Source organism: Rutilus rutilus (genome assembly GCF_951802725.1).
Source record: "Rutilus rutilus genome assembly, chromosome: 14".
Classification (NCBI taxonomy): domain Eukaryota; kingdom Metazoa; phylum Chordata; class Actinopteri; order Cypriniformes; family Leuciscidae; genus Rutilus; species Rutilus rutilus.
Genome location: NC_140219.1, coordinates 14789808 through 14932477, shown reverse-complemented (window position 1 = coordinate 14932477; position 142670 = coordinate 14789808). Strand labels below are relative to the sequence as shown.

General features: G+C 37.0%; 14 protein-coding genes across 25 annotated transcripts in view; 6 read left to right on the top strand and 8 right to left on the bottom strand.

The window, feature by feature from the left end:
- The window catches only part of fbxo38 (F-box protein 38), a 15929-nt gene extending 9955 nt beyond the window's left edge, over positions 1 to 5974 (top strand). The window contains exons 15-21 of the mRNA XM_084429798.1: positions 946 to 1046; positions 1177 to 1279; positions 1366 to 1532; positions 2437 to 2582; positions 3120 to 3223; positions 3502 to 3615; positions 4283 to 5974. Of these exons, the coding sequence (XP_084285924.1) occupies positions 946 to 1046; positions 1177 to 1279; positions 1366 to 1532; positions 2437 to 2582; positions 3120 to 3223; positions 3502 to 3615; positions 4283 to 4461 (914 nt within the window). The 3' untranslated portion in view covers positions 4462 to 5974. The remainder of the gene's footprint in view (positions 1 to 945; positions 1047 to 1176; positions 1280 to 1365; positions 1533 to 2436; positions 2583 to 3119; positions 3224 to 3501; positions 3616 to 4282) is intronic.
- Positions 5975 to 14421: 8447 nt separating this feature from the next.
- Positions 14422 to 27171, top strand: LOC311304159 (uncharacterized protein; the record flags this gene model as incomplete). The annotated part of the gene is made up of 4 exons (XM_084431025.1): positions 14422 to 14474; positions 16036 to 16233; positions 21968 to 22019; positions 24082 to 27171. The coding sequence occupies 4 exons, from the start codon at positions 14422 to 14424 to the stop codon at positions 24112 to 24114; spliced, it is 336 nt and encodes a 111-aa protein (XP_084287151.1). The 3' UTR covers positions 24115 to 27171.
- Positions 27172 to 33955: 6784 nt separating this feature from the next.
- On the bottom strand, positions 33956 to 61104 carry csnk1a1 (casein kinase 1, alpha 1; the record flags this gene model as incomplete). Of its 5 annotated transcripts, none has more annotated exons than XM_084430732.1 (11): positions 60373 to 61036; positions 59917 to 60023; positions 51959 to 52085; positions 51250 to 51348; positions 48931 to 49014; positions 47077 to 47216; positions 45172 to 45250; positions 44713 to 44787; positions 44052 to 44158; positions 43743 to 43891; positions 34150 to 35704 (listed from the first exon to the last, which is right to left on the bottom strand). In XM_084430732.1, the coding sequence occupies exons 1-11, from the start codon at positions 60493 to 60495 to the stop codon at positions 35697 to 35699; spliced, it is 1098 nt and encodes a 365-aa protein (XP_084286858.1). In that variant the 5' UTR covers positions 60496 to 61036. The 5 variants fall into 5 exon arrangements, with proteins under 5 accessions (XP_084286862.1, XP_084286858.1, XP_084286860.1 ...); XM_084430734.1 differs by having other exon boundaries at positions 43779 to 43891; XM_084430736.1 differs by lacking the exon at positions 48931 to 49014 and having other exon boundaries at positions 33956 to 35704; positions 43779 to 43891; positions 60373 to 61104.
- Positions 61105 to 61477: 373 nt separating this feature from the next.
- Positions 61478 to 65208, top strand: LOC311303823 (turripeptide Ici9.1). 2 transcript variants are annotated; one of them, XM_084430514.1, is made up of 5 exons: positions 61478 to 61761; positions 62793 to 62905; positions 63786 to 63808; positions 64274 to 64377; positions 64655 to 65208. In XM_084430514.1, the coding sequence occupies exons 1-5, from the start codon at positions 61754 to 61756 to the stop codon at positions 64707 to 64709; spliced, it is 303 nt and encodes a 100-aa protein (XP_084286640.1). In that variant the 5' UTR covers positions 61478 to 61753; the 3' UTR covers positions 64710 to 65208. The 2 variants fall into 2 exon arrangements, with proteins under 2 accessions (XP_084286640.1, XP_084286641.1); XM_084430515.1 differs by having other exon boundaries at positions 61479 to 61761; positions 62734 to 62905.
- Positions 65209 to 65441: 233 nt separating this feature from the next.
- sil1 (SIL1 nucleotide exchange factor) lies at positions 65442 to 69517 on the bottom strand. 2 transcript variants are annotated; one of them, XM_084430513.1, is made up of 9 exons: positions 69072 to 69517; positions 68857 to 68992; positions 68664 to 68772; positions 68476 to 68581; positions 68209 to 68397; positions 68008 to 68129; positions 66738 to 66834; positions 66456 to 66620; positions 65442 to 65869 (listed from the first exon to the last, which is right to left on the bottom strand). In XM_084430513.1, the coding sequence occupies exons 1-9, from the start codon at positions 69171 to 69173 to the stop codon at positions 65501 to 65503; spliced, it is 1395 nt and encodes a 464-aa protein (XP_084286639.1). In that variant the 5' UTR covers positions 69174 to 69517; the 3' UTR covers positions 65442 to 65500. The 2 variants fall into 2 exon arrangements, with proteins under 2 accessions (XP_084286639.1, XP_084286638.1); XM_084430512.1 differs by having other exon boundaries at positions 66441 to 66620; positions 69072 to 69472.
- A 381-nt stretch (positions 69518 to 69898) lies between these two features.
- spdl1 (spindle apparatus coiled-coil protein 1) lies at positions 69899 to 78039 on the bottom strand. Its single transcript, XM_084430302.1, has 12 exons — positions 77847 to 78039; positions 77094 to 77258; positions 76789 to 76965; positions 76479 to 76673; positions 76223 to 76372; positions 75433 to 75531; positions 75079 to 75189; positions 74856 to 74996; positions 74671 to 74774; positions 74396 to 74583; positions 71445 to 71733; positions 69899 to 70579 (listed from the first exon to the last, which is right to left on the bottom strand). The coding sequence occupies exons 2-12, from the start codon at positions 77256 to 77258 to the stop codon at positions 70423 to 70425; spliced, it is 1776 nt and encodes a 591-aa protein (XP_084286428.1). The 5' UTR covers positions 77847 to 78039; the 3' UTR covers positions 69899 to 70422.
- A 3613-nt stretch (positions 78040 to 81652) lies between these two features.
- Positions 81653 to 84104, top strand: hnrnpa0b (heterogeneous nuclear ribonucleoprotein A0b). Its single transcript, XM_084429610.1, has 2 exons — positions 81653 to 82758; positions 83925 to 84104. The coding sequence occupies exon 1, from the start codon at positions 81697 to 81699 to the stop codon at positions 82636 to 82638; it is 942 nt and encodes a 313-aa protein (XP_084285736.1). The 5' UTR covers positions 81653 to 81696; the 3' UTR covers positions 82639 to 82758; positions 83925 to 84104.
- Positions 84105 to 85322: 1218 nt separating this feature from the next.
- Positions 85323 to 86911, top strand: hnrnpa0l (heterogeneous nuclear ribonucleoprotein A0, like). Its single transcript, XM_084429611.1, has one exon. The coding sequence runs from the start codon at positions 85541 to 85543 to the stop codon at positions 86435 to 86437; it is 897 nt and encodes a 298-aa protein (XP_084285737.1). The 5' UTR covers positions 85323 to 85540; the 3' UTR covers positions 86438 to 86911.
- A 1346-nt stretch (positions 86912 to 88257) lies between these two features.
- On the bottom strand, positions 88258 to 99136 carry gsr (glutathione reductase). 4 transcript variants are annotated; one of them, XM_084429603.1, is made up of 14 exons: positions 98889 to 99136; positions 98359 to 98512; positions 98080 to 98106; positions 97883 to 97971; positions 94544 to 94613; positions 93328 to 93475; positions 92822 to 92876; positions 92638 to 92737; positions 92464 to 92550; positions 92147 to 92314; positions 91266 to 91377; positions 90694 to 90825; positions 89291 to 89424; positions 88258 to 89149 (listed from the first exon to the last, which is right to left on the bottom strand). In XM_084429603.1, the coding sequence occupies exons 1-14, from the start codon at positions 98951 to 98953 to the stop codon at positions 89000 to 89002; spliced, it is 1491 nt and encodes a 496-aa protein (XP_084285729.1). In that variant the 5' UTR covers positions 98954 to 99136; the 3' UTR covers positions 88258 to 88999. The 4 variants fall into 4 exon arrangements, with proteins under 4 accessions (XP_084285729.1, XP_084285730.1, XP_084285732.1 ...); XM_084429604.1 differs by having other exon boundaries at positions 98359 to 98634; positions 98889 to 99097; XM_084429606.1 differs by having other exon boundaries at positions 98367 to 98512; positions 98889 to 99097.
- A 925-nt stretch (positions 99137 to 100061) lies between these two features.
- uqcrq (ubiquinol-cytochrome c reductase, complex III subunit VII) lies at positions 100062 to 103576 on the bottom strand. Of its 2 annotated transcripts, none has more exons than XM_084429613.1 (3): positions 103449 to 103576; positions 102551 to 102722; positions 100062 to 100333 (listed from the first exon to the last, which is right to left on the bottom strand). In XM_084429613.1, exons 2-3 carry the CDS (start codon positions 102702 to 102704, stop codon positions 100239 to 100241), a joined length of 249 nt encoding a protein of 82 aa, XP_084285739.1. In that variant the 5' UTR covers positions 102705 to 102722; positions 103449 to 103576; the 3' UTR covers positions 100062 to 100238. The 2 variants fall into 2 exon arrangements, with proteins under 2 accessions (XP_084285739.1, XP_084285740.1); XM_084429614.1 differs by having other exon boundaries at positions 103445 to 103567.
- On the top strand, positions 103545 to 105077 carry timm8a (translocase of inner mitochondrial membrane 8 homolog A (yeast)). The gene is made up of 2 exons (XM_084429612.1): positions 103545 to 103783; positions 104498 to 105077. The coding sequence occupies exons 1-2, from the start codon at positions 103673 to 103675 to the stop codon at positions 104657 to 104659; spliced, it is 273 nt and encodes a 90-aa protein (XP_084285738.1). The 5' UTR covers positions 103545 to 103672; the 3' UTR covers positions 104660 to 105077.
- Positions 105078 to 105354: 277 nt separating this feature from the next.
- On the bottom strand, positions 105355 to 108734 carry LOC311303248 (magnesium transporter NIPA2). The gene is made up of 6 exons (XM_084429609.1): positions 108649 to 108734; positions 108021 to 108156; positions 107822 to 107878; positions 107519 to 107609; positions 106859 to 107019; positions 105355 to 106769 (listed from the first exon to the last, which is right to left on the bottom strand). The coding sequence occupies exons 2-6, from the start codon at positions 108154 to 108156 to the stop codon at positions 106117 to 106119; spliced, it is 1098 nt and encodes a 365-aa protein (XP_084285735.1). The 5' UTR covers positions 108649 to 108734; the 3' UTR covers positions 105355 to 106116.
- An 826-nt stretch (positions 108735 to 109560) lies between these two features.
- Positions 109561 to 123447, bottom strand: btk (Bruton agammaglobulinemia tyrosine kinase). 2 transcript variants are annotated; one of them, XM_084431245.1, is made up of 18 exons: positions 123313 to 123447; positions 118084 to 118239; positions 117732 to 117836; positions 115790 to 115871; positions 115473 to 115601; positions 114277 to 114341; positions 113991 to 114181; positions 113143 to 113205; positions 112961 to 113015; positions 112608 to 112690; positions 112231 to 112358; positions 112075 to 112149; positions 111675 to 111846; positions 110939 to 111155; positions 110786 to 110850; positions 110582 to 110700; positions 110336 to 110493; positions 109561 to 110216 (listed from the first exon to the last, which is right to left on the bottom strand). In XM_084431245.1, exons 2-18 carry the CDS (start codon positions 118222 to 118224, stop codon positions 110148 to 110150), a joined length of 1917 nt encoding a protein of 638 aa, XP_084287371.1. In that variant the 5' UTR covers positions 118225 to 118239; positions 123313 to 123447; the 3' UTR covers positions 109561 to 110147. The 2 variants fall into 2 exon arrangements, with proteins under 2 accessions (XP_084287371.1, XP_084287372.1); XM_084431246.1 differs by lacking the exon at positions 123313 to 123447 and adding an exon at positions 119612 to 119750.
- A 427-nt stretch (positions 123448 to 123874) lies between these two features.
- gla (galactosidase, alpha) lies at positions 123875 to 128722 on the bottom strand. The gene is made up of 7 exons (XM_084431096.1): positions 128428 to 128722; positions 127474 to 127648; positions 126605 to 126782; positions 126435 to 126526; positions 125802 to 125963; positions 125478 to 125675; positions 123875 to 125357 (listed from the first exon to the last, which is right to left on the bottom strand). Exons 1-7 carry the CDS (start codon positions 128586 to 128588, stop codon positions 125082 to 125084), a joined length of 1242 nt encoding a protein of 413 aa, XP_084287222.1. The 5' UTR covers positions 128589 to 128722; the 3' UTR covers positions 123875 to 125081.
- Between the last annotated feature and the right edge of the window lie 13948 nt (positions 128723 to 142670).

Here is a 142670-nt window from a genome sequence, read left to right as displayed (position 1 = left end):
AGGGCACATGTAAGAAACTAGAGTTTTAAAGGGTTAGTTCGCCCAAAAATGAAAATTCCGTCAGTAATTACTCACCCTCATGTTGTTCCAACCCCGTAAGACTTTCGTTCATCTTCGCAACACAAATGAAGATATTTTTGGTTAAATATGAGAGCTGTCTCACTCCTCCATAGGCTTCTATGGGATCGAAACTAACCAGAAAAGTTAGTAAAGGCATCGTTAAAATAGTCCAAGTGACTACAGTGGCTCACCCATAAGTTTATCAAGCGACGAGAATACTTTTTGTGCACAAAAAAACAAACAAAAATAACGACTTTATTCAACTATTAATTTTCCTCTGTGTGGGCCTGAGTGAATTCACGTAGTGTAACAGCGCAGCGCTTCTGTGTTGTCCGTCACCACGTAGGCTCACGCATCACACACATGACCAGCGTCGGCCAATAGTGAGCCTACGTTCTGACGTACAACCCAGAAGCGCTGCGCTGTTAGACTACGTCCTTGATGCGTCCTTGATGAATGAAAGTATTATTTCTTTCTTAAAAAAATCTTACTGACCCCAACAGTAGTATATGAATGGTAATGTATGTAAAAAAAAAAAAAAAAATACATAGAATTTCTCTTTTTAGATGAATATTTCTGTAAAAAAATAATTTAAAAAGTGAATCACTTACTCAACCTTTGATCAAGTTTTGAAAGCCCACCATAAATGTGGTGTCCATGTGAACCGAGAATCTTGACACCCCTTAATGTCCAGTTCATGAATGAGTCATTCTTTTGAGTCGAATCTGTTCAGTGAATTGGTTGATCCATGGAAGTCCTGCAAGTTTAAAACAACACAAGGCTAATCTATATTGCTATGTTGCCCATGATATGCAAAATAGTTAGTCCATCAGTAAGACTTGCAGTTAATTTCTACTATTCCTCATCACTTGTTCGTCTGTCCAGAACTGCCCAAAGCAAAGCCTCGGGCTGCAGTAAAGAGAAAACGTATGGCAGACAAGTCCACCAGCACCAGTGACCCTGTGACTGAAGACGACCATGTGCAGGTGGGTTCATAGTCTGGTTCACTCAACAATGCGTTTCCTTAATGCAGAACACAAGTGTCCAAGAGTCTGTTCATATATATTTGGGGCCACTCTGTATGTGCAAAACACATTTATTTTTCACATCATACAGGTGCTCAGCCTTAAATCCAAAAACCTGGTGGGAATCACACTTACAAACTGTGGCATCACAGACCTGGTCCTTAAGGAGTGCCCCAAAATGATGTTTGTCCATGGTGAGTTTATAACAAAACACGCTGACGTCGACATATATGTCAAACTGTATCAGATCCTCATTTGAATTTGATTCTTTCTTCCCAAGCGACACGCTGTAGGGTGCTAAAACACTTGATGGTGGAAAGTGCCCCCATAGTGAACCGCTTTGACTACGCACAATGTAAGAAGTTGGATATGGAGCAGGTGCTTGACCAGATCTTACGGATGCCCGCGGAAAGAAACCGCATCATCTATATGAGGCCTATGCAGCAGGTCAGTGTTATTCTTAGGTTGCCATGACAGTAAAGAAAACAAGGATGCATTAAATTGATTAAAAGTGACAGTAAAAAAGTTAGAATGTTACAAATTATTTCTATTTCAAATAAATGCTGTTGTTTTGAACTTTGTATTTGGCAAAAAATCAAAAAAAAAAAAAAAAAATTCTTGAGCAGTAAATCAGCATATTAGAATGATTTCTGAAGGATCATGTTACACTGAAGACTGGAGTAATGATTCAGAAAATTTTAAATTGTACTAATATTTCACAATTTTAGTGTTTTTACTGTATTACTGTAATGTAAAATGTTAATTTTTCGCACAGTATGTAACGATTTTCCAGCAAACTTCTGATTTGGATTACTATATAGTGTTTTTTAAGCCCTTTAAAGGGTATTTGAAGTATTTAAGAGGATTTTCACCCAAAAATGAAAATTACTCCATGATTTACTCACCCTCGAGCCATTCTAGTTGTATATGACTTTCTTCTTTCAGATGAATACAATCAGAGATATATAAAAAAATGTCCTGGCTCTTCCAAGCTTTATAATTGCCAATTTTAGTTTATAACGTTTTAAATATGGATATTTTCCTAACGGTGGGCTTCACTTCAGAAGGCCTTTATTAACCACCTGGAACAATGTGGAGTACGTTTATGATGGATGGGTGCACTTTTTTGGGCTTCAAAATTTCATCCTCCATTCATTGCCATTATAAAGCTTGGAAGAGACAGGACATTTTTTAATATATCTCCGATTGTATTCGTCTGAAAAAAGTAAGTCATATACACCTAGGATGGCTTGAGGGTGAGTAAATCATGGGATAGTTGTTATTTTTAGGTGAACTATCCCTTTAAAGCACAATATGTCACACTTATGTACTTTTCAACATTCATCTCCAGATTGATTCTCTGGCTCTGGAGAAAAAGCTCTTCAGCGGTCCGTACCCATATCATATTGCTATTATCCATGAGTTCAGCAACCCACCCAATGTTAGGAACAAGGTGCGCGTACGTAGCTGGATGGACACCATTGCCAACATTAGCCAGTGAGTGGACTACATTATCCATAGAGTACTGGTAAAACTAAGACTTCATAAAACAGTTTTTTATCACTGTTTTGCATCAGAAGTAAGAATATTTTAGTTTTAGCAGATTGATATAGACCAAGAATAAAATCTTTGTTTTGTGTGTATCATCTTTATAACTCTGTATTTAAAAAGTAATAATAAATGTGTCATTTTTTTTTGTGACCTGTCTTTCCAAATGGTTCATTTGATTCCCCGGGGGCCAGTTGCATAAACATAGCCATTATGTTAAGACTGTGACTTAAGTACTAGTACGACCAACTAGCGGGTAGTCAAGGGGAAATCAGTCTTACTTTTTAGCATAAAATTAGACCAATCTCCGTTTTTATGTAACAGTTGTGAACAGTCTTAAAGGAAAAAAACGTGATCACTAACTTGTAAGATTGGTCTTAGCAGTTTATGTAACTGGCCCCTGCTTTGTCCACCAGATGGCAATATTTTCTTATCATGGCAGGTATACCCAAAAGCTCACCAATCTGTGTTTTTGTCCTTTACAAGAGAACTCATCAAGTATGAATTCTTTCCGGAGGCCACACGGACGGAAGAGGATGTAAAGAAGTTTCCCAGCTATCCCTGGGGCCGAGACATCTACACATTAGAGGGTGAGAGGAAACAGATCAGAGTCCTTTGAGACTAGCTCCAAGTTCCCCTCGCTTCCTCTGGAAACACAGTTATAGTGGTGTGTGTGTGAGAGAGAGATATTTACAATTGCACTTACATCCGTTACATAAAGCTAATAATTATCTTAATAGATGAGAAAATTAGCTGGCTTCCATAATGTTGAATCGGTCCGTAAATGTTTACAAGATCCCTTTCAGTTTTAAAGGAATAAAAAAAAAAAGAATGGCGTTCAATCTTTCCCACACTCCCTGTGCTTTAGGAGTAGTGGATGGGGCGCCGTACTCAATGATCACAGATTTCCCGTGGCTTCGCTCTTTACGCACAGCAGAGCCCAACAGTTTTGCTCGATACGACTTTGAGGATGATGAAAGCAGTAAGTAACACACTGTCCATGATAAAATACTGAAGTTCAGGTGTTATTATTCATCACAAAACAATGATTCAAATGCTGATGAATCCTAGCTATGGCACAGCCTTTTTTTTTTTTTTTTTTTTTTTTTACCCATTCACTGTTTAGAATCTTTCTTATGCTCACCAAGGCTGCATTTATTGGATCAAAAACTCAAATATATATTTTCTGTTTTAATATATTTTGAAATGTAATTTATACATGTGATGGCAAAGCTGAATTTTCAGCATTACTACTCCAGTCTTTAGTGTCAAATGATCCTTAAGAATCATTCTAATATGCTAATTTGCTGCTCAAGAAACATTTCTGATTATCAATGTTGAAAACACACACAACAGAGTTCTTCGATGAATAGATAGTTCAAAATAACATTTGTTTGGAATATTTTGTCATTAAATGTCTCTACCGTCACTTTTGATAAATTTAATGCATCTTTGCTGAATAAAGTTTTTTTTTTTTTTTATACTGACACCAAATTTTGAACAGTGGTGTGTATTTATTCCAATTTACCCACTTTTCCTTCTAATATGTCCCTCAGTTTTAAAAGTAGTCCCAGTAAATAGGCTTTCACAGTATAGCCTAAACATTTAACTAACTCTCTCTCCCACTCTGAAATGTTCCTTTCCATCAGCTACTATCTATGCGCCACGGCGTAAGGGGCAGCTCTCGGCCGACATCTGCATGGAGACGATCGGCGAGGAGATCTCAGAGCGACGGCAGACACGTAGGGGAGTTTTCCAGCGTGTGGTGGTCGTCTTCATCCACTACTGCGACGTTCGGGGGGAACCGGTGGATGACGACTACATCTAGAATGATCACTGCTCAGCTGGAGGGCCTGGAGATGCTGGAGAGAGGGTGGAGAGCTCTTCAGCCCTCTGCCAGCCTCTGTGTGAGAACAGAAAGCCTCAGTGGTGAATACCAAGGCATTTCCAGTTGCCTTTATCTCTGAGTTGACTTGAAACAAAGAATAATCGCTTTCAGTCGGCCATTGTCTTTTTTGTGAGTTCATTCTAGACTAATGAACTGTAGCGTAATGGTGTCACCTGGCTGGTTTGCTTGTGTTCATTACATGAAGGATGAATTGCAAGCCTTCCATGGAGCGGCAGCACACTTGCAGTAAAGTGGGGTGATGGTGTCAGCAGTTGCTTTGTTGCTACGGTTGTGCGCATGGGAAAAGATATGCAGAGTCACAAAAGTTGGCATATAAAATCACTTGTTTGGTGAAGACAGAAAGATAGTCTTTGGCTTTTTTTTTATTTCTTTTTTTTAAACCCAGGCAGGGTGTTTTGGCCACTTGGCATAATATCCCGGTGTGTATCTGCACTGTTACAGGCAATAACATCGTTCTAGATTTGTTTTAGTTTTTTTGCTCCTCAAACCTTCTCAGAGACTTTTTATTTTATTTATTTTTTTAGAATTTCCTCTTATTTTTGTTTTCCTCTTACCTTTCCCCTAGAGGTTGGCTTGTGTGGTGTTCACTATTAACAGTGTTGGTGTCAGTTTAATCCAGAACCTGGTGAAGAGATTAAATGTTTCTTGGCCCATGAGAGGAACGTGGCAGAATCGGTGAATACATGTACCACGGTTTACTTTTCTGTGGTCTTCATAGAGCTAAAAACAAATTGTGTAACAAAGACAAGTTGAGAGTATTTTAAGTTTTATTTTTGTTTTTTCCCTTTATTCAGACTATTTTTATGGAACTCCAGTAGAATAGTTTTAAATCAAAAGCACAGTGGATAAAGTTGCCAGGCATATCCCTTATTCATCTTCAGATGACTTGACCCACATTTCTTTCTCACAAACTCGCTCTCTTCATATGGTGAAGCATCTTCAAAAATGGCCCTGTGCCATTAACCTGCATTGTAACCTACACCAGAGATAATAGTCAGCATTATGGGTTTCTGGATTGTTTCTTTTCTCTTTCTTGCCTAGTTCTTTACATAGTTGTTTAAACATTTAAAATCGACAAATGGAAATAAAATAAAATGCACAATGTGTATTAACTGTCTGCTTGGTGCAGGATAGATTTCACCAACTCGTGTTCGTAAAGAGTAGTTTGGGAAACTAGTCTAATTAAGAGAGAGTTGCAAGTCCAGGAGCTATTGATGCACAAAACCCCATCTCGCTGCTCTACTTTGTGCTTTTCTGGGTGACTCACTCTGCCATGTTTCAAGAGCCAAGAAATTCCATGGATTGAATCTGCATACATACTGAGCACTGCAGAAACTTGTGTACAAAGTTTGTGTACAGATATTCTGTATTTAAATGATCTTCCAAGATTTGTTTTATATGTTTATATAAAAGAATAAATATTTCACCAAGACGTTCTGTCGTGACTATTTTTTATTTATCTTCTCTCGTATTGTTTATATCTTATGTATAATAATATAACTGTATTAGATACATATTTTATTTGCTTGAAAATTACTCATAATCTGATCAATTCGTTAATGAATCATTTAGACCAATTTGAGACCAACTAAATCACTCACGACATGACATCATGTTCTTATTTTAAATGTATTTGATATTTACAGGTTTTTCCATAACCTAATATGCTGTAGGTATGAATGATTAATTATTAACACTTGTATCGCTTGACTGTTTGCGTGTTCCAGAAAGACTCACTCTGTGAGTTTACACCAAGGACAACTATTATAAAGTTTTAATAATTTTTCAATGAGATGTCGACACCATAACCAAAACGGGCACAGAGGAATGATATTGTTGGGATCACTTTTAAACATAAAGAGAACTATAAGCGTCCACACCATCTTTGTTTATTATGAGCAATCTCTACAATTATTTCCTCTGCTGCTTAAAATACTTGAGCTCTTATATACAGTGAGGAAAATAAGTATTTGAACACCCTGCTATTTTGCAAGTTCTCCCACTTGGAAATCATGGAGGGGTCTGAAATTGTCATCGTAGGTGCATGTCCACTGTGAGAGACATAATAAAAAATTAAAAAATCCAGAAATCACAATATATGATTTAACTATTTATTTGTATGATACAGCTGCAAATAAGTATTTGAACACCTGTCTATCAGCTAGAATTCTGACCCTCAAAGACCTGTTAGTCTGCCTTTAAAATGTCCACCTCCACTCCATTTATTATCCTAAATTAGATGCACCTGTTTGAGGTCGTTAGCTGCATAAAGACACCTGTCCACCCCATACAATCAGTAAGAATCCAACTACTAACATGGCCAAGACCAAAGAGCTGTCCAAAGACACTAGAGACAAAATTGTACACCTCCACAAGGCTGGAAAGGGCTACGGGGAAATTGCCAAGCAGCTTGGTGAAAAAAGGTCCACTGTTGGAGCAATCATTAGAAAATGGAAGAAGCTAAACATGACTGTCAATCTCCCTCGGACTGGGGCTCCATGCAAGATCTCACCTCGTGGGGTCTCAATGATCCTAAGAAAGGTGAGAAATCAGCCCAGAACTACACGGGAGGAGCTGGTCAATGACCTGAAAAGAGCTGGGACCACCGTTTCCAAGGTTACTGTTGGTAATACATGGACGTCATGGTTTGAAATCATGCATGGCACGGAAGGTTCCCCTGCTTAAACCAGCACATGTCAAGGCCCGTCTTAAGTTTGCCAATGACCATTTGGATGATCCAGAGGAGTCATGGGAGAAAGTCATGTGGTCAGATGAGACCAAAATAGAACTTTTTGGTCATAATTCCACTAAACGTGTTTGGAGGAAGAAGAATGATGAGTACCATCCCAAGAACACCATCCCTACTGTGAAGCATGGTGGTGGTAGCATCATGCTTTGGGGGTGTTTTTCTGCACATGGGACAGGGCGACTGCACTGTATTAAGGAGAGGATGACCGGGGCCATGTATTGCAAGATTTTGGGGAACAACCTCCTTCCCTCAGTTAGAGCATTGAAGATGGGTCGAGGCTGGGTCTTCCAACATGACAATGACCCGAAGCACACAGCCAGGATAACCAAGGAGTGGCTCTGTAAGAAGCATATCAAGGTTCTGGCGTGGCCTAGCCAGTCTCCAGACCTAAACCCAATAGAGAATCTTTGGAGGGAGCTCAAACTCCGTGTTTCTCAGCGACAGCCCAGAAACCTGACTGATCTAGAGAAGATCTGTGTGGAGGACTGGGCCAAAATCCCTCCTGCAGTGTGTGCAAATCTGGTGAAAAACTACAGGAAACGTTTGACCTCTGTAATTGCAAACAAAGGCTACTGTACCAAATATTAACATTGATTTTCTCAGGTGTTCAAATACTTATTTGCAGCTGTATCGTACAAATAAATAGTTAATAGTTAAATCATACATTGTGATTTCTGCATTTTTTTTTTTTTTAGATTGTCTCTCACAGTGGACATGCACCTACGATGACAATTTCAGACCCCTCCGTGATTTCTAAGTGGGAGAACTTGCAAAATAGCAGGGTGTTCAAATACTTATTTTCCTCACTGTATATATATTTAGTTGTATAGTAAATCCTTGGATTGTTCACTTAATTTGTTCAAAAACACTGATGTGTGAGTCATTGAATCACTCGAAGGAAACCACTACCATGTTGCTCAGAGACGCTCAACTCTTTGGCTTCATTTGGAACTCTTTTAGTCGCGGAGCAAAAAAAAAGACAAAGTGACTGACAATATTGTCTTTACAGTGCAAGTACTTGATATTAACTTATTGTTTATTGAACTGTGTAGTTCATAAAAGCAGTATAGCTCGCAATTGTGCTGTTTGTCTGAATGTCTACATTGCTGTGATTACCTATGAGTATCTGAGGCCTTGTCCCCAGCCCCTTCATAATGTTACTTTTCTTTTTAAGGGGGCCTCCGCCGTGTTTTACACAGAGCATGTCTATTTACACGAGCAAAATAGCAGTTTCTCAATTAGTCATCAATTATTGTGTAACAGTCCTACATACCAACAGTACAGCAGACGTGTGCGTGTAAAATCAATTTCCATACTCAGACACTGGGCGACGTTCAATAACCCACAAGGCAAGAGAGGGGAGTTTGTCTACACGCTTTGCTGTTGTATATGACCCATTCTAGATTTAGTCTTGTCACATTGTTTACAATGTGTTACTGACACCATGAAGGTGTTTAATGTTTCAGGTCATTTGTCGCTTAACACTGTATAAGCAGGAAGAGGAGAGATTTGTGGTTAGAGCAGAACCCCTCCTGTACTCAGTTCCTGTCTGAAAGGGCTGGCCAAACCTTTCCGAATAAAATCCAGCCAGTTTCACCTAGAGAAATCAATCTCAGTGGTGAAAGACTTTTTCTTGCAGGACACATGTTAATCAGTTTCGGCTGTCCTGAGCAAAACATGCATGCGAGGAAGTAAACACAAGCGTGTGGTTGGTGTTGATGTTTTGTCTTGAAGTCTTAGTCAGTTTTGGTTAATTCATCTTAAGTTTCTGTTTTTGATAAAGCAGGGTTCCAGAAGTAAAAATCTCATTAATTTTTTTCATTGTATTGATTTTTAACAATGAATCTTTGAAGACCGACCTGCCGTGAGATACGAGGTTGTTAATCGATGGCATATACTTTTGTTCAAGCCATCGGCCTGCATATTTTCCACAACCTGCAATTTTATAATAAAATAATATTGTCAAACAGCCGAATTCAGCAAAACAAATCTCAACCAATCAGAGAATCTTGACCAGCAAATTATATATATATAAGTGTATATGTATGTATGTATGTGTGTATATATATATATATATATATATACATACATATGTGTATATGTGTGTGTATATGTATATATATATATATATACAGGGCCGTTTCTAGCCTTTTTGGCACCGTAGGCGGGATTCTAGCCCCCCCAACACTTTCAGGTCACGGCATCTATATATATCCGTGTCGGTGTCATCTTTGCCGCCTCATTTCAAAGAAATCAATGTGAGTTTCTAACGTACACCAACGACTGTTCAGATATATATAAAAAAATATATATAAAAAAAAACCTCTTGGTGGGGCGGGGGCTCTCACTGGCGCCCCCCAGCTGTTTGTTTGTATATATATATAAAACATGCATACATACACACACGCACACACACACATACATATATCCATACATATACAGTGTGTGTGTGTGTTACATTTATCTTAATCTTCTGTCTGGAATCACAGTTTCTTTTGTCAGCTTGCCTTTTTGAATTGTCTCCTGTTGATATTCACAGTTCATTTAAAGATCATTTCCTCTCTTTGAGGCACTCCAGAGCCACTTACTCTATACCATACACTCTATTATGTCTTCTTAGGAAAATAATCGTCTCAAAATAGGCTATTTCAGACAAGAGAGTCATCGATTATCTTTGCATGGATTGATTGCATAAATCAGTACAGTCAGGTTGCAGCTGGTCTCACTGAGTCAAACTTTTTTTTCTAAGTCCTATTTCAGCTAATTAAACTCCACAGAGATCTTTTTTTAGCTTTATTTGTTTTCCAACCCCTCACATTCCTCCTCCTTCCTCGGTTAAGGGCAAAAGATACAAGTGGTTGGTGACGTAATGCATTCTCAACGGGAGGACAAACACCTTACGGGTTAATGCACTATGGTGAAATGTTAAGAGTCAAAGCCTTATAAAGAAAAAAACTCCTCCAAGCTGAAAGCTTTATCATCTTCAGAGCGCATGCAGATAGAAAAGGGAAGTATAGCTAAGCTAGTCCTTCTGTAAACAAAGACTGTTAATTAATGTTACAGTGGGAATGAAGTTAGACCACATTAAAATTCTGTCATTTTCCTTCAAATCAGGAAATACACAGAACGTTTTAGAATTTGTAATCATTTAAAATAAATAAAAGTAATGATGTAAAATGAAGAAATACTTAACCCATGTTGTGTTTGGGGCCTGAGAGACCCAGGATCTTTCCAATAGCTCAACACACACATACACAAAAGTATGATGAAACGGTTTGTAGTCTAATTCCTGAGAACTGAAAAAAAAAAAAAAATCAGTTTGATAATGTGCTTTAAACTCCCATGAAAAATTATGTTTGGTGTCTTAGTGAACTTTAAAAGCTATAAAATATGATGCAATACATTTTCACATACTACCAGTTTCTGACTGGTGTACACACAGTAGAACAACAACAATTTTTTATTTTTTTATTTTTTTATTATTATTCAGCTCCTCAACAGGGTCTTGAAAACCCTGGATAGTGGCCTCATTTTAAATGTGTGATTTCTAACTTTCTTAATACCCAAACTCCATAGGAACTTTTCCAATGGATATACAAATTTTGGGGGTAGAAATAGTGAGTAAAAAAAAATATATATATATATATATATATATATATTATTATATAATATATCCTTATCCAATTAATCATGAACAACTGGAAAAGTTGGCCCAAGGCCTTCAAAAACTTTCAAACTGGCCAAAGGGTCACAAAGGCAGAGAACCACTGCAGTTGCATCAAAATGATATAATGGAAAAATAGTGGTTAATTTCAAAGTAAATTAATATATATTTTTTCCCATTACATTCTTACATTTTTATTAAATGTTTAAAAAATCTATTTCTAGGTCTCCAATCAAATTTGTGAGAATGACTACGTAAACCCATTTAACTGCAGGTAAGATAACTTAATCTTCTGCTTCAGTGCAAATAAAGGTATTTTACCAAGTGGTCTTAGTCTTTTGAATCCACTGTTCTTAGAAACCCGTAAGAACCAGTGGTATCAGATGTAGTGTAAACAGTGCTGCAGGACTTGTACATGTAAAGAGTGAGAACACCCCACTGGTCTCCATCAAACATAGAGCACAGCTCCAGCTGTCAGACACTGGGAATCAATTGTTCTCCCTTTGCTGATACATCCTGCCATGTGTGCGCGCATGGCTTTTGTCATTTACCTCCCTGGCTACGTGCTAAAGGATGTGTTGAACCTGCTCTGGTGGACATAAGTACAACCAGATGTGACAGGCCAGTTAAATTAGACACCTTGGCTGGCTCTCTTCCTTCAGGGCATGTAAAGGTAAAGCAAATGAATCTTGAGTGTGTAGAGATAATCCAATGTCTGTCCTCTGAGTATGGCTGAGGAACAGTGATCTACTGCAAGGTATTCCTGCAGTACAGAGAGGTCATTCAGAGGACAGCGTCGGGGATATGACTCTGATTAATAAACATGTTTATAACATTTAGCTTGACTAAAGGAAGTTTAATGGTATAAATGTCCATAAGGAAGTTGAAATCTCATTTGCGTGTGATGTTCAATGCCCTTTTGTCATTTCTGGGTCACTGCTTAGGCACTAGCTTTCACCATGCAAGCATCAGAGGATACAAAAATAAACGTACATATTATGATATCGAGACTTGTCCTCTTTATCTATTTTGAGCCAATGACCTGCTGTATCCTTTGTAGAGCGGTTCATCTGACCCAGCTGAAATGTGTATGTTTGCAGTGGGCTCTTTACCATCGCTTTAATCATCTTTACTTTCCAATAAGCAGATCAGTGCTGTTGTCAAGAGTAGTTTTTACCGTCTGAGGATCGATCGCTAAAGTAAAAAAAAAATGTTCCCATAATGACTTTGATCCACTCACTTATTTCATCAAGGTTAGACTATTGTAATTCATTGTACATGCCGTCTACAGCTTGTCCAAAACGCAGCAGCCAGGCGGATAATGAGGTTAAGAACGAAGGATTTCGCCAATTTTAGCATCTCTACACTGGCTCCTGGTGAAATTCAGGGTTTGTTTTAAAATGCATTATTTGGTTTTGCCTCCCAATATATTAGTGACCTTTTTACACCCTTACTTTCCAACCAGAGCGCTCAGGTCATCTGACTAACTGCTATACTGAAGGTTCCTCATTGCCATTATAGATCTAAGGGTGACCGTGCCTTTTCTGTGTCCTTTTTCTTCCTTAAAAACATATTTTTTTCTGTGGCTTTTGAATAGATTACGGATTAGGTTTTGAAGCGGATAAAATATATGTTGCATTTAAATGTTTTAATTTATTGTATTATATTTTATTTATCTTTTATTGTGTATATATATATATATATTATTAAAAAAATTTGCTCTATCTGTAAAGCACTTTGTCAACTTTTGTTGTTTTTTAATGTGCTATAGAAATAAAGGAAATTTGTCTATTAGCCTATGCTACAATACTAGCACATTGTTATTTGGTGGTTGCTTATTGGCCCAACTCAAAAAAGCCTGTCTCTCTATGATATTTATATGGTCCATAAATATAGTTCAGGTCCCTTTTTTTTAGAGATCAGTAAGATTTTTCTTACTGTAAGAAGTCAGTAAGTAAGAAGTCTCTCAGTAAAAAAAAAAAAAAAAAGTAATACATTTTTAAATGTAATTTATTCCTGTGATGACAACGCTAAATTTTTAGCAGCAGTCTTTAGAGTAACTTTAACTTCAGTCTTTAGAGTCACATGATCCTTCAGAAATCATTCTAATATGCTGATTTGCTGCTCAAGAAACATTTCTTATTATCGATATTGAAAACAGGTGTGCTGCTCAGTATTTTTTAAAATTTATGTTGGTTTAGAAGAGAATTCGTTTAAATTCTTTAAAAACAAAAACCTTTTGAATATTTAATTCACTAATTCAAAAATGTTTTGCTCACCAGGCAAACATTTTCAGATCACTCATGAAATAATAATATTAAGTGTATGACAAACAGTTCAGGATGAGTCACATGCTAAGGTTCTACAAAACAAACCTCTTGCCTTAGCAAGACTAAAATTAGTCTCAGAATTTGCAATCATTTCAAGATGTTACCTGTACTGTTTATTCTTAAAAGTTCAGAATCAGTCCATTACAGTTTAACCCAAGCACGTTTACCCCTCCCCCCAAAAAACACATTAAACAGTCTTGCAGATTGTATTCATCTTTGTATATTTGAGCTGTGTACGAGTCTCAGCGGTTCATCTATCACTAGAACTAAACACGTTGTTCTGTTCTGTTCTGTTTGGGGTCAAAGTCTGTGTCAGAAAACAGCTTCAAAACAGAAACATATATCAAACTTTCTAATGTTTATCGACAGAGTTAATAATGATGCATATACAAAAAATAAAAATACTCCAAAAAATATTTAATTGCACAAAAACAACAATGATCTCTTTCTTCTCTGAAGAAAAAATGGCAAGATTTTATATTTTAAAATGTACTTTTGTATTTTTTGCCATAAAAAATCTATTGGAAAACACAGTAATTGCGGCCAAAAAAGTTTACGATTTCTTCTGTTTAACGTATGCTGTTTTTGCAATTAAATACCCATATATGCACCCAGGGTCATTATTCAAATATCATAAAATAAAGAAATCTAGCAAGGAGGGGAATTACACTGCTACGCTCCACTTGTATGACACTCTCTATTTGGAGAAAAAGAACTCATCAGCCGGGCCATTAGCGCTCAAGGCTGCCAAGCCACGAGGCACTGGTTGGCTGCTGTTTTCAAGCCCCCGTTTCTCCAGATGTAAACAGAGAATCTTCCCCAAACATTGCCTTTTTAAGACTTCTCAGCAAGAGCTAGGGGGCGACCTATTCTGCCACTCGCTGAAGCTAATGAAGGGCTCCGCGAACAATGCCTCACACCGACACCGCGTTGTCACGCTTCTCCACTTCAGTCCCCCCACTCTTGTCTAAATTTAGTCTTTCCAGAGGAGACAGCCGCTCTAAACATTAGTCTCTGCAGACTCCTTTATGGATGAGGGCGAGAAGGGGATCTAACCCTGATGGACATTTCACAGACAGATCTCACCACCCCCTTGCTCTCTCTTTAGCCATATCCAATCTGCCTCTTTGACCTCCATGGCTCGATGTGTCCAGGAGGAAAATTCATCTGGCGGAGAGCACGGCACAAGGTCAAGGCTTTGTCTTGCTTTCCTTTATAATCGCTCTTATCTCTCCTCTCAGCAGATGTCTTGTTCCATTTATGCCGAAACGTGTTGTGAATGAATGTCTGGTTTGTGAAGGTCTGCTGCTTATATACGTACATTCTCACAATTAGAAAGGGGTCAGCATATGTAAGACAACACGTTGAGTATTGCATTACAATTAAATAAATAAAATAAAAAAAAATATCTAATCTGGCCATCTGAAGGCCTCCACAGAAAAACACTGTACTTGGCTAATAGATTCATCATCAACACGCAGATTCCAGTTTATCCATGTGGGGGGATGATTTCATTAGGAACTGTTTGTGTTGCCAGTGGTCAGTGTAATGATGATCTCCAGAGCCATATTATATTATTAGATAACAGATTTCTCTAGGACTGTTACACACAATGTCCATCATCATGAAGATGACCATTTCACTCCCATTAATCTTTGTGTCATGAAAACAAACATACTCTGGCTTAATTTAAATATTTTTTCAGATGTATAGTTGTCACACAAGAAAGCTGTCACAAATCTTACGTCCCATTAGGTTTTGTGTCAAAAGTTTAAATATGTGTCGTTTTGTATATTGGTTTCAAACCATCTACTTCAAAACTAGGATATTTAGGATTTAAAATTCTGTCCTCCAAACTAATATTACAATATCAGAATAGTTATTTGGTAAAAACTGAAAATAATAAAATGTATTTTTATGTAATATTACATTACATGTTTAAATTAAATGTACTGTATTTTTATTTCCTGCACAATAACCGTTTTTGTACTTTGGGATATGTGCTAATTTACAGAAATTCACTTTGTAAATTAATAATCTGTAGAGTAACAGGTGTGGCAACCTCATTCTCTTGTACATTGTGATATAATGTTTAGATTAGAATTTTTTTGGCTTGACATTCTGATTCATCCAAATCTCGTGACATGTTATGTGGTTAGACCGAATAAAACAGCCACCAACAGGGAATGTCTTCATGTGGAAACCCAGTTTTTAACCCAACTGTCAAGAAAATAAACAAACCTCTCTCTCCCTTTTTTCTTGCCCCCTCTCTACCTCTTTTCTCCTTGTGACTTGTATATGATTCCCAGCATTCTGTAAGCAAATGCTTTCCCATATGGGGAAGCGCAGTGCTTTTGAGAGGAAGTTAATTATTTGAAATAACTGTGTCTGTGCAGAGCCCGTGTGTTCCCAGGCAAGAATGGCAAGGAGTCCTCTGTTGTTAATGGTTTCCACATGGACTCTCAGAGAGGCCGGCCAAGACTCCAGCACGGGCAGAAATCTCCAAATTTAGAAGAAATATGAAAATTGTCAAACGTGCCTTCCTTAGGCTGAGACGGCGGGTCCGGCCCCCTAGCCTGAGCCCTCCCCATCCCTTCTCATCCTCACACATCGCGGGTCACAGCTCGGGTCACGGGGGCTCTTACACCAGCCAATCAGGCAGCTTGAGAGGCATTCCCTGACGTGCCGCTCTGATGGTGGACCAGCCCCTTGCCTCATATAAGGTAAAAGAAAAGTCTTTGCTCCCTAAGCCGGCCATGCTTCAAAAAGGAGCCTCAACCCAGGAACACCCTTCAGACGGTGGAGCGCATGGCGTCCATAAGAACAGAGCAGGGACCCCCTCTCTGCATCTCTACCCATCCCGACGCCAAATACCCAGCACCCTTCCAACCAACCAAAGTGGCCAGGACCAGTGCAAACTATCCTTCTTCTTCAAGACGCAGACTGCGGTAAGTCTATCTCAACTTATTCTAAACATCCAACTGGATTTGTGTAGGTAACTATACCTTAATTTGTTGGTTAGTCATTGCTCATGTTGGTTCTGAGATACTGAGACATACCAGGCATGTCAAGCTGTCATTGAGAGCAGTGTGACACTGAGCTGATCCAGCTGGTTAAAAACACTCCGTTGATACAGTGAGCGCGTCCCGTTCAGGTATTGAGAACGATAGGGTGCCAGGAAACAATTGCAAAATGTGGCTTTCCTGTAGGAGTGCGCTTAAGAATCAAAGCTCAATCAAAGTCCTCTGATTAAGACAGGGTGGAATTACTCATGAGAACCCGGTTTTATGTTTTCAAACAGTACTGAATTGCAGACAACTGGCTTTGTGCTTGCGTGCTGCAGGTTGAGAGTGTGCTAGAGAGCGTAACAGGAGAGTTCACCTGGGGATAGTGGGGAGAAATGTGAAATGACCTCACAGAGCACAGTCCCGAAAGCCTCAGCGGGGAATGTGATCCGGCCGCTGTGTAACTGGCCTTTGAACTTGACTTTGAACTTGACTTCTGCGAAATCAAACGATAAATTGATATAAATGGGAAACTGTTATCAAACATCTCTCATTTGATATTCTATCACCATAGTTTTTACTAATTTTCATATGCATTGAGCAATTATTGCATACATTTTCAGAAAACCTACTTAAATGTACTGCTTTTTGAAGACAATACCTGACTAAGCTATTAGACTACACTGACTTTCCACCATGTGCAATACCTCCTGTCAATAAGCACATTAGGAAGTTAACTAAATAGCTCAGCAGCAGTGTCTAATCAAATTGTTAGAGCAAAAGAAATGAGGTGCAGACTTCCATCCCCCACATTCTCTCCTCCATTCTTCCCCTTCTTTGTTTCTGGAAAGACCTTTTTGCAAATATCAGATGCAGGAGGGAGCGGAGGAGGAGGAGGAGGAGGAGGAGGAGGGGAGCCAGCAGATGTGGCCAGCTGTTGGTAGGCTCAGATCAGCGTTTAACTTTTCTAGTCCAGGGATGCCACTCTGGTGACCTACTGAAAAACACACTGTCATTCACACGCACACACACATTCCAACATATTCCAGTTGAATCTTAGCATGCCCATATAAAGTAAAAGACATGTTAACCCACCGCTTGAACATCGCAGATAGACAAAGTTTGCATCAAGACCTTCCAAAGAACAATTATGGCACATATGCATCCTGATGTAAATTTTATACTTTTGGATGACACCAACAGACTTTGAGCAAACTCAGTCAACACTTACATTTGCTACAATGTTTACAATTGTTGTGTGATTTCAAAACATTAACTCTATTAGCCATCTATTAGCTAGACGACCCATTTGACCAAAAATGTTTGTGTGACGTTTCATATTGCCAAAGGTGAATTCTTTAATATTGACATATGCAGTACTTTATAGTGTATATATTGTGTTGTTTATTAAGATATAAGTATTATATACACATAATCCAGCTTTGGCAATATGAAACAACACACAAACATATACTGTATATATATATATACATACCCTAGCCCTACAATGCAAAATATAAATATATTTAGTCCGAATGAGCACCAACAATCCCTTGTTAGCTTTGAAACATTTTCTTTGTATGCACATTTATTCACCTAATTGTTACCAGAGTCTCAAAATCTTGTAAAGTCTAATACGCAGATCTATCATTATACTGTAAGTCTTATGCTGGATTATGGATGAACATATGTGTGTTGATGGACAGATTAGATTAGGATGGAGGGGTTATTGAGTTGGAGACAGTGAGGGAGGGAAAGGAAGTGCATTATTTATTTTCTGAGGAGTCAAAAGTCTGGCAGCCATCGGAGCAGAGTGCTTTCACATGACCCTGTGGTGGCCTTGGTGCTTTGGCCTGTCCCCCGCATCACTTGCTCCCCTCCCCAAGCCCCTTGGGACCCCAGTTCTCAGGGTCACTTTCACATGAACAGTGGGAAGGGAAATCAGGGGGGTTAGCTGCTCACCAGGGACTACCCAAAGCCTGTGTCCACTCACTCATAAAGGTCCACAAAGCCTCAGGCCCCCTAAACACTAACATGAGGGCTCACCCCGCGGTTAGGCTCTAAGGTGCTGACAGAGAGCGCTGTCTGTCTGGCTGGGCGTGTTTTTCTCCACATCAACACTCCACATTCCAATTACTTGTGTTTAAGGAATGCTTTAGGGGTTTGTCAGTTCCTTTTTGGGCTATAAAGCGCTCCTGCTGGGCCTTTGCCTTGTAAAAGGGGAATGTTAGTTTTATGATGTTTAGATGTACCTGAGAAATGTTAATGATCTCATATCTCTTGTCAAATGCATTATGTTTTCTCTTCATTTTACCCTTGTCAAATCTGTTGAAGAAATATGTGGAATATGAGAATGGCATATCTTAGCGAAAGATAGTTTGTCCTTGAAGGCATCAGGCATAACACTGCTCAAACAAGCATGTTACATTTCGGTCAGTTTTATCGTCACAAACACAAAACAACGCATAAATCAGCCTCTCTAGCTTTCTTCTTTTTGCCAGACTAAATGGCACCACATAGAACCGGTTTTGAATCTTTAACGTGTTTGTAATTTAAACAGAAAAAATAATGATTTTAATTGGTTAATAGGTTAAGTGAAATGCCTTATCATATACAGTAAAAACATATTAGATTTAACATGTTCTACTGTAAAATAATATAAAACTTTCATGATTTTTCAGTAGTCACCTTATAATTTACAGTGAAGAACAGATGTCCCCAAAAGTCCCTATATTATGCATCACATTGGATCTTAATTAAATATTTATTGTTCTCCTTATTTATTTGATCAATCATGTAGATTATGTTGTTTGTCACATTTTACACTGTTTAGTTTATACACTGTAAAACAAATATATGAAAAAGTACAATCTACTTGGATGTTTAAGTCATTTCAACTTCAATTACATTAAACTGACTTTAAAAATGAGCTGAATCTTGATGAGTTAAATCAATGTAAAAACAAATGTTGTTATAACTTATTGATCATATAATTTTTTACAGTGTATTTAATACATCATTGTAATGTTGTGTGAGCTACCCATCAGGTGGTGAAATAGTCCTTTAATTCATCATTTGAGTGGTTATCAAATTCAAACCATTTTTACAGTGAATTTCTGGGAACCACAGCTGCAAGTTTTCACCATAAACTTAACAGGACTTTTTTGCAGTGTATGTTTACTAAAATCCTCTTATGGACAGAATTATAGTACAAGTGTCAAGCAGAAGATCACAAGAAAACGAGCCCCACGGTATTGTTCCAATTACACTAAACCTCCTCAGTAAAACGCTACAAGGTGTGCGCTAACAATGCGTCCTCACGAATTACAATTTCCCCAAAGAATCTGAATGTAGATAACGGCTATTAAGTTGAACCTCTACTGGAATAGATGAATGTTTGCATTTGTAGTTCATGCATAAGCCTGAGCTTCAGAAGGGAGATTGGCTTCTAGAGCTAGACTGAGCAGAGAGAGGTAACAGGCGGGTGCCCTCCTCCTCCCTCCCCCTCCTTCACGTTTCCTGTCGTGATGATTTAAGGAGATGGGGAGAAATGAGAGGGAACCTTAAAAGGCAATGTTTAGGCATGCTCGCGCTCTCCATTATCAAGCCACAGTCTGTGTCTGTGTAAACACAGCATCTGCCTCTTCTGTGGAGGTGAGCGCTTTGGCACCAGTCTAGCCTGTCACTGTAATAACTCTCTCTTTCGCTCCCTCTCTCTCCTGATCACATACACACGTTTACACTAGATCACATGCCATTTCCACCAGCCACATGATTCACTCTGCTCTCACTGGTGGTTTCACAGTGTTGTTACCCTGACATGTGTATCATTTCATGAGGAGAGAACAAAGTATAGTCTAACTTTGAATTTATTTTTTGTTATATTTCATTTCAGCTTCTAATGTCAGTGCAAGTTGCTTTTAGTTAAAACAGCTCAAACACGCATTTTAGTCTTGGACTAGGCTTAAGCCTTGTCTGTAAAAACCAGGGGTTTAGTTTTCTTTTTTTAAGCTAACTATAATAAAAATGTGTACATATAAGTCAGTTTCAAAATGGACTAAAATCATAGTCTTTCCACATTCCCTGTTTGTTTTTGATTGTCTCTAAAATGGTCTGTTTCTTAAACCACAAAAACAAAACAAAACAAAAAAACAGCTTGCATGCTGCAAAGCGTGAAAAGCTGGTAACAGTTAGACAATCTTCAGATCAGGACTGTAGACTTCCTCCTAAATGGCCAGACTGTGTGTGTGTGTGTGTGTGTGTGTGTGTGTGTGTGTGTGGTCCTGTTAAAACCTATGTTATGGGGTTAAAATGTCCCCACAAAGATGGCAATATCCAAAATCCTTGTCCTTGTGGGGACATTTTTCGTGAGAAAAACAGCTCATAAGCGATGTTTTTATTTTTTTATCTTCCTGTGAGGGGTAGGTTTAATTTTAAGGGATAGAATATACAGTTTGTACAGTATTACAATCATTATGTCTATGGAATGACCCCATAAAACATGGAAACCCAGTGTGTGTGTGCATGCAGTCTTAACACTATTCATACAGCACAACATGCCAAGAAATCTGAGACATTATTTGTATGTCATGCTTGAAATAACCATTAACATACTTTTTTTCAGATTTTGAGAAATGATCTTTGCAAAAAATAGGACATGTATAGAGATAACTATTGATTCGCATATGCAGTCCATTCTCATTGTGAGACAAATTTATCTCTTGCCTTCCAAGTAGGACAGAGCCTGGGAACTAGGGTTTAGCCAACAGGATGTGATGTTTATTATTGGGGCTCACTTATTAGGCAGTAGTTCAGTATCAGTTTCTCTGTAAGTGTAGAGCCTGGATATGTTTGTTGAGTTTTCCTCACATGGAATAATAACTGATACATCCGGCTCGATAATATTTTTCACAGAAAGAATATTCACATCTTTGTCAGTCGGCACGTCAAAACTAAGGCCCAAGGCCTCTGCTGTACATACTTGTCACTTTCCTGGTTTCTTCTTCACCTTCAGCGCTCTTTTGCCTTTTACGTCAGGCTCCCGCCGACTGTGACTAGAAAAGGGAATGTATGCAGGCAGTGTGGCGGAGAGTGACGGGGGGAGGGGAGGGCACGTGGAGCAGTGACAAACTATCTAACTATCTGCTTCCACAATCACGGGCCGTAAGAGGCTGAAAGAGTGAATGTTTATCGAAAGCCCAGCTACATTTTCCATTATCCCAAAATAAAATCCCTTCAGAATTCCTTATATGGGCTGAGGGAGATTCCAGAAGGGGGATACGAGACAACCTAAAGCTCTCACTTGTTGGAAAAGACTCAAAAAAAAAAAAAAAAGGGCTTAGGAATTTTCATGTCCCAACCCCCCCCCTTTTTTTTGGAGGAGCCTTCCTGCTTTGTAATGTAATACTGTACAAATTAAATTAAGTGGGATTTGTTGAGATTCTTATTCTCCTTATCAACACTGCCTGTGGCATTATGAAACCCTACAAGGAAAATTGTTCATAAAGTCTTTTCACACATAGTCAACTGAGAATGTGTAGAAAGTCACTGATATTTGTACCTCATGGCCAAGCTGTTCTTCAGAGTTGTTGCACATGACACTGGAATGATGGACTTAGCAGCCTGACATGTGCTTGAATTGCTGTTTTTGAAAGCCCATCTTTATCTCTCATTACAGAGTCTACAAGGGGGAAACTCAACATGGACAATTTACACACAAGATGCTGCAAGTAAGAACATATACCCTTGAGATTTCTTTTTAAATGTTATTTCCACCTCAGAGTAAAATAATAATGATAAAGGTAATTGCAACTTTCTATCTCATGATGTGACATGGTGTGATTACATCTTGAAAAGTACATTTTATATCTTGTAAACGAGACAATATCTAACAATTGTGACTTTATTTATTTCTAATTACATGCAACCAAACCATAACCCTATTACTCAGTACTTAAATATATAATTACACTGTAACAATGACACCTTCAAATAAAGTGTAACCAATTTTACTTTAAATCTTGTCATCTCAAAATCTCACAGTTTTTGTGACTTAATATCTTACAGTATGACTTGAAATCTTGTACTTGTGAATATATCACAGTTGTTACTTTAAATATCACATGGTGAATATTTCTTATATACTTTAACTTCACCTCACAATTAACCTGGACTCTGAGGCGGACACAGACTAGAATATACTTGAAAGGAGCACTAAGTGGAAGTTTTTCCTTTATTGTACCCAGAATTAGGTCACTGTGCTTCATTTCAGTCTATAAACAGCAACAAATTGGAGCCAGACGTGCTTGTCAACCGAGCCCTTGATTCCTTCTCCAAAGGATTGCACTGTAAACTGTGAACGGTACCTTGTGGATAGGCTGCATATCTGTCTGTTAATGCCTGCTTCCCTCATCTCTTTCCATTAACCACAGCACTGATGGAAAAGCCATTAGAGAGCTGTGTCGGAGTGAGCGAATGATCCTGCATAATCGTACCCGCTTCCTGGTTGGAGAAGTGAAAACGGTCCACAACATATATAGAGTTGCCTGTCTGTAAGAATGAGCTCAGCTCTGGGTGATACAGTAGCATTTTGTGGTTTCCACACACCACAGTATATTCAGAAAGCTCACTGCACTGAAGCTAGGATTTTTCTGCTATGCTGCTGCCAGTGTGGTGTTATCAGCTGACTGGGAAGGGTTCAGACTCTTTTAAATATATTCGAAACATGTCGTCTGCTTCGTTGAGAAGATAAAACTCACGTGGGCCGGATTCTGACAGGTTTATGAACCATTTCAGACTTCCTGCCTTTTTTCCAAAAGTTGAAGTATGTGTCAAATCAGCCTGTTTAACCAACCACAAAAGCTTCTCCGGCCTACTCGGGTGGGATTTTATTAGATGAGAAAGGACGTCCCCTTGAACCTGGCTTCCATGCGGACCGGTCTGATTGAGACAGAGGAAGTGGTTGTGTATAAAGGGGCGTGGCCTTGCATTCTGCGGTACACTGAGCCCAGTGACTCGGGGGCATTACGGCAAACGGCTGCATTGATGTTGCCTTTTGAACACGAGTACAGATGTCCACCGCAGGAATAAACATCCTGTTCTGCAACCACCGATCTGTGCCGTACCGCTGGGGGCAGAGCAGCGCTGGAAGTCGAAGCAAGCGTGCTGTTGTTTATTCAGCGGATTGGAGTCCTGCAGCTCCAAGGTTTTTCTTGGGCGACGGCCACTTTCAGAGGCAAGAGCTCATGCTAAATATCCCGCTGTCAGGCTGGCAAGCTTGTGTCTGAATCACTACGTAAAGGCTTTCCGTTATCCTGGGTGGCATTCCGAAGCATAGTGAGCGGATCAAGACTGGAATAGAAGTGTGAGAGAACTAGGAAGGAAAAGGAGCTGAGATGTTTATAGGGAGATCAGGGCATAGGTCAAAGCCATTTCCTGTACACCCATAACACTTCCCCCACACACATCCATCAATTTTAAAAGCAATGCGCCTAACAAATGCATCTATCATCATACAATGAGAAAAATGTTGTGTTTCACTCAGAAATTGCTGCTAAATTTCACCAACAATTCCAAAGAAACTGCTTGAATTGAACGTAGTATTTTATTGTAAAACATACTCTAATAATGTGTTTTATTTACAACTTTGAATTATTATTCTTTTTTTTTTTTTTACAGTGTATGCATTTCGGGAATAGTTTTTATTTTATTTTTTAAAAGGGGATAAAACACTAAATAAATAGCATCTATCCATGTGTAATTGAGTATTCATCTTCTGATCTTGATCTTTAGGTTTCACAGCTGCAGGTCAGACCGGCTGGCTGAGGAATTCATCAAACCTCTGGTTCTTTATATGAGAATCATGAGTCATGAGTATAAGACTCCCATGTAAACCACAGAACGTAAGAGGGCACTGATCAAAGACGGTAAGATGGCAAGCACAAAAGGAGTCCTGCATGACTAATTCCCGCTATACAGTCCTCAGGCCCAAGGTGCAGTGCTGCATCTCTGGTCAACTGGGAGTCTGAGATGAAGCACTGTAGCTCGGGAGGAAGGACACAGCCTGCTAATACAATGAACATTAGATACCTTGATTTTACATGACTGATTTCTATTGAATAAAAAGCAAATTTATAATTAGTAGTTGCCTAACCATTATTGTTAAACATTACGTTGATTTGGTAGGCCAGGTGTTGGTAGTTCTAAGATTAAATGTGCTTCTATTTTTGCCAGTCTTTCGTCACAATGCGTTCCATCATTTCCCCATCCCCGGGGTCCAGTTTTCCCAGGAATCCCTTGGGCAATCACAAGGGGGATTCCTGGAAATACTGTTCTTGGGGGTGGGGCTAGACAACTGAATATATCAAATGATATTTTAGCTGTACCTCTTTTATATCATCATGTATTACTATTATCACAGTTATACTGTCACTAATTTAACATGTACTGCCACATCTAGTAAATATATAAATATAAACATTATCGTTCAAAAGTTTGTGGTCGTTTTTGTGTGTGTGTGTGTGTGTGTGTGTGTGTGTGTGTGTGTGTGTGTGTGTGTGTGTGTGTGTGTGTGTGTGTGTGTGTGTGTGTGTGTGTGTGTGTGTGTGTGTGTGTGTGTGTGTGTGTGTGTGTGTGTGTGTGTGTGTGTGAAAGTTTATTATGCTCACCAGGGCAGTATTTATTTGACCAAAAACACAGTAAAAGCAGTAATATTGTGAAATATTATTACAATTTAAAAGAACTGTTTTATATTGGAATATATTTTCAATTTACTCCTGTGATGGAAAAGTTGAATTTTCAGCAGACATTACTCCAGTCTTTACTGTCAAATTTCTTATTATTATCAATGTTGAAAACCTAATATTTAACTTTTTCAGGATTCTTTGAAGAATAGAAAGTTCAAAAGAACAGCATTTATTTGAAATAAAAAGATATTTGAGGTAATTTCATTATTGCTAAAAAAAAAATGGTATTGACCACAAAAGAATACATTTCTTTAAAGGTGCATTGCGCAACTTTTCATGTTAAAAATACCCGTTTTCTAACCCATACATGCTTAAACAATTGCCTGATGGGCTGACTGAGCCCTTCTCTGATCACTGCGATTGCCTCTATAATCCTGTACAGTAAAATAAATAAGAGGGATTCGGGTCGGAATCTGAGACTGGGCGTGACGTCATGCGCGTTCACGGCACGCTCATATGTCTGGCAGGTTTGTGTATGCGCCGACGCCGCCATTCTCCGTAGAAAATGGATTCTAAGAGACCGGCTTGTAGTTCATTTCAAACACCAACGCAAACTCCACGTAAGATAAAAAAAAAAAGAGAACTTTTGTCTAGTGCAACCAAAAGGTCCAAATTGGAGTCAGACAGGCGTCGGGGTAAGACGAGAGTAAACATAGGGAAGGCTTTCAACAAATGGAGAGATCTCCGGTCTGCTCTAGGGCTCAAACGGGATCCTCAGTTGGCTTTTTTCTTGATAAAAAGGTAAGATATATCCCATTCTCTAATGTCTGATACGGCCAATAATGACAATAAATGACGATCCATAAAATGTGTAATGCTTTAGCGTAAGCTAGATAAATGTACAATCGGAATAGGTTTTACTAACTTACCATTGTCAGTGATCAGGTTCAGAATGATTGTGATATAAAATGCTGATATATAAGTTAGATACTTAGACACAAATTTTGAGCAAATTACTGCTTAATTACGATGTATTGCTATTGGAATATGCTACTTAGCTGATCAATAAAACAGGCTAAACCCCCGCAAATCTTCGGCGGATTAGCCTGTTTGGCTTTTATGGTAACGTCATAGTGCCACTTGATTGTTTATTACCTTGAGACATTTGGGTGTACTTTGTTGACCGACTGTGTATGGTATGGTATCATGATTACAATTTTGAGCTTTTACAAAGTTATAACTTATATTGTTCATGAACGTGTTTCCATAATAATAGTCATAAGTGGATACAGTAAACACATAACACAGTTCAACATGGAGATAGATGGGAATAAAAAACGAAGTTTTCTACTACCCCCATTTTTTCCCTCACACATAAGTGTGTTATTTACTCAATTGCCTTTCCTTTCACATATTTTAAATTACTTGCAGATTTAAAACTTTATTACCTCTGAAGACATTATGATTGTAAACAAAAGATTTGTGCGGCTGATGCTCCTTGGGTTATGACCAGCTCGAGCTCGTGCAAGCGTGCGTGTGCGTGTGGTCCGTGAGCGTGCACACCTCTGGTTGCAGTTTCGCTTGCCGCCAGAGGGGGCGTAGTTCTGCGAAAACTCAGACTCTCGCGCAATGCACCTTTAATAAAAAAAACTAAAAAAAAAAACATTACCTTACATTTGAAATATACACATTAAAAAGTTTGCGGTCAGTAAAGTAAAGATTTTTTTTTTTTTTTTTTGCATTACAGATTGATGGATAGTCATACATGTTCTAATGTTGACTTCCTTTACAATAGCCCTATTTCGATAAAGCTATTGTTTATTCATCTAACTGTGTTGGATAGCCTACTGAATCGTTTTATATATAGCTCTGCTTAAACAATTGTGTTTAAACTGCTTTGCAAGTCTTTATACAGTATTTACTTTAATTTAACATAATATGATATGAAGAAACGGCGCCACCTATTAGTTGAAATCATAGTTTGAAATGTACAGAACATCAAACTATAATGTCCACAAGGGGGCGCAGGTAAATTTAGTTCAAATGAAAGCCGCAGCCCGACACGTGATGGCTCGGGTTACATGAATTTTACAGAAGTGTGACTGGAGAAATTTACTTTTTTATTCTGTGGGATAGTTTTAATAACAGTCCTATAGGAGACAGTACGGTACCCCTCTAACTGTGTTTAAATGTGAAGAGACCATTCATTAAGAATTATTTAAAAAAAAATTATATATATATATATATATATATATATATATATATATATAGGCCTATTGGTGCACACAGAGATTTCAGCGAGCGCTTGTATACAGATGCTCCAACACCTATCTGCAGTGAGTCATTGAGGATTAAGTGGGCGGTAGATGCTCATACATTTATGTGAGATATACTGTTCACTGTTCATCAATGCTGCCACTGAAAGTGGGAGACTGTGTGGGATCCACACATCTGCCCCTCTGAAAAAATATATTTTTTATAAATAATAAATATATAAAATATATATATATAAAATAGTATATTTTACGTTACAGTTTCTTGTTTACTGTCATTCAAAACAACTTTCACTCCTATGGGTCCTATCAAGATCTCCACAGAGACATCAGTTGCATAAATGTCGATGGTTTGCTTACCACGGGGGAGGGAAAGGCCTCCGAGGATGATGATCTGTGTTGGGTTGCACCGCCACCGTCACGTTCAGCTCAGCAGCCGCCTGGTGGAATCCAGCTCTGATGATTCTGAGCCCCTGAATCCGCAGTGGCAGAGACGCTGACACAAATACAGCTCCAGGAGACTGAGACAAGACGATAAATAAGTGACAGCATAACCACAGCTTCCAGGCGGATTCAAACTTTTCTGCATATTTTGGGTAGCAGCACACTTGTCTTCGTGACGTCGGTGTGTGTGTTTAAAAATATTATACATGATCACAGTACAGTATGGTTTTCTTGTTCATGTTTGTTATTTGTCTTTTTTGTTGAATATGTTTTGTTACAAAAGAACAACTGTATAAAAATAAAACATAAACTTTTAAACATGCTGCTCGGGTCTCTTAAAGGCATAGTTCACCCAAAAATGAAAATAGAGTGGTCAGTGGTGCAGCAGATATGACATCACTTTGTAGGCCAAAACGCGGAAACGAGTTCGTATTTTAGCACTTCCGGTTCCAACGTCCCGAAGTTAATGGGTTTCTTTTATGGGATTTTGGTTAAATGGCTGAAATAATGTCTGTGGTAAACACATGCTCAAGACACTTTCACGTTTTATTCTATGACATAAAATACATCGGTATTACCCCACTCGTGATTTGTTTAAGCTGTTACGTGTCTTGAAAAAGGCAGTTGCTAACAATTGGCTAAATGGGATAACAGGAGCTGTCGGGGACATTCATCGTCATCACGGCTAAAAGGTAAGCTCAGTCTGCTTTTATAAACTATTCCAACTCAAATGTTCTGAGAAATTGTTTTTAGATTGTTGGAAGCTTAGTGATGGTGACGTTGAAGTCTTGGGACAGTGGTGTAGTTCGTTTAAAGCCTAACTTTAGCTTTTTACTTACGGCGACTGCATTTAGGCTTCATAATTCATAAAAGTTGGGTTCATCTGTGAAAATGATCTGGACTAAACGTGTAAGTGTCATAAACTTTTGTTGATCACAGAGCTTGTTTTTTTGCGATAATCCAAAAGCCTATGGAAAAATCCTATTTGGTTTTTGTCAAGAGAACCAGCGTGATGCTAACTGCCGATTGGCCTACAAAGTGACGTCCTTCCTGCACCACTCTATTCTGTCATCATTTACTCAGCCTCAAGTTGTTCCAAACCTGTATGAATTTCTCAGTTATGTGGAACATAGAAGAAGATACTTTGAAGAATGTTTGTAGCCAAATAGTTGTGGGGCACCATTGACTTCCATAGTAATTTTTGTTTCATACTATGGAAGTCAGTGGTGCCCCACAATTGTTTTGTTACCGACGTTCTTCAAAATATCTTCCATTGTGTTCAGCAGAAGAAAGAAATTCATACAGGTTTGGAACAACTTGATGGTGAGTAAATGATGACAGAATTAACATTTTTGGTTGAACTCTCCCTTTAATGGAGCATAATCATGATAAGTTTGAGAAGGAAAGTAATCAGTTCTTATTTTTCAGACTAGTCACTACCTGTTTGTGCTGGTTAAAGGAAATGTTAAACGGTAAGCGTAACTTGCAAGATTTGTCATGCCTTTGTTTGCAGATTGCAGTTTAGCGATAAAAAGTCTGTGAGTCATGACTTTCTGCTCAAACAACATGAACAGTATGAAAGGCTATAGTACACTATAATAATAAAATGCTGTTTCAGGAATGATTATTGTGATCCGCAAGTATAGAGTAAACCGGATGTTTAGGACAGGATCTAGACTTTAGAATTTAATCAAACGTTTAATCAAACGAATGAGTTTGATTACTTCTAAATGGCCTGTTGTTGTATAAAACATATAATTGTGATTAAATAAAGTTGGCTGAAAATGCTAGTACAAACTCTGACCTACTACATGTTACACAAACCTCTCTGTTCTGGCTCATACATGCACATATGACGCAGAGGAACAGCTCTACAGGGTGGAGTCTTGTATGGATGTTAATGACACACACACTAACTGATTCATCTGATCAAGGCGCACCTGGCATGCCAAGGTGTGTTCTTCCTCTTCCCTCCATTTTTCTCATTCAAATGCCAACATTCCCAAGGCCAAACGTCTTTAGCCATCTGTTAAACCAGGACCACACACTGCCGCTCCATTTGGAGTGAGAATTCCCGTGATCTACCACACTGTCCACCGTGTGTTTGGTAAGACGAGCAGTATTGAGTGTTTCTTGTGTGTATCTAGTAACACATTACGGGAAAACCACCATTAGGTTAAGCAGCAATGCATTTAGCAGCCAATGGCCCAGCGAACAAATATTTGATCAAACGTTTTTCAAACATTTTATTTTGGTTGTAGAAACTTGAAAGAACATGTCCTGTGTTTTCTTAATGTCAGTGGAACACTGGTTTCATAATGTTCCTGCAATGTTCTTTCACCTTTATTTTAACAAATCAACCTTCCTTCACCTTTATTTTAACAAACCAAAATTCCTTCACCTTTATTTTAAAAAATCAACATTCCAAGAACATTCAAATGTACATTTTCCATGTTGGTAATAGACTAACAATATGCTAAAGTTTAAATAGCTACCTCTCTTTTGCTCAATTTTATTATGTACTCAACCTTCTAGGAATGTTGATTTGTAGCATTCCAAGAACGTAAACATTTCCAGTTTCCATAAGGTTAATAGAACTCTAAAAAATGCTGGATTAAAAAAAATAAACATTTCTGGGTTATTTGGCAATCCAGCACTGGGTAAATATTGGACTGAACACATACTGTTTTTTTTTTTTTTTAACCCAGCTTGTTGGGTTTGATACATTAGCCGCCCATTTGCTGGGTTGTTTTTTGACAGTGCTGGGTCAGTCAACTTACTAAAGGTTTTTCCATTTTAAGTAATAAAAATGCATATATATAGGACAAGAACAGTTCATATAAGCTTTTTTTTTTTATTATTAAATGGCAAGTCAGTCTTTTACAATCATAAAATACTCAAAAAGCATTTAGTAACTGTTTTAGGGTATGTAAATATGACCCAGCATCTGAGTTACAGAAAACCTACCCAGCACCTGGGTAAAAAAATATTTAAAATAACCCAATAAAATTACCCAACAGTCATTTGGGTAAAAAAAAGAAAAGAAAAGAAAAAAATCTGGGTTACTCGGTTATTTGGCAACCCGGCGCTGGGTAGGACAGACTGGCTCGGTAAATAATTAGGACACGACAGGAGCAGCAGAGCAGCCAATGAGAAAGATTCTGTGGTAAGAAAGCTGGTATCAGTGGGCTTTTCCAGTTCATTAAATGACAATCTTATAATGTTTGAAAAGTTACATCAAAAACAGCTTTCTTAGCCATCTCGTCGGTCAGACATTTAAGTTTCAACCCGTCTAGAGCGACCACAACGATAACGCACATTTCCATCATCCTAATGAAACATTATTTAAAGTTTAGTATAGTTCCTGAAATTTTCTTTCAACTGAATTTTCATGAACAAATCAACATTCTATGAACGTCATCTAGCATATCTGTAACATTCCAAAGACAAAGTTCTAAACTCCATTAGCCACAGTTGCCTATAATGTAGGTTTGTTGGTTCATTTTTTTTCTCAACAGTCATACATCTCACCCACTTAAGACATTAGACTATCAACATCAGTGCTCTACAAGCTGTGTTGTTTAACTGGTTTCATACCATTTAGTTATTTTTACATCTCAGTCATACTCATGCTAGTCACTTTGCGGATATTCTGGCATTCAAATAGTCTTTAGTTATATGAAAACGACACTGATTAACGATTTATAATCATTCAAAATGAACTAAAAATTTACAAACTTGATAGTTAAGGCCATTAAGCACGCCTATAGACTATATGGGCCTTTCATTCTATGAATGAGGAGTGGCTAATCCTTGAGCATGAATAATTCACACGAACTCAGTCGATCACTCAGCATTGTGCTCTGATGGAATTAATGCAACTGCTCTCAGCCTGTTAAGTCAAGTATTGTGAAACGTCAAAGCAAATGCCAGTTTAAGATAGGGTGTGTCGGAAATGTGTGAACCGGTGAATGACACCACATGCTGGGGGCATTTCCAGAGCTGGGTGTGTCAGAATGTGTAAAGGTGCCTTGTACTTTTCAGTTTCATGAGACGCTAATTAGACATTTGGACACCTTATTCCTTAGCCTACTTCGTTATAAAATTAGTATTTTGTCTGCCAAAACTGCAGTTTCTGGTTTAATTTGTGTGCGAGGAATTAAATAAATAGCTGTATAGCCTGAAGTACCTAAAAGAAGGACATTGCACTGTTTGCTCTGGTATTCTGAATTCTTTTCCACAGCACAAGTCTTTTTACTAATTATAGGCCATACAGTGAAAGTCCTGCAATGCAATCCCCTCAGTTGGATAGATGTGTTACAAGACGTTGATATATCAAATGAATTGGCTTTCGTTCACTCATCACAGTAAGCATACAATTACTGAACCCAGCCCACCAGCTGACGCTCAAACAACAGAAAGAAATGTGATCTTTTCCTGTGTGTCACAAAGGATCATCGAAACCAATGCAGTGTCTTATTAATTCCACAAGGAGGCGCATGTGTTTGACTAGGGAGGAACCTGTGTCATGGTTGCCTGAAGCATTTATGGGATAAGCACATTAAAAAAAAGTATTCTGAACTGTCGCAGTTGGGTGTTTATATGAGCCCAAATTATACATTTAGTGTTTAAAATGTTATCCTGTAATTTGTCTCTCGATCATGAACGTGTGTAAACAATGAGAGAAACATTTTTTTTTTATTAAATCAGCAATCCAGGATAAATAAAATGAATGTTTTATTGATTTAGCTTGTGCAATTAATGGAAGAGATCAGACATAAAAGTAATCATCCTCGATCCGGGTTGTTTATTATTAGGGTGAGTTCTTCTCTGTATATGGACTGACCACTCCCGAATTATCCAGTAGGCTAGTTCACAGAGATAATCTGCTGCTTGGATGAGATTAAGTCTGATGCAGTTCATCTATATTCATCAGACATTATATTTAAATGTCTTCTTCGAATCTTGTATCTCAAACAGATGAATGAGCTGATGCGAATGTAGCTGGGAATTTTGTTGTCCTACGACTAAACAGAATAGGCTACAAGCATTAAAGCAGCAATAAAATGGTTAATAAAGAGAAATGACTTGAAATAAACCACTAAAATGATTTTCTTGGCCAAACTAAATTATAATGGATATAATAGCTGTTCTGTACCCCTCATATATTTGATTCGTGAAATGACGTGTCGTACAATAAAAGTGTTACATTTTCAATATTCATTGTTCTATAGTTTTTAAACATTTTATCATTGACAACCGCACCGCAGAATGTATGGTTGGACAAATCTAAATATTAATAAAATAAAAATTGCGACGGAGGAATTAGCATGGAGATTAAGAGGTAGCGTGTAGCATGGATTACATTACACAGCTCCAGCAGTACGGTTTGCGGTCACGTGACTGTCAGGACTCCACCTCCATAAACGGACCAGAGGCCCTGGGCAGAGCCTTTAGTGGACAACGTCATTCATACTTTAAGATTGATGGGATGGCCATCTTTAAATAATACACTAAAGGCTATACAAAGAAAGTGTTATTTGCAGTAGAAAAGTTAATACTTGATCATATAAGGTACTAACATTAAAGTACACAATAAAAACATGCTTTTTGTTTAACAGGTTTGTTCGAAGGGCCTTCCTCCTCCCCCCTCCCCGTGAGCAGCAGCTGTGTGGTGCATGTGTTGATCTGAACCCCCGTCCCTTCCCCCCCTCTCTTTTTCCTCAAGTGCCCCATTCGAGTCTAGACTTATTCTCAGCACATTTTAAACCACTTTACAGAATTTAATAACAGGCAAGTTATGACTACGGTTTGATTTGAAACACCTAGAGATGACTAAGAAACAAGTCAGGCAATGCTGCTGCCCTGCTGAGATTGAATACAAATAAACACCTTCTCTATAATTAGTACCACATTAAAGAATAACCCAGTGCTGAATATTAAAAATGCTGGCATGTGATTCAGGGAAAAAATTAAATAATAACTGAAGCGGTTGTTTCTGTGTTTTGATGAGAAGCACATTAACCAATTTCCACACCTGCCATTTGAAGCCATTTTAATATTTACAGATATAAATCCTGGATATTTAAAACACCACGGGCACCTAGAACTACCCGTCACCCCCAACAAGAACTGCTTTCCTGGAATACAGCAACACCTTGAGACCATTTCCATAAAGGTGTCTGTTTCAATACTTGAGACAAAATCATTCAACGCTTTACATTTTGTTTGAGAACAAAGCATTGTGTCCTCTTCAATTTTAAACAATTTCATTTTAATTTTCACTTTCAGAAACAAAAAGAAACAAAAAAAGTTCGATGCCTGTTTGTGTGGTACTTCAACAATAATTGTGCAGACTTAAGAGACAGATACCTGAACAAATGGAATGGGATGGGGAAAATCTATCAGTAATCTGAGTTATGTGCATTCTAGTAAAAGTACAGAGACTGGGACAGCAGTTCTGAGAAGTCATTTTAATTTATTCTGACATGCTAAAAGGGAATAAATTACACTTTTATAGAATGTCCAGCAGTAAAGTTCTTAAAGCTGGTTCTGAGGGACAGTTTGGAGGTAAGGAAAACAACAAAAAGAAAAAGCCAAGTTACTGGTGTGCATTTGTCCTGGCTAAAGGCTGAGGAAAACGAAATGAAAAATCAAACTGCTCTTGCCTCACAAGACCCAAAATTATATAGAAAAGAAACCCTCCAACATTTTCTTTGCAATAAAAAAGAAAAGAAGCAAAAGACAGCTACCAAACAGCAGCGAAAAATTGTTGCAGAGAAAGTCCCAGAGATATTTTACAAGAGGATTTGCTTCACCACGGGAAGCAGCAAAAAAAAAAAAATAAATAAAAAAAAAAAAAAATCCCCAAAATGATCAATTCAATACAGGGAAAGACAACTATAAAACTGAAAAAGCATGTTTTTTTCTGAAAAATAAAATAAAATAGATATATGCATATAAAAATGGTAATGGGAAGGGTGGAGTGAGCACATTTTTCTCTCAAAAACAGAACATTGAGCCTACCATAGCAATTAATTGTACGAATGGTCACTTTCTCAATCAACATTAACATTTTCCAAAGAGAAAAAAAACCCAGATCATCGATGCATACAATTTTCATCTAAGCAATTAACATACAGGTTTAGTTCAGAGTGATGCCTAATTTGTAATGAATATGATTCTGTGGAGTTTATCCTTTTATTTTTTTAGACTTCAGAATACCAAGTACAATATAGTTAATGCAGTGCTCTAAAGAGAAACCTAGTAGTCACTAGAATGTTTTTTAATCTTCACATTAGAAGCTCTCTAGCACATATCAGCAGGCAGAATCGTAATTACCTTTTTAGAAAAGAAACACAAAACCCAATGTTTGCCTTTTTAATTATTTGGATACATTTGAAACAAAAACAAAAAAAAACAGATTTAATCTCAGATGTTTCACTTTGCTTGAGGAAAGAAAAAAAAAAAAAAAAAATTGAAGGACGAAAATGTCTCGGTGTCTCCATTCTGACAGAAGTGTCTGGGTTCGTGCCACACTCTGGTGACAAGAGGACGACGAGAAAGGAAAGGGGGCCAAAACAGCTCTGATGGGCAACCAAGAATTCAGGAAGGACCCCCAAACAGCTTTCCTGAAGGAGAAAACTCGGGAAAATATTGGCATGTGCACAATTATATCCCCATTTTCTACAGTTTTCCATTTCAAAGAAGGAGGGGGTGAAAAGTCTTAAGGGACAGGACAATAGAAAAGGCTACAGCTTCCAACTCCAAGCCTGCTCTGTGTGGATATAGTATATACATACCAATATATAGATATATGCGGAGCATCTTATCTATATATACCGATTACATATATAGTATATGGAACAAAAGTTCTTTAACAGGAAAAAGGTTGCCCACAGTGCCTGGCAGGTTCAGGTGAATTTGATCCTAGATGCCGGGGTGTGATTGGAAGGCAAATCCTGCTACGACCGCTCTGCTCCGCTTCATTACATTGTCTTAATGCTTAGAAACCTGCAAGACAGGGAGACAGATAGATATAGAGGAGAGGGTTAAGAGTTAGCGGATCAGAGCTCAATGGGGTTGAGCTATTGTAATCAATGCGGCCAAACCAGTCAAAGCATTATTCAGTCCTGGAAGAGAGAAAGTGCAAAGTCATCAGTCCCTCTCTGCAGTGAAGTCGAGACTTGCTGCAGAGCATCTCAGAAAAACACAGGGGCTCAAAGGGGATAAACTCTTTCATTACAACAGTCCAGGACTTAATATTTACTCACCGTTAAGTCTGAAGGACTGCGTAAGAGTAGTCGGGTAGGGGTGTAACGATTCAAATTACTCACAGTTCAGTTTGTATCACAGTTTAGGGTCACGGTTTTGATACGGTTCAGAATGCTGAATACAAATAAAATAAACAGTGCTTTCCAGGTTTTTCAGGTAGGTCTAACAATTGAATGTAAAAACGTTGCATATTTCACAATATAAATTAAAGAATAATCCTTAAAGTTATAAAAGCCATTCAAGTCCAGAGCAGTGAGTGATTTCCTTGTCTTTTGTTGTTTGATTAACATTAAAAACAGACAGCAGGAATATTAGGCTGCTGTCACTTTACCCAATATTCTGATACTGTACACATGCGTTGTCTCTCTTGACCGCTCACTTAAGACATAAACGACTATGCTTGCTAGGATACTCAAGGCGGGCATGTGGACAATTTTTGTCCGTTCAAGCGCAAGACTTTAAAGAGAACTTAATATTTACGCGGCAGTTCTCATTTTGCATCTTCTTGCTGTTGTTTACATTGGCAAGGCTTAAAAACACACGCAAAGGAGTTTGCTTTAAACACAGATTGCAACGTGTGCTGTTCAGGTCTTACCAGCGCTCAAGCGCTATCAACACCAGGGAGATGACGACGTAAATGACTTGTCATATTAGGGCATACGGCACTCGCATTGAACAGTTTATGAAGAGTGACTGTCTTGTCCACACTTTTTTGATCAGCACTGTTGTTACATATTGGGAAGCCAGAATGTGTATCCATTGACAGAAACATACATTAGAGCAGGCATTCTCAACCCTGGTCCTGGAGGGCCACTGTCCTGCAGAGTTTAGGTCCAACCTTGATCAAACTCACCTGCCTGTAGCTTTCCAGTAATCCTGAAAGGCTTAATTAGCTTAATTAGCTGGCTCAGGTGTGTTTGATCAAGGTTGGACCTAAACTCTGCAGGACAGTGGCCCTCCAGGACCAGGGTTGAGAATGCCTGCATTAGAGGAACACTGTTTTACGCATTTTCAACAAACCATATTATATATACGTCGTCAAATATGAGATTAACCACGGTGCAAGTGCGTGGGTGGAGAACAGTGCGGTCCGAATTTTTTTTTATATTACGAGAACCATTACACCCCTAGTGCTGAGTGCAATTTTGGGGCAGTTAGGTTATCTTTCACTAATGATACGGCTGTTACACTCATTCATATGCTACTACAGCAGACTGACGACTCAACCATGTCAGCTGCTCCACCGATCAGCCACCCCCACAGTTAAATAAAACCAGCTCGGAGCAAAGCAGCTGTCCTTTCAAGAATCCTTCATGTCAAGAGCTAAATGTAAGGAGGCGGCATGACAATATTCCTAAAAAAACATGCTAGAGGCCTTAAGCAGTACAAAAAGAGAGATACCATTTAAAGGGATAGCCCATCAAAAATATTACATTTATGTGCTTCCAAACCTGTATGATTTTCTTCTGCAAAACAAAATTTTGAAAAATGTTGTGAACAAAAAAACATTGAAGCAGGGTTGGGCATCACTTTTATATTAGCTATTCGGATTCTTATCGATTCCAAAAAGTTAAGATGGCAAACATTTGTATTTTGTATTTTTGCAAAACACTGTTGTAGCTGAATAACTAATGAAATGAAAATAATGAAGTGTCTGTAACGCATAAATAATGTGCATGTGATTGAAAAGACTGTTTGTGAAGCTGTATCATGCTTTACCATACCGTACATTTACATGGCAGCTGCTCTCTCTGGATCAGCGGCAGCGCGAACGCAGATTTGAATGTTGCATCGTACTTTGAAAGGTTAACTCAAGTACCTTAAGTCTTTGGTTTAAACAGTTTCATAATCGCAAGCGTCAGCAGAGCGCAAGTAGCACGTGTTGTCACTACCCATATCAATGAATGAGACCGTTCACATCGGAAGTGTGATGGCTGACCCTCTCATTCATTATCATTGGCAGCGACAAAATATGCGCTGTTCACACTCTGCTGACACTTGCGATGTGAAAAAGGCATAATAGACACAGCGGAATCGCTGTCAAGACAGCGTAGCGTGGGTGTTTGAATCGAGATTGCAATATTTTAACGTTTAATCGTGCAGCTCTAATGTCTATGAGTAATATTTAGCTATGTCTTTTAATATATTGTAATTTACAGATATTTAGCAAAATGTCCCACTTTGTGTTTAACAGAAGAAAGTAAGTCATACAGGTTTTGAACTACAAGAGCGAGTAGGCCTAAATAATTTTCAATTTAGGGTGAACTATCCCTTTAAGTTAGTTCATTTAACTGCCTGAGAAAATAAGCTTTGATTCGAAAGTGTGATTGCTAACCTCACAAGGAGTTTCAAATCTTGCACATACACAACACCAAACAAAAAACAGACCTTTGACGTATACTGAAATGTTTCCAGCGCAGCACTCTCAACCGTGGTCTGCTTCTAAAAATCAATGTGCTTTTGCCTCAGGCAAACAGAGCACAAAATCAAACAGGATAATATAGACGGAGTAAAATCTAAATGGTCATTTTAACACTACAGTTGCAACAGTATAAATTGATCATGCTTGGAAAATATATACTAGTTTCCTTGTTTAAAAAAAATGATGACAACTAATAAGATTCAAAAGCAGTCATCACCCATTTAGGTCAAAGCTTGTTGTGTCATTTATAACTAATCCACAATGGAAAAATTATCCAAACCAGTTGCCAAGTAACCTGACTGTTAGGTTTGAGCTGCTACTACTTGCTGTATGGTTACATTTAGCTACCACAGCCTTGACATTTCTATGGACACTAATGGAACATTTGAGGAGTGGAAAAAAGGGGAAGACCGAAAACTAAATTAAATGCTTGACAAGTTTGCATTCATCAACAGCGAGGAAGTACGCTGACAGAGCACTCTCAGGACAAATCGCACAATAACAGCAGCGCAAGGTCCGAGTCTCCATTGTTGCAGAACTAACAAAGTTGCAGCGGTAACCAAGAAACCAACAATCCCCTGCAAATAAAGTTCTTTCAAGCACAAACACTCATGAGCACCACCACTTAAATTCTTGGCTGTGGCTATTCGGTAAATGGATCTAAAGGGACAGTATACTCTAAGCACTCTGAGCCTCTAAGAAGTGTAAATCTTTGAATGGATGGAGTTATCGCAACCCAAATGTCACAATCATATTTTTAAGCAGTGTACATTGTGCATCCTGGCCTTTGAAAGGGGGTTCCAAACAAACTAAAACATCGTGCACAAAGGATTAGGCCAATGCCACCTCATCAGCAAATGCTATTCTTAGACCAGCCATTTTTAACAGCAGTTGTTCTCGGTCTTAATTCAGGATGAACCTCGAGTGTAAAACAGTCTTCCTGCTTTTCACTGTGCATTTATGAACAAAGAACATGACGTGAAACGTTGGATTGAAAAGAAAAAGACTCTAAAAGCCATGTATAACGTCAGAGGAAATAGATCACAAAGCTCAACTGGGAAAAGCTGCCTGCATGGGTTGACGGCACACAGTTGCTATATTAAACACCGTCCTCTGTGGCCGTTTAGGCCTGAAGAAAAAAAAAAAATATATATATTAGGGGTGACCCCGAATAGTCGAAGATTCGATGCTTCGATAGGAGGAGCCTGATTCGACTACCGATCTCACGGTCGAATCTTCGCAGAGGTGTTATGAAATGAGGATCATGCCACTTTGGCTATATGAGGGCGCTCAATGTCTGATTTCACATAGAACTAGCTTTTATGTCGTTAATATTCAGCCTATTATGATAATGCTGTATATAAAAATGTGCAAAGAAAGAAGCTTTTAATAAATATTTTTTAACGTGCGTGAATAAATCCAAACACCCCGCGACAGATTTAAGTTTCACTTTCAATCCGTGACCGACAGAGGAGCGTCTTCGCGGCAAGGATTTAAATCTTTAACAATGTCTGGGATAAGAAAATCTAAAGTGTGGATGTACACCATCAGAAAGGATATTCTCCAAGGCTGGATTTAGCATCAGGAAAACCATAATCGCACTTCTGCCGGCCAACGTTTACACGTTTCACGCATAGACTGGGTTTCACGTTAGAATGCGCGCACAATTTGAAAAGACTCCAACGGACACAGTCAGAGTGAAAGACTGGTTTGTTCTCTCGATCAGGTAGGGTACAAGTGATTTCAAAACTTTTCAGCCGGTTCTAATTTGATTTTTGGATGCTGTGAACATTTTTAGCTAAAAAGACTGCCTCTCCAGTGTAGCATTTATTGTTGTTTCTGCAGTTAAAAAGACAAAGTTGAAAATTCTGGCTACTATCGTTATTTTAATAATTTCTTTATTTGTATTTTATTTATTAATCTGTCAGGGTTATCTAATTTATCTATTTGTGGCTTGTGTTTTGAATATATGTTCCTCTGCACTTTAGGCATTTTGCACACATTTGCTCATCTTGTGATTCTGATTTATTTCGTTTTGTATTTTTATTTTTATTTATTAGAAAGGTATATTCTGTTCTAATTTAATTTAGTAAATTAATTGTTTATTTTTTCGGTGCATCGATGTTGTGCTGTAGGCTGGCCTGCTCGCACAGGTAATTTAGCCGATTTAATTTGATTTGCATGTGAAATGCAAATCCTGTCTGCAGTGTGGCTTTCTGGAGTTCTTAGTTTTATTGATCCAAAATGTTTTTATACATTTTCTTCTATATCTTTGTGTGATTTTCTGTACATCGCGGCTTTGAAACGTTAAAGCCCCGCCCCCATACACATGATTCGACTATTAGTCGACTATAGGCAAGACATGACGATTCTGATTCGACTATGAAAATCCATAGTCGGGGACAGCCCTAATATATATATATATATATATATATATATATATATAATATTATATTATATTATATATATATATATATATATATATATATATATATATAAAATCCCATACACTATTATATATAGACGCTTACAAGATCTGGCTTTAAAAATCACACCTGCCAGATAGAACATTTCTGATGTATTTTGGAATATATTCCCACAACCTACAAACATATTTGCAAGGTTACATGATAAATCTAGCAGACATCACATAGTAGTTCAATCAGGTCTGCAGATGTGAAATTTAGTAGGGATGCAAGATATATCCGCCACCATATTGGCATCGACCGATGTATGTTCATTGTAATTGGCCCGATAAGAGAATTTGGCAGATATATTAAAGTCTAATTATGCTTTTTCACTTTTTGAACTTTAGTTAAGAGTGTAATGTTGCTGTTTGAGCATAAAAAGACCACTCCAAAGGGAGATATTTTATTTAACAGAATACACGAACGGCTCATTTGGACTACAACGCGGTTTTTCCGGGCTTTATGAAGTCATAATGTTCCTCATTTAAATAATCCCCGGCCACAGAATACGCAGAAAAACGAGGCCTGGATGAGCTGCTGATGTCAATGAGACGCTGTTTTTTTTCCACAACTCATTCGTTTGACCTTCCTAAGGCTTAAGAACTTAGAATGGGTAAAATTTATTTTAAACACTGTTCCTGAACATTATAATCCCGATGTTTATCTGTGCGCTGCACATTTTATGAAGCAGGGTACACACAAAGGCTTCTCCTGAAATGGAGCGGTTTCAACTTTGTCAAGAAAATCTGTTTGTGAATGACAACCTGTAAGTATGTCTTATAATTAGAATGGTCAATAGAAGACTACAAATATGTTTTATGTTGTTGCTACGATCGCCTGCTAGTCAACATTAGTGTTGTTTACTTTAGCTTTTGTAAGCTCTCGCTTTTGCATGCGCCCGCTTTAACACGTTACGGGAAACGCCCATCAAAAACGCCATCATGACTAGCATGCATAAGTTAACATGGTAGTAAAGTGCTTCAGTTTACTGTGATCATCTATCACTTAAGCACATGCAGCTCAAACAGCAATGCACAACATTAATAACTATGATTGGGCCTGTCATAACAATGAGAACACTATTGTAATAAAACACTGAATTCTTTGGGCTTTGGTTGCAGTGTTTCAGAACGTTGTTAGAGCACATCCAGAACAGAAGTTACACATTCTGGCTTGCATGTAATTTAGCTGAAGTTTACTTGTACATTTGCATTTTTTTGTGCAGATAAAAGTTGTAATATGTTTGTTGTATAAAATGTGATTAATCTCATATAGGATGTAATCAATTTCGTTAATTAACCCGCTAACAAAACTTACGTTTACAAGCATTGGTTTAGCTCTTCAGCTACAGCACACGCAGGTCAATCTGAACGCATTATTAATAGTAACTAGCAGTTTTATTTCTCATATTTTAATCAACAATATGGTTTAACATCATTTCATTATTGTTTGTGCAGAGGCTATTCCAATTTATTTGTCTTTGTAGGCAAGTAATGTTGTCCAAAGACTTGTTTGCATTATTTAGCCATTATTTTATTTTTTGTAAGGCAATAGATTGTTTTAAGAAATTTGGCCATGAGTAAAATTAATTTAAAAATGTACACTGTTATAAACTAGGCTACTGTTACTGCATTACATTGAATTACTGAATTACGTTGAAGTGCTTGTGACACAGCTTTTAAGGTTTTAGTAATTAGGCTTTCCAAAAATCATATAAATAAATTGATTGATTCATCGGCCGATATATATCAGTTATATAAATATAAAGAATATCAGCTTTCAAATATAAAGAATCATCATATCAGCCTAAATGTTCATATCGGCACATCCCTAAAATTTAGGACTATTTGCCATTTTAAGCGCCTAAGGAAACTCCTAGGTAGAATGATGTAGAAGTTTAAAACTACTGAGATGTACCATTAAGAAACACCCTAACGCACGATGCAGCCCAGATCGAATGTAGTCTGTAGTCTGACTTTAACAGGGCACTAAAGGACACCGCAGTGGAAGAGGAGTGAAAGCAGCTTTTCCACTTAACTGTGCCCTTCTAAGTGTCAAGCCTACTCTGCATTAGATGCACAACAGATTTAGACTACATTAAAGCCTAAACCATCTGACCAGGACTACTTATTAATGTAGTGCAAAACATACTCTATATGCTCATTAACATCCCTCATCAACAGTTCTGCCTTAGGAAACATAAAATGATGGATGGCCTCCAGGTCCATATGCCTAGAAAAGGCTATGCATTTTGCTGGAAAGTAGATCCACAACTAGAAATCACAAAAACATCATTGTCGATTCATCATAAGAACATTTAACAGCACACCATTACAGTTCCCTTAACACCAAACATATAGAATAGTACAGTAAGAGTCGATGAAGAGATGTGGAAATGACATGGTCTTGGTTAGTCTGTGGTTAGAAATCACTCCCACATATATATGTTTGTACTGAAGAGACCATTATAAATCAAGACTAACAAGTGTTAGATCCAGGAACAATGATTGGGAGAAATGTGTCAAATAGAGCATCCCATTTGGAAAGGGGTTAATTCAAGGGATGGTTATCTGACATTCACAGAAAAGATTATGAAGCCAACCCTTCGTCCCAGAGAAGAATAGACATTTTTTGGTACAAAGTTAGTAGTCAAATTTCCCAAGGACGTCTTTGCTTTTGCAAAACATACCAATTGAATTTTTTTTCCTCTCGAGTGGGGTGCATCCTTGAACTAACACCGTTTCTTGGCATTTCGTGTTTCATGAATCTTTTGGGGAGCGAATGTTCCAAATCCACTTTTCTTTTTTTCTTTTTTTTTTACACAAATGTAAGCAATTGGTGTCTCTGTTTTTGCACTGAAAACGTCGCTTGGCTGTTTGCTACTAACCTTTCATGTTACTCTTGGGTTTGTCAGTTTGCTTGCCTGTGGGGGTTTGTGCCTGTTGCCCCTGTCCCCCTGAGGAGGCCGCTTGCTGTGCTGCTTTCTGCTTCAGCATGGTCCAGTCAAATGTGTAGTCATACTGGTGGTTCAGAGTCCTGGAAGAAATTAAGCAGGAGTGAGTACACCCATTCAAACCATTCACTTAACTTCCGATGTTGCAAAAAAGATGTGGAAAACAAGTTGTGACTAGGATGCGTCTTAAGTGTTTCTGGCCCAGTTGGGAGTGTTGAAGTAATGCAGGAAATTGTCAAGCACCTGAAAAGAATGCGGAAAAGCTGACGCAGGTACATGTAGTCAGGTGCCTCTTCAAACCGCAACCCACGACAGTAGTTCAGGTACATGGCAAATTCTGCTGGGAACCCCTGGAGAAAGAGCCAACTCATGTTACAATAGCACAAAATTACAAAACTAACCAAAGACCATAAATGTCAATCTATCAATCTAACCTGCTCCTTTTTAAGATGAGGAAATTAACAAAAATGAAAGTGACTTTTTATATCCTAGTATTATAATAAATAGCTGGCACTGTTAACAGGATACGAGCTGTCTGAGTTTACAATCATGTAGAACAGAACAGAAAAGCCTGGGGAGTAATGATCAGAGCTTCAAATAAGCAACTAGATGTTTGATTTGAAAATTAAATCCAAACATAAATTTAAAACATTTATTTATATTCCCCCAAAAAATAAAATAAAAATAACCAAAACTATCCACTATCTAAAAAGCTATCCAAAATGGTATCATACTCATTATCAGTATTCAATGTTCTGGATGTAACGAATTTGTATATTTATGGATTTCAGAATTAAATCACCACCTTGAAACTGAGCAGATGTTTGTAGCACGTATCCAGCAAGCACAGTATGAGAGTAGACCTTTGAAAAGCCTTGCTGTGTGGATGTAGAATTTCACATACCTTACACAACACCTCAACAGGGGTCGACATCTTTTTCTCACTAATCTTCTCATACTTCTGTTTCTTTGTGGCAGCCTGTGGGCAAAAAATTAAACCATTGCACACTATGATCCAGTATCGACTGTTCATCAGTGTGCAATCCCAGTGCTGGGGGCCATAAATAACCCAGCTGTAAGATTTACAGCACTTTTTTAGGCACCACCTGTTGGCCTGTTTCATACTGTCTAGCAATAATTAGTTCAATTTTTTTCCCTGCACAGTAAAAACGAAAGATGAAACAGCAATATTCAGTCACATTAAGGACAATTCACCTGCTACAATTACATATAGACAGTATTTCTAAAGGTTCATATTTAAAATGACCTATATTCAAAACATAAACAGCAGAAAGGTCACTGACATGCTTTTCAAAAAGAAATCCATATAAAAGACATGCTGTGTGCATTTGGTCCTGCTTACCTTCAGTCCCTGCCATGGCAGGCTGGTTCTGTTGAAGTACATCAGCACGTATCCTAGTGACTCCATGTCATCTCGACGACTGTTAAGCCGAAATAAGATTAAGTCAAGCCAAAGAGCTTTTAAGTATGTCTGAGTGCAGATCATTTAAAAAAATTAAAAATAAACTTAATGTTTAAAATGCAAAATTAGTGCATAGAATATAAGCAGGGGGTGATTGAGTATAGCATCCCCTAAATTAACTTGCTGACCACTGACATGCCACTCTTCCAGTAAAGGGCAAGCAAGCAAAGCCTATCAATCACTTAAGATTGCAAAATGTCACGATTATGCTGTGACTTTTTGTAAAAGACTTCAGATTTGAAGGCTTAGGAAGCTTTTTCAAAGAAATTAACACTTATTCAGCAAGTATGCAAATATAAATGCTGTTCTTTTGAATGTTATATTCATTAAAAAAAAGTAACTACGTATCAGAACGGTGATCAACATTAAAAAGAAATGTTTCTTGAGCACAAAATCATCACATTAGAATGATTTCATCATGTGAAGAGTGAAGACTGGACTAAGATCATGATCATGTGAGAGTGAAGACTGGAGTAATGACTGCTGAAAGTTCAGCTTTGCCATCAAAATGCATTAAAATAGAAAATTCAATAAAATTGTAAGAATATTTTCAATATTACAGTTTATTGTATTTGATTAATGCAGCCTTGGTGTGCACAAGGTTCAAAAGTTAAGATTTCAAATTTGTCTAATTTAATAGATTTTATCAATTACTAATATTATCAGAATAAATTGACAGAAATAACAAATTTAAGCACAATGAGCAAAATTATTAAATTGACAATTATAAATGGAGATGCACCGATTGCAATTTTCTTGATCGATTCAGATTTGTGAGTTTTTACCGAATCTGATTTTCTTTAAGAACTATAACTGACAGCATATACAAACAAATATCTACTTTTCTTCAATGCAAAATTTTATTTTCATTAAAAAAGTATAAAGTCAGTAATAAAATAAGAACAAATAAACAAATTGCAAACAACAGCACAAATAAATGCAATAGAATTAAGAGATATGAAAAACACAGCTTTAAGTTTTTCAGGTGGGTTTGTTGGTGTTCAGATAAGAAATACTACAGAAATTATAGTAATTAGTAATCAAAATGTAAAATAACACTGGATAGTCTTCATTGTAAAAATTAAATAGAGATTAATGCTTACAATTGAAGTTACAGAAGTTATTCAGTCAACAGCAGAGAGTTATTTTCTTTGTCTTATTTTCTTGTATTAACATGATAGACAGCAGCAGGAATTTTAGGCTGCTGTTACTTTAAGAGGTTACGCACGGATCTAATATACTGTTACACAACATGCATTATCTTTCTCAACTACTTGAGTCCCACAACTGACTGCGTTTAACTGAATACTCGCCAAGATGGGGATTTTACCAATTTGTGTATTTGACCGTTTAAGCGCAGTAAGCCATTAATTGTGGTACTTTAAGCTGCCTCTCAAACAGCTTGTGAGTCGCTACAAGTTAATGCGTGCCACTTTTATAGATCAGTGGAGCGTGCTTTTGGTTTGAGCATGAAACCTGCGGGAATTAGTACAATTATGCGCAATACAAGCACTATTTAACAGGGCGAACGAGACAAGTGAGTGAGAGGAGTCACTTCAAGTGTGTGTCATTTCTCCCGTTGGAAAGAAGAGCGAGAATGCTCAGCTGACGTTATTGCCTGTGCCGCTGGCAACAAAACAGACTTGGTCGGTATCAGAAAGACGCGAGACCGACCGGTCGTTCACCGATCCAGGACGAGAAAGCGGACAATCGTCTGATTCCGGTCTCTGGATGGTCGATCGGTGCATCTCTAAATATAAAGGATGTTTAGGCAAGACCGCTCACCTCTGCTCGATGCCCAAGTGTGCGTTGATGCTGGCATAGCGAGCTGTGCCTGTGAGATTTTTGTCTTCTCTGTAGGGTATGTGCTGTCGTGTCCTGTTGTCTCGGTATTTTTTGGCCAGACCAAAGTCGATGAGGAACAACTAAATAAATAAAGTAAAAAAGAGAAGCACAAACACTGACATTTAATTTTTAGACCTGACTGTAAACAAGAAAAATCACTTGATTCCACAAAATCATCTTAAAGTTTCTTCCAACTTCATTCAGTGTGCTCTCTGCCCTATTACCTGGAGCTCAGAACAAAAACATGACATCCACCGGCTGTAGTCAATGAAGCAATGGGGTCAGAGTCTACAACGCAAATTAGGCTGACTGGGAAAGGAAACACACCCTTTATCCAAGCAGCAATGTAAGAGTCAGCTCTAAGAGCCTGTCATTGACTAAAAAAAATATATCAAAAAAAAAAAAAAAATCATTCTCATTAGTGGAAAGCCAGTCAGATCCAGTGTCCAACACACACCTACAGGCTGCAGTCCCTGCAAGAGTGCCTCACCCAACTGGTTTTTCACTGAGGTAGCAGCCATATTGTAACACATCCACTCAGCCGTGCCACTGTTTGCTTGGCTCAACTAGGGATTTGAAAAGTATTTCCTCGTCAAGCAATTAGTTACGCCAACCATGCAATTCCACTTAGACCTTTCTATTAGGTCAAGTCAGGAGAAAAGAGGTACACACAACCAAGGCTTACTATAGATGCAAAAAAACCATTATGATTTACACTGTTTTCTTTTTTTTTTATGTGTAAATACAACACCCTGAAAACAAGTGTAGCAAAGACACCTAAAAGAGTACCCCCAGCAATGGAAAACAAATTAGACTTAATGTATCAGCAACCCATGATGCTTAACAATAAAGAGGAAGCATTAAATAAGTGTTTTTGGCAAAAATGATTTAAACATTTTCAAATTATGTAAGATTCCTTCTCCTCTGAAATAGTCCAAAGTACAAGTACTTAACTATCACTGTGAAAACCCACGCAAACATTTAATATTTTGCTATTTTAACTGCCTGTCAGTGCTCTGTAGAGGACTACAAATAGAAATCTATGACTTCAGGCGCTGAGAACTTGTTTTATTCTATTTTATTTATCTGAATTCAACATTTAAAATAAGCATCAGCACATAACTCAGGACATGAACATGCATCAATTTAAGCAACAGTTTAAAAAAAAAGCAAGTGTTTAAAAGGTCAACCCTGTCAATTCCAGGGCAGTTTTCATGTGGCTTGTGCAAATGGTTGCAAGCTAGGCAACATTCTGACAGCATAGTCCAATGTTAGATGGCTGGATCAGGAAACAAAAGCACTGCTAATAAACTGAAAGATGTGTTCTGCAACAAGAACAAGCACCCAATGCAGTGAAACTAGGCCAATCAAATTATTCTGTCAAAAAGACTTTGATTACAAATCACAATAAGAGCACTGGGCATTGTCTACCTCCAACTAATTTTAAAGGAAAAAGTAAATTATCCTACACCAAATACATTATTAGCACTGATAAAGTAAGGGAATAGGATAAAGTAAGGGAATATTATGATATGACAATTTCATAACTGACTAGGAATGAGAACAATCATCCTATTTTCGCTCGAAGTGACAAGTCCTTCACCTGCCTGTACAGAGATCTGGATTAGGAGTTTAATCTCTAGTTCTGTTTAGCATGTGTGTCTGGTTTAATGCCAACAAACGTTAATGGTTATTGTTGAAAATCAAAATTAAATGGGATAAAGAACTCCAAAAGGAAAAAAATAAATCAAAATCAAAACAATTTTGGGCGATTAGGTGGTTGTGGTTTCAGACCTGGTTTAATCCTGAGAAAGATGGATCCTGAGAAGAACTAACAGCCAAGCTTCTTTTCCTCTTCCCCACTGGAGATTCTAAACACTGAACAGACAATAGAGGGTGCAGTGCATCAAACAGTATTGCTGACAACCGCACACGGCCAGCGCAGACAGGCAACACCAAGGCTCAGAAAAAGAACGCGAGGAGGAGCAGAGGGAGGGGAAGAGAAAGCCTAAGGCAATCTTCAACCACCAGCAAGCTTCCTAGCTCAAACTCAGGAGGCTCTGCTAATGGCAGACGTCTTCCCATAAGCACAGGCTCAGATAATACCGATAGTTGTTTTTATTTCAGACCATATAATGCAGGGCCGGCTTGCCTCATCGGTTCTTGAGCCACAGAGGCAAACTGTACATGGCACCTCTGGCCGCCCAACCCAGTGTTCTTCATGTCATCTATACCAATTGTCCCCAAGCCTGATTCTCTTTTTTGACTTTGCCAAGGCTTTATCCATAAATATTCGGCAGCATTTAACACTAGCTGTGCCATACAGTACTTAACAGCTAAGCCCACCTTAGCATGAGGCGAACAAGACAAATGGCACAACTAGGGTTAAGAAGGGCAAACTCTAAAGGCCATTCACTACAATGGGCACTTGTTTTAAAATTAGGCATGAGAAGCTTTGAGAACAAATGCAACCAACCAAAACCGCCCCACGCCTTTAAACTCCTGTGAATGATAAATATTGCATTTTGTGTTTAACAGATCATTGGACCACCTACAGTAAGGAAGAGGCTAGAATACTTTGGCATGTGGAGAGGCCAAATCAGGTAGGGATCATTAAATAATACATGCAGTTTAAGAGGTGCATGACTTAACCTGCATGTTACTGCAAAAAAATAAAATAAAATATTTTAGTATAGTTACAAAAGACAAGATGGGACAGCTTCGGTGGAAGTGACATTGAAGAGTTCAATAGAGCAGCCCAGGGTAAAGCAACAAAACAAGCCATTAGTTTACAATGGTGCCAAGCTGAGTACGGTTATCCACATTGTGACAGGAGAGTGGGGGAGTGTGCGAGGAGACTATTTCAAACTTTCTGCAAAGCATAGTGCTTTTAAACGCAGGAATATTTGGATCTGAACCTTCTAAGTAAATCTAGGAAATTATCACTGCATGAAACATTAACAATTCTCTTGAACACTTCCATTTTTAGACTTACTCTTGTGTTGAACTGATGTCACATGTTGACCTGCACCATTCTTGGTCAAGACATGTCCAAATGCTTTACTCTTTCCCCAAGTTAACAGTGTTATTCTTGAAAAAAAGTTTTACTGGAGGCTGGATCAAGAGTGATATCAATTGTATGAGGGATGTAAGCAGAGAGCAGTGGATAATGCTAGCTGATAGGCCTTTTGATTCCTCACCAAAGGACAGTGGGGTTTGCAAAGCAATAGCTAAATCAGATCTTCACGTCGGCTGAGTACACTGCACTTCTTAACTATGATTTTTTTCCAGGGTGGATGTGGACAGCTACACATCCAAAAGCAGAGCGTGTGCATCCAGTTTTAGTGAAAAAGGTGACGATTTCATGTGTATGTATAAAAATAAAAGCTTGAGGCTGGCATTCACACAGACACACAATGGTAAACATTTATTCCAGACAGCACTGCCAAAAATGGTAATACAGGCTTCACTGAAGTACCAAAATGTACCATAATTTGTAGTGGAAACTGATCTGAACTGTTAGACGACCATCAGAGCTGGAAGGTCATTGTTTTATTTAGCAGATGATGCTTTAACTTTGCCAAATGTTGCCTGTCTGCAAGGGCTCAAAAATTACGAGTTATCTGAAACAAAATACAAATCAGGCAACTTCTGTACATTTGAATAGAGAAAAATAAAACTGTGCAAAGCACTTCAAAGGCTCTAAGTCGGAGGGAGAAAAATAAAACAACCACAACAAGTCACATATCATGCACAAGTTCCATTTGAGGAGTGAAAGACATACAATCCATGTCCACAGATGTCCACAGCCCAACCGTCAGGTGATTCTCAAACCATCAATAAGTTAAGCTGTAAACATTGTGTCTAAGGACTCACTGCGGTTTTATTAATCTGATCCTAAGAATTTCCCACTAAATATTCTTTGTACAACCCAGCCATCCCGAATCAGCAGAGCGACATCAAACGTAACTATCACAGGCTCTCAAGCCAGTGTTCGTCCATGAGAAAGTCTCAATGTAACAGGAAACCTTAGTGATCTGCAGTTTTATTTGCAGTCAATCCTCCATGTCACTTTTAAATCAGACTGTCTTTCTGGAAATGTTGAAAGTTTACCTTATTACAGTGACGGCCAATACCCATTAAAAAGTTGTCTGGCTTGATATCTCTGTGGATGAAATTTTTCGTGTGCACATATTCGATTCTGCTGATCATCTGTGAAAGCAAAACAACCAGATTAAGATCATGCCACAGGACAATTCAATGTTTGTTATTATGACCCCTTATTTACACTGCACACGTCTGCGGCACACTACGGCTCCAACACGGCCACCGGAGCTGAGAGCGGCCACTCTAATAAATGCTTGTTAATACCAGCCGTGCCGCTGCACGTCCCAGAAGTCTATGTTGGACGGACGTCACATCCAATCCACACAGGCACTGTATGTGAAATATAGATACAAGATAATTGAGGACGTACTTTAAACGACTAAAACACAGCAACAAATCTTTTATCTTTATTTTTATGTGTATTAAATGTGTCTGTAGGCCACAGCTCAAAGTAGGGCACAGCAATAAACAATAACACCAGACAAAACAAACAATTCACCAACTAACCCATGGTACAACACCAAAAATCAAGAAAAACAACGTTGGACAGGCAAATCTCGTCGTCTCGCGAATCCACTTCGCTTTTGAAATGCTCCTGGTGTGAGCTGGCACCGCGTGGAGGATGGAACAAAACCTTGTCGGATTCGTAATGCGCCGCAGACGTGTGCAGTATAAATGAGAGGTATGCCAGGTAGCCAAGTTAACCAATCATTACCTGATCTGCAAGCATTAGGACAGTTTTCATTGTGAATCTGCGGGAACAGAAGTTAAAGAGATCCTCCAGACTTGGCCCCAGCAGGTCCATCACTAGGACATTATAGTCCTTTTCTTGGCCATACCACCTGAAAAACAGCATCACATATCAATAAACACAGCAGATGAAACTCAAGACTGCATGACAATCATTACAAAAGCAATAAAATTATGAAAAGCTGTGCTTCTCTTAAAAAGAGCTGATCCTTCAAGTCAATTCAGTGATGCATGAAACTTTGCTCAAGTTTACAAGATGAGATTTAAGCACAAGAAAATTACAATTAAATTAGGGCTGGGGGAATTAACGTGTTAATCTTTGCGATTAATTTGAGATGTTTAACACATTAAAAAAAAGAACTAATAGCAGCACTTTTTTGCCTCGTTTTAATGACTTCCTGTTGCGGTTGCTATTGTGAGTGTGCCGAACCAAGTCACCCTGTCATGATGGAGAAGGACAAGGATGGAGTTTTAAGAGGAATGTTTGCATTTAAAAAGTTGCCTGATGGCACGTTTGCCAAAACAAAGATGCTGTGTACAATTTGCAAAGCTGAATTCAAATACCATAGAAGCAATTTGTCTTCATTATACCATTTACAAGCAAAGCACCCAGGTGCTAGCAACATAACTAGCGAGGCTACAGGAGGGCCTCGCCAATCCACGTTACTGCAGTATATATTTATAATGTTGTTGTACGCATTTTATTTGATGGGAACAACTACTCTGTGGTTCTGAGGAGAGTCTGTTTACAGTTCACAAGATGTCATTAAAATATTATTTAAAATATACTTCCTTTGTGTTTAATTTAATTAGGTGATTCCAATTTTAAATATTGATGATTACAAGCTAGGGGGAAAGTGTGATTAAATCACAGCAAATTGTGCGATTAATTAGTTAATTTCTTTTAATCGATTCCCAGCCCTAAATTAAAACAGTTAAAACTGAACATAGCTGACAAAGTTATATTCAGACAATAAAGCATGAATCTTATCAGTTAAGGAAGTGCCAGAGTTATATGGCACACCCTGTGGACAATGGCATCTAATATATCCAGCTTGGTGACATGCCTTTGAGTAGCTTCCACAGTAACAACTATATAACACGTTACACTAGTCTTTAACCAACCACTTTAGACACTTCTAACATGGATGGGCCCCTCATGACAAAAAAATTTGGGCAATGCTTAAATAGTTTATGGCAAAAGCCTGCACAGAATCAACCAAGTGCCTCTTAAAAATATTAGTAAAGCTTCAACAACATGGACTCTGAAACACAGCTCAGCAGGTGGAGGTTCAAAAGAGTTGCACATTCAGTGAACACATTGCTACAGCAGTCGCCAAGCAACCATCATGCAAGAGGGTCTCCTAAACAAAGAGGTATTGTGGAGATAAGGTGCAGCAGTAGACTAGTGTCCATTTGGCCGACTATGCCAGCAAACCAACATCTACCATTTCACAAAGACAATACAAAATGTACTTTGGACCACAAACTAGTTTCTAATCCTTGCGATGCTTATAGGTGCCTGCTTACACCTGGTCACTTCATGCGTTTTTACTGATTTGTTCAAACGGTTCCACTTAGCCACATAAATGTGTCTCCTCAAAACGAACATAAATATGATCTTCAATTCCTGCACGATATGCAAATTTAACGGTATTCACGTCAACGAACGCAACAAATATGCGCTGTATTTTATTTATCGTCAGCTAATTTCAAGATCAAAGACTGCCATATGGAAGAAAGCAGCATCAGCACTGGTAAGATTACTAACTGTACGTTCACACCGCCGCCGATTTGAGCTTCCAAAGTTACCGGAAGTCATTCATTTTCAATGGAAGCTGGCTTCTCTCAGCTGCAAGGAGCGTCATATCCATCGGCGTCGCGTTTTGGGCGTTTAGAGCGTCAATCAGAAAGTTGAAAGTAGCTCAACTTTATGGTAATGAGCTATGACGCGGTTCAGCGGCAAGCAGCAAGCATTCCAGCAACCAATCGGAATATAGACGTCCTTCGCGCTGGCTGATTCCGGAGAAACATACGAAGTAAACTTTCGTTCCTACCAAAACATTAGTTCCGAGAAAATGGAGGAGAAGCTGATCATCGCCGTTGCTGGGTTTCCTATCATTATCGGATTAATTGCACAGTTTAACCATCATAGAGTGAAAGTTTTGCATTTGTATGTGTTTTTAAGTCCTGTCAGTTTAACAGGGCGCGCTTGACAGGGCATAAGAACGAGCAGAGAGAGAGAGTGCCCCGGCCGCGCGCACTTACTATTAATAATAATAATAGCTAATTTTTCTCTTTTTTTTCGCGACCAAATGTGACCAAAACGGTTATAAAAATGCTGTCATTATAAAAGGTTTCTAGTGTCAATATATTGCTTGTTTTTTCTGTTTACATTTCATGGTGTGACACTTCTCTTCTCCCATGATCGAACATAGAATGCTGCTACGTCAGAGCGGCCAAAGCGTCAACAAGCGTCAACAACCTTTCCCGTACTTTTTGACAAGCGTCCTTGACAGGGCTGCCAGAGCTTCTTTGCAGCTCAAGTCGGCGGCGGTGTGAACGTACAGTTAGTCTCACTACTTTTAATGAATATGATTGTGTTTTGAGCATCTGCAACTTACTTTCAGTTTCATTAGCGGCAGTTTGCACATTGCTTGATGCATTGGCAACTCATCTGCGGCGATGCGTGCTGCAGTAGCGCTGTCATATCTGGCTATAGCATGTCAAAGTCTATATCACGCTCACACGTTTATTTAACATTTCGGGAGGAGTAAAACTTACATATGTGGTTTCAACAACCAGATGCATTTACGCTTGTCCAGATTCGTCTCAGATGCATCTCCTGAAGTGGCTTGAGTGATCGAATTTAAATACGTCTCGAACGCATTTCAGAGGGCGCTTACACCTGGTCCTTTCACGATCAGATAGCTATCCAATCACAGAAAACGCATGAAGTGACCAGGTGTAAACAGGCCCTAGGATGCAATCGCATCCATGCTAACCGCTCAAAATCAGTGACCATAGTTTTGCTAATATTCAGTTTTAGACATTTTTTAGGATAATTTACAAATGTGTACGTATTTTTCTTAGCAACACCTAGAATACAAAAGCAAAAACATAAATAGTGAAGATTAGGAAAGTTGTCCCATAAGTTAAAAAGAAAAATACTGTAATGTATACTACATGCATAACTTCTTTCTTTTAAACCTCATGTTTAACAAGTATACTGTTATTCACAGTGGTTACAGAAGTTCATAGGCAACAGTAATCTCTTGCTTGCGGAAACTACAGGCCTCTCTGTGGGACACTCATTTCCTCTTTTCAAAGCAAAACTAAGGGGGAAACTTAAAACATTGTAGTTCGCCTGAACATTTTAAATTCAAACAAGGCAGTTCATTAATCCCACAGAGGTGTTGGTGTAAAAGTATATGTTCAAATAAAGTGCAGAGACACTTTCTTGTGATTGAGCTTGCATAAAAGACTTTGAAGAGCACACAAAGCTCTTTTCTTTCATTAGCAAAGGCAGTGTGTGGTTTTAGGGAGTGTGGGGGAGGGGGATCTTGCATGACAGGTTTTCCCAGCTCTAGTAACCAGTGACTGAAACTAGTACTTTTACACATCATTTCTGCTGGAAACGTTAATTCGTTCATTAAAAACCAGTACAAGCCAAAAATTCACACAAAAATAAAGATGAGAAACCTACAACCAGCATCTTCCCCATTCAATCCAGTTCAATCCAAAAAAGTTTAATATGCTATGCTTTTTAGTTATAACTAATGGCTGCCTCTACGGTCTTGTCCTTAAAGTGTTAGGTAAATCCATCCATCCATTACAGGGGTTACCTAACTCTTAACTGCACAGGGTTAAATAACAAGCTAAGGTCTAAGAGTTCCGATTTCTAATCAGCCAAGCTGCTGTCAGCATGAGATGCCATAGAAATGGACACCTAAATGCAATCTGTAATGGCAGTTCATTGATGGCAAAGGCAGGGCATTCGTATTAATACTACTATTACCTAGGGAAACCTTCTGCCGGCTGGATTAGTTTACTAAATGATATATTACGGTCTACAGTGAAATGAGAAACTAATGCCCAACAAAAACCATGGCTGGTGAAGAATTTATGACAACTTAAGAAAAGAAACCGCAGTTAACAGCAAACAAGTTGGTATGAAATGTTGCAAGAAATTAAGGTGCTGTTACATTTACCGTTGTTCAGTGAATTTTCATAGACAAAATTGTCATTTTAATAGGGATTAAAGGGTTAGTTCGGCCAAAAATGAAAATTGTCATCAATTTCCTCACCCTCATGTTGTTCCAAACCCATAAGAATTTCATTCATCTCCAGAACACAAATGAAGATATTTTAATAAAATCTGAGCCAGTTCTGTCCCTCCATTGACAGCTTTGCAACAACCACTTTGACGCTTCAAAAAGTTAATCAAGAGATCGTTAAACAAATCCATTTGAAAAGAGTGGTTAAGTCAATTCTCTGAGGAGACACAATTACTATGATGAACAGATTGAATTTAGGTTTTTATTCATGTCCAAAGATGAAGGAAATTCAAAAAGAAATTGTGCACACATCCAAAAAAAACTTTTGGCAGGTGCTCGATCAAATGAAGCATCAAACTCAAAATGAGTTTCACACAAAAGGCTCTTCGTCAGGCCTAACAAAGACACTTTGGGTCGAAACGTTGTTCATTTTAATAAATCCTTGGGAGCAGAAGTGGCAGTGTGGCAAATCTTGTTTTTTTTTTTTGACAAAGATGAAGGAAAGTCATGCTGGTTTGAAACGACATTAGGTTGAGCAAATGACAATTTATATTTTTGGGTGACCTAACCCTTTAAAAGCAATTAGGAAATAAATGCAAGGGCAAAACATTTCCCCACACAGATTTGGCCATGCAAATCATTGTGGAAAACACTCTTCATGATAGAAATATTAACCATAATAATTATATATTTTAATAGAAATATATTTATAGAAATGACTAGGGCTGTATTCTCCCAGTCGATTACTTGGTCGATACGTTCTGGCTCGACCAAAATTCTGATTGGTCGATTTTTTGCCGCGTTCATTTCATTAGTTTTGTCGCGTTCATTTACCGGTAATCAGTTTTGCCGCGTTCATTTCATCAGTTTTGCCGCGTTCATTTCATCAAGTGGAAAGCACTAATTGCTAATGGGGGTGTTTTCAGAGCACCCCTGTTTCACAGGTAACTGTCTGTCTTCAGAACACCCCCCTTGTTTTCACTTCTTTTGGATTAGCCCAACTCACCGGAGAAGACGGACAGATTGAAGAAAGTAGGCTATTAGAAGGTTTGCTGAATATTACTTGATCTGGTTTGTTTAATAAATATTTTTTTATTAAAATGGACGTGCCTTTCGTGTTTAAGAGTAAAAGCTTTAAGTTAATAGTCTATGCGTGTCTCAGCCGCGAAGCTGAGCTCCTAGGTTCAGCCCATAGACTGTAAAAAATAGGTTCAGCCTCACTCTGTGCGAGCTGCACAGAGAGGCTGAAATTATAGTGTCTGTCAGTTATTATAATACATATGACAGAAACAATTGTCTAAATTATGTTACATATTCCTCAATAGTTCTTGTCATGATATCACTAGTTGACAACATAGTACTATTTTCAGAAATCATAGGCTATGATATTGCGCAGGTGCACGTGATGCAACGCTGTCAGACTCGTGTGTCAGACTCATTTCGGTGCAAATGAATTACGTCAAAAACGATTTAATACTGCAAATAACCTACAAGTTTTTTATGTTTATTTATAATTCATTTAGGCGTACAACAAGGCTACCAAGTACTGCGCACAGTGCGCAGCTAATTAATTTAACGTTTTTTTTCCTAACGTCATTTTTAGTCGTAAACTTCAGGACTTCAGTCGACCAAGATTTTCTTTGGTTGAGTACAGCCCTAGAAATGACAATTTTATTGAAATATTCAATAAATCAATATTGTGATAAAGGTCACACGTTATCACGTTTGTGCCTCCAGATAATAACAGCCTTTTCCATCGACTATGCCTGCAATAAACTTAAATTTTAATGCATAAATAGCCTACCACAGTAATTCAGCTTGAGAGAGCCAAGAAGGGAAGGTTCAGAAGATTAAAGGCCTATTTGGACAGGATTAACTTTACAAGGGTAGATGGAGTAATGTAATTTTACCACAGGACGTCTGTAATAATAATGGCCAATTCGCACGGGACAAGATATCTCAGTAAAACTATCAGAAGTGGGAAGGGTAACTCGATTTGCACACCGCCATCACCCTCCTGTCGTCATGTGCGTATTACGTTGCTTCCTGATATCACTTGCGCAAACATATAACCTATAAAACAGTTATGTCCGGTCGAACAATGTATTAACTTCAGATTGGATTATGTTGGTAATAGGCACTTACCTAACGCTAAAAGATGTTTCGTGCTTTCGATCGTTTTGATCTGAATGGTAGCCTATGTGGGAAACACTTGAGTTTTGCCCCAGACTTGACGTCCCACCGCCTAGAACGCAACTGAATGCTTTTTCAAGCGCCTCCATACTTGAAAAACTGCAGAAAACTACTTTTGAAAAGGAGATGACGGAATATTTACGTACATATTTACAGCGGGTCTATTCGCACAGGATTAGTATTACCTGAGGTCATTTTTCCATAAGGTAAAAGGAGGACTGACATTGTCCGTAATGATTACTTAGAGGGCACATTCAGACGGGACTAAAATCACTGAGAAGCTCTGGTGATAATTACTTTACCCCACCTCTCCATGTTAAACTAATCCTGTCCAAATAGGGCTTAAGACATATCTGTCTGGGTGCCAGGGTAATTAACATGAAAATAACTGACACATTGCTTTAATTTTAAATTTTAAACTTGTAGCCTATCTTCCAAGTGATTTACGTTTTTATGCCACGTTATTAGAAGGGAGTAGATTTATGAAAGATTAGGCCCACTCATCCCTCAGCCTCTCAAATGTCCCAGGATAAGGGTTAAAATGAGTTAATATATGACAATACCAAGAGATTATAAAAAGCCCAACATAATTGCACAAGGAAACAGCTAAGTAAAATCATTACACAAACTCAACCACCAAGAAACTTTAACCTGTAGGGAAATTCTGCACTCAGAATGTGAAACGTGTGACGTCATTTACCTTCAACGATAACATCCAAATCAGAAAACGTGTCAGAAGAATAACTTACGTGACAACCTCTACCCATTTTGTGTGAAACCAAAACGGTCACTGTTTATTCAAATATACATCTATAATCAGTTATTGAAAGCCTCCCATCAAAGATGAGCTCTTTTATACAATTATAAATGTGTTCTAAAACTAATACCAGCGCTCGTTTGGCTCAGTCACCTTGAGAAGAGAGTAGCAGTCGCACTAGGCCCTGAAACTTGTTTTCCCTCATCCGCCATTTTCTGATCGAGAGGGAGGACATGTTGAACAAACACAACAAAAGAGCAGCGGCCATTTCCCACTCGCTCATTACTCATTACTCAGCAACGCACAAACACACACTTCGCGATCAAATCTCATTCATTACACTATAATATTATACATTATACAGAACACAATGATTATAAAGGCACATTTCACCACAGTTTTTATAGAAACGCTAGTGCTAATGACCGGGCTAGTTAGCATGTCGACACTATCGTAAGTAAAAAACGATAAAGAAAAAGTATATATACAGAATTAGATGATCTAATAAGGCAAGTATTATGCGTAGAGGCAGATATGATACGTAGATGGACGTGTAAGTTACTTTGTACTCGACCCGTTACTTTCGATCTCATGCTAGTCTTTAAACCAGATAAAACTAACGTAGTCCAGCTAAGTTAACTTACCCCATCTAATTAAAACTGATAATAATTTCACGTATAAGACATCTGTGCTCACCTGATGTGTGGGATCCCGACTCCTCCCTGGAGAATTTTGTACAACTTGCTTTCATATAGGAGTTGAGGGTGTCTGGCTTTCTGTGATTCCAATTTCACAGCTACCTCCTGAAAATATTCAAAATGAAGTTATATTATTTATCTGCTAATAGTTATATTTATCTACATATAGATGATTTACAGAGCACTAGAATTTGGTTCAGTATTTGAGAGCACATGATCTTTTATTACTTGTTCTGGGAAACCGCAATGAAACATCGTTGATTGACTTCCACAAATAGTAAAGCCTCTAAGTCATTTAAATATTGTAATCTTTCAATACTATATTTTTCGGTGGTCATATCATGAATTACGTCCAGGTAATCAGATGTGATGAGCTGGACGTATATATATAAACCCCTCAATCTTCTTATCCCAGTCATTCAGCACATGAATTAAACATCCATTTCATCTTTACCTCGCCATTTGTGATGTTGATTGCCAAATAAATGTCACCGAAGGATCCGGATCCGATTTTACGAACGAGCTTGTATTTTCCACCGACTATAAACTCGGCTTTAGAGCCACTGCTGCTGGCCATGTCCTAAAATCCGAGAGTTACTCTGAAACGGTGTGAACGGGTGAGGTTTTCAGTCTTCTTCAATCCAGTAGAAACAATGCTAGCTCGCCTAAAACGGGTCTCACTAGCTGTGTCCTTAACTCACAACGCCGAAAAGAAGATGATAACGGACATTGGTTTCAATAGGAGTTTTGTTGCCTCGACATTTAAGTAAAAAACAAAGCTATTTCCCCTGAGGTTGAGGATGTTTTTTTTCTCTTGAGCAATTCCCCGAATAGCTGACTAGCAGCTTAGCCTGAAAGGACACGGAGGAGTCGATGTCCTCGACGCTCTCTTCGAATCACCTCGCTGTGAGGGGCGATTTTTCTTCTTAAAGAAGCGCTTTCCCGCTTATTCGAACGTACATCAAGGCCACCGACGTTTTAATGTTGAAGAAATTATGTGAGTCGCTGCTTTCTCTTCAAAGCGCAACCCACTCAATTCGCCATCTTGTCCGTCTCGGGATGAACAGATTCTGCTGATCTGAAGAGAGGAGCGAGACCGCGCTAAAGCGCGCCGCCGCGGGCAGGGGAGGGGTTCACGCGTGATGTCAGCGAGGCTGCGAGAATGCGCGGTGAGAAACACGAGGGCGCGCAGGAGAATTTGGGGATGTTTATTGTAAAGTCAGTGCCCTGCTTATGTTCTTTTAAATTAAGGGAGCTGCTTTATATATATATATATATATATATATATATATAATCAAGAATTATGACACAGAAATTATTTACAACTTTTGGTTTGATAATATGCATTATAAAATAATATTACATATTTAAATATGAATATATTTATGTCTATTTAAGCATCTTATTAGAGGCTTTTATATTTGTGTCGTTGGTACTAAGAAAATAGTTCACACGTTCACACATGTTCAATATTTACACGTCTCGCGATGACTGTGCACTAACGCGCGTTCGCGTTGATGACCTGCGCTTCATAGTTCACTGATGCCACCTAGTGAGATTGAATGAGATATGCCAAAAAGGCATAGTTCATCACAAAAGTAAATGTAGTCGTCATGTGCTCACCGCCTCACCCTTATGCTTTTTCAACCCTGTATGACTTTCTTTCTTCCGGAACACAAAAAGAGATTTTAAGGCAGAGCGACTCAGTCACCATTGTTTTTTTTTTTTTTTTTTGTTATGAAAAAAAAGATATGACATTAAAATAATGGTTACTTTGACTAACCATTCTTAAATTCTGCTAAACATCCCTTCAAGTCATAAAGGTTTGGAACAACATGAGAGAGTGAGTATGATTTTAGATGAACTACGCCTTTAAAGGTTTCTCTCAATGAAGTTACTGCACACGTCCCTCTTAATTATAGTTTTAGTTCTGTTTGACTACTCATCAAACTGATGAATTATTAGCTTATCTCCTGATTGAAGGTTTCAAGACAAGTTGGACAACATAAGATTTACGTATCATAACTCACTATAAAAAGCACATTCATTAAACAAAAGCTTCTCTAAATTGATAGGAGGCCAACAACAAAACAAGCATATGAGTTATGACTGGATTTGTGAATCCCATGCAGATTTTGAAAACAGGACAGTAAAATGAAAAACAGACATATTAAAATGTAAAATAACTGTTTTCTTTTAATATATTTTGAAATGTATTCATGGCAAAGATGAATTTTCAGCATCATTACTCCAGTCCAGTCTACAGTGTCACATGATCCTTCAGAAATCATTCTAATAGGCTGATTTGCTTCTCAAGAAAGATATTCAGGAAATGTTTGTTTTCCAAATCTGAATGAGCTTCATATATGTAGTCATGCTTTATTTTGCCGATGGCCTTATACATTTTGGAATGCTGTTCTTTTGAACCTTCTGTTCATTAAAGAAATGAGTATCAAAATACATACATCACAGTTTCCACAAAAACAATTAACAAGCCATAATTTTCTGCAACAAACATTTTGAGATTTAATGAAGTTAGACATCATGTTTGCTACATGATACCTTTATTTAGACCTCTGATTATCCAGCTCTGCTCCTCTCATGGACAAGAGGGATTTTATGCTTATAAGTATGGCTCTCTTTTGCTATTTCTGTTTTAATATCATTGAACAGTTTCTTTAGGATGCAATTTGTTGACAAGGCTTCTCTAATAATATTACAAAACCACAAATAAATGACCTTAGTCCCAAATGCCCTTAGTCATTGTTTGTGGACCCATTACATGAATGTCACCAGTCAGGTTCTTTCTGGGTAGGCATGCAACAATGGGAGGGAGGGAGGAGTGTTTGCTAATTTCGAAAGCTATAACTACAGAGCCCCGGATACAAAGATACACCTGCTGAGTTTCCCACTCTCAACTTGCTCTACAACAGTGACCATGAAGTTGGCTATCCTGATCTGTGTTTCTGTTCTCATTTGCCTCTCTGGTAAGTATCAAAATTGCCATTTGTTAAGGTACATAAAAACACTTAACTGCGAATACTGAATGTTGTAGTAATTATCTTTAAAAGCCAAATCCATACTCAGGCTAATGTTGTTGTTTAATATACATCATTGTACACTGACGTGTGATAATAAGTATGTTTGAGATACCCACAATGTTTTGGTTAACATGCGGATAATGACTTTTACATTGCTGTTTGCTTTCCTGAAAATCCAGATATGATATGGTTACAGTTTACAAGATTGCATTTTGTTCTTTAAAGCCATTAGTCTTGATTATCCGCTGACCCAGACAGATCCATTTTGTGATATTTTGGAATAGGTCCATCCATGTTGTAGAGATCCATGGTTTCTGTCACAAGACTGATGAGAACTGAGATACTGCTGACCGGAGGGGACGGGGGGGTGGGCAGAACAACAGAAACAGAAACATTTCAGAAACAGCAACATTTGGACAGACACAACATAATTGTAGCTGGTATAAAGAATATAAGTTGAGATGTTGTTATAAATTTAGATTCTCTGATTCTCTGACCTGAATCTAATCTGAAGTATTGCTGGAATATATTTCCATTCAATACATGCAGACGCACTCAAAAACACAAAAGGGTGTTGAAATAATTGAAACGTTGATTCTTGTTTGTTGAAATGATAAAGATCAGAACAGATGGAAAAAAGAGATGACCACATACGTAAAGTATCCAGAAGCTATTCAAACAAAATGGTTGAAAAGAAAGGGCAAAACTTGCTTAGCAACTTTTTTTTTATTCTAAGCATTGTATGGAATTTCAACAGGGAAACATGAATGCCTTACCTTTTTCATTTCTCATAATCGTAATATATCTTTTAATACTGTTTTTACAGCTGCAGAACCACAACCAAGAGAGGTAAGTTATGGTAAAAGTGAAATTTTAAAGTTACCAGAGTAAATATATATATATTGAAAGAAGTCTCTTATGGCTCACCAAGGCTGCATTTATTTGATCAAAAATACAGTAAAAAGAGCAAAATTGTGAAATATTATTATTAAATTTTAAAATAACAGTTTTCTAGTTTGATATATTTTATTCCTGTGATGGTAAAGCTGCCATTGCTTCAGTCTTCAGTATTATTATCAATTTTGAAAGTTGTGCTTCTTAATATTTTTGTGGAAACCGTGAACAGCATTTATTTGAAATCTTTACTTTCTCTTTCGATCAATTTAATGCATCCTTGCTGAATTAAAGAATTGGTTTCTTTAAAAACAAAAAATCTTATTGACACAAACTTTTGAACAGTAGTGTATAATCAAGTACAGTGGTGGTAAAGTGTTATGATATGTGGTTTGAATCTCTCTAATGTCTTCACAATAGGAAAGCGATATTCCTAATTTTGGATGTACTCGTGAGTACATGCCAGTGTGTGGAGACGATGGTATCACATACTCCAATGAGTGCATGCTACGCTGGGAGAGCAAGTACGTCAGCTGAACATTTTTGCAATGTAATTTCAACATGTTGTAGTGATAAGGCTGACACAGCAGATGTGAGAAATCTCAAGCTAGGCCCAGATATCAGCTTTGAATCACTTTCAAGCCTGCCAAGGTTTAGTAAACAGACATTTTTTTGATTTTGAGGACAAACTATCTATGACAAAAAAGCAAGAGACCTGTCTTCTTTCAACACAGTAAACATTCTTCACAGCAATTCTCATCAGTATTTGTACCTCTTCTAACACATATCTTGTCTGTTTAGGTTACGTAACCAGGTCGTCAATGTAAAGCACGAAGGAAAATGTGAAACCTCCTGATTTCACTGCTGTTACAGCTGGCATCCACAATGGCTTTCCATTTAGATGCTACAACAACAACCAGCATGATTTTCTTTCAAATATTAATCATTAATATATAAGGTCATATGCTATAATTTGGAACATTATCAGACATTGATTTGTTAACATGTAATGTCATACAATAAAACAGTGAAGCATTTAAGAGCTCTATTTTATTACAATATGATTAAAAAGTAGTTTCGAATAAACCACATTCAAACTCGGAATTTCTTTCATTCTTCCTTCCTTTACGTGATTTTTGTTGCTATCCTTGAAATCACAACAGACTTTGTATAGCACATTTTATTTTTTCTGTGCCAGCTAACTGGGTCAATGGCATGATATATAAAAAAAAATGGACCAATTAATTTGTAAAAAAAATTAAAGTAAAAAATAATAGGGTGATACAACTGTCCTTAGATTACATTAGAATTATAATGTAAATAAAAAATAAAATAAAACCTGATATATAAACCTGAAATACATTGTGTGTGTGTGTGTGTGTGTGTGTCAAAATGTATTTTACTTTGGTAACACCATATTTATTTTTTTAAATTGTATCAAAGTATCACAGAGTATACTGAAAATGTATTTTCCTTGTCCCTTATTTGTGAACACTTATTTTTAAACTACTTGACCCATCTAATTTAGCAAACATTATGCATGGTGCATCAACTGAACTACTTGCCAGACAGCCAAACAAATCCAACATTCAGCATTTAATCATTTTATTAGTTCTTCATTAGTTCTAAGACGACAGCAGTCCCATTTTACACCCGTTGCATTTTAACCACCATAGAGTCCACAAGTGCTAGGATCTCCCCAAAGTAACCGTCCTGCTCCCCTACGTCCTGCTCTGTGAGCACCAGCTCTTGGTATTGTTTTTGCAGTTCACTAAGAGAGGCTGTCAATGAGGGATTCTGTTTATACTGAGTGTGACATTGAGCCATCATGGCGAGCAGAGTGCGCAGAGCCTTCTCTCTCCAGTCGTGCTCAGGCGACACTAAAAGCTCAGGCACCAGCCCGCACCACCCCTGCTCCACCAACACAGGCAGGAGGGAGACTTCAGCATATTGACGCAAACGTTCCTGGTGAGAGGAATCTGGGATAAGGTCCATTCCCACCTGTGATATCAGCTCCTACAAAACAAAGTATAAGTCAATTCTAAGAATAAGCTCGATACATATGGAAATTGCATTTTCAGTTCGCAATGTAAACCATTTCTAAATAACTACCATTCAAAAGTTTGGGGCTGGTAATAGTTGTTAATGTTTTTGTCTCTTGCTCACCAAGGCTGCATTTATTTGATCAAAAATACAGTAAAAATAGTACTATTGTGAAATATTATTATGATTTTAAATAACTTATTTTAAAATGTAATTTATTGCTGTGATGGCAAAGCTGATTTTTCAGTCTTCAGTGTCCCATGATCCTTCAGAAATCATCCTAATATGCTGATTTGGTGCTGGAGAAACATTTCTTATTATTATCAATGTTGAAAACAGTTGACAGCTGCTTAATATTTTTATCAGGATTTTGTTGATGAATAGAAAGTTCAAAAGAAATAGAAATATTCTGAAACGTTATAAATGTCTTCAGTCACTATTAATCAATTTAATGTGTCTTTGCTGAATAGAAGTATTAATTTCTATCAACAAAAAAAAGTATTGACCCCAAATTTTGCATAGTACTAGTGTAGAAAAATTTAACCTTGTAAACATGAACCTTCTCAATGATCATATCGTAGAGAACCGTGATAATTCTCACACGGAGCGCCTCGGCCCCTGGTGTTTGAAACAGTTCGCTAAGCATCTGCACACCACCAAGCTTCAGAAAGTGACTTTGAGCAAATGGGAAGTGACGCAGTAGTGAGGCCACAGCAAATAACACCTGTATTAAATCAGAATGTCAAAAGTAAGTGATGAATTCATACTCATTTAATTATGATGAAGACAATTTACTACTCTTATTAACAGCATAATACCCATGCTTTCTTGTTGGATTTACCTTTTTCTTAACGGCCATTGGTCGCTGAGTGGCAAGCAATGTCAGCAGTTTCTGTAACGCACCACCTTCTACTGCCTCAACCTGCACTGATGGATTACTAGAAAAAGGTAAATGATGATGGATTGCATCAGTGTAAAGGTGGGGTCACATTACATAACATTATGTGGGTAAAAAGTTCCACTTGTCCACTGTAAAATGTGTAGCACAGCTCACACAGAAGTCACTTTTAAACCAAGCAGCTTTCTGTTGATCAACGTGACCAACTTGAACCTGCTGCGAAATCTGTGTGGGGAAATCTTTCACCCTTATGCAAAATTGCATGCGTGGATTCCTATTAAAATTACTGGGCCCGTATTCATAAAGATTCTAAGAATCCTCTCAGAAAACTCTTAATTTATCTTAAAAACGTTTACGTAGGAGTCTTAGCTTAAGAGCGACTCTTCTGTAGTTACATCGTGTACTAAGACCGACGGAAAATGTAAAGTTGCGATTTTCTAGGCTGATATGGCTAGGAACTATACTCTCATTCCTGCGTAATAATCAAGAAACTGATAATAGGCTACCGAGCTTGGGACTATTATCAGGCGCTGCGTCATATCATTACGCCTGCTTCACCCATGGTACTGCAGCAAAGTTTCTTGATTATTACGCAGGAATGAGAGTATAGTTCCTAGCCATATCAGCCTAGAAAATCGCAACTTTACATTTTCCGTCGGTCTTAGTACACGATGTAACTACAGAAGAGTCAAGTTTTAAAGAGGAAAAATATCGAAACTCTTTGTTCATTTTTTTGAGAGAGATGCTAATGGTCTTGTCCGGTTCAATTCATTATGCTAAGCTATGCTAAAAGTGGGACCCCCAGACCCGGAGATCGGCTGAATGGATTCGAAAACGGTAAAACTCAACTGTTTAACTCTGGGGGAGTTGTAAAATGAACCTATTTCCCAAAAAAGTGGAGTATCCCTTTAAGCCTCTTAAAAGTTCATCTGTGCTCCTAACAATTTTGACCTTAAGACCTCTTTTAAGGGTTAAGATGCTTTCTGAATTACTTTTTTCTTTACTAGAATTTTTTCTTTCAATTTAAAAGTAAACGGCCACATTTCTAAGAATTTTCGTAGAATTTTGTCACTAGGAGCTACTCTTTGCATTAAGATTCTTTATGAATACGGGCCCTGGATTTCGACCGTGAAAGTTCACTAAACAACGTTAAATGTGACTGCACATTAAATCATGTGTAGGCAGCAATTTTGCTCGAGTGAATGCCAATTACCTTGAAACAGCAGATCCGAGCACAAACGCAGCACTCTCCTGGAGTCTAATGTCTGTACCGTTTAAAGCATTTATAACCAATTGCATTCCTCCCATGGACACCAAATTCTGGGCATTATCTACCTATATGAAAAAACAATGAGATTCAAAGACTTTGAAAAACTTTGGACAAAAACTTTCATAATTGTAATTAAAGCATTACCTGGTGCACAAGGTATTCAAGGTCAAGAAGAGCTGTGACTTTTTCGTCAGTTGTGCTGTTAGTATTATTGAATTGGTTTAAAAGTTTCCTCATAACTTGAACATCTGTCTCTACAAGCATGTCGAGTGCCTCCATGTCTTTTTTCAGCTCTTCGATGGGGCGAAATTGGGCCCTCACCTCATCTTCCTCCTATTTTCGAACATCTTGATTAAAAAATGCAATAAGCAACAAAGAAAAATGGTTAGAGAACAACTGAAATGAACATACTTGTTTTGTGTCTACAGGATCATCCATTCCTTTTTTAAAATTTTTCAGAGCCTCTTTCAACTCCTCAGCTGTGTATGAAGGGCCGTGCATGTTCATCATGCCTTGCCTGCACCACAGAGGGAGAAAAAAAAACATTACTATATGATACAGTATTTATTATAGAATACTTTTTCCTTCAGTTACTATACCCATTTCCATCACTCCAGTATTTGAGACCTTCCTCCTCTCCCCTTTTGACCTCTCTGTGGCCAGTCTGAAGATTCAGTCTGACATGAGAGCCTGCAGGTACTGCATGACCTAAATTGAATAACAGATAAATATGGAATTGATCTGTTAATCATCTATTTACAGACACAACTGTTAGCATGGGAATATAGCCACCTGGTTTGAGAGTTTGCCACTTGTCTGTAGGTCTAAACACCTCCAGATCTTCAGGATCCTCATTCTCTAACTGTGTTTCTTCTCCCTTGCTACTATGATCACCTGAACCTTCTTTGATAGACAGGGCTGTTGGGGACTGCAGAGCAAAAAAAATTATACTGTTGTTAAAGTATTAGAATAAAATAAATACTAAGATATGAAACAGCAGTTCTCACCTTCACATTGTGGGCAGATATGAGATGAAGACAGAAAAGCCAAACAGTGATTGCCACTCCAAGTTTGATACTCCACTTGTTTTGCATTTTAAGTCTGGTCATTATCTTGGACGAAGAAAACGCAATATGTGTGCAGTTAAAACATAAAAATAACCTGATAAACAATCATACGTCATCCACTGCCAGGAGACCAGCCGAACCTAAAATCCATTCCCAAACTATTACTAAATTAACTCATTCTGGATTTGCCCATTCTGCCGTAAAACATATAAATATACTTCAATTAATCTGTTATCGTGCTGAGTTTAGCGGTTGTATCCGTATCGTCCAGCAATAAACAAGTAGAAACAATGTGCATTTCCGCAGTCCATCTAAACGATACACGTGAACCAATCATTTATAAGCAAGTGTGGGTTTCGGAAAACGTCATTATTTCTGGTCGCGGTGATTGGCTACAAGAAGAGACACATTTTCATGACGTTATAAAATGTGATTTAAACTTTTCGTTGAAAGATATATTTCTTTTTTTCTGGGAGTGACCATGCCATTGATCTTGTTCATTTCTTTGTTCTTTGTGTGAAAAAAAAAAATTCTCAATACTTTGTCTAGATTTGTCTTCATTGCTGATATCTCCCTTATTGTAAAATCACATAAACTCATTGATAATAAGAACAAGTTTCTTAAGAATTATGATCATATTTTACTTACTGGTTGAGGTGTCTGTTATTTCAGAATTTTTTTTTTTCCTTTTCATTTTATGTTAATGTATTCAATGCACTGCTGTTTCTTTTCTTAGATAGATAGATAGATAGATAGATAGATAGATAAGCAATAAGGATAAACTAATGATATACCATTTTGCACAAAGTACAACTGCAGCAGAACTTATGATCAGAGAACGTCAAATAGCAAGTAACTGTACTCATTATACAATAACATAATGGCTTATTACTGTTCAGCAATAATGTCTCAAAGAGAAAAACAAAAACTGATGACCTTCACCATCTAGTTCTAATTGTAAACAAAACATTTAATCTAAATGTTTATAAACCATTATAGAACAGAAATAATTGTACACAGGAAGTTCATTACAGCATATACAGTAAGAAAGATAATGCATTAAGACTGCATTAATTCTTTTTTTATTTTTATTCAAACTGTCTCAAATAGTTAATATTACAGAGGTATTAATAAATATGAAAAAAATTATAACATGTGCTACAAATCATGTGCATAGACCAGGACAAGTCACAAATCAATCAATTAATGATGCACATTACAAACCTGCCAAAATACTTACTTGATTTTTTTTTTTACTATGACAAATAATTCCCATTTTGCATTAGCCAAACTACTGTTGAGCACATTCGTTTGCCATGGTTTTCTCTGAGTTAACATGAGTGGGTTGTTGGTACTTTTTCTTCTTCCTTTCAGTTCTCCAGTTCTCCTCTTCACTGCTATGATGTGTTTGGTCCTCTTTTTTGCTATTGGAGTCACTTACAGGAGACCTACAGGCAAATTATTCAGTTTGTGGTGGTTCATGGTACAAATCTTAAGTGCTAAAATTCAATGTCATAGAACAACATTTTTACTATTTACTACTGCCACAGGAGTAATTCTTTAAAACTATTCATTTTAATCTCAGTAGCTGCGTTTCCATCCAAATGTCAAGCGAATCATTTCAAAGTTCGAAAAAAAAAGAAAAAGAAAGCGAATTAAGGTTAGGTACGTTTCCATCAAGTTTGAGTGGATGATAAGTGATATTGGTAACCTAGTAACCAACAGGAAATAAAACTCTACCAGCAGAAACAGTCGATTAGTCACGTGGGTTTAATGTTTGCTATGTCAGAACTTATTCGGCAAATGTGTTTCCATCTCCTATTATTCGCATGAACTCAAACCCACCTCAAGCGAGCGTAAAAACTTTTTTTGCGAATTAAGGGATAAAAAAAAAAAAAAAAAAAAAAAAAGTTTTCATCACTTGTTTGTCGTTTCTGATGCAATACTTCAAAATGCACATAGAAACAGGGTGATAGAAACGTAGCTACTGTTAAAAAAGGTCTGAAAGTTGAAGAGCAAAAAAAGGTTGTATTGAAGGGTTGTAAAACTCTTCTATTACTCAACATTTCACATTGATTTAACAGTCCTTAACAGTTCATCTTAAAGTCTAGTCATTAAACAAGATCTCATGGGATTAAATGTTAAAATAAGTTCCTTTGCGCAACAGGATTCCTGAGAGGCAGTGGTAGAGCAGGAAGTGGTCGAGGCATGAATGTTCTCATGAGACCCAGGAAGAGGAAGATGACAAAGACTGTAAAGTTGACACAGCGCAGCAGAAGGGAGAAGGGTTGGCATGCAGAGGTTGGCACTGACCTGGGCGCATCAGGAATGCAGACTGGGGGATCCTCACAGATTCGGACAGACTTGCTCTCACGGGACATGACAGGGTTGGTTTCTGTGGGTTGTGCAGACTGCAACGGGATCACAACTGGTTTCTCAAAGGGATGACACAGGGTTTTTTCCTCTGTATTTTCACTCAAGCCCCTGCTCGGCTCAATATCCATGGTTGCAGTATTCTCGTTGCTAGGTGCAGACTTTTCCTCTGGAACTGCTACAGGAAACTTCTCCCGGCGCCGTTTCTGTACTTGGGCTTTGTTAACCTCTGAATACATAATGTTACATTTATGACCAGTATATAACAGCAGCACAAAGATGACTTATTACAGCAGTTAACAACTAAAATGCCCAACCACTTTTTCAGGGAAAGTATTTTTCCCATAGGGATTTTTAAAAAGTCTTCGTTAAAGAATTAACGAAGAAAATTACAGACCTTGTATTCCAGTTCAAAACGTTTATAAAGAGATCGGGGAAAAAAATCCATATGATTCGAGTGGTTTAAGCACTGAACACCAGAATGGCCAGGCATAGGAACAGTTTCTTCCCTCAGGCAATCTACCTCATAAACAGTTAATGCCCCCACTTAGCAATAAACATGTGCAATATACAACAGTATTTATACATTTATTTATTTATTTAACACACCAAAGTTCTTAATCTTATTTACATTTCCTTGCATTTGTACATACATCAATACCTACATAACGTCTATTGTCTATTTTTGTATATTGTGGGTTTTTTTTTTAATATTTTTTGTATATTTTTATTTCCTATTTACTTATTATTTTCATTATCTGTATCCTGTCACTGTCATTCTGTTTGTACTGTTCAAATAAAGCTTTCTGATTCTGATTCTTAATCCAAGTCTTCTGAAGAGACATGATCGCTTTATATGATGGACAGAATAAATTTCGGCTTTTATTCACATATAAACTTTGATTTTATATATATATATATATATATATATATATATAAAAACGCACAAGAATTTAAGCCGTTTTTGTGGGAGCAGGGAGACTGACTCTATCGTGCCCTTCGCAGTTAGTATTTCTTTGCAGACTCATGGGTATTGCAGTTTTTTACCATGAATTCCACTGTTAAACACAATTATTTAAAAAACAAGTTGAAATACTGCAGGCTGATGACATACTTTATTAGGGATGAGTCACGATTTTTGAATATTCGATTAGTTGATTTAATTATAGAATATCGAATAGGTGGTGCGATTATTGTCTAAAAAATGGACAGCTGTTGCAGTGGTGATGCTTTCATATAACCAAAGGGTGGCACTGCAAATGCACCTAAAAGCGGAGAGCGCCTTTTTGAAGATTCCATTGATTCCACTCGCTCAACCCAGAATGCCCTTTGTGATATGCTGGTTCGAAAATATGTAAAATAAGTAGGGCTGTTCAGTTGTAGTTGAGTTGTTCATTTAAGCCTTTAGTCGACTAATCGCATATTTATATTAATTCAATTACTTATATATATTTACTGGAGAGAATACTAAACCACAATGAGCGTTTACGTAATATAGCCTAATTCGCACTCAAACACATGCATAAAGCTTGCCACAAAGAACTGGCAAAAGTAATGATTATGAATGTGTCAAATATAGCAAGGAGACATATTAAATTGTTTATTAATAAACTAATGTTTTCTGCGTCCGTGTCGGCTGCAAAGATGAAGTAGACAATGCTGACTCGCCATCTTCGAGAAATGCACATTTCATACGGTTTACATAAGCAGAAAGTAGTCTCTTTCTTTTCGTTTTGAATTGTTTTGTTTAAAAGTAAATATTTTAAAGGGTTAGTTCACCCAAAAATGAAAATTCTGTCAGTAATTACTCACCCTCATGTTGTTCCAACCCTGTAAGACCTTCGTTCATTTTCGGAACACAAATTAAGATATATTTGATGAAATCTGAGTGCTGGCTCACTCCTCCATAGACTTCTAGGTGACCGAAACTTGCTGGCCCAGAAAATGTATTAAAGAGATCGTTAATATAGTCCAAGTGACTACAGTGGCTCAATCTTAAGTATATCAATACTTCAATAATCAAAGGAAATGAATAGTGGAATAAAGTCGTTATTTTTGTTGTTGTTTTTGCGCACAAAAAGTATTCTCGTCGCTTGATATACTTAAGATTGAGCCACTGTAGTCACTTGGACTATATTAACGATCTCTTTAATAACTTTTCTGGGCCAGCAAGTTTCGGTCACCTAGAAGTCTATGGAGGAGTGATCCAGCTCTCAGATTTAATCAAAAATATCTTAATTTGTGTTCCGAAGATGAACGAAGGTCTTACGGGGTTGGAACAACATGAGGGTGAGTAATTACTGACAGAATTTTCATTTTTGGGTGAACTAACCCTTTAAGATTTCTATATTTCTCAGGTCTGTGAGGCAAGTAGCCTATACGCTGAGTTTAAGATACAATTTATACAAAATGAAATTCATTTTAAAGAAAAGGCTTTAAACAAAATTTAATGAAGTGGTTAAAATCATGTCTCCCGATATATTGAGCATTTTATGATCCTATCTTATTCATGCTGTTCACTTTTCATATAATCAACATAGATGAATTAAAAAAATAACATTAGATTATTAAAACATAAATATGAAACTAAATACGTTTTCTTTAATGGCTACAAAAGGTATAGTAGCCTACAGTACAGAGAAATTTCAAGTTGGAGGGGGATTTGAGCGAACACCATTTTACCGGTGAGCGTGAGCTGATCATGAGTGGAGCGCTTGGCATAGAGCGGAATATTCCGCTTACAATGCGTGTGGGGAGGGGTGCGATTTTTGAATAATAATCGAATAATTCCCGGCGATCATCGAATATTATTTTTGTTCTTATTATATTATATAATGAATATTATATTAGTTCATGTAGAAAACTAGGGCTCAGAGATGAAAGAAAATTACCATTAGGTGTGTATTTCATCTTTAGTTCTTCAAGCTTGACTTGGAGCCTCATATTGTCACTGTGTCTTTGTTTCAGCGCTTGCTCTGTCCCATAGAGTTTCCTCTCCAACTCCAACACTCTCTGACTTTCAGAGAGAGCTTTCATTCTTGCCATGGATAACTCATCTTTTAGTTTCTCTGCATCCTTCCTATACACATAAATGTCATAATTGCATTTAAAAAAGCACTAAAGTATCAACACTACCAGTACAAATAATTAATGAGAGAACACTTACTTTGAATTTGAAAGTTGCATTTTTAATAGGTCTGTATAATACGTCTCATCCATAAGCTCGCCTTCTTTAGACGGGACAGGTGGATGTTGGTCTGTTGCAGTCGTCTGTTGGTGACAGAGTTGTTAGAGACATTTCTCAAACTGTAATGTTTCATTTCAATGCTGGATGTAATATGCTAAGCTTACCTTCTCTTTCTCCAGTTCTCTTACTTTCATCATCAGGCTTTCTATCTCATTGTTCTTGTCAGATAACATAAACTGCAATCGTTCAAGCTGGGCTGGGTCGGCCCTGTTGCTCTGGAGCTGCATAAGAGTAGCTATCTGCATCTAAAACAGCAGACACAAGGAAAACAATAATGAGGAAAACCATAAATAAAATGTAAAGCATTCACCAAAAAACACTATTTACCTTCATGCGGTGCATGTGTTGTTTGATGAGAGCATGCTGCTTTTGTAGAGACTCGTGCTGTCTTTTCATACTGTTCAGCTGCCGCTCCATCTCTGCTCTCTTGTCCTCTACCTGTGCAAATCCAAATATTTTGTCACAGTACAAAAATGTTTTAAGTGAAACTATCATAACTGTTTCATTATTATGAAGCAATGTCCCATTTGAACTGTTTATACTAAATGTATTAGGTTTACTACCTTATTTTTAAAATGGTACTGCATTGATATAAAATGTTATTCAGTTTCTCTCTATATTAAGCCTTAGACATAATTAAAGTTATGAAGAAAGTAGTATACGTAATTCTCAATACTGTACCTCAGAAAACAAGGAATTGCCCTTGCTGTTTGGATCTTGCGCCTGCTGCAACACCTGTTCCAGCTGGATCTGAAGGTCTTGGTTGGCTACACGAGCTTTCTACATCAAGTAGAAAAAAAAATTGTGTTGAATATTTTTCCCCTCAATCAGTGCAGAAAATGTGCATCAGAATTCCATGTGGATATACTTATTATCACTATAAGAAATATTTTTCTAGAGCATTACCTGCAGTACTAGAACTTTACCAATATAATGTACTGTTTAAATGTTTGTGGAAATGCATACTATTATGTAGCAAGGGTGAATTAAATAAATATAAAGTGACAGTAAAGACTTGAACATTGTTACAAAAGATTTCAAATAAATGCTGTTCTTTAGCATGTTAAATTCATCAAAGAATCCTGAAAAAAATTATATCAGTTTTAACAAAAATATCAAGCAGCACAACTTTTTTCAACTGTGCAAATTTAAAAAAAAAATGTTTCTTGCTCATCAAATCTGCATTTTAGAATAATTTCTGAAGGATCATGTGACACTGAAGACTGGAGTAATGGCTACTGAAAATTCAGCTTTGCCATCACAGGATTAAATTACATTTTAAAGTATATTTAAATAGTAAAAATCAATTTTAAATTGTAATAATATTTTGCAATATTACTGTTTTTATTGTATTTTAGATCAAATAAATGCTGCATAATATAATTCTTTTTTTTTAAATCCCAAACTTTTGAAAGGTAGTGTAAATACATGTTTTATAAACATGTTTACTTGAAAATGTTAATTGACATGCCTCCAAAGCATTATAGCAGGACACCGCCTCTTTCTCTCTCTCTTCCTTCTCTTCTGTGAATCTCTCCAGTTGCCTCTGGAGGGTAGTGTTAGCCAAATGTAGCTGCTCTTCTTTGTATCGTGCCTCCTGAAGCTCCTGCTCCAAAGACGCCTGCAAGACAAGATCACACTTCAACACCAAAGGCACACTGACATTGCTTATTTCTAGGAAACATTCTATGAATATTCTTCCATTAAAAATAAAGATTGGAAAGTACCATTGCTGATTCCATATCCATCTTCTGCACTTGCAGCTCAAGTATCTCTGAGGACATTGTTTCATGTGCACGTTCTGTAAGGACACGTAGTTCTTCGGTTTTGCTGCTTAGTGCTTCAGACTGTTGATCCAGCTTGTGTCTCATCTGCTTCTCAGCAAGTTGAGCCTCCTCTAAATCTGTCTTCATTTTCTCCACCTACAAAGGCATTTTATCAGCACCACAGATGAGATACTCACTTGTCAAAAATCATTTAAACATGAATATGGGGGAAAATCGACCACTTTTGAACAGGAAAAGCATATAAGCTGACCTTATTCTTTAAGTCACTGAGCTCAAGAGCATGGTTCCTCTCCAGTAGAGTTTGTTGCTGCTCCATTTGATGTTTCTGTTGGTTTTTGACAAGATCAAATTCTGATCGCAGACTCTCCAACATGCGGCCCTTTAACTCAACCTCCCTTTGCAAAGAGTATTTCTCTTGTTCCAGGGCCTGCAATTACAGAATACTGTGAAAATTCAATTTGATCACATTTAAGAAATAATTTACTGATCAACTAGACTGTCAATCATCATATTGTGAAAATCAAATGGTCAATCAATATTGAGTTAGTAACTTACCTCAATGACACTGGACATCTCAATTTGCTGTTCCTCCAATTTGTTGTGCAGATCCATTTTTTCATACAAAAGTTGAAGTCCATACTGTCCAGCCTTCTGAAGAGCCTCTTCTCTTTCCTGCAACTTCTGCTGCAACACTTTCATCTCATCCTCTAGATCTGACATCTGAAATTAGTGTATCATGTGATCATTAATGTAGAAGATTGCGAAGAGTTTTAGCTTTTACACACACACACACACACACACACGTTGGGTTTCCATGTTTTCTTGGGACTTTCTATAGACACAGATTTTATATTGTACAAACTGTATATTCGATCCCCTAAACCTCCCCATCACAGAAAACTTTCAAAAACATCACTTAGTATGATTTATAAGCTGTTTTCCTCACGGAACCCCCAAAAATGTCCCCACAAAGTCAAGGATTTCGACATTTTTTCCCCATAACGTAACGTTAGGTTAATGCGTCAGTAACCATTCACAACATTGACTAAGGCTGTCATTCTCCAAGTCATAAAGTTCTGGAAAAAACATGAGGGTGAGTAAATGACAGAGGCAGACTCTGATGTTTCTGGTCAACTAACGTGTAACGTTATACAGTTAGCGTTACGTTAACTGCATTAGTTCGTTACGTCGGGATGACTATGCAAACGCCCATCAAAAACATCGCGTTGTTTTCAAAAGAAGTCTGTTTTCTTTGTGCCACATATAATTGACAGCTACAGAACAACATATATGTCTACATTTGTTTACCTTTATATTTAAATGGTAGTTGGTGATGCCAATATTATATCTGAAGAATGAACCGCCCCAGTTGCTTTCCTGCTCGGGAACTTTCAAACGGCAAGTCTTTTTGAATTCTGCAGCAGTCGTCAATCACATATCGCGAGAAAACGCGAGGTTTCCAATCCTGAACAAAGCGTCGTCCTCTAGTCTCTCTAGTGTCACACAGTGGGCAATGGGCATACTGGTTTGATTTAGATCAGAGCTCCCCAAACTTTTTACTACAAAGGGCCAAAAACCGAACTTTATATTTTAATGTACTGTAACCCGAATACAAATGTTGCATTATATCCAACTATATTATATATATTTTAAAAAATATATAATAATTAAAAATATATATTCTCAACATTTAAATGCAAAAAATAAAAACAAACAATTAATAAAAACACCAAAACATGCTTCAATTGCATGGATTTTCCCCTGTGTTTGGCCCCCTCTTGATATTTTTTACCTTGGAAATGTAACTTAGTAAAGTAGGCTATGTGAGTTTGGTGTCAATAGTGTGTAGGCCTATGTGAGTTTAACTGATTGCAGTGAGCATATGGAATATCCACAGAAAATTAAGAATGCTCTTTTTAAGCAAAGCTTCAATAAAGAGTATAAAACACAAAACTGTTATGCTGGTTTTTAAATAATGATTGGATAAGAAACTACAAAATAGGCACTCTTATTTAAATATGTGAGGTCAGTAAGATTTTTTTATGAAAGAAATCTTTTGAACTTTATATTTTGAAAGAAGCCTGTATTTATTTGATCAAAAATACAGTAAAACTGTTATAATTTCAAATCACTCTTCTCTTTGATATTAAAATATATATCATTGTAATCATTTGAAGGCAAAGCTGAATTTTCAGCATCATAACTCCAGTCTTCATTGTCACTTGATCCTTTAGAAATCATTCTAATATGCTGATTTGGTGCTCAAGTAAAATGCATAATTATTATCAATTTTGAAAGCAGTTTTGCTGCTTAATATAGGCCTAGCATATAAGTTAGGTAATCAAGCTAAATAACCATGGCAAAAAATATCTCACATTCAAAAAGAGTAAGAAGATTGTTTTTCTACTTCAGGAAGTGTGAGGGTGGAAGGAGTTACACAATCAACATTCATGGGGATCCTGGGGAGCTTGTCAACAGTTTCAAATTTCTTGCCTTTCAGGTTCTGAGATGGCAGACAACAAGGCCATTTTTACACCCTGCAATACATCTTGGATCTTGGGTGACTTGAACACTTTATCCAAGACGAATGTAAATGATTAAATTAATTTGTACCGATTTGTGTATTAATCTGTGTTTTAATTTATATCAGGTGTAAACGGGACACATGAGTCACATCCTCAACCATCGTCATCTACTTCCTGTGTTATTGGACATAGGCGTAAGAAATTAAACACATTTATTAATTTCTACCTATATGCAATAGTGTCCTTACAGTATCACTGTTTGAGGGACAATATCCTAGCCCAATACTGAAAAGATGTCTGCCCCGCCCCCGACAGTCATTAACTTATTGCACCCCTAAAGCCGGGGACAATAAATAAATCAACAAATGAAACTCTAAACCCAATCATATCACAAATAAGGTCTTACGGTCAATTCAAAATATGCAGCCAAAACTGCTTGCAACTGTATCTCACACTTAGACGATGGATGAGTTTTGCATATTAAAAGGTGAGAACATGCATAGACATTATCTCCACCCATGAGCATTAAGTGTCACCAAATATCTGTAAAGTGCTGGCTCCAGACACTTCATCTGTTATGCAGATCACGACCATCGAAAGTTCCTATTGCTCATGCTGAGAGGTCACCCGGCCATCTGTCCCCTGTGGAGGAAATTCACCAATAAAATTTAAGTCAGACCACTCAATGGTAAAAATGTAATAAAATGTATTTGTCTGAAACTGCGATCCAGGGTAGTCTCTCTTACAACTGAAACATATCTCAGAGAGCAACAAAATGGGCAAAGCAAAACAGAATTATTATCATATCATTATCATAAAGCCTCCTACTTCCATCCATGTGCATTTTTTCTGGTTTATCTTCATACACATTGGTCTCCCTCAACATCCCATAATATGCCCACCTGATATACATACATATTTTTTAATTGGAAGCATTTATCTGACTCCTAGACTCTCTCCATGACCTTGACTGCAGAAAGAGGCATTATTCACAAGTTGCTTCTCACAGCATTTGTAGATTAACTTAAAAACTTCAGGAAAGAGAGAGAGAGAGAGAGAGAGAGAGAGAGAGAGAGAGAGAGAGAGAGAGAGAGAGAGAGAGAGAGAGAGAGAGAGAGAGAGAGAGAGAGAGAGAGAGAGAGAGAGAGAGAGATGGCAATATATCTCAGTGTGTGACAGAAAAAGGGGGTCAGTGCTCAATTATCTGAGGCCTTGTATTTGAGTGTCTCAGATAACGTACATCTCCATTCACCAGTCAAAATCTAACCCTTTATACTGCATAACTTCTGCTGAGCAGCACCCTGCTTGAAAATTTCAGTTCGTTCCCTTTCATTCTTAGACAGTTAACAGTCTTTTTTTATATATATACTTTGTCCTCCTTCCCTAATCCTTCTGTTAGAAACAAATGCATAAAATAAAAATACTGGTTTACACACACACATATATGTAAAAAAATAAAAATAAAATATATATATATTTCATGATTAAAGGTAACTCATGTAAGATTTAAAAAATTAATCATGTATAAGTAGTGATATTGATTGAATACACATAGGAAAATAATATTTATCTTACACTTCTCAATAAAACATTTAAAAGAAGAAATTTCAGCTTTGCAAGCAAGTTTTCCAGTTATGTCACCACACTTTATCATCAGCCTCATTGCCTAGAAATTCAATTATCTTTGTGTGTGTGTGTGTGTGTGTGTGTGTGTGTGTGTGTGTGTGTGTGTGTGTGTGTGAGAGAGCGCATACAGTACTTAGTGTGCATGCCTATAGCAGCTTTAAGCTAAAGTAGGCTACATAAGAGAATATGAATAATGTTAAGAAATACTTTGAATCTGGGTTTGTTTAGCTATTTAATGTGACCATTCAATAAAACAATCCATAAATCATTGTCTTACAAATAAAGTTGCAATCATTGACTTATTATTCAGATGATATGGGTTTATAGTCCATAGAAATTAACCAGTCTGTGGGCAAAAATGCTACCAAGAGTAACACAAATGCCCTAACGGTCAAATGTGAATTCATAGTGATTCTCTCTGTCTTTTACCTGCTACGTGTTTCACAATTTTAATCATTTTATTATTGCATCTGATTTGTTAGTGCCTTGGCTGTCAGATAAGGCCTTTCTCAGAGGTGAATATTGTTGAATGTGGAGCTAACAGAGCTGTTCAGTTTGCAGTTCTAAGAGAATTAGCTTTTCTAGACATGGGTAGCCTACCATCAAAAAAATCGTATTGGTTTTTAAAATGTAAAATTTGGAATTATAAGTAAAAAAAAGTTAGCATTATTTAAAGAGGCTTTCACATGCTGTTCTTCGACTTCTACATAAATTACATACTTTTTGCATACTTTAAAGTAAGTGTGCAAATTGAAAAAAAAAAAAAACTCTAAGTAAAAAAAAAAAAAAAAAATGATACACTAGTTTATTTTGTATTATTTTAATTTGTATATGGTTAGAAGAAAATGCTATTTAAAACCATTCCACAAAGCCCGCCTTTTTTTTCCAGCGAAGAGGCGTGTCTTGCTGCAGAAGAGAACATTGCGTCATAACGACAGTCGTTTAAAAAAAAAAAGGCCCTTTCCTTTCTGAACAGTTGAGTCGACACGGCGGTCTAACGGTGAGATATGTCAGGAATGGAGCAGCTTTGCAAACTTTTCGTTGGCGGTCTGAACGTCCAAACAACAAATGATGGCCTCCGCGCTCATTTTGAACAGTACGGGGCACTTACGGACTGCGTGGTGGTCCAAAACGATCAACTTCAGCGGTCCCGTTGTTTCGGCTTCGTAACTTACTCCTCAGCAGAGGAGGCCGATGCAGCAATGGCCGCTAGGCCACATGTTGTAGACGGTAAAAACGTGGAGCTGAAGAGGGCCGTGGCTCGGGAAGACGCAGGGAAGCCCGAAGCTCTAGCAAAAGTCAAGAAAATATTCGTCGGGGGCCTGAAAGAGAACATCGAAGAGAACGACCTCACTGATTATTTCTCGCAGTTCGGCATGATCGAGAAAGCCGAAGTCATCACTGACAAAGACACCGGCAAGAAGCGCGGGTTCGGCTTTGTTCACTTCGAAGATAACGACTCGGCCGACAAAGCCGTCGTGCTCAAGTTCCACATGATCAACGGAAACAAAGTGGAGGTTAAGAAGGCGCTCACGAAACAAGAGATCCAGGCCGCCGGTGGAGCCCGGGGCGGCAGGGGGAGAGGAGGAGGAAGAGGAATGGGGCGGAATCAAAATGGCTTCGGTGGCGGGAGAGGAGGATACGGCAGCTACGGTGGTGGCTATGGCGGAGGCTACGGCAGCAGTGATGGCGGCTACGGCGGTGGCTATGGAAGCGGAGCCTACGGAGGAGGTTACGGGGCTGGATATGGAGGAGGCTACAGCGATCAGATGGGAGGCTATGGCGGTGGTAACGGCTACAGTGACTTTGGCAGCGGATACGGCCAACAGTCCTCCGGCTACGGGCCCATGAAGAGTGGAAGCACGTACGCCGGAAGGAGCGGAGCCCCGTACCCCCGTGGCGGCGGCGGCGGTCCCGGTTACGGCAGGGGTGGCTACGCTGGCTACTAAAGCAGGTTGGGAAAAGACTCGGAAAGCTGTCCCCCCCTAGGTTCTCTCGGTTTCCACATTGGGCTCATTCACCTGGCGGACACTGTGAAAGCATACCTTAAAGACCTCAGTTCTTAACAGGTAGGAAGAAGATCTCTTCCCAGAAACCTGACTTGCTCGACCAGCTTTAGTTGTAGGACATGTCCTATCATATATCTATATATCATTTATTTCCCACGTTTTAGGACATGCAGCAAGTTGGCCCTGGTTTTGTTATTTTCCTAATTTCTTTTTCTTTTTTTTTTTAATAAATGCGATTTGTTCGTAACCCATTCGTTTTTAAATTCTTTTTTCTTTTCAACACTGGCGATATGTTGTCAATGCATTCTCAGTTGACCTGTTTTCTATATAAATTGTTGCTTAACAGTGTCATGGGGGATTAACGCATGCAGTTTTGAGTTTGTGTTCGTCTTTGTAAAACCCACCACGAGTTTTTCCAATCTAGTTTATCATGATGGGATAGAGTAGACTACGTTATTTCTTTTATTTTGTAAACTAAATCAGAAACGCACTCATGAAGTTCAGTTCAACGCTGTATGAGCATAATTACTTCCAACATTCTCTTGTGTATTGTATATTATGTCTTCAGATCAATCCAGTATTGTTAAACATTGATATGCAAATGTATGTTACTTTTTAAATAAAAGTTTCACAGCTTAATTATCCTTTTCAGACGGCGTTTTGGCTGATAGACTTTAATGGGTTTCCACCACACCTGAGATAACCATTAAAGCATATATGCATTACTTCTACTTGACAAAATTAACTTAAGACTTACCCACATTCAGTGATATACAAGTATATATATATATATATAGTGTTTATGGTTTATTTACTCTTGATTCCCACATATAGGTGTTCTTTCAGTTATTCCAGTACTTCAAAATAGCTGTATAGCAGTTTGTTTGCACAGGGAACCTGTTCAGTACCTGGGTTCGATTGTGATAGGACTGAAATATCTCATTAGGATATCATCCTGCGATCTAGGTATGTAATCAACCTGTCTTCACTACGTGTTGGTCAAGTATTTACATTTTTCATAAATGGACTATTTATTCCATAAGTTGTTTATTTAGTCTCCATCCATAAGTCAAGTGGACTTTACAAGAACTGGTGCGATGGAATTTGGGTCTGTGTAACACCGCGGCTTATTAGGGCCTTGACTTTTTTTCTTTTTTTCTCTCTCTTTTAACTTTCTAAATCTTTGTTTTGTTACATGTCTAATGTGTTCTTTTCTTCCTCCCCAGGCGACCTCGGATGCTGGACTCTGCCCACATCAACTGTGGCCATGGAGTTTGGTTATCTGCATGATCCACTGAGCTTTATTTTAATAAAGAAGGACTGGTGTAACCTGGGATCTTTTTTTTTAAATCTTTTATAATTTATAAGTATTTGTGTATACTTTTTAATAAAAAAACTTTGAAATTATCACGTTGTTTTTTGTGTGTATTATGATGTGGTTTGGAACGAGTTTAATTCTAATGGGTGAATCTGTAGGGATGGAGAAGATTGAGGATTATTTGTGCATATGTGCACGTATAAACAGATGGTCCAATAGAGTAGCCAGGAGAAGTTAAAGCATATTTTAAATTAGGGATGTGTAAAATATGCAAACAGCTCTTTTTACTGCAATGCAATTAGTGTTGAGTGCTTGTGCATTGTGATGTTGATGCATGCACTCTGTGCAGTGTAGAATTATTCACACGTGGAACAAGAAGGTAATTTTTGTATGGACTTTTTGCACTGCAAGTAAATCAAGTGTATTCTGTCACTTGCAAATACATGGTGAAATGGCAATAATACTCCAATCTTAGTACTTTAATTACTAATTTGATAATGTTTGTCAAAGTCAAACATGCACAAATGCAGTTTACTAGCAATAGCAGTACCCAATCATATGTTAGTATCTGATGTTCTTGGTTAATATTGGATAGTGATTTTAGTTAATTTAAAGTTATCTAACATACTGTATTTCCTGAGTGAGACTCGTGATTATTTTACTACTCCCTAGATTAAAATTACTGAAACTCACTTGTTAAATGTTATTTGTACAGTAGTTTTGCTCATCAAGATGAGTATGAACTGTCATCATAAGGTACCCTGGCAACAAGCCTGAAAAATTATTCCAATTTTTAAAAACAGGCTGAACTAAGATGGGATTTTAAAAAGTTAAAAGGATTTAAAAGTTAATAGTTTGTATGCGTGTATATATATATATGTAGTAAAAATGGGGATTTAAAGTTTATAGTTATATTGTATACTTGGTTTTGCCTGATTTCATAGTGAATGGAAATTCATCATGGGGTGCCTTTTCTCTACCTTTTTAATATGAATATATGAATTTAAATTAATTAAAAAATGAATATATTTATTTTTTTATTAATTTAAATCCATATAGTCATCACAAATGAGTAGTAAAGGCTATCTATTTATATATATACAAATATAACATAATTACATTCCTTGAAATGGTCTCTATACTTTATAGAAATGTCCGTGGCCTGAAAGTCACACTTTTGAAATTCTTTGATATATCCAGGACCATGTGAATCCTGGATTCAGAATAGAACTACAATTTTGTTTACACGTATCAACTTAATCTTTCCAAATTCAATAAGGTTTCTAAACTCAAAACTAATGTATTCACAAATTGGCATTGATCCTTTTAATTTCAGTCCACAATGCAACATGTTAATTGATAGGACGGGGTTGGTTTAAGTGATTTACTTTGTAGCCAATCAGAAACAACTACGCATGTGTTGACGCGCACAAAAGGAAACGCCTTCACAACGCATTTCAAAAGCATTGACTTCTTTCTTCCGCTGCATGTGATCTCCGTCAGTAGTACGTCCATTGTAAGAAAATGACTAACCAGCTTTGTAAACTGTTTGTTGGCGGTCTGAACGTCCAAACAACCGACGAAGGCTTGCGGGCACATTTTGAACAATATGGACAGCTGACCGACTGCGTGGTGGTGATGAACCAGCCACTGCAGCGTTCCCGGTGCTTCGGCTTCGTAACGTACTCGAGCGTTGAGGAAGCAGACGCCGCCATGGCTGCTAGGCCTCATGTCGTGGACGGCAACAACGTGGATCTGAAGCGCGCGGTGGCCCGGGAAGACGCTGGTAGACCAGAAGCGCTAGCCAAGGTCAAGAAAATATTTGTCGGGGGATTAAAAGACGACATCGAGGATGAACACCTCCAAGATTATTTCTCCCAGTTCGGTGCCATCGAGAAAGCTCAGGTCATCACCGACAAAGACACTGGGAAAAAGCGAGGCTTCGGCTTTGTTTACTTCGAAGACAACGATTCTGCCGATAAAGCCGTCGTGATGAAGTTCCACAGTATCATCGGACACAAGGTGGAGGTGAAGAAGGCGCTCACCAAGCAGGAGATGCAAGCTACCGGCGGTCGCGGCGGAAGGGGAGGCCGAGGAATGGGCCGGGGAAGCGGCTATGGCGGCGGAAGAGGTGGTTACTATGGCGACTATGGCTATCAGAACGGCGGATACGGTACCGATACCAGCTACGAAAGCCAAAGTGCTTACGGAGGAGGCTACAGTGACCAGATGAGCAGCGGATACGGCAACGGGAATGGCTACAGTGACTTCGGCGAGGGTTATGGACAGCAGGCTTCTGGTTACGGTGCCATGAAAGCAGGCTACTTTTCCGGCAGGAGCAGTGGGCCGTACCCACGCGGAGGTGGAGGAGGAGGAGGAGGAGGTGGTGGATATGGAAGAGGTGGCTATGGTGGATATTAGAAGCACTAATGTGACTCTAAGCTGTACGTCTTTTTTTCTTTTTGTTGTTTTTTTTTTTAACGTAAACTGTGTGGACACTGGACTTTCAAAACAATTTGTTTGGTATTGGGTTTCAATTAGAGAATTGCTCTGTGCCATTACCAGTACCAACAGACACGCGTTGTTTTCCTTTGTTTAGATTTAGCCTAAGTGGTCCTGTTTACCCAAGTCAAGCCTGTACAACACCATGCGGGCTTCTGTATGATCTGTTCTAGGTTTATTGCCTGTCCATCGGTAAAGATGAAACTCAGGGGTAATGAAATTTAAGCAGCTCACTTTCATTTACATGACCTCTTTCCTTTTGGTTTTTAAGTGTAATTTAAGTTGTTTTAATGCCATTACACCGTTCCTATTGTACAACTTTTTAAGTATATTTAATTTGATCCAACAATGGCCATATAAGCCTTTTAACCATTAAAAAATCTTTTTCATAAACTTTGTTTGGTCTTGTCTCCCATTCTTGATGCTAACCACTGTTTCAGATGTGACGGTTTTTTGTCGTCTTTATAAGCTGCTGGGCAAACATTCCTTCAAATATTTTTGGCTACCAACTCTTAAAACTTAATGAATTTAACTAGATATCTAGTCTGAACACATTGGATTCAAAGCCTTTTTCAAACATGTGATTTGTGAACCTTCATTTATAGTAAGTACTAGTTTAAACGTTTGGGGTCTGCATAGTTTTATATACTTTTATTCAGTGATTGACCTAAATAGACAATTCATTTATAACAACGTCAAATTCTTTATTTCAGATTCTCAAATCTTGAAAAAGTGTATTACAGTTTGCACAAAAATATTAAGCATCACAACTATTTCAACATTGACAAATTAAGCACCAAGTCAGCATAATTTATTTAGGATCATGTGACATTGAATATGTAATGGATGCTGGAAATTCAGGGTTTCTTCCACCTGAATAAAAGTAAATTAGAACATTTATATTGTAGTAATTAACAATACTATAGTTTTAATGTAGTCAAAAATAGTCAAATATCATATTAATACATCTGAATCACCACTATCTCATTAAAAGCTGGTATTTAGAGATCAAGGTTGACTGACAACCAAACATATTGATATACAGCATCAATCTCTTAATTTATTCCCCCTTAGATCAGGGATGGGGAACTGGCTTTAAAGCATGTCTTTTATAAAATAAAAAAGCTTTTTTATTATGGTAATACAATTTGGAAGAAATATTTTTTTAATAAGCCATTTTAAATGGTTGTAAACTCTGAGGTTGATAATGAGAACCCCAAAAATAGGACATCTGTACATTTGTTTGTTGCAAATTTACAGACAATGCAATTGAGATGGTTTACATGTGCTTGTTGGGGTAGGCTAATATTGCTTGTCAGCTGACACGAAAGTTCCCCATTTGTATTAGCATAATTGCACAAGTTTTATAGTTAATAAAATCTTTAAAAACAAATTACATGAATTATACATTGATTTCCCTTAATAAAAAGTAAATCGAGTAAGATGGTGTAAAAGGTGTGGATTAGTGACTGGGCCCCTTGGTACGAAGGAGAAAAAATGTTGGCCCTCGTCACTATCGAAGTTGCCCAACCCTGCCTTAAATGAAGGAAGCTACTGAGGATGAATGTATAATTTTTGAGATACAATGCAATATGACAATATTCTTAATCAATGAAGCGGTTGAGTAAATGCCAAGTAGGGAAGAACAGAATTTCCGCAGTAATTATAAGATACTACTAACAATAAAAGTTTGTCAACACAGTAAGTGGTCAAATGTCAATCATATATCTTAGAATATGTATGAATCAAAGAATGAATTTATTGTTAAGAGGAAAAACCCCTTGAGATGTGACATCTCGATTTCGAGGGGACCTCAGGAAAACATACTTCACATACATCCTAACAAAACAAAGACAAAAGAGTTGTTCACTTTAAGCTTTTGAAGAATTGATCATCTCAATATATGTTTTTATGAAAAGTGACAGGTTTATTAATAAGTATATTGACAATGTCAATACATATATTAAGAAATGCTCTATTAACCACACAAAGACGCAAATTCATATTTTAAATGTATTCAAGGTCTATGCTCAAGTGTGAGCAAACTGTGCATATCCAATTTTATTTTACAAATATTGAGAAAGCACTACCCACTACAATTGAAAGCAACTCTCTGAATTAAACTTTCTAAAAATGTAAGATCAAAGCAACAGTGTTTTACTATAAACAGATTTAATTAGACTTTTAGCTATTATAAATCATCAAGCCTTCATCAGACCTTGTTCCAATCAAACAATAATACCTGTGAAAATGGCGTACAACAATGTAAAGTTCAAGACACAGCCTGATGAATGTTGCTGTATTGTGTCTTAATCACTAGTGACTAATGACCCCAGTGATACAACAAACCAAGTATACGCCTCTTGTTACAAAATGCTACATATGTAGATGTTAGGAGAATAGTCCAAAAAAATGCGTTTTTTTATTGTTTGGATTGGAACATAATCTTGTGAAGTGGCACGTTGGGATATGAACACTTGATTAGCGTAATGTTACTAGCTCCTCTGAGGACGTCGGGTGGATGGCAATGGTTCTGTCAAAGTCTGCTTTAGTAGCCCCCATGTTAACAGCCACAGCAAAACCCTGAAGCATCTCATCACAGCCAAAACCCTGCATATGGAGACCAACCACCTAAAAAAGAAAAGAGGCTCAGAAGTTACTTAATGAAAATGACTTATTGTAACAGCAAAATACTGTTCAAATACAACTAAATAATGATCCTTCGTGATATTTCATACTCATTTATGATCGATGGACTGATCACACCCTCACCTTTTCGTCTTTGCCAGCACACACCAACTTCATGATGCACTTACTCTTTCGAGTGGTGATGGCGTAATACATGGGGGTGAAAGAAGTGGTATAAACCTTCACATTGTCCTTTCCCCAGGTCTTGATTGCTTCATCTACAAAACATGACATTATTAAATAATCCATTAAATAATATTAACAGATACAGCTTCTGATTTAAATACTGTATTATTAAAGTACCCCTATTATGCTATTTTAAAGGTTCCTAATGTTGTTTTGGAGGTCTCCTCAAATAGATTTACATGTATCAACGGTAAAAAAAAAAAATAATATACATTGCACATCACCTAATTTCTCAAGAAGTCTGAAAACGGTTTGTTCGAAGATTTAGTCACTCTAAACCCCAACTTTCCGAGAGCCTACTCTGCTCTGATTGGTCAGATGGCCGAGTCTGTTGTGATTGGTCTACCGCTCACACCGCATGTTGGAAACGAAACGGCCATTACCTTATTTGTATTTCACGTCTGGAGGCTTTCTCAGCACTTGTTTGATATTCAAGTGATATGAACAGTAACGATGGCGTTGGTTTTTCCATATCAATTCCAGAGTGAGTCCTGATCCTTTTGAAGTGCATGCAAAGTGGATTTGGAAAACATTCGTAGAAAACAGCGTCTTCTCGACATGTCGACCACAAGAAACCAAACTCTTTCAGGCCTCAGCAACAACTACTGTGTTTGAAGGCGGGTCAAAGTAGATGTTGTTCGAGGGCAGCCAATGAAGAACCATAGGCTGGCATTATGTAAATTTGTTACATTGTTACATAGGTATGTAACAGACAATAACTTTATTTTTCATGCACCTTTATCTTTAAAAATGTGCAGACCTTTTACATTCACAATCAGCTATATTACAAACTGCACGAAAGGTAATATTCCAAAAAGCATAATGGGGCACTTTAAATGATGAAATGAAAACTAAGATTAATAAAAGCTTTAGAATTATTTTTCATTGTTAGGTCATGTTAACTAATGCAGATACCTAATGTTAACAAATGTAACTTTTGTGTAAAGTGTTATCAATAAAATATAAATATTAGATGAAAAACGATATTTTATGGAAAATGAGACATGTCCCCTTGGTAACTAACTGAAATAAAAAAAGTTTAAGTTGTTAAGTACTAACATTACTAAAACTGAAATAAAAATCAATTAAAGCTACATTCATATAAAAAACTAATACAAATTACAAAAGTACAATAAAATTACTAAGAAATGAAAACTGAAAATATATACAAACAAAAGATAATTCAAAATAATACGTTTTATAATAGTATATAAATAATACTAAAACAACACTAGCTACATGCAAAGTCTGATGAAAATCTCAAGATACTATGAGAAAGCATTATTTGTACATCAGATCACCTTCAGTTAGTCCCACTGTGCCGATAGGTGGGTGGCTGAACACAACAGTAGGGATATTATTATAATCGATTTTGGAGTCTGCTTTGCCCTCAAATAGTCGGTGAGCAAGTTTTCTGCCAGCAGCAATAGCAACTATCCACACAAAAAAGAAAAACAACAACAGCTTATTAGTATAAACTGAATATGAAGAGTTCAGATGCAAAAGCCTCTAAGTGCCATCTGAAATTTTCTTCTAGAATGATCATTTTTATCAAGCTTGTTTATTTAAATTCAGTAATTTCACTGAAATGGCAATTAATAGGTAATTTTCATTGTCATTTCAGTGAAATTACTTAACTTAAATGTACGAGCTTGATAAAAATGATCATTCTAGAAGAAAATTTCAGATGGCACTTAGAGGCTTTTGCATCTGAGCTCTTCATATACATTCCCATCAAACAGATGCTAAAGAATTAAAGTTGGGGGGCCCTGCAATGTAACCCCCAACATACAAAACCACAAAACACCCGGAAGATGTTAATGCATGTAAGAGGAAATTCTATTTAAAGATGTGAAAGATCCTGAAACCGTACCAGGTGTAAGAAGAGCTTTCCCACAAACATCCCCAACTGCATAGATGCCTGGACGAGTGGTGTTCTGGAACTCATCCACCATGATATGTCCCCTTTCATCAAGCTTCACACCCTGAATAACAATACACCCTCTGTTATTCATACTTTATCAAGTTATGCAGTGCAAAGATAAAGCCTACAATACCATCCATCTAGTGTGGCTACTGCGGTTTAAAGGAATCCTCTCTGGGTTTATTTGAACTTTATCGACAGAATCTGACATGTTTCATTGATCCTTCAGATTGTAAAAAGTAAGAATGGTGTGTACACTTACACTACATGGCAATGCATTCCAGAGGGTTTAAAAGGAGAAATGTACAGCTTGTAATGTTGTTATGTATTAGTAACTTAATTCCTGTGAGCAGAACTTTAATCACACAAGTCTCATGTTAACACGTATTATGTTTAAATTCACAGTGCAAACGAAGTAGGAACAGATCTTGTGTTATATATACTGTGACGTAAATCCGAGTGAAACGGATTGTTGAAAAACAATTACAAGGTCAAAAAAAGAGAAATATGCATGAAGGAATCATATTGGAAACAATAAGATCAATAAAATGGATTTAGAAAATAGATAAGGTGAATTTCCATTTCATACCAACTTCAAGGTTTGTGGCTATACTTTCAAAATAATATGTTTTCTAAAAGTTTACCCCAGTGCGATGCCATTCCCTATAGGCTTCCATTGTAAGGGCTCTACTGTAAAAAATTACTTTTGCTTGTTATTATAAAGTGAGTTTTTTTTTATTTTAACTAATAATATTTTACCAATCAATTACATTTATACTTATACTAAAAGAAATAGTAATAATATCAACCAGATTGATATAATTTTTTACTATTTGACTGAGGTTGAGGCCAGCGGTTTTGGGTTCCCTGCCAATAGCCCAGAGCAGACAGTCCACCTCATGGATGGTGTCCAACTTCTCCTGTGCACCCTTGACATCAGGGTCTTTTGTCACAAGCGTAACAGTGAGGCCCATGTCAGTCTTCTGCACTGACTTCACCTGTAAACAATGTCAGAATATTTTGATAAATTGACATACGATATAGTTCGGGGGAAAATCATAACTAAAAATCTGCCAAACAAACTGATACATCAGTCTGGAAAGCCAGCTACATATTACCTTACCTAATACTACTCAGTACTAGTTACCTGAGTATTTTTCCGTAAGTCAATACCATGATTTTGCAATTCTTTTGTGCAATTTGAGCTTATCAAGGCATCGAAGTTCCTCAGCACCTTGAAACAAAAGAACACAGTCATTGCTTACTTTGGAATATACATGACAGTAGCATTTATCCAGGTGACAATAAATAGGGCTCTTACCCCTCCTTGTCGGATGATGATGGACGTTTTGGAGCCCAGAGTGGAAAGGATACCAGCCATCTCCACAGCAATATATCCTGCCCCAACTATGACACTACGTCTAGGTGGACACAGTGATTGGTTATTTTATGATAAGCTAAGAAAACACAATAATATAAGTAGAAATTGCCAATCAATCACTTACTTAGGGCAAGATTCAAGTTCAAAGAATCCATCACTGGTAATGCCTAAACTGGCTCCTGCAATAACATTTAAATTTACAAAATGCAGATGTTGTAAAAAAAGTGACAAAAATAAGTTAAATCACTTTAAAGGATAGTTCACCCAAAAATAAAACTTTCGTCATCACTTCCTCACCCTCACCAAGTTTTTCAAAACCTGTATGAATTTCTTTCTTTTGCTGAATACAAAAGAGAAGATATTTTGAAGAATGTTGGTACTCAAACAGTTGACATTAACCATTGACTTCCATAGTAGGAAAGCAATAATATGGAAGTCAACTGTCTGGTTACCAACTTTCTTTTAAATATCTTCAAGAAAGAATTAATTAAATATTAAAAATTAATACAAAATTTTGGCTGAACCATCCCTATGAACTATGAACTATTAATGGCAAGTGCAAATAAGGATGGCATTGAGAAGTAAAGCAGAAGGAAGTATATTTTTCATAATGAACAAACATAAGCCCACCTGGCACATCATCCTCACTGACAGTGGATGGGTGACCGCCAGTGGAGATTAAGATATGGGTGCCTGTGTATTTCTTTCCATTGACTTCAACGGTAGGTTCAGGGTCATCTGTGAACCTTGCATAGCCATGAATGGACTCAATTTTGGCCTATGAACAACCACAAACAACATCTCAGTCACATCAATACCAATTCTAAACGTTTAAAGAGGCCATTTCATGCATTTTCATAACGCTATTTATTTATTTTCCTCAAGGTCTGCTTAGTACAGCATTTGCATAAAAAAAAAGATGAGTTTTACCGTTTTCAAATCCATTCAGCCGATCTCCGGGTCTGGCGGTACCACTTTTAGCATAGCTTAGCATAGATCATTGAATCGGACAAGACCATTAGCATCTGTCTCAAAAAAATGTCCAAAGAGTTTCTATATTTTTCCTATTTAAAACTTGACTCATCTGTAGTTACATCGTGTACTAAGACCGACGGAAAATGTAAAGTTGCGATTTTCTAGGCTGATATGGCTAGGAACTATACTCTCATTCCTGCGTAATAATCAAGAAACTTTACTGCCGTACCATGAGTGCAGCAGGCGTAATGATATGACGCAGCGCCTGAAAATAGGCTAACTTCCGTCAACATAACCAACGTGACAACCTGCTTGCCGGCTGAAACTACACAAACTTAGTCCCGGTCACGTTGGAAGTTACCGAGCTGGGGACTATTTTCAGGCACTGATCATTATCATTACGCCTGCTATACCCATGGTATGGCAGAAAAGTTTCTTGATTATTACGCAGGAATGAGAGTATAGTTCCTAGCCATATCAGCCTAGAAAATCGCAACTTTTCATTTTCCGTCGGTCTTAGTACACGATGTAACTACAGAAGAGTCAAGTTTTAAATAGGAAAAATATCGAAACTCTTTGGTCATTTTTTTGAGAGAGATACTAATGGTCTTGTCCGATTCAATGATCTATGCTGAGCTATGCTAAAAGTGGTACTGCCAGACCCGGAGTTCGGCTGAATGGATTCGAAAACGGTAAAACTCAACTGTTTAACTCTGGGGGAGCTGTAAAATGAGCCTATTTCCAAAAAAAGTGGAGTATCCCTTTAAGATTTCTATGTAAAGCTTTCATAGTACAAGTGCTATAAAGAACAAGATTCCACAAATCATTCACATTCAATTTGCTGACTGAAAAGTAACATAACGCAGCCTACCTTGTCAAGGTTGCTCAGGTAAATCTGATTCAGGCGACTAACGTAAGCATCCCTTTTGCGTTTAATGAGTCTGAAAATACACACACCCAAAGAAGTGACATTTATTAATTTATCTTTCATATCACTAGAAATCCTGATAGCTGAACTCTCTACAGCATAACTCATCTCTACTCAAACAAATTACTCCACCTCATGCTTTTGTCTGATAAGATCACCCAAAGCTGTACTGACATTACCACAAAAGGGAAGCAAAACAAATACTGAAAACTGTAACGAATCAGAGCGAGCAGGAACTTGACTACCCTCAACTATCGCAATAGTAAAAAATCCTTTTTGTGACAAGAATTACTTCTTACAGAAAGAATATCCTCTATGGCAAGCCATCATTACATGTATCCCTTAAAACTAGTGTCTTTACTGATGTTACTAGAACTTTTTTTTAATTACTCTTAACAAATATAACTAATTTACAAGTAAAATTAGATTAAGTACCACCAACAAGTTAAATACATACTAGTCAGAATATATCTGAAATACAGATTCCCACAGAATTTAATGGCAAATTTTGTTTCCAGAAACAATATTACTTACTTGTTACTTTTGGGAATGTGACTACAAAACAATAATTACTATTATGTTATGAACAGGGTTCAAAATTAACATATGTCAACCCTTTAAATGAACCAACCATGGGTAACACATATAAACTCACCAGCCAATTTGGCAGGTTATGACTCATAAATGATGTCCTCCCAACTAGGAGTCACCAACATTAGCAAAACAATGCATACAGAGGGTCGCACACTGGAATGCCATATCAAATTGTAAATGCATTGTTTTCTATGAGTGCATGCACACTGGCGGCACCACTTAATATCTGTCAGCGACACCCAACTATAACTGTGAAGTAGGGCTGGGCGATATATCGGATGACATTGTTATGCGCATCTCGTCAGTAAAGCCGGTTCCTTGATTAGTAGTAAATCGCCATCACCTGGGGCACGTTCAAGTTCAAAACGGTGTGCAACGTTTTGCTACGGTTTCCGGGTTGAACGTCATGTTTCCTGGAAACGGCGTGGACCGGTGTGCAACGGGGTTTGAGATACGTTTTCTCTTGTTTGGTGGGTGTGTCAGAACTGCAGTCCAATCAGCAGCAACATGTATATAAAGCACGCGGTATTAAAGTGAACTCGCACAATGGGTTCGAGGAAAGTAATTTACAAATGTGTTCGATGCAGCTCGGTATACGCAACAACTGAGGATATTAGAAGACATGTTTGTCGTAAGTTTTATTGTAAAAATATAGGATATCAACATAATGATGTAGTTGTTTATATTTTTAGCTTCATTGCAAGTGTATGACATTTGGTATAGAAATAAACAATGGTAATTAAGTGCTTTTCCTAAAAATAAGAAAGAAAATACAGGGTATTAAAACAGTATGAACTACAAATAAAGTCAGTATGTGAGGCTAAATAGATGTGTTTTAGTCTGAATTAGGTAAGATGTGTGCTTCCATTTCAGTTTCCACAAATCCCTTCACTCGATTGGAATGTTTTCTTTTGTTCTGGGCGGCAAGTGCAGTAACTGTAACATCGGGCATATTTTGTAGTATTAAACACATATTTATACCGACTTCATCAAGCTCAGAAAACTCTTCACAAAGAACACAAAAAGAATGGCCTTCTCAGCTGCCATAGTTGCAACTCTTGCGTCATCAGAACAGTGTGTTCAACGCATCAGCGTTTCTGTTTAAAAAACGTTGTGTAACTTTTTGTCGGGGCTGAACGCAGCTTTGCTTTCAGATGGAGCGGCATTTACTACAGAGAGCCGTAGTTCACTGACAAGCTGAGCCATATCGCATTAATTATCACGGACGTATCGCCTGCGATAATTAATGCGATATGGCTCAGCTTGTCAGTGAACTACGGCTCTTTGTAGTGAATGCCGCTCCATCTGAAAGCAGGTGATGGCGATTTACTACTAATCAAGGAACCGGCTTTACTGACGAGATGCGCATAACAATGTCATGCGATATATCGCCCAGCCCTACTGTGAAGGATGTTCAAAATCCTGCCACGCCACACACTTAGTTTTACTGTGCTTTTACTTTCCCTGCCAAAATGTTCACTGTTCTCACAAATAAATAAATAAATAAATAAATAAAAAGTTGTGTTGCTTTTTTTGACCCATGTAAAATTGTGTTCTAATAAATAAGCCACCAAAAGTTTACAATTCTCGATTGATTCCAATTTCGATACCACAGCAAAAACAGCCAAACTATTAGGGCCATAGTTCAAGCAATATTGAAGACAGATTCCCATAGAATGATATGAGTCTTCAGTTATAAAATAAGAACAAATTACAAGCAACAGCTCAAAAAAATACAACATAACAAAGATTAACATTAATGACCCAGATGACAGCAGGAATATTAGGCTGCTGTCACTTTGAGAACGAACACACGGATCCAATATACTGTTACACATGTATTTTGTTTCTCATCTGTTTACATTCAGGTAAGATAGATAGATAGATAGATAGATAGATAGATAGATAGATAGATAGATAGATAGATAGATAGATAGATAGATAGATAGATAGATAGATAGATAGATAGTTCAAAAATTCAATTACAAAAATACAAATATCATATAAATACAATAAAACCAAGCAAACAAACACAACAACTCATATTATTAAAAAAATAATAATTAACATATTGACAAAAAAAATTCCCAAACCTTTTCAGACATAATCTTACTAAATAAGTGCTTAAGCGAAATAACTTCATAAAAGAGCATTCTACTTGTATTATACCCAGGACAGTCCAATAAAATATGTTTAACAGAGAGGGGAATCTTACAAAACATGCATAAAGTTGGGTCTTCACCTTTAAGCAAAAAAGCACGAGTCAAACTTGTATGACCTATACGACATCTGGTGAATATACCACTTGATCAGATCTAGTTTTAAGAGTGATTAAAAGTCTGTTTTAAAATCCTGGATGAATTTCATGTAGCTTATTATTCTTGCACGTGTTCCACTCCTCTCGCCACTTATCTAATATACCTATTGATAATAGGTCTGATATCTGAGGAAAGGAATGTATGTACTGACAGCGGCAAATGTCATTTCACTAGGTATACAGTAGTTTACAAAAAAAATACAACAAATTATTAAATACAGAAATTACATTTGAACACAAAAATGCTAGTTTTTTTAAAAACATTTTAAAAGAATGGCTTGCCATAACCCTAACCCTAACCCTACACTCAACATCCTATCCACAAAAACCAAACAACCCAGAAGAAAACCCAAAGAAAGTATCTAACTTACTGCCAGCTGAAATGTGCTTTTGCTCCCTCAAATCCATAGTCTTCATGATCATGGATATACTCTGCATGAGTGGATGTATTCCACATAACCTGGAAGCATGCAAAATGACACAATTATTTATGAACATTAGCCTATTTATGAACAGTTCCGCTTGCTTCAGGCAATCAATTAAGAGTAATGATAAAAGTAAAATATACCTTTTTAGGAACACAACCAACATTCACCTGCAGCAGAGAAGAGAAGTTTAATTGCCAACGTCAATAATATCAGCAGACAAAAAAAAAAAAAAAAAAAATGCATAGGTGCTGGACTAAACCATTACACAATAAAGAGCTGGATCTGGATTCTTCCCAAACACCTCTCTGTTCATGTGACGAATCCAGAGACCAATTGCAGTAAATAACTCGTCTAAAGAACACATCTATATGACTCTAAGGAAAATGTGGTGTTGCAGGAGCAGGATGGTCTTTACTCACGCAGGTACCTCCGAGTTTGTGACTTTCGATCACGGCTGCGGTGGCACCGAGTTCAGCCGCCCGCCGCGCACTGGCCAGCCCTCCGGACCCTCCGCCAATCACCAGAAAATCAAAGCGCGTGACGGATTCAGAGGCCATGCTGCGACTGATGAGTCTACGAGAAGATGACAGCGATCGTCCAAGAGTAAGAAAAGACGCTCGCAGTCGAGACAACGGGCTTAATATCTCCATAAGCAGGAAGCCAACACCCCGGCCAATGCAGTAACGTTAGTTGAACTAATGGGAGGGACGTAAAAGCCAATGCTTAGTCATTGTGAATTGACACAATAGTGTGTAAATCCCAGAAGCAAGTCTGGACAATAGTCATAGTTACCCATGCTTATTACTGTCCTTCACTGTCAATCCCGTGTGCTCAACTTACTTTGAACTCATTTTTAAATACGACAGATAACAGTCTGGTTTATTTGAAAAGGGGAAATATTTCGTAAAATCAAAATGACATGAGAATTCAGCCCACTAAACAAACTCACCGACGAAATGCAGCCGTTACATATGTACTTGTAGCGGAAACCCTTTTGCAGTACATTCTAAACATTCTATTTAACAAAGTGTCGTTGCTTAGATGTGTTGAGTTATAAACTCTTTATGTGTATCTTTGCTGCCCATCTTCGTATTTATATGGTTTTAACGGAATGCGTCGATGTGAACTGGGAAGTCAGAATGACGCCGTCGCCGAGCTAAACTGAGCATGCGCGTTTCAAACGCAGCGCCAGTGTACAGAAGCACATGACAACAACAGCGTTATATTACACTGACTGGAAGGAATGATAATGAATATTGTTTGCGGTGTATGCGGTCATATTGTTCAAAAGTTTGGGGTCAATATACTTTTATTCAGCAAGGACGCATTAAATGTATCTTGGGTGACAATAATGAACTACACAACACGTTAAAATTGTTCTTTTGAGCTTTCTATTCATTAACAATCCTTAAAAAATTGTTTCGAACAATGATAATAAATGTTTCTTGAGCAGCAAATCAACATATTATAATCATTTCTGAAGGATCATGTGACACTGAAAACTTGAGTAATGATGCTGAAAATTCAGCATTGCATCACCCTTATATTTTAAAATATATTGAAATAGAAAAGTTACTTCACAATATTACTTTTTTTAACTGTATTTTTAATCAAATAAATGCAGTCTTGGTGAGCAAGACTTTTCAAAAACATTTAAAGAATCTTCCCAGCCCCAAACTTTTGAATGGTAGCAAAGGGACTTTGACAGTAGTGTACAGCACATTGAGTAAAATGGTAAATTTACTCAGATTTCTGCATTGACGATTCAAATTGAAAAAGTATTGTCCACCCGCTATCTTAATGAAATTTGTTAAACTTAAGAAATCTTTACATGGCAGACAACAGACTAATCATAATAGAAAAAGAAAATTAAATTTTCATCATTAGTATAAATAAAAAATCATTAGTATACCAAAACAAAAAGTAAAAATAGAAAAATAAATCTCTATAAAATGCATTAAAACTTGCTCATTTGTGCCTTCGCATAAAAAAAAATAAATAAAAAAAAAACGTGCCTTGGTATCCAGTAGGAGGATAAAAAAACAAAACAAAAAACTTGGCAGTAGACTCCCGTCATTCAAATATTTCTGATGACTGTTACAAATGAGAGGATAATCTCAAGTGATGCATCACATCAGGGTACTTTATTAATAAACAAGCTACTTAATTGAATCATGTTGATTAAGTGTACAGGTATTGCAACAAGTCAGAAATCCATTTTTCCCATAAATATTTTCTTTATTGATGAATTTTTCAGAGACAAGAAGTTACACGAGGACACATCTTCAGCAGGGCGATTTCACTGGTCATTCTCATAGTCTGCGGGGTTCTTTCTTTTGCCCTGTTCATGTACATGATTGCCCCATGTGTAGGTCAGGTACATCAGAATCATGGCTGTAAATAGAGATGCAGGTTTGTAGAGAAGTTTAGTCACACACAGTGTTTGCTTTAATCTATAGCTAGAATAGTATAGTCTGTTTTATATATATATATATATATATATATATATATATATATATATATATATATATATATATATATATATATATATATATATATATATATAGTACCTTGCAAAAGTCTTAGGCACGTTAGTATTTTCACCCAGAAAAATGGTTAAGCCAGTTATTTATATCTTTTACTGTAGTGTGTCATTAGGAAATATCAGTTTACATTTCCAAACATTCCTTTTGCCATTAATTGTAACAATCCAGTGAGATTTCTATATGCATGATGAGTCTGACAACAGTCGGTGCTCCACACGGAGATCTGATCTCACCATCAATTCCATCTGGGATTGCATGAAGAAACAGAAAAAACTGAGACAGACTAAATCCAGAAGAATCGTGGCAATGTCTACAATGCATAGATACACTTTTTCAGGTAGCTCTGCAGGCAAGTTTCTTCAAGCGTCTTGCTAGAAGAAACTTGCCTGCAGAGCTACCTGAAAAAGTGTATCTATGCAAGTGTACCGAGGACAAAAGCTGTTTTAAACGCAAGTGGTGGTCACACCAAATATTGACTTGATTTAGTTAATAGAAGTTAATTGATAAATAAAATCTATTTATGGCATTATTTTTGAAAGCATCCTCACTTTACAAATTCTTTTTACACAAGCGTCTAAAACTTTTCACAGTAATGTAGCTTTGCAGGAAGGTTTCTTCAAGCGTCTTGGAGACAGTGCCACAGTTTTTCAGGATTTAGTCTGTCTCAGTTTTTTTTGTTTCTTCGTGTAATCCCAGACAGACTCGATGATGCTGAGATCAGGGGCCGCATTCACAAAAAAAGAAACTCTTAAATTTAATTGGGTATGTTAGTCCTAATTTTAAACCTCCTACATTTTTGCATTAAGAGTATTTTACAAAGCATTTTAGCGCTAAAACTAGCTCCTAAATCTGTGAGACGTTAGGAGTAGTCAAAAGAACTCCTAAGTCACTAAGACCGAATCACAAACAATCCTAATGGCTGTACCTGGCAATCTGCCCAAAGACACTGTACACCATTGAGGCAATAGCAATAGAGCCTTGGGTGCTGAACCTTTTCTTCATAAATGCAATACATATTTTGATTTATAGATTTTAATCTATGATAAAACACCAAAAATAAAACCTGCATAAATAAATAAAGTCCGATTACCTGTGGCAGTTGTTTTCACAATTTCACACTTACAAATGATCGAATGGAGTAAATGAGTAAAATAAGCGTATCTGGCGTGCTGTCTGAGAGGACGCTCTGAGCTCGGAATTTAGCCCAAACCCAGAGTACTCCCCCGTATCCCCAGCCGAGAGTGAGGAACGGAGTGGCGGAGGGATGCAGAAAACCGTCGAGGTACTAGGTGAGTCGGCTTTTGGCTGTGTATATAGACCTCCTCTTGAACTGATTATATAGATCGTTTGAACGTGCTCCTCCTGAACTTTGTTTATAAAACATCATTTGTCGTTTGAATTCTGCAATCTCTCAAGATGCAGACATGTAAGAGGCTGACAATTAGCTGAACACATACTAGTTTAATTAGTGACACTTAGCCTACATTTTAAAACCTTTATTTGAATATGGCAAAATATATATATATATATATTTTAAACCTTTATTTGAATTCTACAATATTTCTATGATTAAATCACTGACAGAGACCCCTCCCTCATCAGCCAATCAATGTGTGCATAGTTAGTAAACGAGGTCAACCCCACCCTTTCTCTTAATTGAAGACTTCTCTCTATTCCTCAGTAAAAGTTGGCCACAGCAACTTTGTGAATAAGTTAAGAGAAAACTCTTAACTAAGAACTTTTACTGCTATTTAGGAGAACTCTTAGTGCTAAGATAAAATCTCCAGATCTCTGTGTGAATCATACCAGCTGTTGTCAAACTCATTGTGCAGACAAAAATCTCACTGGATTATTACAATTAATGGCAAAAGGAATGTTTGGAAATGTAAACTGATATTTCCTACACACGAACTACAGCAAAAGATATAAATAACTGGCGTAAAACCATACATATAATATAAGTACACATGTACATATACACTTAAAATATAAATATATATATACACACACACACACACATTTTTAATGCTTGTGCATTGCTTAATTTTGGCCCAAAATGACTTACGTGGTGCAACCTTGAATACAGATGATTTGAATCGTCTCCACACATTTGGGATTCCCTTGGAAAAGTAGTTTGGGAAAGCCCTCTGCTCAAAGGGGGAAATACTGTAGGTGATCACATGCCTTATCTTGGCCAAATCTCCAAAGTGACGACCCATTGTGCCAAGAAAGCTGATCTAAGGGAAATGAAATCAAGGTTCAATTTAGTACATTTAAAATAAAATAAGCATGTCAATAATTGACTCGATTTGAATACATTTTAACTGCTTGCATTTTAAAATATATTACAAAAGAAAATGGGATGATGTTTTATGTACTTTAATATTTTATGCATGCATTTTAAATATAATTAATTAATTGAATTAGCAATATTATAACAAGTTTATAAGTATCTCTTGTAATAACGGGTATAGTCGATTCTTTGTTGTATCTATATATAAAATTCACTATGGTGGGGGTGGAATTGGATATTGTACGAAAAGACGTTCTTTGAATCAGGATCATTTACTCATAAGAGTAACGGATATTTATACATTAAATATTACACTGATAAACAAGACTCAAGCGTAACTTATACATCATGTGGCAAAGCTGACAGACAAGAATTAATATAGTTACTTAAATTCATATAAATTATATGGGTACTTTATTACCATTAATTGACGGGGAGTGCAGAGAAAACTCACTGAACATTTTAGTCACATTTATAAGCGTTACGTGGCTAGGCTAGCAGCTTTCTGTAAGACCTTGCTTGACATTCAACTCAATCGCACTGTCTCTGGTTTACACACACATTAATACACCCAAACATACATCACATCGCTTAATTAAGATAATGTCGTTATCTTTTAACTCACTATAGTCAAAATACAAGGCAAGAAAATATTTTTCTGCTCACCAACCTTACTGCTCCTAACACCCTTGTCCTGCTGTGGATTCTACAACTTCCGCCTGCAACCGCAGGTCATATCCGTTTCCTCTTGATTTCACGCTTTCTTATTGGTGCTCTGCTGTACTGGTTCCTGGCTATCGAGACACGTGAAGGTCAGCGTACTGGGACATTGTATACAGTGGTCAGATATCACCATTAAGTTATTTTGTGTAGCGTCTCCTATTCTTCTCCCCAATGGATAACCAAGGAGTCACGGCAGACCCTCAACTGCAGCAGTTTATCGAGATCGAGTCTCAAAAGCAGAGGTTTCAGCAGCTAGTTCATCAGATGACAGAAGTGTGCTGGGTGAGTGTGTTTCTGTCCTATTGGGCTGCGTAATGCAACCTCTTAATGAGGCTGTACTGTACATATACAGAGAGACTGACTGCACAGTATATCCTGTCCTAGCATGTATGATCTGTGGATTTGGAAGATGTTTCATTATGTTGTTCAAGCAATTAATTTAAAGTGCTGCCCTCTTTAGTCGCGGAGCTTGTGACCCTTTGGGGTTCTTCTCTGTTCGATTCCCATCCCAGCTCACCAAAGCTGAATTCATTTGAACAAATATTCAGTAAATACAATACAATGAAACTGTAATGACAAATGATTATTATTTAAAGTAGCCGTTTTTTTGTGATGTCAAAGCTGAATTTTCAGCATCGTTTCTCCAGTCTTTAGTGTCAGATTTAAAAAAAAAAAAAAAAAAAAAAAATATATATATATACATATTTAATTATTAGATGAATAGATAAGAACAGCATTTATTTGAAATAAAAATATTCTGTAACAATATAAAGGTCTTTGCTGTCGTACTGCATCATTGCTGAATTAATAAATGTATTCATTTCTATATATATTTACTTTTGAACAGTAGTATATTTATTTTTATATTAATTGCTAATTAAGAGTTGTATATCTTGTTCATGCAATATATATACATACATACACACACACAAATTGAGCAAAGTCATCAGTTGTGGAGTGTTTTTTTTTTAGCTCACAGTGTGTTTGTGTTTGCAGGAGAAGTGCATGGATAAGCCTGGTCCAAAGCTCGACTCCAGGACAGAGGTGTGTTTTGTAAACTGCGTGGAACGATTCATCGATACAAGTCAATTCATCCTCAACAGACTAGAGCAAACTCAGAGGAGTAGAGGAACATTCTCAGAGACCATGACAGACTAGTAGAACTTCAACCACTTATTGAGGATTCATCATGCCAACAAAAACTGTGAGGCAACCGCTATATACAGGATTCAGTTAATTTTTCAAAGACAAAAGTGCCTCTTTTTGCTCTATTATTTTGAAGGCCATGTATTCGAAATCAAATGGATGCATGTACAGTCCCATAGAAAGCCCTATTTATTACCATCGATATAATTGACATTTCCCAGTTCTAAGATTTTGGTATGAAAATGAGTACATATTGTGGATCCCATTGTACAGATCTGATCTGGAGTTGAGGAGGAGGCTCTGCATTTCACTTTCGTCAAAGTACATTACCAAGTATACAATGCATCGTCTTACTGGGATTGTTTCAAGATCTGTGGCTTATACAGTGTCTGTTGAAATGTGAACTTGAAATAAAAAGACAAAATACTCACTGCAGTTTATTCATATGATGTGTAAAAATGTCACAGGAGAAAGCAGAGTTCAAGTAAGAAAATGCTCAAGCTCCTTAAATAAATACTAATAAGACTTCTTAGAGGTTTCGGTGTGCTATTTATTAAAATAGATTAGCAGGCACTATGTACATAGAATATATATAGAAAATAATGCACCACCTCTTAAGTTCAGTTGCTGCTTAAGAAAACATTAAGTATACACAGTATAGGACGTTTACACTACGTTCAAAAGTTTGGAGTCAGTACATTTTTATAAAAAAAAAAAAGAAACTATTACTTTAATCAGCAAGGATGCATTAAATTTATCAAATGTGACAGTAAAGACATTTATAATGTTACAGAAAATGTATTATAAATGCTTTTAAACTTTCTATCGTGAACTGAACTGTTTTGAACTTTGCCATCACAGGAATAAAATCAATTTGAAAATATATGAAACCAGAAAACAGTACTTTTAAATTGTATGAATATTTCACAATATTACTGTTTGCTGTATTTTTGATCATATAAATGCAGCCTTGGTGAGCATAAAAGACTATATTTCAGAACAATCAAAAATATCTTACCGACCCCAAACTTTTGAATGATAGTTCATAAGAAGTCAAGCACATTTTATTAAATAATATGATGTATTTATGGAACAGATGAGGCATTGAATATTAAGCTGATAAATTTAAAGTGATTGATATGAATGTAATCATATGCATATCCTAAACAATTCTGGTTTGGTCATAGAATAAATAATGTAACATTTAACAAGATTGTACAGCAGATTTTTAAACATTATGCTGCTACTTCAGGATTTTGTATTTAAAACAAGTGACTGGGCACATCATCGTTACTCTGAAAATATCAACAATGTTAAACTAAAAAGAAATATTATAGATGGAAAATATGTAAGAAGTATCTTGTATACTAAAACATGCGCACACACAAAATGCAAATTAAAGTACTCTCACAGTATTAATGGTTTGCAAAGTATGCTTGTAGTAAATCAGTATTTTTGCTAATATTATTCTAGATAAACAATGTGCCATTGCTCCTCTTGTCTAAACTCTCTGGAAAAAAGCCATTTGCGCTTCTTTCCTTAGTCAGATTGCTTTCAGCCACAGTAATCGTCACGTCGGTTGGCAAAGCCACGTACGGTTGGCTCCACGTGTTGCCTTGAGGTCCACGGTGCAGATATAAAGGTAGAGAATCCAAGTTAAAGTTAATGTCCTTGAACGCATGGAGAAGAAAAATGCCAATGATGATGGTAAGAAAGCCACTAACAGTCCCAGCAGCCCCATCGGTGGACATTCGAAGCCACTCCTTAAACAAGATGGCCGAACAAGCCATGACAGATACAGTAAAGAAGACATAATAAATAGGTGTAACTATAGAGGTGTTAAAAATGTCGAGGGCTTTGTTAAGGTAGCTTATCTGGATACTGATGCAGATCACAAGACATATGAGCAGAGCCCAAAACAGTGGCTCTTTCAGAACAGCTGTACCAGCGAACAGCTCTTTGATCCCAATGCCAAGGCCTTTCACACAGGACACAGATAATGAACCAATCACCGAGCAGATGAGGATGTACACCAGCACATTTTTCTGACCATAGCGAGGTGCGACAAACAAGATCAGGGCCAGGCTACTCACGACAATGCAGACAGCAAAAGCGATGAATCCTGTGATACGTGCAAGAAAGACGACTGTTATAACATGGTGTACTTAAATTAGGGTATCTTTGGTATCCATAGTGTATTTGTAAATTAACCTGGATCTTTGAGTTTCTCTGCCATTGCTGTCAAAGAAGCAACCTCTTCCTCTTGTGGGGCATGGAGCACCATTACTGTGGAACCGAAGATGCAAAGCAAACAGCCAATTTTCCCATGGATATTCAGCCGCTCACTCAGGAAGTATGATGAGAGCACAGCACTGATAAAAAAAAAAAAAAAGGTTGTACATTCAGTAAAAACATATTTTAGACGAATAATTAATGTTCTGTTGAGACTGTACACACCTGTACAACCCCAAAAGTGTGGGGCCAATATGTTTTTTTAAATAAATAAATAAACTAAATGTATTCAGCAAGGATGCATTAAATTAATCTAATAGTACTAATAAAGACTTTTATATCATTACAAAACAAATGCTATTTCAAATAAATAATGTTGTTTTGAACTTTCTATTCATCGAAGAATACTGAAAAAATTTATCATTCGACAAAAATATGAATCAGAAAGATAAATAAATTATAATAAGCAATATTTCCTGGGCACCAATTCAACATATTTGAATGAATTCTAAAGGATCATGTGATACCGTAGACTGCTGAAAATCTTACTGACCCCAAACTTTTGAACAGTAGTGTATCTGTGACTGCAATTAAAGTTATAATTTTTGAAAGATGGTGTACACTACTAGGTAAATTTACCTGACCAAAACACTCAATGCTCCCAGGGGTGTTACTAACGTAGCAGGTGCAAATGCGTAAGCTGCAAAATTTGCTGCCTCACCAATTCCCACTAAAAATAAAATACATGACAAGACAAACGATTGTGATTAGGGTGTTCATAATGACATATTAATGTACTGTGTAGATAGCAATCTCATTACTAAGCTCTATAAATCCACATACACTGATAATATTTACATGCACATCTGATCAAGGTCCATATTCTGGTTATAATTCAGCTTTACTTATGACAAATAAATACATAAAATGATAATGCCATACTTAATATAAGCCCTGCCCACCACAACCATTCTTTCAGGTATGCATATCCACCTTGACCTAAATAGTGGAGAGAACAGACCTGATTAGACAGCACAAAAAAGGACATAATAATGTCAAAAGCATTTAAAAAAATGATGCAATTCAAATACTGTATAATGAAGTATTGTGCAATGGTACTCGGTAAATTTCAATCACCTACCTGCTCTAGTAGAGCCCCTTTTTGCAAGTCGTAAGAGCCCTTTCTTTTTCAATATAAAACTGCCACCGATGAAGATAGTGGAACTTACAGCAAGAGCCAAACCAATGTAGAAGTCAGTGCGGTTTGCAGCATCCATCTGAACGCGGTTATAATAGAAGAACTAGATATTACAATTGGCTATTAGATATGTTAGTTACATCGGCGGGTCTGGCTAAAAAACCTAGTGAGCTGCCTACCTAGATAGCATTTTTGGGCATAGTAAGCACAGCTTTCTGTCTAGGTAGGCAACACACTAGTTAAAACAGCCACAGAATATAATAGGAAGCAAATCATGTGACTCATGTGACTCCTACTTTTCACATCGCCAGTACGTCAAAGCAACAAAACATGTAGACTATTTGTTCGTCTGCTCTAAACATTTATAACGACAGGAAATGCATGATCACAGCATTTTCATAGAGAGAAAGCAACTTTTTAGAATGATTTAAGTTAGGTAGATTTTGGTTAGCGCACTAAGCTATGTATTTTACACTAGGAGGCATTGTTGTTTCATGTTACGGCTCATATTAAGATTTAAGACTACGTTTAAAAGACTATTGAAATATAAATCATTTTTAAATTGACTAACCTTGCATTCGTATTGTCCATCGGTGTCACTTACGTCTCATGTGAATAAACTTCCTGGTGAAGTGACTGTAACCCTGGTTGCCAGATATTGTTATTAACTTCCCTATTGACAGTCCCCTGCCCTGTCTGTCTGGACATTTTGGGGAATTTATCTTTTCTTTAAACGAAACCCTTCTGTGACAGATGATACTTTCTATAGTTTATACATAATTAAACTGAATTTGGTGAAACTATCATTATATCAAATGTCTGCTTCTGAAACTCCTCAAGTGTGTAAACATTAATATAAAGTGTTTCATTTTGATCCTTTTCCACAGTTTAAAATCAGCAGTTATGTATTAAAATAAATACATTGGTAACACTTTACAATAAGGACAATAACGTTACACTTTACAATTACAATTTGTTAACATTACTAAATGTACTACCTAACATGAACTAACAATGAACAAATACATTTGTTACAGTATTTCTTAATATTTGTTCATGTTAGTTAATAAAAATATACAGTCATTCATTGTTCATGTTAGTTCACATTAACTAATGTTAACAGATACAACTTTTGATTTGAATAATGTATTAGTTATACTGAAATTAACTGATTAGTAAATGCTGTAGAAGTATTGTTCATTCTTAGTTCAGGTTAACTAATGTAGTGAACTAATGTTAACTAATGAAACCTTATTGTAAAGTGTTACCGTGGAAATCAATGTTGGAGGTTAGTTTGGACCAGGCGGGGAGAGATAAGACCATTTTATACTACTTTAATGTAGAAAACTTTTCCTTAAAATGATGTTTGAATGTAAAAGAATCTTCACTCTTAATCAAGTGTTTACTGACATTAATGGTGACAAATGCATGTAATTTGAATAGGAATAAAAGAGTATGACTAAAACCAGTGGAGCCAGAGGAATACTGCAAACTGCTCTCGTTTTATTCAGTACACAGATAGATGAAAAAGAGACAAAGTTTAGTCCTTAATTAAATATCCATCAGATTTCAACCACTGAAGATAACGTGATTTGAATAAAAAAATATTTACACTACAAGCCTGGAAGATTTCTAGAGATTGTTTTACTAAAGTTTAGCTACTTCTATATTTTTGTATATCAATACACAGCCACAGTCATTATGTACAGTACAGTCCTACATTTTTATTGTTGTTTCAGCTGGTTATTATAAATAATTGCAATAATATTAAAGATAGCTTTTGATTTATATATGAAACTGAGGGGAGGTTTATAGACTAAATACAACATAGCTTGTAAGACTGCAATGTTAAATGAGAAATCACATTCCAATCTCCTTTTTTTTCTTGCAACGTTTCAAACTCAAACTAAATGATCAAAGACATGTGTAATACAGCATTCACATTATTGGGTTCTTAGTTGAAAGAAATTAAGTGAGGAGGTTATTCAAGACAAGTTACATAATGATTCTTTCAATTGCATATGGTTGACTGTATCGTTAATGTTCAAGGGTTCACAGTAGTAATGTCGATTACATGTTGAAAAGCAAATCCTTGATGGTCATGACAAGATCTACGAACGTGGGGCGCTCATCTGGTCTCTACAAAAAAGAGAGGGCATAAACTTTAACTATTTGACTTTTGTCATGTTTAAATTAGCATTAATAGATAACAGTTTTAATTCACAAAATGTTTTAACTATTAGTATTAAGCTGTGTACCTCATGCCAGCAGCTGTTCATAATGGCAAAAACTTTGTCATTGGCCATTTGTGGGCGATAAAGCCGGTGACCAGCAGAAATCTTCTCTACTATCTCTGTGTTGTTCCACCGATCATAAGGCATTCTGCCCAGAGTGTATACCTCCCACATCAAAACACCTGTCAGACAAATAACAAAAGAGAAAATGAAACAGTTGGTTTGACAGAAGGTTAAGTTATGCTGGAAATGCAGTGGTAAGTGACGCACCAAATGCCCAAATATCTGACTTGCTGCTGAACTTGCAGTAAAGGAGGACTTCAGGAGGCGACCAGCGCACTGGGAACTTTGAACCAGCAGAGCTGGTGTATTCATCATCCAGAACATACCTGTATGGACAGCAATGATTTCTATGCAGAGAGAAAGTATGGTGAATTTTGCTTAAATAGTGTTGTCCGCCATGCATTCAATTACCTTGACAATCCAAAATCAGTCACTTTAATGGTTCCATTAGAGTCTACTAAACAGTTCCGAGCAGCCTATGAGAAAAAAAATAAAAAAACATTTTGGAAATTTTAATGGTAAAATATCTCTTCGAGTTGAGGAATATTTTTGTGTTACACGAACCAGGTCTCTGTGGATGTACTGATTGGCTTCTAAGTAGGCCATGCCCTCGCTGACATCTTTACACATCTCAAGGAGAAGAATACTGGAGGGGTGCTGCAGGCTCTCTCGTAAGTAATTCAGCAGACATCCATTGGCAAGATATTCTGTGACTATATAGATGGGTCGTTGTTTTGTGGAGACGCCATAGAGCTGGACCAGGTTTTCGTGACAGAGTTTCCTAGTGTTATACAGCAGAAAATGATTATAGAGAAATAAACATGAATGAAAAACAGGACATAAACACTGATAATGAATAATCAAGTGTATTACCAACTTTAATCACAATCACAGATGGAGAAACAGTACTGTTAAAAATTAAAGGTTTTGAAAGAATCTCTTACACTCTTTTTATTTAATCAAAAATACAGTAGAAAGAGTAATATTGCAGAATATTTTTACAATTTAATACTGTGTAAAATTTTAATATTTTAAAACATTTATTCCTGTGTCACATGATCCTTCAGAAATCATTCTAACATGCTGATTCAGTGCTCAAAAAACATTTCTTATTATAATCAATGTTGAAAACAGCTGCTTAATATTTTTTTTTTTGTGGATTTTTTTTTTTTTTCAGGATTCTTTAATGAATAGAAAGTTCAAAAGAACATCCTTTATGTGAAATCCTTGCTGAATAATAATAATAAAAAAATAAAAAAACTTATTGACCCCAAACTTTTGAACGGTAGTTTCTACTTACATCATGACCTTGGCCTCCTCTATGAAGTCATCCTCCGACATTGAGCCCTCTTTGACCATTTTAATGGCCACGTCATGACGGCCTTGCCATTTCCCATACTTGACCACTCCAAACTGACCATTGCCAAGTTCTCTGATAAATGTAAGTTGACGGGGGTCAATTTCCCAACTTCCTGGAATGAAAAGTAGAGGACAATTTTAGCACGTTGTTTTAATCAACACCATTAAGAACTCTCAGAACCATACAGCCAAATATTTACACTAATATGTTTACATTTATATACTCAGCAGATGCATTTATCCAAAGCATTATATTCAAGGTATGCGTTTTATCAGTTCATGGGAATCAAACGTATGACCTTGGCCTTATTAGTGCCATGCTCTAACAAATATAAACTCACCATAACCCAGACCAGCAGTGCAGGGAGCGTTCTGAGCCCGATTTGACACAATGTATTTTAGTCTGCTCACTAGTCCTAAAACAGACATATTTGCTTTGATTAAATACATTTAGAGCCATCATTTGTCATTGTGTATTCACATGCGAGTAGATTTACCTGCTGCGTTGTGCTGGTGGTAATTAATAAGTTCTGGGATATTGCAAAAGTTGTGTTTCTCCGCTAGATAGAACTGGCCTTCCGCAGTGACGCATATGTTGTAGTGTCTGCAACTGCCAACAGCCTCCCTGGAGAGAGACCAGAAATGAAGTTTAATCACTTGGGATTCAAGTCGAACCTTAAATCTGTCTCACAAAGAATTTGAGAGAGCAACAGTGCAGTCCCGTGACAATTTATACAGTGTGAAACTTGAACTGTGAAAGGACTTATCGTAGTTTTGCATGGAGAGATTTACATCTTTCTTCCGTAGGGTCAGTGTTCCACTTTCATTTTGATAAGTTAACCGTGAAACAAATGTGTAGCTTGATCAAACTCACCCACCAGCCTTGGAGAACACAGAGACAGTGTATTTTCCAGTGAATTTGCCTGAGTCTCTCACCAAGAAACCGCCATCTTTATTCTGTTTTTTTTTTTTTAAATGTTATGAAAGATTACGTTTCAGAACACATTCTGTACATTAAACAAATATAGGCTATAAGCTGAATTCAAGTCGGTGTGCCAATGTTTATAATCATTTCAATGTAAAAACAAAACAAGTGATACATTCTTACATATATGTAAGAAACAGCTTTTTATTACAATCATACCGTTTTTTTTTTTGTTTTTTTTTATGATGATGATGATGATAAATCAATTATGTTTTTGATTGCCACCACTGCTCTATACTTACTTCTGTTTTCAGTAAATTCTCTGCCTGGCTGCGGTTGATGTTCTTACAGTACCAACTACAAGATAGATAGGAAATAATCTGTTAAAATGTGGTTGAACTGTGTTTATAAGGTTCTAAATTGTTCACCTTTTCTAACTAGTGTAGAAGGCTGTAGTTGTCCATTTTGTTGAATGTATACTTACTCATATTTCTCCAATCCATTCAAGGCCTGAGCGATGTAGTTACTTGGGATGTAGCCTTCATTTCTGTAAATAGTGTAGGAGATCAGTAATGCTTTTCATATCTAAGAGAACACAGTCCTGATTGCACAGCTAGTTCCACCTGACTACATATCGCCCACAGCCTGTAAAAGTTTCCCCAGATATGCAAATAATTCGACAGCAGTTCATGTGTTTATCAAATGCATTCTCCATTAGCACATATAGAGAATCTTGATGTCTACAACAGATAGATCATGCATTACAACCCTAGTGAAAAATAAATATAGCCTACTAAAATGTATTTGAAATACATACTAAGTATACTACAAATACATTTACGTATTTATGTACTTTATATAAATGTACTTTTGGTATGCTAAATTGATATACTTAAAGTCTACTAAATTGGAACTAATTTTCAACTTAATGCACTTTAGTTATCCAGAAATAGTGCTAAAGCTATACTTATACATACTATTCCAAGTATACTTTGGTACACTTTAAATATTTTATTGTATTATTATTATGAAATATTGAAATATTTTGTTTAATGACTGATATTTTACAGAGATCATAATATCCTTACTAACAGTGGTATTAAACATTTTAGGCTTAATATTAAGAAATGTGCATTGTGCAATAAAAAGTACTCCAAATAAAGTTTCATTAATTAATAATATTTATATCAGTAAGTCTCAAGCAATATGTGAGTAAATATGTTAATGGATTTGCAGTATACTTAGTATGAAATAAATGTATTTTAAATACATTTTGGTATAGGGATTTTTCACTAGGGTAGTCATATACTAATTCATTTTGCAGTCTCTTACCCATATCTATCTCTGGCTTTAAACCAATTGGGATCGTTGATTTCTAAGAGTGTGTACTCCTCATCTTTTCTCAGCTCTAGGTCATGGGGAGTCACTGGTGCATACTCATATTCAGCTATAACAGTCATGCCCACACTGAAGCCTGGGGGGACCATGGGTGGTTGGGGGGGCAGAGGCCTGGGTGGCTTTTCCTAAAGCAGGACAGTAACACAGATCATTTCTAAAGGATAAATCTGATGGTACATTATGCATATATTATCACTGACTGGATAGACTGGTAACTGACCTCCTCAGGTGTTGGTGGAAGAGGCTTTCTGGAATCACGAGTCTTGGAACCTCTTTTGAAAACCCCTTAGAAGAAGGGAAATAAATATTGACATGCATTGAATAAATATAAATGCAGTTTCACGAGTTCACATCTACATATAATTAATACAATAAGTTTATGCGTATTTGGCGTGCTGTCCGGGGGGACGGCTCCGAGCTCGGAGTTAGGCCCGAACCCAAAGTACTCCCCCCAGTTGGTAAGTGTAGATGGAACTGGAAGTGTAGATGGAACTGGAAGTGAGGAGATGGGGTGGAGGAGGGATGCTGACAAACTTTCAATGAACAGAGATAGGTCTGCTGTGAATTTATACTCTGTCATTGAGTTGATTACTGATTAATCTCCAGCTGTGCATAATTTGGTTAATTATCTGAACCTGCTCCTCCCGAACTTTGTTAAATAAAACCTCATTTAATTAGCATTAACTATTACATATTGAATTGATGATGCAATGATGCCTTGTTGAATATGGTTGGAAATTGCAAAGAATCTTTATTGTGTCATTATGCTATGTTGTTCAGTTAAACTCTCTGAGTAGCCTACTTTTAGGAAATAAATATTTGGAAGAAAGATCATTCCATTGTCAAATGATGAGATAATTTAGAGGTGGCATAAATGCAAAACAATAAGGGATAGTTCACCCACAAAATGAATATTCTGTCATCATTTACTTACTCTCATATCATTCCAAACCTGTATGACTTTCTTTCTTGTGTGTAGCAATGTTTTTCATTTTTGTCCATACAACAGAATTACTGTAATTACGAGATGACAACACGTGACGTTTTACGCTGAGCTGAGCTCAAAAGCATCGTGAGCAGAGACCATTGGTGGCAATCTTGGCCTACGATGCTTTTGAGAAACGCAGCCCACACTGGTTGTGCTATGTTTTTGATTCATTAAGAATAACTGGCTTGTAAGGGTCATTCATTGGGGATCGGATTACAATGGTCATGCTGAGCAGTTTTGCGCTGTAGATTCAGTAGTTGCCGATGTATTGAGGGAAACACTGTGAGAAGATTGCTGTACGAGATTTCTTCAGATTCGGCAGAAAGATCAACCTGTGAGAACTGTTAACGGACCCGAACGTTCTGAACTTTATTGTTGAAGTGCGGCAGCAGTGTTCTAATTTATTTTCACACTCTGGTTTTACAGACCTCCATTTTTGGTCTCCAGCACCCTGCAGCCCATGGCCTGCTTCACCTCCTGCTGGCAACACTTCCACATGCCATCTTCCCAGAAGCATGGGTGGTACTTCTGCATCAGGTCTTTGTTGAACTGCACCACTTTAAGACAGGTACATTGGAAACCATTTACATTGAATAAACAGAGTTTTGCATAGGACTTGCATGTTGTGTTATGGGAAACATTCATACTTTTCTCTTTATCTTTTCTATAATGTAGTCCACATAAAGGTGGCTCACTAATTTGAATGGACTTTGTGATAATGACTTAAAATAAACAGGCTACTGACCATTTTTAAGTTCATGTATCCAGTGCTTGCGAATTTGATCTGACTTTGCAAATATATAAAGGGGACCTTCGTCATAGATTATCTGTGAGAGAAAAGAAAAATACATCTCAATACAAAGTTACATAGGCTATGACTTTGGCCTATAGATGAACTGTTGCATTTCAACATAATCTATTATTGCCAAATATTTCCTTTTTCTTTTGTAGCTTAAAGGTATAGTTCATCCAAAAATGAAAATTCTGTTATCATTTACTCACCCTCAAGTTGTTCCAAACCTGTAAGAATTTCTTTCTTCTGCTGAACACAAAGGAAGATATTTTGAAGAATGTCGGTAATCAAACAGTTGATGGGCCCCGTTGACTTCCATAGTATGGGGGAAAAAATCAATGGTGGCCCACAACTGTTTGGTTACAAACATTCTTCAAAATATATTTTCTTGTGTTCAGCAGAAGAAAGGAAATGTATACACACTGTAAAAAAAAATCTGTTACATTTACTGTAAAATACCGGCAGCTGTGGTTGCCAGAAATTTACCGTAAAAAATACGGTAGCAACATTTTAGATTTTACAGACTTTACTTAAATCAACATTAATAAACCGTATGTAATTATCTGACATAATGTTAGATTACTGACCTATTAAAGTATTTATATCTGTTTTGTACCATAGTAATACACTGACAACCACAGTAGAAATGTAAATCACATGATGAATTAAAGCTCATCACAAGTATCTTTTTCACAAGAAGGTTATTACTTATTCGTAGAAGCTGCACAGTGTCATTCACACAGACATTAAACACCATCATGGTAACACACGTGAAATTTTAAAAATGCAATAAACATTAATTTAACAACATTAAATGTAACTTAAAAACCCTAATTTCATAACTGATTAGAAAAAAACTAAGAAAACTATGAAGAAACACAGTTATTTCAACAAAAATACATCAAATGTGAAGTGTCACGCAGGGAATTGTGGGAATGTCAATTTACGTTTTTTCACTGTAAGTTATACAATGACTTGTTCTTTTTCACTTCCAAAAACTGTAAATTTAACGGTATTTTACAGTAAAATTACATTAAATGTACCGTTAGATCTATCACAGTTTTTTTTTACCATATATAGTAAGGAAACTTTCTATTAACCAATTAACAGTCTTTGACCATTAAAATCACGATCATGGGGAGTAAATGATGACAGAATGTTCATTTTGGGTGAACTATCCCTTTAATTTACTGTACAGTTGTTTATTGCACCTAGTTTATTTTTAGTGCTATTTTTTTTAAAGGTTGCAAAGTAGACCTACAGGTTTTCATCAAAAGTAACTTTATATAAAGATATATAAATACATAAAGCTCATCATTTTAAGCGTTAATCTGAAAACTGAAAACCACAAAATGTTGTTGTCTGACATTCATTTCCTGGTGCTCTTTCTGTTTGTCGGTGGTCTAAAGATGGAAAACTCAACTTTTTCTGCTTAAGTTGCTGAAGCTAGCTAGCCTACAGTGTTTTTGTCTGCCTAGTAGTTTTACAGTCAGCACCTGTTGAGTTCTGTTGTTCCTCTGATTTCAGACTTTGAAGAGGAAAGGTTTCACTTCTGCTCCATTACTCTTAGCCTCTTATCATGGTTGAAATCCTGAGCAGTGTCAGCTATCAGCTCAGTACTGTTTCGATGTTGTTAGCGCATATATTTACTAGACAGCTAAAGCTGAAACTTATAGTACAGATACAGCGACACTTATTTCAAATTGAAAAGGAAGACATGATTATATTCAATATATTAATGAGGGAAGTGGAAGTAACATGATTGCAGTAAATACACACAGAATGCACATTAAAATGTTTAGAAATTTTCACATGACCAACATATAGTTCCCATTGAAGTTGGTGAACAAGAATGTGTCTGGTTTTAAATGTCTTAGTATTTGTAGAGACCCACCTGAAATGGGAAGAGTCGGTCAGAAGGAGCACTGTCTTCTGGTAAAACAACCTCCACACATTTGATCTTTTCAATGTCCACATAACCCTTCAGGCTTTTCCGCTTCTAAACAGTCAGTAGGATTATGATATAAAAAAAATTAATAAAAATAAAAAGTAAATATATTAAAGTCACAATGTAGCGGAAGTAGCGTCAGATCGTTTTTTCCATATTGTGAAATGGATTATTGAAAATAAGATCAATAAGATGCATTTTGAAAATAGATAGAGTGAATTTCCAATTCATGTCAAAATAAAGAGTTCTTTTCCTAACATCTACTGTTATGGTAAGAAAATGTCAAATACATGCATACCCCTTTTTCGACGTCATAGTCGTAGTAGGATATTTTGTCCTGAGTGAGTACAAACAGCCTTTCTTTGAAGTTTAAAGGTGAGGTCTTCTTCTTCTGCTGGGACCGTTTTATAAAAATATCCTCCAGAATGATGTCTGGCATGTTAATTTTTTTTATCTGTGTGAATTTAGGGGGAAAAAACAAACTGTCATGTTGAACATATTTCATGTCTTCATCTTTGATTTCATATAGTTAACTTTTTGAGTGATGAGTAACAATTGGTGTTGGTACATATGTATTTAGTATAGTGCTGTCAAATCGATTAATCGCATCTAACATAAAAGGTTGTTTATAGATATATGTTTGTGTGTGTGTGTGTGTATGTATGTACAGTATATATATATATACACACACACACACACACACACACACACACACACATATATTTAAAAACGTTTATGTTAGATGCGATTATTCACGATTAATCGATTTCACAGCACTGGTATTTAGCATTTAAATGTAAATATTTATTTGGCTTTGTTCATTTATTTGTATGTCCTCTGCAGTCAAACTACTCTGCTTCCACATGTTAGTATCCAGCTGTTAGTATCTAATGGTAGCACTTATGCTACATCCAGTTTTCCAACAGATCTGTACAATGATTTTGCTTGTCTGAAACTAAAGGTGGATTTATTAGGCGGGCCGTGTCTGATTAGAAATGGTTTGCATGAGTCCTCCTGTCAGTGTCAATGACATCCTTTGTTGCCAATATTTCCTCCTGTAGATCATGAATGCGTCTTCCTGCTCTGATCTAAGCTGTGAACCTACAACCACACGCATAATGTCCTTTTCTACTAACCAAAACTGAACATTCACATCCTTCTCTCCCAAAGGCCTGCGTAGTAGTTTAATGCAATAGTAAGAGGTTTAGGGAACAATATTCTTATTCAGTATTGAAGTTTGAAATATTTATGTAGGCAGTACAAAACAAATACAGCGCACTACTTTTTGACATTCATCCTTAACATTACACAACATCATAAGGGCCCCATTGAATCCAGTAAATGGATGAGAAAGAATGCGTTGAGGAAAAAAAGCATTTGTTAATCATTGAATGACCTTGTTGATGAACTTTTTAACTGAATACAGCTTTTAGGTTTGTACTACAATCACTAACCTAATGTAACTTCACACATTTACATGAACCAATAAAGATTAGCCTCTACAAGGTTGACTGGTTTTTGCTTAAACCTTTTTAATATCCTAATATCTTTCTTGTATTATGATTAAAAGTGCCATAAATAACACATTTGACTCCACACGGTACAAAAAAGGTACAAAAGCTGTTACTGTGGTGGTACCTTTTCAAAAGGTACACATTTGTACTTAAAGAGTGCATATTAGTCCCTCAAAGGTACATATTGGTACCAAAAGTGTACATATTAGTACCTAAATGGTACATATTAGAACCCTTTTGAAGGGTACTGTCCCAGTGACAGCTTTTGTACCTTTTTTTTCTGAGAGTGAGAGAAGCATTTGGTAAAGTTACCTGTATCTCAGTGTCCTTTAAAACATCTCAGTTAGTTCTGTTCATCACTTTCAGTGCCTCTGCAATAAGCTTCTCTCACATAGCTGTTAAATGCTGAGTCGTCTGTGCTCTGTGGTAAAGAAACTAAACTGCCTTTTTTTAACACCATGCAAGCATTTCCTGGTTTCTTCTTCTGCCACCACCGCCGTCTTTTGACACCTTCAAAAGCTTGTCACAAAATTTTTTGGTTCAAATCTTTTTATAGTATGACAAATACGAACATCACCGGCACTTTATGTTTGAGTCGATAGGCCTACTATATCTTAATAATTGACTATTAAAATAGCACAAGCATCTGCTGCTGTATTAACAACACTCTACACCTGGGTGATAATGGTGTGGGTTTGGTGTTGGTTTAGTATGTCAGGACTACAGTGCACAAGTATTGGTTATAGCAGCGTTGTTTATCATGAAAGCTTGACAACTTTTTCAAAGGGCAGTGACTTATAAGACTTCATACAGGGAAGTTGCATCAATGTTGATCTGTGATACAGAGGAAGGGGAAACAGTTCGTATCGGCATCAGTAAGCCGTACGAGTCAGATAATTACTGTTAAGCTTGTCTCTGTTTCACATCAGGGTTTTTTTCCAGGCAGATGTTGCACAAGTGTAACCATTTGTTGATTGAACCTATACTGCTTAAAAATGTCCTATAATACTTAGTGTCAGGGCAGGTGCATCTTAATTTTAAGCCAAATCATACATGTTTATGATGCATAACTATTTGAAAATGTAGCATAAATTAACTCATGCACACACATTAATGTACTCCCTATGGTTAGCAGTTTAAATACTTGCTTTTCATTGAAAGTGATGTTGAGCAACAGGAACCTTCTAGGGTGTCCTGCGACTGTAAGGTTCCTGAATGATAAGTATGCAAGTATAGCTCATGTTTGGAGGGAGGGAACTCCATGGGCAAAAGATAGACTGCACATTATACCACAATTTATCTACACCTCTGTGGTTCCAATGGTTAATATTTTGCTTATTCACTTGGCTAATTTAAACTCAAATGCAACATTTAGTTATTTTAAGCAATGTTATGCTTATTGTTTTCAATTTATTTGTATAGCACTTTATACAATACATATTGTTACACTCTCAGAAAAAAAGGTGCAAAAGCTGTCACTGTGGTGGTAACTTTTCAAAAGGTACACCTTTGTACCTAAAGAGTGCATATTAGTCCCTCAAAGGTACATATTGGTACCAAAAGTGTACATATTAGTACCTAAATGGTACATATTAGAACCCTTTTGAAGGGTCCTGTCCCAGTGACAGCTTTTGTACCTTTTTTTCTGAGAGTGTCTGAAGCAGCTTTACAGGACAATAATGATCAATGATGAGACAGAATTCAATTCAAATAGTGTGATTATTCAGCTGAAGTCAGTTCAGTGTTGATTCAGTTCAGTTCAATAACTGTAAAATTATGAATTGAGTTCAATTCAACTATAAGCAGCTCTGCATAAGACAGTAGTGTCGTTATTCACTGTGAGTCAGTTCAGTGTTGATTCAATTCAGTTTAATAACAGGGTTGATGTTGTGAAATTTGTCAATTATGAAACAAAGTTGATTCAGCTATAAAGCAGCTCTGAAGAAAACAGTGGTGTCATCATCCAATTTTCTATATGTCCTAATCAACATGTATTCATTACTTCAATGAGCTAATTTTTTCTGCCTTAAAAGTAATACATTGTCTAAATGAATACAATGTTAGCTAACTGTGTGATTTGTATATGTACATTTCTTCTTCTGATAACAGATCACTCTAAATTGTAATGTAGACATTTCTGTAAAGCTGCTTTAAAATGATGTTTTGTGAAAAGCGTTATACAAATAAATCTAAATTGAATTGAATCCATCTCATTGCAGTTCAAGTTTTCTTCTTATCCTACTATATAGCCTACTAAATGTCCCAAATGATGATGAATGACATTATGACAGTAAATGTTATTCGATGGAATCTGAATTTGCATCCGTGTACATCACTGAGATCCACCAAAATGGATTATTTTCATTATGTGATGTACAAATGCAAAGCATAGATGTTAGATATTTTCTGACTGCATTGCCCACAAAGGTGTGTAGGAGAATGTACATTTGTTTAAATGTTAGTTATGAATATTACAATGTTAAAAACAAGACTATATTCACTACAAACAATAAAGAGGATTCCCTTAAATAATTAGAATAATAATTGATAAATATGAGTTATTAGTCCCCCCATATCTTCCATGTTTTGGCTTCTTTCTTGCTAAAACACTGGAACATTCTGGCTGAAAGAGGTGACATAGCGCATGTCTCCAGTATAAAAACACTAGCCTGATTCTTGTTCTGTTCGTATTTGGTCACTTATTTTGGATTTCACTTTGAATAAAAGCATCTTCTACATGAAGAAATATAAATGCATAAAAGCTGCACCCTATAAATAACCCTCATTAATAATGTTATCAACCTTGCTACAACAGTGTCACAATTTAATGTGTGATTAGTTTCACTATCAATTAATTTTATATTAATGCATATCATCTTCTATTGTAAGGTAAATGCACTATTGATTCGCCCTTGTGCAAGATTTGTAAGCAGGATCCATTTAATTAAGTATATCGGAATGTTGCATGAAATGTATTAACAAATATTATGTGGAATTTTAAATATTGATGTTGATTATTTTGTATTGTTTTATAACAACATGTACTGTACTGATAACTGTAATATTCTTGTCAAGTTATTATTATTTTTACTCATGCAACATAATTTTTGTAAATGTTTTTTTTAAATGTACTCATTTATTATGGTAACACTTTAGGATAAGGTTTAATTTCTTAACATTAGTTAACTACATTAATTAACAAGAATGAACAATACTTCTACAGCTTTTATTAATCTTAGTTAATGTTAATTTCAACATTTACTGATACATTATTAAAATAAAAATATGTATTTGTTAACATTAGACAATGCACTGTGAACTAACATGAACAAACAATGAATAGTTGTATTTTTAACTAATGTAAACAAAGATTAATAAATACTGTAACAAATATATTGCTCATTGTTAGTTCATGTTGGTTAATACATTAACTAATGTTAACAAATGAGACCATATTGTAAAGTGTTACCATTATTATTGTTAAGGAATGTTGATTTACTTGCATAGATCAGTAAAGTTAAACAATAATTATTATTTAAGGTACAAACAGCATTGCACAGAAAAGAAAGAGGAGCTAAAATAGGTTTAGTTAAGCCAATTTAAGACACCATCATGGAGTGTCCCTCCATTACAGTGTATTTTAACATAGGGTTAGATTAAGCCAGGATTAGGACTTAGTTAAATTAGGATATTTAAGTAGCTTTTATAAACATGCATAGATAAAAGCTAGTTACTACAGCATTACTACATCTTGAAACAAAACAATGGCACTGGCGTATTTTAAGGCATGCCAGTGCAAATTACTTTCAGTTAAAACAGCTCAAACGTGCATTTTACTCCGGGACTAGACTTAAGCCTTGTCTGTGAAACCAGCTTCGGTTAGTCTCTTTATATCTTTTCAAGCAACAACATTACTCAACGTCAGACCAGTCACAATTAATGGCAAATTACACAATCTTACTCTTTGACAGAGGAACAGTTTTCGGCTAATAAAGAAACCTAAGATACCTTACCTAAGTTGTGTTTTATCCACTGTGATCTGGCACCAGGATGAAACCAGTCAGACTGAGTGCAGGTTATTAAACTGGACTGTAAATGTGATCAACACTGGTCAAAACTCCACCCAACCACAGGACTCCTGTTACTCAGTTCCCCTTTTGCTTCCTGCTCATTTTCATACTGTCGCTCATGCAGGGCTGCTGTTAACACTTTCACGCTGTCTGTTGATACTCAAGTATGCTGTATCTAACCAGAGATGTAAAGTCCAGGGGTCAGAAAGTAAAAGTCCTGCCATATGTTTATTCCACCCATGAACTCAGCCAAAAACTGTGCTAATTAGCAAATCCAGGTGATTGGAACAAAATACTGAGGAGGTCTTTTACTTTCTGAACATGGACTTTACACCTCTGGATCTACCTGACCTGTTCACAACTCTGATAATCAGTTGGAGAAGGCTGCATCCGATTGATACAAAGCCTGTTAGACTCTTTCGAAGAATAAGACAATTACAGATGGTTTCTAAATTGTTAAAGCACCAAATATTCACAAAAAAAAGTGCATGAAATTTGGATGGTTTGAATGTTTTATTTGTTGTTACCAATAAAATAAGTTAATGTACATAATGGCTTGATTTTAGTGGACACCTTAGTTTTGGACTCACATGTCAACCATTCATGTACAAAATCCATAATTCCAAAAAACGTTTAGGTGATTTTTGGTCATATGCCACAATACCAATTTATGCAAGTGTGGTGGATAGGAATGAACCCTAATGACCCACTTGGCAAACATGTCATGTGCCTCCAAAACACATGGTGGCGCTATTACATAATGTATTCCTGAACTATAGCAAATGAAATTTGGTATATTTATGACTTGGTTAAAGTTACTTATCTTTGTTATTAAAACACATAAACTCATTAGTTATTGGAAAGGCATTGAGCTATTTTTTAAACAAATTGAACATTTTGGTGTTTTAACCTATTTTTTTGTTTAAATAAATGTTGTTGTGTAAGATAGTGTGTGCATTTATCAAGAATCAATTTAGGTTTTTGTAAAATTTAAAATCCATTTTGTTCCAACAACGCTTAAAATGAAACTTCCACCACAGAATTGCTGATAATTTGACATTTGTTGGTACAGAAAATCTTGTTATTGGCCAACTTCTGAACAGTGTTTGTAAGAACATGAGAATTAGATTGTACAGCTTCAGAAACCTACTGATTAATATATTAAGTGTAATGTCCTTATCAGAATATAGTAATGAAAAAGTACCACTGAAATTTACACAGATGCTTTATTTGATTCACAGCAATTGCATTTCAAAACAAGCCCTAAGCTGTCAAATGATTTGTAAAATCCCTGAGGTTCTTTATACATGTTAAATTGATAGTGCAACCCTAAAACACATTGTAAATCTTCATTTGATGTAGAGCAGATCATGGGTGAACGTGACGATATGTTTCTGTAGTACAGTTCATTTCTAGTGAACCGAAAACATTGATACTGGGTAATACAGGTGTGTAAAGTACAAACTCTGCCGGTGTTAGAGTTAAAGTGTGTTGTGTTTGTTTTAAAGTACAGCAAATGATTGCTATAACTATAATTTTCGAATTTTGATTCCTTAGTGTGCACTTTAAAAAAAAGTAAAACATGGATTCTATAGCTGTATTCAAAAGGAAAAAATTCGTAATAAAAAATATCAGGAAGTGTAACTCGATCACATTAGTGCAATAGTACATTTTCTATGTTTCAAAACCGTTTTGCTTTGTAAATCATGTCTTCATGTATAGCTTTTGATAGGGGTGACAGTGAGAAGTGTCGTGCCTGTAGGATTGACTTGGACCATCACATTTGACAAGAGATTCTGAACACCCATTTCCTGGTACATGGGCAGGATCTGCGTTACGTTGCACTTCGGATTGCAGAGCTGCCAACTAGGCAGCGTCGCCACAGAAATGGTAAATCGGCGTGGACCACCAATCTCCTGTCTATTCATCACTGCCACGGCCAGCCTGTTGCCAGACAAGGGCCGTTCCCACACCTCAAAACTATCAGCCTGTGGACAGGGAATAAATGCATTCCAGCTGAGCTCACAGACAGATACCGTATAACCGTAATGAAACAAATGGTAGGTTAAGACCGTAATTTGGCACTAAAGTGGGCTAAGATGCTTTACCTTTAATGTACGATAGCCCTGCTTGCCCAGAGGGTCCTGGTTAATGGCAATGATGTATTTGTTCTGCAGTAGTTCTTTGGCTTTGGGACAGATGTTTCGCAGGTCGTTGGACATCAGAAGCGGGGCAGCCATGATAGCCCACAAGGCCATCTGAGTCTGCTGCTGATCGTGGCTCAGGCCGAAGTTCCCTATGATCAGCTTGAGGCATCATAACCAGAAATATGATATGATTTAAAGTTGTTTGCACTGAGCTTATTTTAAATTACCAATGTAAACTTGTGATTGTGATTTAACAGTAAAATGATCAGATGTTATGCTTCATACCATGTCAGGGTCATTCCATCCACCTGGTCCTGCCACTGGGACCAGGATCTTCTGATGATCAGCCGTCCAGTCCAGGATGCCCGTCACACTTATCCACTGGTCATACACATCTCCATAGTTACGCCAGTGATTACAGGTCTTGCGAATTGCTTCATAGTCAGGCTGAAATATAAGATACAGAAAACACTTTTCTACAAAGCAATATTTAAGAAAATGAATTCTACTTTATGAAGCATTATTTGAATCCACTTACAAAAATGCTAGTTTATTCTATTTAAAAGGATAGTCCAACCAAAATCTAAACTTATGTCGTTCCAAACCTGTATGACTTTCTATCTTCTTCGGAACAAAAAAGAAGATATTTTGAAGAATGTTGGTAACGGTGTGTTTCGGTTCCCATTGACTTCCATTTTATAGATTAAAAAATACAATGCAGGTCAATGGGATCTTAAACTTTTTGGTTATCAACATTACTCAAAATATCTTATGAATCAGTTGCACAGAAGAAAGAAAATCATACAAATCTTGAATGACATGATTTTCATATTTGGGTGGACTATCCCATTATGGTAGCAATGTTGTGAAAGTAAAAAGTTACTTCACCCTTTATTAAAATATCTCCATGTGTCTCACCTGTTGGTGTTGCCACTCATATAATGGCCATTCACAGGAGTATACAATACTTCTGCCTGTCTGGTTTAAAGCTCTCGACATGTTCATATAACCTAAGAAACATCCAAATGGTGTAATACAACAAAGAATTTCTTACCAAAACTCAGAATATTTTTTGCAAATCCACTTACCTTCTCCCAGCTGATGCCAGTCAGGCATGAAACATCCGTCAAATTTTAACAGATCCACACCCCAGTCTGCAAAGGTTTTAGCATCGATATCATAGTATCCTAAACTCCCAGGGTAGCCTGCACATGTGTTTCTGCCAACATCTGCATATACTCCCAGCTTCAGACCTTTGGCATGGACCTGAGAACACAATAAAGCTTCTTAAATATACATTCACCTTACAATTTATATTACATTAAGACAGAACTGAGTTTTACTGTGATAGAAGCAAGACAACAGTAGGGGGCGATATATAACTGACAAAAATATTTGGAGCAGCCAAGTTATGGCATATTGCTTAATGACAACTAAATCTAAATATAGTTATTGCCCTATGGAGAGTTAAGTGTATGCTAATTCACCTTTGAGATGACATTTATGTGGACATGAAGGCATTAAAGGGATACAATTGCCAAGTACGTAATCATGTAAATCATAAAATTGCCATATATGTAACCATGTATGCTTTTTTTCTGCCACAAACACCAAAAATGTATTATGAAATTATATTAAAATAATTAATTTATTATTTTTAATATTGTTTTATTTTAATAGATTATTTTAAATAAGCAGAATATCAGCGCTGCTTCTTTTGATCCCCCGTTTTCAACATAAGCAGATATTAACCACAGCCTTCAAGCCATCTTCGAAGGCGATATGATGATTTGTGTGGACAATACATAAAATATTTTACTTTCCACTGAAAATCATAAGGCGTTTACATGACATAAGGGCTAAGTAGATGAAAAAAAATTCTGTCAATTCTAGGCAATGCCACATGTGAGCCAGATGCAGCCTCTTCTAGCCTTTTATGATGCCAACAAATACCCACATAATCAGCCAACTTTTTGATCCCACTGGGAAACCTCTTTGGGTCGGCCTGTAGACGCCCCTGAGCGTCCCTCTCGTGCGAGGGCCAGCAATCATCAATGCACACAAACTCATATCCAGCCTCCTTCCATCCCTCCTTCACCATCACATCTGCCATCTCCATGAACAGCTCCTCTCTGCCAGGAAACACAAGGGCAGTAGGAAGAGGGTATCATGGTTGAACATCTGCTCACTGTACGGGACAGATTGTCTGCGTGTGTAAGTGTGAAACAGCATCTGTTCTAAACAGTACTCTATGAGACCCATAAATGCCCTTTGCCCTCTTGAGTGCAGAATGAGTAGATGTATGAAAAAATTATCTTACATCACATGCTTTAGCTGTCTTGACACTCATGTGACATCAGTATTCAGGTATTTCGTTTTCTTCCTCCTCCTCATTCTCTTAGTCTCCATGTAATTCTCCAATAATACCATTTTATGCATACAAATATCAGTTTTGCGTAAATAGATTTTTGGGGATTTCTCTTAATCTACAATTCGAATCCATCTACTATATTGCATAACTATTTTTAAATAAACTAGTGAAGGCAAAAAGGTAGTTAAAACTTTATTTCATTTTTTATTGTAGGTGACCAGTCTCAATGCATTTTTTAACACATTCACATAATTTTTGTTTATAACAACTATGAACATTGTGTCTACTACCTATTTACCTAGTGATTCTCCTTCTTTGTCTTCTTTCTTGTTGTTAAAAAAAAAAAAATAAAAAAAAAAACTTTTCTCATACAAAAATTACTGCAGCAGAATCATGATACAGTGATATAATTCCATAGTATAGTCTGACATATACTATGGTACTGAATGATTACCATATTCATATACAGACCATATATTAAATTACATATTAACACACTTATCAGTATGCACATTTGCAGTCATCAGGTCACGCGCTCACCTAATGCAGTTCTGAGGATCCGCAACACAGTCGATGTTGCACATAAATCTCTCCCAATGCAACCAGCCCATGGTCGGAGTTAACGCCAGGCCATTATCCAGCGCTAAAGCAGGGACTAATAAAGACACAAGCCCGACAAAGACTATATTTGAGACACGCATGTTGGTTTGCGCTGATGAATGACTGAATCTAAACTAAGGCAACAAGTTGTTACACTTCCGTGTTCACGACGTATCAGTCAGGTCAGGTGCAAACATGACGTCACACGCACGCTCCCACCAAAACAAATCACAAACGTCTGTATGATTTCATTTCTTGGCGCTTTATTGGATTGTGATAGTGTTTTGTCTTTTACAAACAATGAGAAATTAAAATACGCGCAATTATCTGACTACTGAGGAGTTAAACGCATTAAGTTTTGACTTCTGTAAAGTCTGTTGCATGTGTCTCAAACGCTGAAGTAAGATTTCATATGTATTTTCTACAAGTTACAGTATAGATATACTACTTGTCTTTAAACTGTGTAAAATACTGTCAAGTACAATTTGTGTTGTGTAGGGGTGAGTTGTGATGCTAATAGAAAACATTTTAAGTATTATTTTATTATGGGAATCATAATTTGTTAAATCAGTTATTAACCACCCTAAGTAATTGATACCATGTGTGGGTTCAGAAGAGGTAGACTGATCAGTGTTACATGTCAGTCATGATATTTCTATTTTTTTTATATAATTATTATGAATCAAATTAAACAAGAGAACCTGCGATTCAGTTGGTTCCATTATAGGCTGTCATTAAACATCTATCAACATGATCACAAATTAAAAAAAGATAGACAGCATGTTATTCACCCTATGTTACAACCCTCCGGTTTTTTACATTAGGCTATTTGTTGTATTTATGTAGATTGCTCCAAAAAAAGAGTTTTGTCTAGGTAGGTATAGGCTATAACATTTGAAATTACTTTGCGACCGTTAAAAAAGTATGTTCTAAATAGTATGAATGTAGGCCTAATCCGGACATACTACATCAGCCATGTTGTCCTTATCATATGATCAACCAGCGTCAGTGGCTTAATGGGATAGTTAAGTGTCCATCGAAAGCGCACTTCAGAATCTCGCCATAAGTAGTAGGTCATCAGTGGACTTTTCGCCTACTGTTTTTCGAATACTATGTATTTGGACATACTACTCTGTTTGTGTTCTGTTTTTCGCGTACTATATAGTAGGGAAGTATTTGATTTCGGACACAGCGTAGTAGGTGTTAGGTGGAAGTGTAGATTGGAATGCTATTCAGTCTCAGATTCATTCAGTCCTACCATCTTTTTTAGTCTGTACACCTCTGGGTTCATACCTCCTTACCACACAGTCCATAATCTGCCATTGATTTAATATGAAATTCTGCATTTCCTTGCTGTTCATGCCTAAAAAATTTACTATTTGTGGGGAAAAAGTCTGTCCTTTTCCCAAATGTCAAGGGTTTGGGTAACCCTAATATCAACCTAAATATTTTACCAAGGGTAGCCATGATAAACACCATTTATCAGTTACAGTAATTTCTATCAAAGCCAAAGCACTGGTGCAAAGGCCTCCAAATGTCATAGTTAAATTTTTCTTGGGCTTCTTGATGGATGGACTAGTCAGTAGGTCTGGCAACAGAACTGGTTTTAGTAGTGTGGCAGGATCCTGTTTTGTAGCAGTGATAAGATTCTTCAATGTTTGATGTTTGCTCCATTGCATGGAAGGAACTGCCTATCTCCACCTCAGCTGTGTATTTTTTTCAAAGGATGGATTGAGGTGGCTCACATTTCTCCCTTGGGGCCCAAATGCCTATCCATCACATTTCATTTTGCCACTGTGCCATTTAATTGAACAGGTTGTCACCCCTGGCTTATGTATTGACATGTTATGAAATAACGGATAAAAATAGAAAGGAGTCAGGGGGAACAAGAGGGATTGGTGGGAGGCTCTGCAGTGTGATTTATCAGGATCTTTTGATAAAACAGCCTATCATAGCTTTTCTGGATGAAATAGATAAGCATTGGTATTTCAGATGTTTGTGTTAGTGTGCATCTCATTTATTTTGAGGGTTGAAAGTACTGGAAAGTGCCTAATTACCTTTTCACTTCCTGTTCTTTGTGAATTCGTAATATGTCACTGCCTGCTAAGCCATTAATCTTGGAACTGGTTGTACCCAACTGATATTGGAAGATGGTTGCAGCACCATCCCCCCTTTTCAGTGCTCTTCTTTATGAAGATGCCTGTCAAATGAGCAACCTCAGAAATGATGGTCTTAATTATAATCTTATTGTTGGGTTCCTTTGAAAATGGTTTCCAATAATGGTTTGTTTTTATTACTCTCCAACATTATTAACAATGATCTCATTGTAACTCCTTCACTGAAGAGTTACAAGGCTGAGGTGAGAAAGCTCTAGTATATTTTGAGAAAATCAATTTTAATATTGTGATCAATACACGATCTCGCTTGCAGTCCTCCAAAGCATTACAGAGGGAACAGAAATGACCTTCTTAAATGGTATGATTATTGTACTATAATAGTGTGGCCTTTTACAATCTACTTTTTGTAAAGACTGAATGATCTTTTGCTCTTGTAGTAATTAGATAGAACTGCTTATTTCTGCGGTGTTGCCAGGTAAATAGGACTCTGTGAATTCGATGACCTGCAAAACTGGTGGCGTGATCCTAAAGAAATATAGGAATTTACCTCCCTTCTAATTCTTGCCAAGAGGAAAATCCAAAGAGCTTTTCAATCTAATGGGTGTTGCAAAAGCTATAGGGTTATACTGTAGCACATGCATTTAAGGAACATTTTAAAACAGCAAAATAATTGTTGTGACATGTTTTTTAGTTTGGCTTCAATGATAGTGTTTCTTGGTGGAGCAGTTTCTTTATGCTGTGATTTGTGTTGGATGCTTCAGTAATGGCAGGTGTTTCATGTTTGTTCATAAATATGTACATTGTGCACAATTTTTATTCTGTTTTTATTTTTTGTGTTTAAAACACTTATGGAAATATCTAAGGCCTCCTTCACACTGACAGTGTGCAGCAATTATTGGTATTTGCTACATCGCATTGCAGTTCATTTGCATAAAGTTGAGCACTTATAATGTAACTTTGCTCTAAAGGGATTTTTCACCTCAAATTGAAAATTCTGTCATCATTCCATGTCAGTCCATACGTGGGAATATCTTCAAAATATCTTGTTTTATGTTCCACAGAAGAAGAAAAAAGTCACACAGGTTTGGAATGACATGAAGGAGAATAAATGATGATAGTTTTTATTATAAATTTATGAATTGGGGGTAATTCCATAATAATTCCATAACAATACATTTAATAAGTTTACTTATTATTTTTTTTATGTTTTTGAATGAAGGTAATTCTTTATTTCATAATATTTGTCTGTCTGATCTGTTTTTTTTTTTTTTTTTTTTTTTTTAGTTAATGAAATTATAGCTTTTTTTTTATTTTTAGGATAGACCTTTTTAATTAGATGAAATACTCCATACTAAATGGAGTTTATTGGTTTGATAGACAATGGACAATGCAAAACTCTTGAGAAGGTTTAATTTCACATTGTCATATAAAGATTCACATGGCACAGTTGACATGATGGATCAAATTTCCAAATCCAGGCTTCAGCATTTTGGTGTTTTTCTCCAGTGTACTCCATTGCGGATTGTCCATTACACTAAATGAAGCCAACACAATCCATTTCCTTTTTGTTACACATGAGTAGCACACTTATCACCATGGGATCCACTTTCTGTGAGCTAAATTGGATTAAAATGAGTTTGTGTCCTCTTTGAACAAATCAATTTTGGGCAAGTGCATGAAGCAGGACTTTATGCCGTAATTATTTGAAGTGCAAATTCATAAAACCTGTATGGTTCTGTCTCTGAATGATGTTACTCTGGGACCAACTTCTAATTATTGTTTTATAGAAACCATGATGGTTGTATGCCTTGTAGGTTTAGGAGAGAGCCGTGGTGTAACCCTAAAGTGCTGACGTGGGACCACCAAATTCTTGTTTTTCATGTTTATTTCGCTTCCGCCAATAATTATGAACAGCAATATTGTGCAGAGTTGTCAGGGGAATTGCCTACTCCTGGAAGCAAATGTCAACACAGCTTTCAGCTTTAAGAGATTCTGCTTCATTATGTGTTATGCCTCATACAGTTTTCCTCACCTCAGCTGTTTACTGTCAAGAGGCGGGAAACGATCTAATTAAGTTGCGCCCATAGTTACGGAATTGGCTCTGGGTTGTTGTTGACCAAAACCCAGCTACAGAAAAAACATGGCTATGTAGGAAAGTGGAAGTCTGGTACGGTGGGCCGGACCGAATGCTCAACAGATAACTGTCACTTTTTCAGCATTTCATGTATTTATTTATTTACATTAGAGAGCTGTGTCTGGAAAGACAAATGGGGTCTCCTCCAGCATTTTTTAAACCCTGCGGTTTAAATGAAACATTGCAGAGAGTTGTCGGGAATGCCTGTTTGGACAGCGTGCAGCTCCGTGGGCAGCGAGCAGTAAATAATAGGGTGTAGGAACTCCTTGAGCTCCTTCCCTCTAGATACAGCATGTCGCTGGCCCCTGGACTGAAACACCATCCTCCATGGGTGATGAGGCAAGCCTGAGCTTCTCTACCACACTTGTAAAAAAGAGAGATGATGTGATTTTTATGATGGGAGGCCCCAGCAGAGACAAATGTTGTTGATAGTGATAATGACAGCACTGGGAGTTGAGGGTGGAGGTGGAGAAATGGTCCATGAGCTCAATTCACTTGGGCCCCAGTTACAGCTTTCTCTTCTCCTTTCCTCTCTCTGCACCACATTCCCACTCTCGTCTATTTCCCTCCCTTTGGGTTTGGTAACACACTCCCCCACCCCCTGCCACTCCCATAGACTTATCATTTTCTAGTCCTTGGTAGGTAATGGTTTCCATGGCAACAAGGGCTGTTCTCTACCACTTGTTTCCCCTTATTAGAGGGAAATAAAGTGAGAGATGCAAATGATGGTACACTGGTGGTATAGAAACTCAAAAATGTAAATACCATATATTCTCCCTCTTACCTGCTAGGATGCTTAAGAATGTTTAGTATTAATCACAATGTTCACTTGAATGGTGTGATGGTACCTAGCTTGTATAGATACACTGTACAAATGTTTTAGTGTAAAAATATAGTCATATGGTCATGTTTTCATAGACCTGTTTTCATGTCATATTTTTATAACAGTCTTAAAATATTTTCATTATCTCCATGACGAACACGCCCCGCCCCTTGAGTACTCGTTTTTTGAGACCTATCAATGATCAAAATGAGAAATTGACAAAAATGTCCATCCCTAACTGGTGTAAGGATAGGTGTTGGTTGTTGTTACTCAGGATGAATGGCGTCTGTTCTATAATCTATTTTGGAGGTCCGCTATTCTGTAGCATTTAGTCCGAGGGTGAAGAAGATTGAAGAAGAAGGCATTGTAGACAAAAGTAAAAAGCACTGTTTATTAAACAAAGGGCCAGTTTCACAGACAGGGCTGATTAAACCAGGATTAGACCTTAGTTCAGTTAAGACAGTAGCTTTTATAAACATGCCTTTGAAAGAAACATTGCTGGTGTGCATCTTGAGACAAAACAATGGCACTGACATTTTTTAAGATATGTCAGTGCAAGTTGCTTTTAGTTAAAACAGCTCAAACAGGCATTTTAGTCTGGGACTAGACTTAAAGCTACACTGTGTAATTTTTTTGTTGATTCTTTGCAAAAAACACTTAGTTCTTTCAAAAATATATGTGCTCATTAATGTATATTTACTTCTTTCAAGTAATAAAGTATTCTCGTAAGTTTATAATCTGCCATTGAAAGTACATACGGGTGAGGGGTTCGAATGCCGGTCGCCATGTTGCCACTCCATCTTGAAACTACATTAGCCAAAGAGGGACATACCTGTAAATTCAAGCTTCGCCTTTCGCGCTTTACACTCAGTGACTCAGAGACGAATGCGAGGGGGAGATTACTCGCGACGGCCGGCAGATTTGAAAGATTGCTGATGGAGGATCACGCCTATTTTCGAGGACATGTAGCAGAGTCGCCAAGGAAGCGAAAGAGAGAATTAAAACGTCAACGTGACAGGCAAATCAGCAAGACCAAAGTCAATACTGGAGTATTTTTTCCCAGATGGAAAGAGCTCATGAGGAGCAAAGATTTTAAAACGGACGCCGAAGTTGCCTGCTTTCTTCTCGACAGGTAATTCAGCCTATTTGTGTAAAATCGAAGTTTTATAGTTGCTTGTCTAACCATAGCATGGTTGTGCATAACGCCAGAACGACCTCTAGTATAACTTGCATTACTTTTCCTCACGTCAATGGTGAAAAAGTATTATTTACCTTGTAACATAAATCTGTGCTGCGACGGATCACAGGTGATAGTTTTAAAGGCGCAATTGGACGAAGTCGAACTGGAAGCCATGTTAATCTTGGAATAATACGGCCACCGTAGGAGTTAAAACGCCCTCGAAATTGAAAGGAACAGAAACTAATATTCACTGGGTAGTAGATGGGGGAAAATATCACACAGTGTAGCTTTAAGCCTTGTGTGTGAAACCAGGGGAAGTAAATCAGGCAATCCAAACAGAGGGAACACAATTGTAAGCACAAACAGTACAGGCAGTGAACATGAGAAACAGAGGAACTTTTAGGTGACAAACTCAAATACAAACAGGTGTGCTCTGAGTAACCATGGCGATAAACTGGTGGCGGGAAACTGAGAACAAAGGAAAACTAAATGAAGCCAGACACAACAGGAATTGAACGCAATGAAAATGAACCCAAAACAGTGCATAATTGTGACAATTGTCCATAAAAAAAAACAAAAAAAAAACACTCTATTCACATACAAATAATATGCAATACAATAATGTGTACGTGAAATGTTTGGCACATGTGCCAAATAACCCATTATTGCATAGATTTGCACAGCATATAGGACAAAAAGTCAACAAATAATGTTCCACAATCTTTATTTCTGTGTTTTCACTATGTTTCTGAAATGCCTCAGTGAATGTGCATTAATGTGCAAAAGTACATTATTTTAAAACCCTTATATTCCATAAATGATTCAGTCTTTTATGTGGACTCTAGACCATTTGTAAACATCACATTTCAACGTTATATCTACCTGCAACTGAAATGCAATGTTGTAAAACTGTTTTATGAATGCTGGGTGCTTCTAGTCACAATAGGATTCTGAAATGTATTTCTATTGAGTTGATAAAAACTGTATATCACAAACAGTGGTCTAAATCTCCAAACTGTCTCTGTTGTTGGTTTCTGCTTATTACCTAGAGCTTGGGTATTGATTATGTGCTGAAAAGCTCTGTAGATTCCCACAACAATCTGAGCAAATAGTGTCTGTCTGTTACTGAAGAAACAAGCAGAGAGAATATAACAAATGGTCATTAATATGCTGCAGGTGGCATTCTGAGAATTCCAATGTGATATTTAGCAGAAGGACTTGCCCCTTTTTAATTGCTATGGAGAAAGTGACCTTTTTATTTATCACTATCCTGTTCTCTGTGGAGCCAGTGGGGCAGTGCAGAGGTTATTCCTCAGACAGACCTATTTGTATTAAAACATTTTTTTTTTGCTTTCTAGACACACTGACACTTGAATTTAAGCATGCAACATTACTTTGGACCCTGCAACAGGATGTCACACTCAAGGACCTTTGGTCACAACATATAAAAATAAAAATAAACAGAAAACAATTCTAGATTTTTTTTCTAGAATTTTTATATTTAAGTGGACTTAAAATATATAGGCCTATATTTTTATATCATTTGTTTATTTGATCCATTTTTAAACTAATTTGTTCTTGAAATTAAAGTTACCTTATAGGCTGACATGACATAAAATAACCAAATACCCCTCCCCCCCAAAAAATACCCATGAAACTTTGAAGTTATATCGAGCCACAAGGTCAATCTGTGATGTTCAGATCCTCCATTGGTCAAATTTCATTTCTCCATACACATTTGCAGGTCACCAAACGTCTTTGATCCCTAGCATGTGCTTCTTTCTATGTGCTTGAATTCAAATGCATGAGAACAGAAGTGAATAGAGCGCGAAGTGTAGCGTGACTGCACATTTATAGTGAATGGCTGATAGATGGCAGCCGTGTTGGGACCAGTGTGTTTAGCCCCTTTGTGTGTGTGTGTGTGTGTGTCAGTTGTCATGGTGACAGACGGCTAGTGATGTCGGCTTGTTGTGTAGTACTGTGTGTGTTACGGGAAGGTCCTGGCCTCACTACGGCAATGGTAAGAACTGTAAAGCTATTGCACTTTAACCCGACCGCCTCTGAATCAGGATCATCCACCTCCCTCTCTCCACAGAAAGTCATTATTTCTCATCTCACACTGCTGACCTGCAGCACTGATTCAGTGTCAACATAGCAAAAGAAAAACACACAGGTTGTCCTTCTCCAGCTGTCTCCAAGGTATTAAAGTGTGAAAGATGTCTAATGGGTGGGGAGAAAGAACAAGGAGAAGAAATCCTCTGTTTACCCTGAATGCATAAGAAGAGGTGAGGAGTGAGGCACAATAAAACAAAGGAAAAGGGAGAATTAAAGGATTTCTTTCACGTCAAAATGAGGTTTCTTCTCACCATAAAAACACACTATAGTCCATATGGTACGTTTTTTTGAAGCCTTATGATAGGTTTGTGTGAGAAACAGCATGTAGTTTTAGTTATTATTCACTGATAATCTTTCCCTCCAGCTCTTTAATAAAATATATGCCAGTATGGCGCGAACTGGACGATTCATGTTATTGGTCTCTACCAATATTTTTTATTTTATTTTTTTGGAGCTTGACAGCCTGTGGTTACAATGAACTTTTTTTATATATTTAAAATATGCTTTAAATGGTATGACAGTGAGTAAATAACTACAGGTTTTTCAGGTTTGTCTTCTCTCTTTTCTTGAAGCTTTGCTCCAGTTTTCTGTCAGCTAACACACACCTGAAACTAGGTAAAACACAGCTGATTTGCAGAAGATGCTATAAAAAGGGGTCTCTCTCTACAGAAATGCACTAGGCGAAGCAATTAAAAAAATTGCCAGAGCCTCTTACCACACTAACCGGTGTATGATTTCCTATCATTTTCTCAGTTAGCTCACCTCAGGCAGTCCCGTTTAAAACCATTAACACAGTCAGAGAGAAAATCAGAAGTGACACATAAAAGTGGGAGAGATGGTGAAGGGGAGGAGAGAAGTGAAGTTTATGAGATTCTTTTTATGGTTTATAACTTTATTTGACTATGCAAATGACACATTAAATGAGTTTTACCGGATTCAGTGAGTCATGAACTTGTATTTTCTTGTTGGATCTGGCAGGTTTGTTCAGGATGTGCTTATCCAGGTCTAGATGAAGTCATGGCTGGTGTAACTAGGCGAGTTTTGATGGCTGTTTTAATGAATGGTTCACACAAACCGTTCGCTCAGAAACGCTGATTCATTCAGAAATGAAACACCACTATTGTGTTTTGTTTGGAAATGTGTAAATGTGTCTTTCTGCTGTGGTTTATGTTTGGAACTCTTTTCACCGGCAGAGCAAAACAGACTGAGTAAAGGCCTGTTCACAAGGACAATAATGACACTATAACATTTTTAATCATTCTGATTCTGTGAGAATAGGGAAGTCCACACCACAAACAACTATAACAATAACAACACAGAGGAATGATATTGTTAGAATCACCCAGCTGATGAACTATAAAAACATTGACAGCCAATTAGAATCCGACTTTGAGAACATGAACGTTTAAAGCAACAGACGACACGACTGCAGCCTGCACCTAGAATAAACAGACCGTTAAAATAAACATTACGGTTTATAGTTATCATTCTTGGCTTGAACAGGCCTCAACTGGCAATATTGAGTATAAAATATATAATTTGAGTAATATATACATATGGAGTAATATTGAGTAAAATGTAATTATTAATTTCATGTTTATTAAACTGTTATAAAAGCAATCTCACTTGTGCTGTAATTAGTGTCTGTGTCATATATATTTGGGAACACAGCACTTGCTTGTGAGCTAATCAATAATCTTTTATCTGCTTTTCTCAAATTCTAAATGAGCCTGAACAAAACTCAGGCTTCAGTGAAAGGTACTGTAGTGTTAAAGCAAGAGTAATTCTAGCTGAATGATTGAAAGAGTTGCTGCAGCGAGGAGCTGGGAGGGTGGTACAACTGCGCAAGTCTGTTCCCCATCCCTCCTCTCTTCATCCACCTTTCATTTTAAGAGCCCAGTGTGCTTTAAAAATCTATATTCTATATCAAATATTGTCTCATCGTGACCTCCGGGCTCCATCAATTAAATGGGCTTTTAAAGCACCCACCCTGGGGTTGGCTTTGACAGATGGGTGGCTGGGCAGGAGGAAAATACTTTCCTCTTTGTGTACTTGATTTCGGAGAACACTTGAAGCATACCTAGCCTCCAAAATTAGTTTTCATCTCGGTATACTGGGTACGTCTCTCTCCCTGCAGACATGACTTGGCTCAAATAGTAAATGTGAGAGTAGGGCAGAAACGGGAGACTTCTAATCAAACCCACTACAATTTCTCTTTTACAGCATATTTTTTTTACAGACTATGATGTTTTTTAATATAAGTGATAACATGCATGACTGAACTTTGTATATGTCGTAAATGCAAGTCAAAGCCTGTTGCCTTAATGTAGATGTGACATTCACTGGGAAATAGATCTTGACAGGAGGCTTTATAAGGCTGTCAGGGGACATCTTAAGACAGAGTATCAGAGAAATAGGATCACTCCACACTACACCCAAGGGCAAAGAAAGCCAGTGACATGACCATATATGAAAGATACATTTCAGTCCATCCATGACAAGCCTGCTCATATAGAACATTTCACTTCACACACCTCAAAATGCTACTCATAACGCATCACATAAAGCATTCAGACATTTAACAAAAACTTAAATGTTTCCTGAATTACAAATAATACACTGTATTGTATTTTAAATCAATTATTTAATTATTTTAATGTATAATAATTTGGATATTTCTTACGGTTGCTGCAATGATGCAATGCATTTTTCAAATAGTGCTACTTGGAGTGATCAATGATTTGATGATTTGATCGGTCATTGTATTTCCTGTGCCACTCCAGTATTTGGGAATGTGTTTGAATGTGTCATTGTCCTTTTGAAGGATGAACATTTTGTCAATATAACTGCAGGATGTTTGCTTTCAGTATTTATATGTATTTATCTATTATTATTGTTGTTATTATTGCTTCTGAACACTGTAGCTCTTTCAAAGTAGCTGCTAGTTTCTCTTAGGCATCTCTCTCAAGATTTTGGTTTGAAAATTCTTTTTAAAAGCAGTGTATGTGTGGTTTGATATGGTCTTCACTTACTGATAATTGGATAGATGTTGTGGCATCTCAACATTTGAATGGTCTTTTGTACCCTTTCTCCAATTTGTGAATTTACTGCATTTTATCGATATAACTTTCAAAGTTGTTGATTAGATTCAATGATGTTGCCTTAACTGTGTATTTTTTTCAGAAAAGGTGGTAATTTGAATGATACACAGATTGTGTGTGCATGTGTGAGTTTCAGGGCAACTGCTTCTTACAAATATTTCTTCTTCATCTGTAGTTTTTTTTTTAAGCATCACAATGGATTTGTAATGAACACATATACAGTATGGCCCAAAAGTCTTTTTTAATTTAACAAAGATTATTTTAGAAATTATATTATTTTAGATAAGATGTTAGAATTTAACTAAATGAACATGATGACTCAAATGTCACTCAGATTTGCTCGATTAGTGACTGTTTAAACTCGATACTATCCCCATCCCAGTTTTTTGCATTGTGTATCTTTTCAGTACACATATCATTCAAAAGATGTTAATACTTTTTTCAGCCATGAAACATTAAATTGATCAAAAGTGACAGTGAAGACTTTTAAAAGTCTATTTCAAATAAATGCATATTGATCAAAGAATCCTGAAAAATAAAGGTATCATGTTTTCCACAAAAATATTAAGCGGCAGAGCTGTTTTCAGTACTGATAATAATAAGAAATGTTTCATGTGACACTAAAGACCGAAAATTCAGCGTTGCCTTCATAGAAATATATTTTAAAATGTATAAGTTATTTTAAATTGTAATAACATTTCACAATATTACGGTTTTTACTTTATCAAATAAATGCCTTAGTGAGCATTAGTTTCTTTAAGAAACAATAATAAAAAAAAACCAACTTTTGAATGCTAGTGTATGTCCAAGGGAGTTGTTGTGTAAGCATGTAGGTTCTTAAGGATAGTTATGAATATTTAGTGTCAATAACAGAGTTAAACCCCCCTTGAATTTGATCTAGCTGAACATGTGAATGAGAAAGTGTTTCCAACATTAGGCTATTACTTTCCCCAAGGCTCTATTAACATTTTACTCGGATGTTGATTATTCCCTTGGGTTGGTGCAAGGACAGGTCCAGGATAAGATTTGAGCCTCCTATTCATCACACCAACAGACCCGCCCACTTCCCATGTTATTGAGTGCTTACATGAAGATGAACAATAAATGCAGAGACCTCAGTTGCTCTCCAGAGAATATGACTAATGCGTTTGTCTTGTGCTTTGTGGTGATTTACATGGAATTCTTCTGGGAGAAAGTGAGAGAATATCGAATTATTTATTTGTGGCTTCAGTTTATTCATAACATTTTTGAATCAATAAATGTAGAGGAATATTGTTTTATTGATTTCTCTCAGGGATGCCCTTGAATGCATGTCTCTCTGTTTTTCTGTCTCTCTTTTTCTTTTATCCATCTCTCATTTCCACTCATGCACACACATATTCCGCGGTCTCATTATCCGATGTCTCAGGACACATGCACAGATCAGATACACACATTTGTAAAAGTAAATGTTGCAGGGATATGGGTGTAATGATGTTAGCTTATGAATCCTTGGTGCTTATTGAGGGGAAGGGCCACGGAGCAATCTCATGGGAGGCGTCTGTGCGATTTCCTCTGTGATTGAAATCCATTAGAAGTTCCTGTATCTGTGATACAGGCAGCATTGGCGGAGATACACTGATCGAGGGGAGGGCAGGAGAGTGTCGTTGTATGCTATAAATCACAGTCCTATTTTGTGTTTGTCAGTCATGGGCTGCAGATTTAGAAAATCTTCTTAAATCCTACAAAGGCACAGTTTGCCCCCTAAAACCAAACCAAAGACCTCCATGTAACAGAAGGGTTCTTTCTTTCTTTCTTTCTTTCTTTCTTTCTTTCTTTCTTTCTTTCTTTCTTTCTTTCTTTCTTTCTTTCTTTCTTTCTTTCTTTCTTTCTTTCTTTCTTTCTTTCTTTCCTTCCTTCCTTCCTTCCTTCCTTCCTTCCTTCATGGTCTGTGCAGACCTTCTCAGAGGCAGTAAATGCAGTATCCCACTGTGTTCACTCAAAAAGCCTCTCATGGAAAATGCACATTGTGAGATACAATAGCCAATCTTTCTGACATTTGCCAATTGCCCCCAGATTTCCTCTTGGCAAAAAATCTACTTAAACTGTCAAGCATGTGTGCCGGGCTTAAGCGAATATGTCAAGCCACCGCATTCGCTCAAATTGAGAAAACCTAAACTGTCCAAGGCTAGCTGCTGTTTGAGTGGGGTGTTGGTTTGTATTCAAAAAAAAAAAAAAAAAAAAATTCCCATCATCGCTCTCACTTATTTGAAATAAGCGGAGGCTGAAATCTTGACAGCAACGCATTCTAGCTTGAACGGACTCTTACATCTTCATAGTTAGTGCAGAGCTGGATGGACAGGGAAGATTAGATTTCTGCACATATTTAAACTGTAAAGTCAAGTGAACTGCACAATATGCATGGCTGTTACCGTTCAACTGTATTTACTGACGGTTGATTTATGAGAGAATCTTCAAGTGTCCTGTTCATACAACATTTTATGTCTCTAAACAAATACCTAAAGGGAATTTTTACATGATTGTGACTTAACCATAGTGACAGTGGCTTCAATAATTCCAGAAGGTTATATCATAATTGAAACAAAGTTATATAATAAACAAATTCAACTAATGAGTCAATCAACTAAGGCACGAGTCTAGGAAATTTAAATATGGTGTATTTAGATGTGACTTAACAGACTTGAACTGTTTCTGATAGCAGTTTTAAATAGCA

Coding starts and splice junctions, on each gene's coding strand:
- LOC311303248 (XM_084429609.1), bottom strand. CDS start 108,156: ATGGATGCTGCAAACCGCACTGACTTCTACATTGGTTTGGCTCTTGCT. Junction 107,610..107,821: donor GTGGGCAGGGCTTATATTAA/GTATGGCATTAT, acceptor TTTTATTTTTAG/TGGGAATTGGTGAGGCAGCA. Junction 106,770..106,858: donor AGAGAAACTCAAAGATCCAG/GTTAATTTACAA, acceptor CACGTATCACAG/GATTCATCGCTTTTGCTGTC.
- hnrnpa0b (XM_084429610.1), top strand. CDS start 81,697: ATGTCAGGAATGGAGCAGCTTTGCAAACTTTTCGTTGGCGGTCTGAAC.
- hnrnpa0l (XM_084429611.1), top strand. CDS start 85,541: ATGACTAACCAGCTTTGTAAACTGTTTGTTGGCGGTCTGAACGTCCAA.
- timm8a (XM_084429612.1), top strand. CDS start 103,673: ATGGATAACCAAGGAGTCACGGCAGACCCTCAACTGCAGCAGTTTATC. Junction 103,784..104,497: donor AGATGACAGAAGTGTGCTGG/GTGAGTGTGTTT, acceptor TTGTGTTTGCAG/GAGAAGTGCATGGATAAGCC.
- btk (XM_084431245.1), bottom strand. CDS start 118,224: ATGCCAGACATCATTCTGGAGGATATTTTTATAAAACGGTCCCAGCAG. Junction 113,206..113,990: donor AAAGCCAGAGATAGATATGG/GTAAGAGACTGC, acceptor CACTATTTACAG/AAATGAAGGCTACATCCCAA. Junction 112,359..112,607: donor GTGTTCTCCAAGGCTGGTGG/GTGAGTTTGATC, acceptor GTCTCTCTCCAG/GGAGGCTGTTGGCAGTTGCA.
- spdl1 (XM_084430302.1), bottom strand. CDS start 77,258: ATGTCAGATCTAGAGGATGAGATGAAAGTGTTGCAGCAGAAGTTGCAG. Junction 75,532..76,222: donor CCTGCTATAATGCTTTGGAG/GCATGTCAATTA, acceptor TACTTGATGTAG/AAAGCTCGTGTAGCCAACCA. Junction 74,997..75,078: donor AACACATGCACCGCATGAAG/GTAAATAGTGTT, acceptor CTGCTGTTTTAG/ATGCAGATAGCTACTCTTAT.
- LOC311303823 (XM_084430514.1), top strand. Junction 62,906..63,785: donor TGTTCTCATTTGCCTCTCTG/GTAAGTATCAAA, acceptor CTGTTTTTACAG/CTGCAGAACCACAACCAAGA. Junction 63,809..64,273: donor CAGAACCACAACCAAGAGAG/GTAAGTTATGGT, acceptor TCTTCACAATAG/GAAAGCGATATTCCTAATTT.
- gsr (XM_084429604.1), bottom strand. CDS start 98,589: ATGGAGATATTAAGCCCGTTGTCTCGACTGCGAGCGTCTTTTCTTACT. Junction 93,476..94,543: donor ACCTGAGCAACCTTGACAAG/GTAGGCTGCGTT, acceptor GGTTGTTCATAG/GCCAAAATTGAGTCCATTCA. Junction 91,378..92,146: donor GCCTCAACCTCAGTCAAATA/GTAAAAAATTAT, acceptor ATTGTTATTCAG/GGTGTGAAGCTTGATGAAAG.
- uqcrq (XM_084429613.1), bottom strand. CDS start 102,704: ATGGGTCGTCACTTTGGAGATTTGGCCAAGATAAGGCATGTGATCACC. Junction 100,334..102,550: donor TGTATTCAAGGTTGCACCAC/GTAAGTCATTTT, acceptor CTCTATTTACAG/CCATGATTCTGATGTACCTG.
- gla (XM_084431096.1), bottom strand. CDS start 128,588: ATGCGTGTCTCAAATATAGTCTTTGTCGGGCTTGTGTCTTTATTAGTC. Junction 126,527..126,604: donor CTGGCATCAGCTGGGAGAAG/GTAAGTGGATTT, acceptor GATGTTTCTTAG/GTTATATGAACATGTCGAGA. Junction 125,964..126,434: donor ATGAGTGGCAACACCAACAG/GTGAGACACATG, acceptor CTTATATTTCAG/CCTGACTATGAAGCAATTCG.
- sil1 (XM_084430512.1), bottom strand. CDS start 69,173: ATGACCAGACTTAAAATGCAAAACAAGTGGAGTATCAAACTTGGAGTG. Junction 68,398..68,475: donor ATCCTGTAGACACAAAACAA/GTATGTTCATTT, acceptor GTTCGAAAATAG/GAGGAAGATGAGGTGAGGGC. Junction 66,621..66,737: donor CAATGGCCGTTAAGAAAAAG/GTAAATCCAACA, acceptor GATTTAATACAG/GTGTTATTTGCTGTGGCCTC.